This window comes from Gymnoscopelus microlampas (assembly GCF_963454915.1).
Source record: "Gymnoscopelus microlampas genome assembly, chromosome: 18".
Classification (NCBI taxonomy): domain Eukaryota; kingdom Metazoa; phylum Chordata; class Actinopteri; order Myctophiformes; family Myctophidae; genus Gymnoscopelus; species Gymnoscopelus microlampas.
In genome coordinates this window covers 14328768-14472946 of record NC_139955.1, presented here as the reverse complement: position 1 = coordinate 14472946, position 144179 = coordinate 14328768, and the positions used below count along the sequence as shown (strand labels likewise).

Sequence of the window (144179 nt, the reverse complement as noted above, 5' to 3'; positions counted from 1 at the left end):
TCTTTCCGTCCTCCAGGCCCTGCCTCCAGGGGCCATGCAAGCGCTACCAAAGAGGCACAGTTTAGAGAAGAGCAACGGAACTGCAGCCACTATGTTCAACCCCAGCATGTTTCACTACCAGCACGCCCTGGCCAACATGCAGCTCCAACAGCCAGCCTTCTTCCAAACTGGTGAGTCTCAAATACATACAGTATCGCTGCAACACCGAATAAATTATCGGCTCATCTGTGGTCCCATATTTCTGTACCACAGAGCACATGGCGCTATGGGACTATGAATACGGTTAAATTAAGCTTTATAGGCCTAATTCAAACAAACGTCTATAGGAAGTGTCCAATGACACGACCGCTCTCAGCGACCCGCCACAGCCCTTTCTCTAACATCAAAACCAGGTTTTGACAGAGGTGATTATCCTAAATAAGCATGCAGGATAATTACATCACATCCTGTATTTTGTAAGGTAAAATAACCTGTCTGGTAGCGGAAGCTGTTCTCAATGTTTTTTATAGTGGACAATTAAGCAACAGCATGGAAAAGATGTGTTTTACTTAAGATAATTTGAGACAGGATAAGATGAGATAAGATGTATTCATCCCTGGTTGGTTACATCGTGTCATCAGTATTCCTGATGTCTGAGATGGACCTCTCTGCTATCAAGTTACTGTGTGTGCGTACGTGCGTGCGTGCGTGTGTCTTTTTTGTCTCTAACCACAACCCGTTGACTTATCCTGTCGTCTCACCTCTTGTCTTCCACTCTCCTTTCTTCTCTTCGCATTCTCCTCCTTTCCTGTCCTTGTTCTCTCATTGCAACTGCAACTGCACCGTGTGTGTGTGTGTGTGTGTGTGTGTGTGTGTGTGTGTGTGTGTGTGTGTTTGTGTGTGTGTGTGTGTGTGTGTGTGTGCGTGTGCGTGTGCGTGTGCGTGTGCGTGTGCGTGTGCGTGTGCGTGTGCGTGTGCGTGTGCGTGCGTGCGTGCGTGCGTGCGTGCGTGTGTGTGTGCGTGCGCGCGTGGCAGGGTCAGTATTGTAGCTGTTGGAAGGTCAGCTGTCTGGATGCAGATGTCAGAGCACAGATTAGTTTGTGAACTGGACAATGATAGGAAATGCTCTTCAGCAGTGGACAGCCTGACCTTAGTTTGTCCTGAGCTCCGTCCACACCTGTAGAGGAAACTACTGTAGAATATAATCAGTGTGTAATGCACTAAAGATGGAGAGGCCAAATCATTTTGAACAATCGTGATTGCCTCTACAGGCGTTTAGCCTGTGTTGTTGTTGTCTCTGCCTGTCTGCGAGTGTCTGCCTGTGTCTATCTGCGTGTCTCTGGCTGTCTGTGTCTCTGCCTGTCTGTCTCTCTGCCTGTCTGCATGTCTCTGCCTGTCTGCGTGTCGCTGCCTGTCTGTGTCTCTGCCTGTCTGTGTGTCTCTGCCCGTTTGCATGTCTCTGCCTGTCTGTGTGTGTCTCTGAGTCCGTACTGTATGTGTGTTTGCTTCTCTGTTCCTGCTGAGGAACTCTCACCCACTTAGTTTTGCAACTCATGCTTTGCAGAGGCAAGTTATGTTTTCATATCAGTCTACTTGTATCTTTGCGTGTGGTATGTCTGCCTGCCTGCCGTTTTTAAATCCATTCTATTTGCACAGATGGAACCAGAATTCCAGAATTAAGCGACATTATTATAATGTCTGCGTGTCTGTCCAGGACCATGCATGCCTGTATGTGTGTGTGTGTGTGTGTGTGTGTGTGTGTGTGTGTGTGTGTGTGTGTGTGTGTGTGTGTGTGTGTGTGTGTGTGTGTGTGTGTGTGTGTGTGTGTGTGTGTGTGTGTGTGTGTGAGAGGCGAGAGGCAGGGGGGGTTGCATGTGTGCGCGTTTGTGTATGTGTGTGCATGCCAGCTCAGACAGCCCAGACAGCAGTAGTAGAAGCCATGGTTGGTGTTTCAGTAAGCCCTCCCTCCTGTCTCTTGTAGGGCTTATGAAAGCCATGGCCCTGCAGGCCCCAAGGGCCCGGTGGGAGAGGCCAGACTGGAACAGCTGCAGGCAACCCCCCAACTACCTCCTGTCAGTACCTGGACACACTGGTGAGGGTCTCCCTTCCCAGAACCACCCTGTATCAGCTCACGGGTTCACGTGCACACACGCCTCACAGTTTGAGCTGTAATTGGGGGAGCGTGTAATCAGTCTATTTCCTCACCACTGTGCGGTGCAAATATTGACCTGTATAAAGATGGAGATGATTATACAAACCATAATTTATAGCACTGTTGCTTACTAGTCGTAAGCAAGTGTGCAAAGAGGTGTCTGCAAGTGTGTGTGTGTGTGTGTGTGTGTGTGTGTGTGTGTGTGTGTGTGTGTGTGTGTGTGTGTGTGTGTGTGTGTGTGTGTGTGTGTGTGTGTGCGTGTGCGTGTGCGTGTGCGTGCATGTGCATTACCTGCTCAACCTTTGTGTTATGTGGTTCATCTGCCTCCCCAGCATGATTGTAATACTGTGATAATACTTTAACTATAATACATATAGATTATCACCCAGGCACTCGTCGATGCCCGAGGTTATCCAACCAAGGAACGGCGTATCAGGGCCCAAGGCTGGATAGCAAGGGCATCCACGAATGCCTGCGATAATTTGTTCATCACATGCCCATAGCCTTATTTATTCACAGACAGCAGTTGATCAACATTTTAATTTAATAGATATATTAACATTACTGTCAACGTGGAACTGCCCAGTCGAAACCAAATGGTAGTCCCGCTGAGATTTCCCCACAGTGTGTGGAGGGAGTTGGCTGCAAAACACGACCTGCCTCACCATTACACAGAATTTGCAATGGTCGCTGTTTTTTGCTATATGTATTTTGGTTCCTTTGCGCCCGCTTAAACATCAATGACTCCGCAGAACTTTTACCAGACCAACCACAGCAACCACGTTTGGAGGCCGAGTTTTGTCCATGTTTGACATGGTGAGTTCATTCAGCAGCAGGGTCATTAAAAGTGACAATTCTGCACACAGTGACACTTAAACTTGCGCTGATTGGTCAACTACCATTTTATCCCTGGGGCTGATAGGCAGCTAGCCAATCAGAGCAAGCTTATCCCCTCTCTATCCTTTTATTACCCCTTCAACCAGGGCAAATAAATGCTGGGTATGTGATAAGGTTGAATTACCACCCGGTCGTTCGGCAATGCCCAAGCAACCAAGGGTGGGTATATCAGCTCAATCCTTGATGAGGGCTGATAGCTGTGCCCGATGTTGGATAAGAATGGCGAATACACTACACTGGAATTCTGGCTAATAAATTGTTTATCACATACCCATAGCCTTATTTATTCACAAAGACAGCGAGAAAATTACATTTGATTAACACTATGAATTAATAGATTAGCATTACTGTCAACGAGGAACTTCCCCGTGAAGAAAATGCTATAATCCGGTCCCGCTGGGATTTCCCAAAGATGTGGGCAGAGTTGACTCAGAACATGGAAGTTGTTGCTGGTGTGCCTCGCCGTGAAAATGAAACTATTGAAGGACGCTTTTTTCGCTCTACGTTTTGGTTCCCTTGCGCCCATATAAACTCCATTGTCCTTAGCCGTGAATTTGACCAAATCATCTGCAGCAACCGTGTTGGTGTTTGGTAGCCGAGTTTCAGTTTAGCCCGAGGCAGTTAAGCTGTGCTGATTGGTCATCTGCCGTATAACCCTTCAGGAAGATATGGCTTTAGCTTACGCTTATTGGTCAGCTGTCGTGTAACCCCTAGGCTAGATACAGCAGTTGACCAATTAGCTCAAGCTCATCCCCCTCTCTTTTTATCACTCCCCTCACCCAGCTCAAATCACGGTTGGGTATGTGATAAACTGTATTATTATCATATGAGAATACAATGCTGAGTTGTTACGTTATTATGTATTTATACATAAACTGTATGCTGAAGTAAAGCAGGTCACATGGAATGTTGAATTTTGCACTTAAAGGGATAGTTCACCCAAAACTGTACTTTTTTTTTTATCGATTATTCACCCCATGGAGACTTGAATTCATGGATATGTTTTTGTTTTTGTTGCATTCTTAAGCCAATAATTTGATGACCAGCGGACCGGTAAGGCAGCGTCTCCTTTGTGTCTCCTACCAAAACCCGGGCCGGTCATCAAATTCAAAAACAAAAAATAATCCATGAATTCAAGTCTCCATGGGGTGACTAATCGATAGAAAGAAAGTCATTTTGGGGTGAACTATCCCTTTAAAGCTCTGTTGGTCGATGTTGTGAAAACATCCCAACATACAACCAACACACACCAGAGCCTTAATGTGTCATCAATGATAAAGAAGATTGGTTTATTTATCACTAAAGGAGAATTTAACAATATATGAAGGAAAGCATGCAAAGAAATCAAATAAAGCTGATCAAGCTGAATGAAATGACCAATAAGTGTCATGTTGTGTGACTTTACTGAAGAAAGCTTTTGCTTGTCTATTCTCTTATGATTCATTTGCTCCCCCCATCCTCATGTCCCGTTCACCTGAATACAACGATCAGATACATTGGTCTGATTAGATTGTATGAATATATATTGCCATGTTTTGTTAACTGTCATGAGTCTTTGAACAATACATTCCTTATTGTTTTATGAATTGGTTGAAAATGTAATTTCCTTTTTTCCTCTTGTTTCATCTGCATGTGTCTGGATCCATCATTTGAAATTCATCCTTTTGCTTCTACACATTGTTGCCATGATAATCATATCATTCCTGTCCCCCCCCCCCCTCCTCCCGGCCCACGTTCCTCGTTCTCTGTCTTTGTCGCCTGACTCGCCCCGAATCAAAAGTACCCATGATGCACGGTGCCTCCACCTCCACCATTACGTCGGCCTCGACCCCAGTCACCAATGTTCCTTTCGCTGAATCTGCCTCCTCCAATCAGGTTTGGCCCTTCATGTTGTGTTTTCTCCTTTGGTAGTTTATATAGCTTTAGGCCTTCAAACTCCTCTCGTGTCGGGAGAAAATCAAATACAACCGACTGTGATTTCACATGTGTTTACATTCCATCCTTCTTCACTTGTCAATCTTAAGTGATGTGAGCAAATGAAAACTTTATTTTGAGACGAAGCCTTAACCACTTGAAGCCGATATGCTTTGCCTTGCGACGAATAGCAAAAAAAAAAGCTGAACTGCAAGCTCACGCCACAAGCTTGTAGATCAGCTATTTTCACTATTTTAGAAAATGTTACAAAAGTTTAGAAAAGTTTAGAAATGTATTTAATGATTTATTTATTTAACATACCTAAAATAGGGATGCCAGGTTGAAAGTGGTTAAAAATAAATCATGGACATGCAGTATATGGTCTGATGGTAGAGACTCTCCAGTAGTTACTACAACTTATAATGTCTTCTGAGCTTTATTGAATTTACTTTAACCTTCATCACAACAATTGCCGAATGCTTCAGGTAGATATTTAACTTAGAGCGATGCTAATTAGCCATCATAATTTGACTTTATAGTCTCCATTCTACGATACTTTCCAGTCTTTGGAATGTGAATGTTTTGCTCTTCTGACGCAGTCAGAAGAGCACAGCCTGTCATTGAAGAGTAAATAATTGTTCTTCTACTTCTTATGTCTTCTCTCTTCCAGTAGACCCTTCAGAGGTTCTGAGCGCAGATCCAGTGGAAATCCAGTGCGTCCCCATGGAAACCCACTTCTGTCCCATCCCCAAACTGCTGGTAGCCGCTCCGGTGGCACTCAATTCGGTCAGCGTCTCCAGAAATCCCAGTTAAGAGTCCTTTCTCAAACCCACAAACTCCCTGCATTACCAGCAGGGGGCACCTATCTGAATGCAGCAAACCTGTGCCTAGCCTACTGTGCACACTTCAGAGTGGCAGTGTGAACCTTATTTGGAGATACTCACTTTGGTGTCAAGGAAAGTTCTTGTTGGTTCATGCAATATTGAAGCTTTGAACCTGATTATGTTGATACAAGCCAACCATCCTGATGCATTATTATTATGGACCTGAATATCAGAATGAGCAATAGAGCCATACATGCCCACACCTTAAGAAACACACACACACACACACACACACACACACACACACACACACACACACACACACACACACACACACACACACACACACACACACACACACACACACACACACACACACACACACACACACACACACACACACACGCGCGTATACACGCATACAAACGCACGCACGCACACACGCACTCACAAACACACACTTACACTATTTAGACATACTGTAGAAAACCTTCTTGGGTTGGAGCCATTAATGAGGCATGAGGTAAACCGACCTTACACAAAATAAATCTGAAAAGCTACTCATGGAGATTCCCATCAGAAGATGGATCAGACCTTGGTCAGGTCAATGACCTTTATGTTTTTTTTCTCGCTTGAGAAAAATTGTTTGTTCCATATCATGTCATGTTTACGTTGTAGGATGGCTGAAATGTTTATGTTTAAAACTCACCTGTACCCTGTACACCACTCACATTGTTCGAGGTCTATGCTCTCATCTTACATGATGAGGGAACAAGTTTGTTTGAATTTATTTGTGCCTTTCATTTTTCAGTTTGCTGTTAAGGAAGGTTCACACTACAAAAACAATTCAGCACACAAGACTGTTATGGCCAATCGTTACTAACAGGGTTCGATTTTCTTTTTAACAGGGGGGATTTTCTACCACTAAGCCCTATACTAATCCCTATACTAATTTGTATGACAAATAACGAAAATAGCAGCTTTACAAGCTCACAATGTGTCATAATGCAATGTGTTGTGAGCTTGTACATCTGCTATTTTTGCTATAATAACAGTTTAAAGATTTTTTTGCAAATTTAGAAAATCTACCCAAAATAGGGAAGTTAGAGTTAATGTACTCAACATACATATTTATACATATTTTATTTAAATTGTGAAATTGTGATATTATCAAACATTAACATCAAATATATCAGGAAATCGAACCCTGGTCTTGTTGTAAAATCTCAATACCATGGAATGCCTCATGTGGAGAATCCCTTATTCAGAACTACAATTATCGCATCTAACTTCTCAGCTGATATACCTCCTCGCTCAGCAGAACAGGAGGCATTTGTTATAATGTACACTAACAGTGTCAATGTACTTTTAACAGGTCCTGAGTTGAGAGACCTTCTAAGAATGTGACTATTAATTCCCTTATTGAAAGAGGAGGACCACCTTTAAGCTGTGTGTTCTGTGTGTGTGTGAGACAGCTGCCATTATGAGAACTACACTTTAAGTCATGAAGTGTCCTCAGTGGTTGTTTATTGGTTGTGTTGATTTGATTAATAATGAGCCGCATAGTTTCAAAAGAGGTTTGTTTTTCACATTTTCTCTGTGTTTTACAATCCAAACTTGGCTTCTTGTGCAATGCAAAGGAATGACAATCTCTGGGCGTAATTAAAGGCACTTCATACTGAAATTTGCTAATCATGGCATAGATTGAGAATAGAGATGATTCCTTTCTTCAAATCCTATGAGATTATAATCAAACCAAAACTGTTATAGATAATCTAAAGTATGACACTTATTCATTTATATTGCTGGCACTTTCACAAGTGATGGTATGGTACAGAAATGACAGAAATGAGGAACAGGGTTTATATCCTGCGTTTGTGCCAATGATCTTTTCACCAAAGTCTGTATGTGCCAAGCGTTGATGTATGGAAGTAACAGATCCAGTTAATGCGATACCTGAATTATTCCTCCAAATTAACCTTCCGTTCTGAGATGTCAAGGTGTGCAAAACAGCACTTCTTCTTTTTGGAACTTCTTATGGTCACAAGACTCATGAAGTGACTAAAGCCTCCTTTATACATTTTCACATGCAACAATGCATCACGTTTTCAGCTTTTTCTTTATCTTTTATTTTTGATGAGAGACATTGAAAACCTATAAATTTGACTTAAGCGGCACACAAAATTGTCTGTCTTGTGGCTCTTCAGGGAGAAAGTTAAGAACTTGAAAATGTCCTATTTGACTTTAAAATGTGTTGTCTTTTTCACTGATTGTGTCCTTTCTATGAAAAGTCGTCAAGACTCTAAATGCTTAAACCACAGTGGTTCAGAACAGAACTTAGAATGAGGAGATGGGAGGAGAAAATCCTAAGTGTTAGTTTAATTCTAAAGTAAAATTATCACTCAGGGTTTTGCTGTGCGAGACTGACCTTTGATTGACCTGCTGTAAAGATAGCAGACAGATATCAGGAAATTAGGAGACACAGTTATTGAAATGGAGATGAAATCACCTGCAAGGTCAAGGTCAAATGTGCCTCTTTCAAGTCTCCTCAAACAACCACTGTCCATACACTGTAATAACAGTCAAATCATTAAAAAAGACGTGTTATCTACTGTAGCGCTGTTATCAGAAATAAGATGTTATATCTATAGTTTCTCCTTTGAGGCAGCTGTGCTGTCTCCTCTTTAATAATGTAAAAAACAAAAAATATATACCCACAGTGAGTGGTGTGCATACGTAAATGTGTTTTAAAAACTCAGCGCATCACATATTGGGTTAATTAAATATGTTTAAAAATGTTTCAAAGCATTTCCCACAGGGAGTTCATGTTCAAGTCATGTCATTGTGTCGTGAATGTATCTAATAATGCAAAAACCCTAAACGTGCCGATCTGAGAGACCGGCATGTTGAAATGTAATGACTCACTATATACACTATTTCTAAGAGGTCACATAAATACCATGTTGATACTGTGTTAAGATATATAAAAGTATGTGTATTGTTATATAGATTTATATTTAATGTCAATGGGTGGTGTGACTACTTTTAGAAATATCTTTGGGCAAATACGTTTTTTTATATACATATATACACTATATATCATTTATTTGATTAACTTAAACAGAAATGGCCCTCTCCTAATCAATGAAATGTGTGATTAGAATTTCTAGACAACTTGTTTTGTCTAAAATCCTAATAGCTCTGAAGGACTTGCACTGTCAAGTCCAGAAAACAAAAAGAATCTCCCAATATCCACTCTGTTTTTCTTGTCTTGTCATTCTGCCTTCACCAACTGCTGTCCAGTTGGAAATAACAAAATACTTGATGAATAAATTGTGCCTCTCTCGGGGCATTCGAATTTTAAGTACACTTAGAGCGTAGTTCGCTCAGGCGATTGTCATGTAGATGCTAGAAACCTTTTCCTACCATACTTTCTCCCCCCATCTCTTTCTCTCTCTCTTTCTCTCTCTCTCTCTCTCTCTCTCTCTCTGTCTCTCTCTCTCTCTCTCTCTCTCTCTCTCTCTCTCTCTCTCTCTCTCTCTCCCTCCCTCTCTCTCTCTCTCTCTCTCTCTCTCTCTCTCTCTCTCTCTCTCTCTTCTTCCTGGTTTACGTTAGGTCCCTCTGTACTTAGCCATGTCATCATGAGCTTCGCTCTGTGTCCTGTCAGAATATGCTGAATGTTCCGCTCACTGTGAGCAGTGACAGGAACCTTTAGCATGGAACTCGGCCCTGAACGTAGTTCTGTTTTCCACGACGCAGATGAAAGGGCCTTACTCCTGTATCATTGTATAAAAGATGATTGTTATGTATGGGAATAACTATTAGTGCTAAAGTAGTATTTCTTTTTAATTTGACATAAGAAATCAAAGCATGGGAATAGAAATCTTCATTTATACATACAGTACCTAATAGTTTGTGTAGACTGACAAGGAAAAAAAATATTTAAAAAAACTACATTTGTATGCAATGATAGATTCATTGTTGATAACAGTTGCTATTGCTATGGCAACAAAATGACAACATGGCTACCTTTGTATTATCTTAATTGTTAACAGTAACTTATTCAGAAAGGGAATGTCTTGTTAGGTTTGTCTTTGAATGCTACACGATTGAATATTTTCTACGGAAAACATAAATCCTTATAATATCCAAAGGTCCTTTGGGGAGATCAGGTGTTCATTTTGTGTCCTTTTTTCTTGGGTCTCAATTGATTTGGTTTCTTTGTCTTGTATTTTATTTGTTTCTTTCAAAAGTAAGAATGGATGTTTGCTTTTAAAGCAAACAGCACCGTCGGGGTGGTAAAGAGGCTTTTTGGACTGTTTGCAAAATGGCAAAACTTCAGCTTTATCTATGAAATCAAAGGGGACTATTTATAGCAACATTTCATTAGGACTAAAAGGCCTTTGCTATGAGGCATATATATAGAGAGATGTCTCATTTCATGATTTATTACTATGATTTAATTAGCCACTTTGGCAACAAAAGCGGAGTTTGTAAGTGTTGTAAGAGTCCATAAGAGCTCTCTTTGTCCCCAGGCCTGCCCAGCTGTGCTGGGATTGATGTCGATTCTCACTTGGGTGTACGAATGTGTGATATTCACCTTGTTTGCACTTATGTACATAACTATGTCAAAATATTCAAATTTATTTTGAATAAATATAGAGAAAAGAACTGATAAAAAAAATCTAATGACTGTATTGTTACAGATACTGTACAAGTATACAGTTAGCATTTTAATACAGTGTAGAAAAAAATGTTTTGAGGGATCTGTCTTTTCTGTTTGCTAGAGGCCTACTCTTTGCAAAGCATGACATTGGCTAGCTATAAAAGATGAATGGTTTGCACCTAAAGAAGCGAATTTTGTTTTTTATATTTATTCGATAATTTACAAATTGTTTGGTATTGATTCATCTATATCTGATATGATCAGTGATATGATCAGTGAATCTGTATTTTTATTTGTTGAGTTAAAAAGAAATCTAACTGGAATGTATCTGATGAACCGGTGATAAGCTCACCCTTAAATACTTGAGTAAATTCCCAAAATACTGGTCCTCTGGGACTAGATGAAACCTTTCTTATCTTCAGTTACGTCCCAATAGTAGTGTTTAGTTCTAAGCTGTCTGTTGAAAGGCAGCCAAGGATAAAATAACAGATATCAAGATCAGACGATAGCAGGAGGTGAATGTGCGACATCAGGTGCACAACAAAGGAATCAAGTTCAAAATTATTCATTTCAATTTTGTCTGTGATAGGATTTGGGGATAATCTTTACTCGTTCACTGTCATTATTCAAAAGAATGAATCTGAATTCTCCTTAGGATTTCACTCAAAATTGTGAACAGGAACTGGATGTCCAGTGCTATCTTCTGTAGCATCCTCATCCCTCAATGGTATTCTTTTTGTTCAAACTTGGACATTTGATGCTCTTTAACTGCTCTTGAAGCCAATGATTTTGTTGCCATGGCACTTTGTCCTAGCGGTGGATTGACTTGAGTCTCACTGTGGTGAAATGGTTCAAGCCCCTCAGACTGTAGACAACAGGAGTCTGTATTCAGACAGTGTAAATAGTTTATCAGCTGTGCCTCTGTAGAACAATGTGCACCCCAAATACACCAGAGGTTCTCAGCTGTGTTTATTTCACTCTGTATCCAACCATCCCTACTGTCTCAATATCATCTCAATATATACGTGTATCAATCATAATTCATACGGTCTCTATATGAGAAAAATACCTGTGATACAGGCTCTGTGGTATGGACTTGATGAGAAATGGTTCCCCTGGTGCAAAAGAAAATCACATTTGGTTGTGCTTTTATTTTGAAATCAGTTTAACCTAACTATTATTTGAAATCAGTGTAGCTGTCAATCATTGTGCTTTCATTATGAAATCCTGAATTGTGTGTTTTCCTGTATTTCTTACATTTTAATTGAATGTTTTAACACAAATTGTTTGATTTTTTTTTTTCTCTCTCTCACAAAATCCATGTTAACGGAACATCATTGATTTGGGGGGTGTTAAGCTTAAGTGCCAGACTGAAAGTCAACCATAATGGTTGACTGTTGAGGACAAAGCCATATGAAAAAACTCCTCTCTCTGCCAGGCTAGGACAAACTTGAAAGTAACTGCTTTGTTTCTTAGTTGCCTATCGTTTCAGCCTATATTTTTGCTTGCTGTGCTTGTATGTGCTGCTGTGCTTACATGCCAATTTATTTTGCAGTGTATTAATATTAAGGTAGGTTTCTGTGCCTATGATGACATCTGCTGTTTTTATTTTAACTTTAATAAAGCATTTAATGGTGGCCCGCTGTGGTGTGTTTCATTATTTTTAATTTCTCTGCATGGTTTCCAATTCCGAGTTAGGTCAATTTAGCACATTTCTTTGCCATTAAGTCAATGTGCTTCACATAAAATAAGATATAAAATAATCATGAACAGATAGAATGTACAGCCACTGCCCTCCATCCTTCCACCCCCACACAAAAAAACATCTATAAACAGTCATATGATTTTTAGACCACACCACATCCCCACAATAACTCACACAGACACACGCGTAATGTAATGCATCTTTACCAGATTTAATTGTTACTCTACAGTTAGGAGACTGTACCCATATGCCTGATGATCTGAGAGCTCTGATTGGTTTATACTGTGGCTAGTGAGCAGAGTTGTCACAGTTGTATTTTAAAATAAAATTATGATTAGAATCCATCAACACCCAGATTTTTTACCTGCTCACTGGGTTTCAGAGAGAGTGAAGCAAAATAGTGAGCTACTTCTATGAACTTGATGGTGGAATGAGTACTTTAAAAATAAATTCTTATAGGCTCGGACGGTTGGTGTAACTGTCTGGGCACCTAGGCTGGTAATCCCAATCCCGCTGGCTTTAGCTGCATGTCACTCCCCATCTCTCTCTCCCCATTTCCTTTCAGCCTATTGTCCTATCAATAAAGGCATAAAAGCCCAAAATAATAATAAGAAATATGACCGGAAGTGTAGATCAACTTGCTGCTGACTTGATAGCAGAGCAAATCAGATAGAGAAAAGCTCCTTGTTTCATCTTAATCACAAGAATCCTGTATGTGACTGTATGCGCTCAAACTGTTACCCTGGAGCCTTTAGACCACAGACCACCATAACTCTTAGAGTGTACAAATGGAACCAAATGGACACTTGGAACCAAATGGTTTTGTACACTCTCATAGTTACAACCACATAAGGGTCAATTTGGTTCCTCACTATCCATTATCTGGCGACCCCCTGGAACCCCTCAAGGACAACACTTTGAGAACCAATGCTTTAATAGTAGGGGGTGCTAAGTGAAAAATCGTTACGCGGCGGATAAAAGCATGAAATTTGATACAGATGTCCCTTGGGTCATCCTAAAACATCCTAGAAGAGGTGCCCAAAAAAATATTAAATAGGAAGTGAGTTATGGACAAAATCCAAAATGGCCACCTAAACTGTTGACCGTTGACTCAAAAGACACCAAAAGAATCTCCAAAAAGCATAAAATTTGGCACACATGTCCCTTGGGTCATCCTAAGACATCCTAGAAGAGGTGCCCAAAAGAATCTGAAACAGGAAGTGAGTTATTGACCAAATTGAAAATGGCCGCCTAGTGTTGTCGATTGATTCAAAAGACAACTAAAGAATCTCCAAAAAGCATAAAAATTGGCACACATGTCCCTTGGGTCATCCTAAGACATCCTAGAAGGGGTGCCCAAAAAGGTCTTCAACAGGAAGTGAGTTATTGACAAAATTGAAAATGGCCGCCTACAGTGTTGGCGATTGGCTCAAAAAGCCTATAGAATCTCCAAAAAGCATACAATTTGGCACATATGTCCCTTGGGTCATCCTAACACATCCTAGAACGGGTGCTCAAAATAATCTTTGACTAAATTGAAAATGGCCGCCTACAGTGTCAAAGATGATGCAAGATACCTAAATAATCTCATAAAAGCATGAAATGTGGTACAAATGTCCCTTGGGTGATCTGAACGCATCCTACAAGGGGTGCCCAAAGAGGTTTTAAACAGGAAGTGACCGCCTAAAGCAGTTGACACAAAATAAAACATAAAGGGACGTCATGAAAGTGTATCATTTGGTACGTACATTGAGTGCTTCTTAATATATCCTAAAAGGGGTTATTTATTTGTTTGTTTGCTTGTTTATTAAACTTTTTAGGAAGGGACCATGTTGAAGAAATTCTAAATGGCTATTTAAACAGTTGACCACGGCAGTCTGCATATTATGCAGACTCAATACGACAGGTTATGCAGTGCATAACCTGCCGTATTTTGTAGTCTACCTTCTGTTTTCATTTCTACATCATCTTATTTATTTTACTTTCTGCATTATTTTTTTATTTTACTCTTTGAATCTTCTTTGTTTATCTAACTCTCTGCATATTCTTATTTATTTTACTCTGCATCTTATCTTACTCTGCATATTCTTATTTTACTCTCTGCATCTTATTTATTTTGCACTCTACATCTTCTTGCTGGTTTTACACTCTATCTTCTCATGTATTTTCTTCTTGATCATTACTGTTTTTTTGTTATTAGTGTTTAGTAACTACATGTATTCATGTGTGCCATTTCGCAATTACCAGCACATTGGCATAATGCTCTGCAAGGTACCGGCATCTACACTTTCTCGAACAGAAGGGCTCAGCTTTGCAGCCACACTTGAGTTCTCTACAAACTTTGGCAGCCTCTGGCAAGAGTGTCCATAAAGGTGTCCATGAATCAGCTACTTTAATCCATTCATATTTGTCAGGAGATGGTAGAGATTGCATAGCTTTAAGGCTTCTGGACCAAATGCCAGATTGGCAAACTGCTCGATTTGAATGTTGTAGCAGTGCAGCCCGTGGGGGAGGAGTTTTTTCCATTGAGAGACTATTAAAACTTTTTTTTGGCACCCCTTAAGATGCATTCAGATCACCCAAGGGACATTTGTACCAAATTTCATGCTTTTATGAGATTATTTTTTATGAGTGTCTTTTGCATCATCTGTCAACAACACTGTACACGGCCATTTTCAATTTAGTCAATAACTCACTTCCTGTTTCAGATCATTTCAGGCACCCCTTCTAGGATGTCTTAGGATGACCCAAGGGACATGTATGCCAAAATGTATGCTTTTATGAGATTCTTTAGTTGTCTTTTGAGTCAATCAATAACACTGTAGGCGGTCATTTTAAAATGTGTCAATAACTCACTTCCTGTTTAAGATTTTTTGGGCACCCCTTCTAGGATGTCTTAGGATGACCAAAGGGACATGTGTGCCAAATTGTATGCTTTTATGAGATTCTTTAGTTGTCTTTTGAGTCAATCGACTACACTAGGCGGCCATTTTCAATTTCGTCAATAACTCACTTCCTGTTTCAGATTCCTTTGGGCACCCCTTCTAGGATGTCTTAGGATGACCCAATGGACATATGTGCCAAATCTTATGCTTTTTGGAGATTCTTTTGGTGTCTTTTGAGTCAACGGTCAACAGTTTAGGTGGCCATTTTGAATTTTGTCCATAACTCATTTCCTGTTTAAGATTTTTTTGGGCACCCCTTCTGGGATGTTTTAGGATGACCCAAGGGACATCTGTATCAAATTTCATGCTTTTATCCGCAGCGTAACGATTTGGCCATTTTGTGTGGTTAGCACCCCCTACTATAAGGGAATGTGTAGTATTTGTGGTGCAGCCATTATTAACCGGACTGACTGAAACCCCACATACTGGGCTAGAACCAGGGTTGCCATGTCCGCTTATTATAAGCTACTTTGGACTTGTTTATCTGTAAAGTTGCATGTAAATATTGATAGTTGGGTTGCAGTTTTTTAGGCTTGTATCTAAAGTGTAGATTGAAGTTGCTTATTTGGACGTGTTCCCTTGTGTTGCTTAAACCAGTGGTTCTTAAACATTTTCATGTCAAGGACCCCCTAATTAATATGTAGCCTATTTGTCCACAGACCCCCCCCCCCCCCCCCCCCCCCCCCCTCTGAAAATAGTTTATGCCAGCGGACATTTGTTAAAATGTTTCAAAAATGTTCCAAAATTGTATTACCTCTCCTTAGAATATTTTTTTCATTTTTGAAAATAGCAGATCTACAAGCTCACAACGCTTGTAGGTCGGCTTCAAATAGCCGTAGCTTCTTTTGGGCTTGTTTTCATAGACCTGGTTGCTTGTTTCTCTCATAGAATCTGGCAACACTGGCCAGAACCAGGCCCAAACATCATCAGCATTGCGTTTTTGCGACAGAGGCGTTACACTGAATTCAGCGACCTATCGAATTATGTGATTCGGTAGATTACTGTGTTGGTTAGTGTTGGGTTGGAGCCTGAGGTCATTGTCACTGATGTTACTTGTGTTATGTTTTATTTCTATATGCTTTTCTATTTTTCATCCAAGTTTAGAATAACATTTGCCTTGGCATTTGGCATGAGTTGTTTCTTTCCTCAAGAGATGATCCTCCAAACATAGGTACATTTCCACATAGTAACAATTTGATCAGTAGGTATTTTAATTCACCGTGCTGAAATAACGATGCATAATCCAGTGGTGGATAATACAGTACTCAATTTATTTTCTTAAGTGAAAGTATCAATGCTGGCTGCAATGTACAACTATACTCTGTTACAAGTTAAAGTCCGGAATTCAAAATTTACTTGAGTAAAAGTACTAAAGTATTGGCATCAAAATATACTTAAAGTACCCAAAGTAAAAGTACTCATTTATTATGCAAAATGTCCCATTTCAAGTTCTCAAAATGAATGAAAACATTTTGAAAATAGCAGTGAGCTTATAGATGGGCTATTTTCAAATAGGCAATCTACTGAAGTGGTTAATGCATGTTTTGTAATAATAATCTAAATCTACAAAGTAACTAGTAACTAAAGTTTTCAAATAATTGTAGTGGAAAAGAACAATATATATATTTTTAAATACCTCAAACCACTGGCCGCCCAATAATTGTCGTTTAATATTGCACTATAAAACTAGCCTAAAAATGATGCACGAAACGCTGAGCTACAGCGACCTCTGCAGGCCACCGTATATGATAGGGTTCCCGGTGTCGGTGTAACGCCCATCAGTTTTGTGTATGTCTGTCTGTACATGAATGACACACTCTCTGCTGCTGGAAGAAATGACAACAATAGGAAACGTCGTGTGTTTTGGCGTCTCGGCTTTAGTTACGGATGACTCCAGACTTTAGGACCGGGTTTGTTTTGAGGATTTTAGCTTTTAAAAAGCTCATTGTCTCAAACAGTGAGGATGGGACACAGCAGTGGATGTAGCCACATGCTAACGGCGGCGAGCTAACATTAAGACCCAACAACTTTGCGTTAGCTTAGCCACCTGCTAATAGCTGGACCTGGGGGCGTCTGTAAACCAACCAAGTCTGGTTTTATGCACATTTTTAAAGCTTAAACTTGTGGAATTTTAAGTTTTTAACCCGTCGGTTGTTTATATTCTTTTATCAATGTTGCCACAACGAGTATAGCAGCCTAACCTGCAGCCGTTAGCTTGTCAAATAGCCCAACATTTGGCCCAAATGAAGGAGTACAAAGTTGTTGTGTTGGGGAGCGGAGGTGTGGGGAAGTCTGCCCTCACCGTGCAGTTTGTCACCGGGACGTTCATAGAGAAGTACGACCCGACCATCGAGGACTTCTACCGCAAGGAGATCGAGGTGGACTCGTCTCCCTCCGTGCTGGAGATCCTGGACACGGCGGGCACGGAGCAGTTCGCCTCCATGAGAGACCTCTACATCAAGAACGGCCAGGGCTTCATCCTGGTCTACAGCCTGGTCAACCAGCAGTCCTTTCAGGTAGATGACATACATACAGCAGTGGTTCTCAAACTTTTTCCCAAGTCAAGGAGACCCAAATTGATGTGTATTTGGCCGAGGACCACCCATCTGAAAATATGTTGTGCTCAAGGACCCTACTACAAGATTTATGCCTTTTATGGTGTTAAAAATGTCACGATTTAAAAGAAAAAAGCTATATAGGCTATAGGAACCCCCTGCAATAGACCACGGACCACCATAACTCTGAGAGGGTACGAATGGAACCAAATGGACCCGTAAGGGTCCATTTGGTTCCATTTGTACACTCAAGAGTTACATCTCTCTCTCTACATCCACATACTATCCATTATTTATCTGGGGGTCCCCGGACCCCACTTTGAGAAGTGCCAACACTCACCCTTTACTCTGAGTGTACAAATGGACCTTCATGAGTCAATCTGAATCCATTTGTACAATGTATTTATTTAAATGAGTGAACCCAACTACATGAATATTTTCATATTATAGCCCAGTAATTAACCAGCATGTTCAGTTCACCCAACTCCAACCCTCTTTACTCCTGCAGGACATCAGGCCAATGCGAGACCAAATAGTGCGCGTGAAGCGCTTCGAGAAGGTGCCGTTGATCCTGGTCGGGAACAAGGTGGACCTGGAGTCCGAGCGCGAGGTGGCCGCGCCGGACGGACGCGCTCTGGCCCAAGAGTGGGGCTGCCCTTTCATCGAGACCTCGGCCAAGAGCAAAACCATGGTGGACGAGTTGTTTGCCGAAATCGTCCGGCAGATGAATTACTCCACTCTCCCGGAGAAACAGGAGCAGTGTTGCACGGCCTGTGTAATACAGTGAGGACTCGGTACGGGCTCTTCTATCATGTCAGGATTTCTTAAAAGTTTGAGATATTGTGACGTCTTGTTCATACTCTGGTTAGAGAAACCGCAGCCCACATGGCTGTGAAATATGACCACTGTCCTTTAAATATATATATTTTGCAAGTCGGTACTATTTGACCCAGTTCTGATTGGAACCTGCGGCGTACTTGAACTTGAAAATAACTATCGGGTCACGAAGAAATCTCTCTGTCCAGGTGATACATTTCAGTTTCTAAAGTTGCAAGCATGACAGATTTACCCCCTTATCGATCCCCTTTTGACCTTGCTTTATGTTAAAACCAGTATCATTAAATTATACCCTTCACAATGCATTAACAGGCCCAGCCTAATTTGATCTTGTATCCCTATCAGATAATAACTTTTAAGAGAAGTACCACTAACAAACAACTAAGCACTTCTCATTAGTACATTTAGCGAGCGAGAGCTTGTATTCACAGAAGGGGGATGAGTGGGTGTGCTTTTCAGCGAGGGCCGTTGGTTTAGTCTGTTATCATGAGATCACAGGAGGAATGTGGCATGAAGAACCAAAACTGTCTGAGCAGAGCGGAGCAGGGGTGGGGACAAGCGGAGAAGAGGCAGCTGAAATCCAGAGGCTTCATGAGCCTGATAGGAGAAGCTAGACAAAGAGAGAGAGGGGAAAAAGTGACATCCTGAAAATGAAATGATGTTCCAAAACAGGAAGCAGGGTTATTGTGTCATGAGAAATGCTGCCAGCTTTAATGAAGCCAAGACCCTGGACCTGGACTTAATTTTGTTGAATGAAACTTTATTTTAACCAATCCGAACCTGTATGGTGGCTAAAACAATTATAACTAGTGCATCTGCAGTAGTGGTGTACCTACTCTTCTATTGAGATATTTCCACCCTGATGTCGGGTAGGTCACTTACTGGTTGATAATGCAATAAAGTTATTTGAAGCAGACGGTGCACCAGATTGGATACTAGATGTGCCACCATCTTTATTGTAGTTCAGACATATTTGCAACTACCCCTCTCTTTCGGTAGAGGTAAAACTAACAGATTGTAGTCTTAACAATTGCCAACAAGAGAGGTACATTGCAAATTGCCATCATCTTAGCTGTTTATACGCCTACTTATTGCAAGACTTACTGTGTATCTATCTCCCTTTCTCATAGGTGCTTCATTTTTTGAGGATCACCACCACAACCATTTCCTGTTTTGATGACCTATATGACCTGGGGCCAACTTCAGTTTGACCCCTATGTTAAAATACCACTGGCAGTGTTTCAGCTAGATGGATGGTTTATGACTTTCTACCACAAACCATCATACAGCCCAGGAGCCTTGTGGGTCTGTCCTATTTTTGATATCTTGACTGTAAAAAGCACATTCTGCTGCGAACATCATGGCCTTTGCAATGACCCTGGTTGCAGCTCTTCTTCATAGTGTAAAAGACAGACCGATGCAGGTGTGTCAGAAGAATGACCATCTGTCAACTGCAACTATTTTCATTTAAAGTTGGAAGTACAATTGAACGAGTAAGAGTGTTCTTGGGGGTGGCGGCTTCTTTTCAAAGCTGCTCAATCATTATATGCTCGGATTCATTTACTTGTGTCATCATTTCTTGAATTTGCTGTCTAATTTTAAACCTGCATTTCACAGCGATGAAACGTTGAATTCTAAGCATGCATACCTCTGTGAGTTTGGAAACCGTTAACCACAATGATGCGCTGCGCCACAGGTAATCGTTACCGCTCACTTTTCTTGGTGTAATTTTGAAAACCTAGTCAAGACAATTACACTGAACGTTATACAGACTGTGGTGCTGTGAACTGTAGTTGTGTGTGCGCGTGCGTGCGCACGCATGTATGTGTCAGTCATACTTTCAAGATTTTATGTTTGTAAGTCACCTGGAAGCAGCACAACTCTTACAGAAGTATGCATGCTGAAAATGTAAAATGTTCTACTAAAGTGAATTAAGACTTGTAAGTGGTAAAGAGAAGCCATTTTAACTGTTCTATACCTGAATTCTGTCAAACCACAGATTTTGTTATACAAGCCTGAATCACTTTGTTTGCAAGTTGGACCTTTTCAGTAATCAGTCAGTAATTACTGTATGTTTATAAAAGTTGTTGCAGTAATGGTCAAAATGATTGATGTGCCTCCCATGTATGAGATGATTTATAAAATGACCAAAGTGGCATACAGTGGCTGTCGTAGCTGCAGATTTCCTGGGCAGTAAACTACCCCCACTGCAATGTGGTTTGATCAAAATTCTGGCCCTTTTAATAAAATTTAACATTGTATTTTTCATATTTTGTTTTCTTTTCTCATGATAACCTATTTATTAACTAATGACAGGAAGAGCCAATGTTAAACTTTTTTTTTTACTAGCTTTTTGTTCTTTTACTTTTGTGTAATTTCAGGATACATAATGTTTTTGAAGCTGAGAAATTAACAGAGCCTTAAATCATTTCTCTTTCACCCTGGTCTCTTGTCATTTTTTTCTTGTCACCAAGATGAGCAGCAGTCATAATGATCTGGTATTGATCATTATGATTGTTTGGTTTAAATGTAACATCAGTCATTAAAGATCTGGGATCAGTTAGGTTTAAGAGCAGACTGACCACTTGAACCCCAGAATCCATATTCTGGAGGGAACATTAGACAAAAATAGCCAATCTGCTAGGTCCCCCGTTGTGAGCTTGTAGATTGGCTATTTTTGGCAAAGAGATATGGTGTATAGTGAAACGAGCGACGAAGTACAGTTGCAACTCGGGTCCGTTTTGCTAAGAGGATGTACTGTAAGTAAGTGATTAATGATCTGGGATAATTTTGGTTTGAGAGCAGGTGTAAATTTGACACAATTGCAGATAGCAAATTATTTAACTTAACCTTTAAGTGTGTGCTTTGAAGAAAGAAACTTAAGACAGTGATAATAATGATCTATGATGCTACCTTTGATTTAAGCCTCATCAAATCATCAAATAACTAGGTTTTGGAAATGTGCAGCCTGTTGCTGATAGTAAAAGAAAAAGTTTAGTTCTTACTAAAGTGTCAAACTGTCTGCATCTATGTCAGTGTAGTTACATAGTTATCAGATCTACTCCACCCTTCCCATCTCACCAACTGCCACTAAGACTAAATAGAACAGTTAGCATAGCACAGTCTGTTAGCATATATTTAACATGGTCCACTCAAGTTGGATTTATTAGGTTGTTTTTGTTGTATTAAATTGTTTCTGCTGCAGCTTTTATATAAGATGTGGCTAATCCAGATCATTTTCAATATTCAAAGTCTGTTATTTCATTATTTAGCGACATTTGAGATATTCCAAGAAAGATGCAGCTTTTACCTACTTATTTTGACTCAAACATGACTATATAGGCACTTATAGACATCGTTAAGAGACATTTTAGCTTGCTCCCAGAAGAGAGATAAACAATAGGATTTCTCCATATCCCAGTCGACCCTAGAGTCTAGACCAGTGGTTCTCAAAGTGGGGTCCGGGGACCCCCAGGGGTTCTTGCGGGGGTTCCAGGGGGTCCCCAGCAACATTTATTAATATAGCGTAACAATCATTTTAACCATTTATACGTTGGCTATTAAAAAATAGCAGACATACAAGCTCACAGCGCGTCACTTCGTGCTGCGCTGCGAGCTTGTACATCTGCTATTTTGGAAAAAACATTTTGAATTTCTTTTAACATACATCTTCTCTTCTGGGGGTCCCTGGGACAAAACATGTTCAGATGGGGGTCTGCACCCAAATATATATCATTTTGGGGGTCTTTGACATGAAAAGGTTTGAGAACCACTGCCAGACAGCAGGATTATCGCCACACCAGTAGGTGGCAGTATCGTGCATATTATTCATGGTGTCATCGTCATCGTTTTCAAGCAACGCGGAAGTGAGGTTGTCTGTTGTTGTCTCTATGGTTGTTGTTTTATATTATTATTATTATTACATATTATAACTCTATGGTTATTGTGTCAACATCAGAAAGCTGTTCAGACATGAAGACCATATTTGTTACTGTTGGAACGACATGTTTTGATGAACTCATTAGTAGCATCACGTCTTCTGACGCTGTTCAAGTGAGTATCAGTACTGCAATGTAGAAATACTCTGGTACGTAAAGTACGTAGTCCGGAATTCAAATTTACTTGAGTAAAAGTACAAAAGTATTGGTATCAAAATGTACTTAATCGTATGAAAATAGCAGATGATGCGACGTGAGCTTGAAGATCTCTAATAATCCAAATCTACAAAGTAACTAGTAACTAAAATGTTCAAATAATTGTAGTGGAGTAAAAGTATAATATTTGCCTCTTGAGATGTATTGGAGTAGAAGCAAAAGTACTGAAAATTGGAAATACTCCAGTAAAGTAGAAAATACCTCGAAATTGTACTTAAGTACAGTACTTCAGTAAATGTACTTAGTTACTTTCCACCACTGCACATAGGCTGTTTTGTAGAGAATTGATGATAAATGGACTTGGAGATTTTTTTTATTAAAAATTGACAGCTTAGTAGAATACAGGTTGTATTTAAACATTTTGCACATAAACAGTCGTCTGCCATCTAATATAGGTATAGTTAGGATATTTTCACACCTGGTGACGTCACACTGGTTTGGGGATCATGACTTCACTCTCAATATGTGAATATCAAAGAAACCACATTTCTGACTGAGTGGAATTTTACTCTTTCTAAGGAAACATACCTACTGAGAATGGCCATGGCCATTTGAATGGACCACCACTAGTAAGTATTGTCAAGTATGTTTATGGTGTTTTTGTTCATATTGTTCTCCTCACTGACAGGCCTTGAAGGTTCGTGGTTATGAGCGCTTAGTTCTTCAGGTTGGACGAGGCTCGGTTCTCCCAGCCCCTGAGACTTGTCCAGATGTCCAACTAGAGGCGTTTCGCTTTAAAGACTCCATAGCTGAAGACATCAAGTGTGCTGATCTGGTCATCAGCCATGCTGGTATGTATTGTGAAACAAGATTATCCATCAGGTTTCAAATACTGTCTCACTGGCTAATAAGCAAAATATGCCTTATAACTAAAATGTGAAATTAAAAACACCTTAAATATTGTATTTATTTTAGAAATAGTTCAGTACTAGAGTAAACGTACAAAAGTATTGGCATCAAAAATATACTTCAAATGCCAAAAGTAGAAGTACTCATGCAGAATGTCCCATTTCTCAATTTTCAAATGTATAAAATCCTTTGAAAATAGCTGGTCTACAAGCTCACAATGCGTGGCTTTGCGACACGTTGTGAGCTAGTAGATCGTCTATTTTCAAATTGCCAAAGTATATATGGGCTGAAGTGGTTAGTGTATGTTTTGTAATAATAATACAAAGTCACTTGTAATGATCATTTTCAAATCATTGTCGTACAGTTAAAAGTACAATATTTGCCTCTGAGAGTAGAAGTAAAAGTATTGAAAATTGCAAATACTCCAGTGAAGTAAAAAATACATCAAAATGGTACTTAAGTACAGTACTTGAGTAAATGTACTTAGTTACTTTCCACCACTGCACATAGGCATGATCATCAGCCAATAGCAAACGGGGTAATAATCGGTCAAGTCATTAGAGTGGCAAGACAACATACAAGTTCTACAAATAGCTAGGATAGCAGGTAGACATCAAACCTAGTATCTGTCTAAATAACATACAGATAACATACAGTACTATCTAAATAAGAACGATAGCATCTGTGGACAAGCAAACAGCATATGTGATCAAAGAACCAACATAACTAGCAACTAAATAGGCAACAAGTATTGATACAAGGAAATAAGGAGTGCTAGAGGATGAGGTGAGGTGGAGTATGAAGTTAAAATGATTCCTTAGCTCTAGATCTTTTATTATAATTATTACTTTTTTCCTAGGGGCTGGTAGCTGCCTGGAAGCCCTCGGCGCAGGAAAGCCCCTGCTGGTGATCGTGAACGATGGACTGATGGACAACCACCAGATGGAGTTGGCCAGGCAGCTGCACAAAGACTCCCACTTATTGTACTGCACCTGCAGGTGTGTGTTTTCCTCATTCACCTGGTATTTGAGGATCATCTGTGAGACCCCCACTGACTGTTCTTTTTTCTTCTGAAATGTTTCAGCACCCTCGTAGCAACCCTGAACACCATGGACCTGTCTGTTCTGCTGCCCTTTGTACCTGGACAGCCAAAGTACTTTGCCAATTTCTTAGACAGGGCCCTTGGTGTTCAATGATTCTCCTTCACCTTAAACTTCAAATGTATTGTCACATCACAAGTTTGTAGATGTAAAAGACTGGGTGAAAACTGTGTGAAAGAGAGTTAAGTATATACTATGTATATAAAGGAGCCACTCAATGTGAGCATTTTTAGTCAATGAGAGTTTTGAGAATAATAATAATGTATTTTATTTGTATTGCACTTTTCATTCACAAAGAATCTCACAGTGCTAATGTAATTTGGATGCAATTTTGTAATATATTGCTTTCAATTGGTCAAACATATTTTGTTTTTGCATTGTAATTATATGGATAGCAGCTCTGCATCACTGAGATATTGCATTATGTATAGCCTTCTGATTTATTTTATTTTGAAATGTAATTAAATGTTGTGAATGAAGGAATACCAACGATTGTTTGTGTTGTCATTTTTGAATTTGCAATTCAATTTCAAAACAAGTCAAGTGTGAAAGGACTTATCCAGTCTGGGTCATTTGAGTCAAGAGAGGCAGTCTGAGATGAAAACAAATACCTTGTTTGTTCAGTTGAGCCCTGCAAGCAGAAGAAGCAAAGTCCAAAGGACCGCAGTCATCAAACCACAAATGGAGGTCGACATCTGTTTTTCTGACCTTGTGACTTGGTATGGAAAGATGCAGCTTTCTGAAGACCCAGTGACGGCGTTCCCAGGAGTCCATTCTCACCAGTGATTCCGGTTCCTTTGAAGTCTTCGAATGATGTTCATCTACATTAAACATGGAGGTGAGCCACAGCATCTCTGATTAATTTCCTTGTGTATATTTTACTGTTCTTGGTTCTAGCACTTCTGTGTTTTGATGTTTTCAATGCCTCTCATCCATGGGGAACAGATAACCAGGTGTTTCTCGCCCATCCCAATTGTCCCCTGGTCCTGTTGCTTCAGTACATGAGAACTAAACTTGGCATTCCAGAGTCAGGTAGGGAAACCCTAGAGTTTGCCATGTGGATGATGAAGAGGCAGGCTGTGTTCGCACCGTATAAAGGAAAAACAACAGCTACAATAATGTCTTCTGTTGTCTTTTTTTAACAGCAACACAGTTACTAATACCAGAATGTTTACATTTCATGTGTAATATTTACTCTTATTTGGATGGAATATGTGCTTCATTAATCTTCTAGCCAATATCTGAAGAACTAGAAGGAATATTAAGTCTGTGTGTTTTGGAGGGAGGGGGGGGGGGGGGGGGGTCACTGGATGCTTCCATTAAATATTTCACACTGTTCAACTTCAGAGGTGTCTGCTTACATCTGCTGAGTTCTGCCATAGCTGCCTCAAGGGAGGTTTAACTTTTAACATGTACAAATGTATACTTCGTTGCATGACAGTTCGCAAAAAAACATCAGATCTTTAACTGATAATGATTGTGTTGATCAATTGAAAATCAGTTGGTTTTGGCGAGTGACACAATTGTGCGACAAAGTATAAATTATTCTTAAGGCTGTCATTACCACTCTCATTACTAAGATTAATGGAGCTACCTGATGACTTTAATGGTATCATTAGTGTGACCACAGTAAAGCTATCATTTGTACCTGGCGCTCTGCCCCTCCCGTACCTGCATTCTGCATCTGTTAGGTGCTGTCTTACCTGAGGTGTGTCACAGGCAGGCACTTGAAAAATCCAGCATGCTTGTAAATTTTAGATATATGGAAGTGTCTTTCTGTCAGTCGTGTTGTGTATTTATGCTCTGTAGCACTGTTTTATGCTAGGTAAATCTCTCAGCAACTTTGTTGAAACATGCTATACAGGTTAAGCTTGTGTGTGTGTGTGTGTGTGTGTGTGTGTGTGTGTGTGTGTGTGTGTGTGTGTGTGTGTGTGTGTGTGTGTGTGTGTGTGTGTGTGTGTGTGTGTGTGTGTGTGTGTGTGTGTGTGTGTGTGTGTGTGTGTGTGTGTGTGTGTGTGTTTCAGTGCTGGTGGATCTGTGTGATGAACAAGGTACTCTGAAACGACTCTTCCTGTCCCAACAGCCCCAGGATTGTGCCAGTAAATTACTTCCAGATAGGACTTCATTCATTTTCTGCACTGTCAACAGTGAGCAGCACATACTGTATACATCATTCATAGATGTTATTGATCAAATTGCTTTACAGTTGCTATTCTGTGGTCACAATGCAAAGATTTGCTGTAATTCTGTCCTAAATAGATGATTATACATCTATACTGTACGTATCTAATCATTCTCTAATTAGAGACAAACCAAATGTTACTGATATTTGAACAGTGTTAGACTGCATGGTTTGAGCAGAGGGGACAAACGTTACTATAGATAGCTCTGAAATGGTTTGTTATCTGATCAGGAAACCCAGAGGACGGTGCTTATGTTTCCATCAGCCCGCTGGTGGCTGACCCAGACCCTGCGTTTCTCGGTAACTATGTTTAAAAGCTCAAACAGCTTGTTCATTTGTGTGTTGTTGGTACACATGTATACATGTCTGTTGGCGTTACTCATAAAGATTGTGTGCATAATGCATATGCATGTTTTGTCAGACATCTTGCAGTCACAGGTTAAAATCCTGGAGAAGTCTCGCCTACGACAGCTCTCCTCTCAACAGCACCAAAACCACAGAGTCGGCGTGAAGCCGGCCCAGATCCATTCCACACAGTCTGTGAGTTAAGGTTTTTTGTTGTGTGCATGTCTACAGTTGGTAGTAATCCAAAAAAAATAGATTAGACTGGATTCCACTGAATTCCGAGGGAAATTAAAGATTTTTTGGCACCTGATTATTTTTGCTTTTCTTTTCATTTATTTATTATACTAGGGTTTGGGTTTTGGCCTAATTTAGATCATATGGACTGTTTATTCAGTGGTATCACTGTTTTTTGTTGGTATTGCTTATGTGGTGATTAGATTAGAATAGTTTAGATGTCCTTTATTATCCACAAGGGAAAATCGTTTTCCTTGGGTCAATGCATACAGACAAGACAATATATGGTGTTGCGGCTATGAAGCAACATTTGTTTAAATTAGGCTAACAGTCTAAAAAGAAACCCCACTAGTCCTTCACTAGGCCATGCTGTACTGTACCTTACACCCAGACTAAAGTGATTTGAACATGATGATGATGATGATGATGATGATGATCATCAACCTTTATTTCACCTTGAGAAACTATTGAGGAAGACACTCATTTACAAGGGTATTGATTTACAAAAGTACAAATAATAGTCCTAAGCTCTCACAAGTGGGGCTACATTTGAAAATTAAACGGAAATGTTTAAATTATTATTATTAGCAAAAGCTATAAAGTCAGAGAAAATAAAGTGCCAACAGAAGACAAGTGGAAGTGTTGGCCTAGAGGTAGCGCTGCAGGAAACGCCATGGGATGCCCTAAATCAGTAGGGTTTATCCTCTGGGGTGCGTAAGGGTGCACAATAAATTCTATGGCAGTAGTTCAGTACTTGTTTTTGATTAATCTTTAGGACCCAAGTGTTGGATGACTGACCAACCGACAGTGTCATTTTTTAAAGAACCCTGTCGCTAGTACTACAAGACGTAGTAGTAAATATATTATTAATGCAAGCCCACTTTATTATTATTATAGTTATTGTATCTTGTTTGGGTATCCTACGATCTCCTGCAGACTATGCAGCGTCGCAGTCGAGCTGGCACTGATGATGAACCACAGCAACGCACCTCAAACAGAAGAAATCCAAAATAATCTGGACATCTTGTACAAATAACGGATAAGCTGATTAAAACTACATTATATAAACATACCCTTTTGCCTCTCTTATTCATTTAATACTGTAGATTTATCTTATTGTCAATATTTAGTATGTTTTAAGCTTTCATGTTTTAATATCCCGGCCTGGCGGGGATCTGTATTTTTAGTATTTAGCTCATCTGTTTTGCATGAAACTATCCTGAAACATGATACAGCATCAAACTAGTTGTGCTACTGCAAGAATCAAGGTTGTCTTTATTGTTACATCTTGTGTGCAGGTTCATAAGAATGTGTTTGGCTAGACAGACATTATAGCAACATAAATAACAGTCATTTAAAAAAAGTTATAAGGAAAAGAAAAATCCATGAATATATAAAACGTATACCAACATACAGTATAGATAGATAGATATCTTTATTAAAGTGTCCCTCCGCAACACACACATAGAAATACAAAGTACATGCCAGAATAAAAGAGTTGTGTACCACTCACAATGAGTTGTGAGACACTTAATAATAAAACATACATTATTGTTCCATAAAATCAACATACAAACACAAAACAATGTATACACCGGAACTCATAAAATAATCGTCTGTTAAAGATGAGGAGGCAGGCTTTGGTACATTCATCAATACAGTGTTTACTAATGCTAATATTACACACATTTATATAATCAAAATCATTAAAATGTGCAACATAATTTGATAGGTGAAGAAATGATTCTGCACAAATGTCAGCATAGAGGTCACAGACAGTGTAGAAGAACATGGGTTTCCGATTCAATAGAACCATCATTTCATATAGTACAATACAGTAAAGTAACTATCAGCTGGGGTGTTTGTGTATCTACCAGTTTCTATGGCTAAAAGAGCAACTCCACATCTGAATTTGGCAAAGGCGCTTCTAAGCTGCCTTGACATAATCCTTTGTATAGGGCTCTTAATAGGCAGTATGTGAGTAGCTTATTTCCTTCCGATCTATTTATTAACTGAAGCCATGACTCTTCATCTGCTTTTGACACTGCCCTGTCAAAACACTTCAGATCATTACTTGAATAAACACTATTTATACCAGCATGACGGGACATATCTAAAGAGCTAAAATCTTACTGTGTTTAGCATAATTACATTGAACCACACGTTTACAGAGTCGGTCGTCAGGCATACAACAGAGCCTCTGCCAGTTCTTAAATATACAGGACCACTGGTGTTGCCATGGAGTTTTCCAACCCATATCAACCTGTATAGCAGCATTTGGGGTGTATTTATCAACTCCTAAATAAAATCTACATGCCTGGTTAAAAAAGCATTTACACAAGAATAACTTGCCCCAAACGGCAGCAGTATAAGTAAGCATAGGCAGAACCAAGGATTCAAACAGTTTGGTGTAGTATTTGAAGGAAAAACCACCCATAGACTTACATTTGGCGATGATTGCACCCAGAGCTCTACTGGCATGCATTGGTAGATGCTTTACAGTTTTATTATTAAACTGAACCAAGACAGGGGCATTGAAGGATTTCTAAAATGCACCACTTTCGTTTCATCTACATTCATGTTCAGTTTCCAATTCTGACACCAGCTATGAACGAGATCAAGCATCTCCTGTAGCCCTTCTTCCGTTTCAGAGATCAAGACAATGTCATATGCAAATAAAAGTATGGATTTTTTGCCAAAGGCCTTGCCAGAGATAGATCATGTATATACATGGCGAAGAGAATAGGAGATCAAATGCAGCCTTGTTTCACACCAATGTCAACTGGAAACCAGTCTGTGAGACATCCATTAACACAAACACAGACATTTTCATGCAAAGCTGTAAGACAATTCAGTATTGCCATGAAGGCCCAAAATAGACAGCTTATTCCAAAGCATGTTTCTATCTATATGATTAAAAGCCTTTGAAAAGTCAAAAGAACAAACAATTTCTTGTTGTGCCTATAAAGTGGCAATGTGATATACGTAACAACATATACACAACAAGAGAAGATAAACACTTTATCTTACTCCTGGGTTATCAACATCTAATGCAAACATGAGCATGCAGAAGCTGTAAAGTGATTCCTTTAAGCTTCCATTAAGCTGCATTCCTTTCAATCTTAACATGCCCTTCAATATCAAATCAATCACCTTTAATCTGTTTTGACTATCCATTTTCTTTTGCCATTGTTCCTTTGGCAAACCTTAAAACACAGCTACACATGCTTTCAATCACAGTAATGTTTCAAGACTTTCTCATCAACATAGAATATCTGTTCACATTAATGTGGAGCGGCTGCAGCTGGGTGGGTAGAGAGGCCTTCTTGGAAACAGCAGGCCTTCGGTTTGTGCCCCGGTCTATGTGTTGAAGTGTCCCTGAGCAATAACAGCTACCCGTCGCCGAACGCAATATATAGCGCTCACTGTTCCTTATTTTGTTAGGGTGAGTAAATGCAGGTAAATTCATGTAAGTGATAATATACACAGTGACAAAAATACACAAAAGGAGTGGGGACCAAATAAAGATTTTTATAATTTAGGTCGTAGAATTTGATCTCCTCTTGTCCTCAAGTAACATTGTCCTCTACAAAGCCAACCATCTTTATAATAACCATCTAATGTATGATAAGCACTCACCCACCTTTACAACTTGTATAGGACTTTTGAAGAGAGAATAGACATTTCCTTACCTTATTTCATATCATCTTTTCATAGTTAGCAGGAAACCTGAGAAGGAAATGTGTATTTTGAAATAGCGTGTGTACATGAGTGGGGTAGAATATCAATGTGTCCAAGGATACCAAAATCATCAGCACAGCAGCTGCAACAGTCTACAGAGGAGGAGACAAGGAGCACCATAGTTCCCACACGCCAGCACATCTGCCACAACCACCAGGTTACTGGAAACCCTCTGGAGGCCTCAGGAAGAGTGGTTGAGATTAGTTGATCTTTATAATTGTGTAGAAAATAAACAGTTTATCCTGCATTATCCTGCATTTTCACATTTCAAACTTACCATGATATATGAATAATTATTCAAGTTGTCTTCAATTCAAAGATCTAATTCTCTGTGGTGCAATGTCACTAATCGCAAGTACTTTAGTTCTTGTAATTGAGTGGCCTTTTTATGCACTTTTTTCAGGTTGCTTTTGCTTTATTTTCATGAGAGAGGAGGCTGAGGATAAAGAGGGCCAGGGGGGGAAACATGCGATGCGAGAGTGCAGTCTAGCTAATACCAACTCTCGACTTCTGAATCGCTGCCCTCCACACCCTCCTGTCAAGCATCAGGGTCTCTCTGCTCTGCAGTGTTGTTAACTCTGCTGTCGAGCATCTATGTAGGTAGTGCGCTTTTTGCCTTTCCTGGCTGTGCCATGGGTTGGCTCCCACAGTGTCAATTTGCTTGCCACTAGTTCCGGTCGCCTGACTTGCCTTGCAGCCTCATCCTTCTCTCTCTGACCTTGTCTGTGACCTGTGGTAGGTCCCTATAGAGGACCACATTTCTGATGTGGTCCGCCCATGTGACACCTAGTGCCATTCATAGCATTCTTGTGTAGACTCCATCCAGAGGCTATTTCCTGTTGTGCTGTGAGGGTCCATGTCTCAGCCCCATACAGCATTCCAGGCAAGAACCCTCTGGACCTTAAGGTCCTGTTCCGTTGAAGCAGTCCAGGCCCAGAGATATTTGAAGTCCTCTATTACCTCGAGCGCTATGTCATCTGCGTAGTCGAGGTCAGTAATCGTGATGGAGTTTACTCGACTTCCTCTGGACCAGCATGAACCCCAGCCACTGATTGCGAGTCTCAGGGTGTGGTCCGCATCGCTATAATGAACAGGAGAGAGTCACCCTGCAGAACGTGCCGGAGATGTTACAAGCATATGGTTGGTGCAACACAATGCACATATTTGAGTACATTTTAAAATCAGTATTTCTACTTTAAACCTCAAGTTTTATTTAAGGATTTTACTCAACTAGAAGTACTATACACTGTACAGTATCTGTATACAGTATATATGTTTATATTTTATATTGAAATTATCATTTTTTTGTAGCATGAAACTATACTAATACATGATACAGCATCAAACAGGTTTTCTTTTGTTACATCTTGTTTACATGTACAGTACGCGAGAGTAAAACATATTTTTGCTTGGCTCCTTATTGTAACTACATAAGAATAGTAATTAAAAAAAAGACAGTAATATAATCAGAAGAAAAGACAAATCCTCATATACTGTATACGGCACAATGTATATGCATAATATAACAATGTATACCGTATACACAGCAGGAGAAGAGAAACTGTTTTGTCCATTATCCTAGCGCTTAAGGTGCTAGAAGGTGCTGTGTGGGTCATACTGGGTTATCAACATATAATCTAAACATAATGAGCATGCAGAAACTGTAAAGTGATTCCTTTAAGCTTAAACTGTGTTTTTTTTAAATAAATCCTGCCATGCCCTTCAATATTGAATCAAACATCATTAATCTGATAGTGTTTTGACTGTTCAGTTTCTTTTGCCATTGTTCTGCTGGAAAACCTACACATGGAATCACCGTAATGTTCCAAGACTTTCTAATCAATGTAGAGCATCTGTTCACCTTAATGGACCTAGTTTAGTTGGTAGAATTTGATCTCAGTCCTCAAGAAACACTGTCCTCTGTAAAGCCATATGTTTTCGGCCCTGTCTGTGTGTCTGTCTGTCTGTCTGTCTGTCTGTCTGTATGTCTGCGTGTCTGTCTGCCTGCCTGTCTGTGTGTCTGTCTGCCTGCCTGTCTGTGTGTCTGTGAACAGCTTATCTCTGGCATCGCTGGACAGATCAGTGTGAAACTTTGCACGCACATCACTCCCAGTACACCAAGGAAGATCCTCCACCCCAGATGTTTCAAATCATGGTGGCACTATATAAGGCCGCTTAACCTTTTAGCCTATAACTCTTGAACCGTGGGTCAAACAGTTAAAGAAATGAATTTTCTTGAATTGCCCGGGATTCCTTGGATCTGTCACAAGACAAAAAGTTCACAGAAAAACATTTACAATGTTTGCACAAGTGTTCTAAGAGCAGGTACATCTGTTGTGTGGTCAGAGTCCTTACTGCAGTTGGAAAGAAAGTATTCACCCAGGATGAATTGGTGGACAGAGACTTATAGCGCCTCCCAGTGGACATCAGCAGGAAGAGGTGAGCAGGGTGAGAGAGCTCTGGGATGATTGTCATTGTACTGTCCTGATGCTGATGGGGAAGGGCAAATAATCCTAATCAATGATAATGTGTGTGCTAACATACCAGCCTGTGAGGGGGAAATGCTCTCAATAATGACCATGTAAAACCATGTTTCACAGTGTTCGTGTGGGTCTACTCCCACAGCAAAAGACCTGCATGCTAGGATCATCCTCCTGCCAATGTCAATGCACTGGTCTTAATAGAGCTGGAGCTGGTTGGTAGATTACTACATTACGTTCCCACCACTGCTCCCATATCCATTTAGCACAGAACCTTTAAAAAATGTTGCTGTAGGCACTGCTGGTTATTTGCCTCATTGATAGGAGTGTAAGCACTTCTGCAAATCTTCGACCTGCAAGAGGAAAGTCTTTTTATGTGTTATGTGTTATTTTTTGTTGTCGGGGAAATGCTATTTTAGCTCAAGTTGGAGACATTGTTGTACAGTAGACCTATAGTACATATGCAAAAAGCTTACTGATGTAGATATTTTAATGAGCGTTTGCGTGGTTGTGCAGTAGCAGCATCTGGTGCTGTTGGAGACTTGCTCTTTTCACAGGAAATGGTGGGTGACGATGCAGAAAGCACATTCATTTACACTTCCACCTCCAAATGGCACAGGCAGCATGTTCATACTTCACATACAGTATAGTTTCAGCAGATACAGGCCAACACTTGAAACTGAGGGGCGGTTATGTGTATAACACTTAAATCCCTGTTATGTGTCATTATGTCTGCAGTCCAGCAATGTCAACATTCAGTTAAAACCATAGATTTCAAAACATGAGTTTATTTTTAGATTTTTGCGAAAACCAAACCGGAACTTCACAGCAATATTGTCCACCTGTGTAATTGAAATAGCCCTATTTCAGTTTCAACATTAGAGCTTTAGTATTATTAGTGAATTATGCAATACACTGATGTTGGAATAGAAAAAACTATCCTTGATTTCTTTTCGTGAATAATATCCACTTTGTAAACTCCACAGGGTGTTGAATCACATGAACATTCTCAAAATAAATCCAAGCAGGTCCCTGTTCTCCAACGTCTTGCTGCTGCGTGGAAGAGACACCTTCAGCATTCTGTTCAGTATATTTAAGAAACATCTCACAGTTTCTTCCAAAGATTGACACATTTTAATGCTGTGGCAAATGAAATTGAGGAAACTTAATTACCAGTTCTGTGGAGGTGAGACCAGACAGTTCGTTCCTTATCAGTTTCATTTACAGGGAAAGATGAATGTTCCTGTTGGCTTGCATTACAGTCATTAATGATATTCTCTCTCTTATGAAATAAATCAATCAGACGTAACTCCTTGCGGTTGGCAAATTTCTGAGTCTAACTTAATTACAACCGTAGATGGCAAGGAAATCAAAGGTCAAATAGAAAGTGTAAACTTGATATTGTAACTTGAATTTAAAAACATAACAATTATACACAATAGCAGCCTTTAGCAAATACATTGGTAAGCAGCTTGTGAAATTGTACCATATACATATTCTCACCTTAGGCCCATCACTTCACTGATCCTTAAACAATTGACTCCAGTAGACACATGAAAGTGTATGAGGTACAGCTGCTTTTCCTGCTTTATTATTGAGATCTGTTTTTTATCATATTCTTGTTTTCTTACTTTGAGTATTCGTATTATTATTGGTCTGGTATTGCATGCTCTAATTAACCATTTAAGTGCTATTTCAAAAATAGCAAAAATAGCTGATCTGCAAGCTCACAACCCGTCAAAATGAGTTGTGAGCTTGTAGATCGATATTTTTCTAATTATTTCAATAATTTAACACTTATTTTGACAAATTTTTACACTTTTTCAAGAATCTTTGCCTATATGGCATGCCCAAAATAAGGATGCCTCAAAGTGGTTAAGTAGGTGTCACATGGTGTTTTTAGACAAAGAAATCTAATTACGGCTTGTTTTGATGCTGGAATCATGTGGTTTGGATTTTCTCCACCATCATTTCCCTTGTAGTTGTTTGTTGTTTTCATTTAAATGTAGTGTCACACATACAGTATCGCTGTGTCATTTGTTCTAGCTATCTATAGAAATGTCTGTTCTTCCTGATAAATTCATGGTTTCCAACTTTCCATGCAATCTGTTGGCTACTGAATCGTATCAGTCCTATCTCCCACTGGAACAACATGGTAATATCTATCTGAATTTAAAAAAGCATACAAAAAGGTTTTATTTGAACTCTTTGCAATCCAGGTTTGATCTTGCATGCAGCTGTCTAAACATAACCAAATCACATGAAATGTAGTTTTCTCCTCTTTAGACTGTAAGAATGTCCATTCCATGTCAGAGAGGTTTAGAAATCTGAATCTGTGCCTAAAGGCAGGCAGCATGTGTTTACCCATTACCCTTTAATCAATAGATGATTAGTTCCAGCAAAATAATGAATTTGCTGGCAGTAAGCAATTAAGAATATTCTGCATAGGAATTACATTTAAAGTTGGAATAAAACTTGTTCTAATAAATGAAAAGTCATTTATCACTCCATGAAGAGCTAGTATAGCATGATTGCATGAATAAATATCCATATTTTCTGTTATGATTTTCAGTTTTGAAATTTGTTACTATAGATGAGTGGAACCGATAATAAATTAAGTATAATTTCTATGTATCTGATTATCTACTCCGAAGGGAGATACTGAAAGTCTGGCAAAGGAAAGAACACGATGCCATGACAACTGAATTTCCCCCTGCGCAAATCAATAAAGGTCTATCTATCTATCTATCTATCTATCTATCTATCTATCTACAATTCAAGACAGAAGGTACTATGAGTCGATTTTAGTGGCTGTGTAGTGCGTACTGTGTTAGTACTGTCTTCTGGATCACATTGTATGACAGTGGAACAGTCTGATATGGCCCAGCTGAATGGCAATACTAAGATTTCTGGTAAAGAACAAAGATGCAATTCATCAAGAGTATAGTGGTTTGAATAAGTCCACACAAAACTAACAATTGGGACAGAGGAGTGTGTTAATCAAATAAGCCCTCTATCCAAATGGAATGTCGCTGGTAGACATCACATGGCAAAAACAGAGACTGAAGTCAATGATGCTTGTTTACTTCAGCACATTAGGTCTCAGGAAATAAACATGAATGATCCACCTTGTCTCCACATTTGGAAGGTTTGGCTGGTTGTGTTACTTAACTTGATGGTGTTTAGCTCTGTGCTATACCCACAACACATGTACATATGGTTTTACTTATTTTAGTCCTTAATTCCTGAGTCATATAACCCTGACTGTATGTATGTACCATATATGTGTGTGTGTGTGTGTGTGTGTGTGTGTGTGTGTGTGTGTGTGTGTGTGTGTGTGTGTGCGTGCGTGCGTGCGTGCGTGCGTGCGTGCGTGCGTGCGTGCGTGTGTGCGTGCGTGTGTCAATCATACAATCATATTGAATCTTAATGGAAAATCCCAAACCAGGTTGTACCTAGATTTGGATGTCCACAGCATACAGTAGGGAGTAGGCCTATATAAAAGAGTCACTGTGAGTAACACAACATCAAAGATGACCTCCAGATTGTGAAATCTCTAACTCTCTTATTTATAGGAATCCTCTCAGATTAAATTGTTACTTTAGACGAAAGACTGTGTCACTCAGATAGACTCATCTGACTCAATTTAATTTTAAAAGACTGCATGTAACATAAACAACATACAGTCTGGCCCAACCATCATGAAATGAAGCATGCATTTAGTTTGTATACATCCCAAAGGAAATTGATTTGGAATTTCCCATTTCAAAACAAAAAGCACCCTCCCATAATGGTTCTCTGTGACTTTAGTACCCAGACCCTTTGACTACTTACTCAGTCTTGGCTTGTTTTTGCATCTCAGTGCCTGTTTTAATCACATAGGATACTTTTTTTTGCCATTAACTGTATAAGACAAATGAAGACAACCAACAGAACCAAGCACATCAGAGCCTCATCATAAGTATTTCACAATGTTATCCAATTCAACTGTTTGAATTGCTGCTGTGTGAGCTTTTAGATTTTTGCTCTTGGGTAGTTCAAGATTCATCATTTTTATTCCATATTTATGGTTAGACTGTGTATTCCTCTTTTATAATACTGTACATTATACTGTATATGTACATATATGTATACAAAGATACACATTTTTACAGGGTAATGAGGGTATAGATTGTAACTATATTTGTTCTACCCACGGTACTGACGGTAGATTGTCTATGTACTTTTTGGACAATTTCTGTTAATACACTGTTAATATAATGTTGTGCACTTTATCCACACTTATATCTACACCTGTTGAATGCTTTTTCACCACGCCTTTTCCCAGGCAGCCGCAGCCCAAGTTCATGAGGTCCAAGCAACATTTGGAAGTATATAGGCCTACTTAGTTTCTTTTCTATCCCCGTCCGTTCTACCAGCTCTTTTCTCCCCTAGGCTATTATCAGTATTTTTTGATACACCTCACTGTATTTATGTTCTGCTTCTGTACCTGACCTGTGTGTCATAACTGGTGTAATGACAACTGAATTTCACCTCTATCCATCTACTTGGCTGTGCTCTGTTGGGAGTTAAAAATCTATAAACACCAGTGGTGTAAATAAGTAACTAAGTACATTTACTCAAGTACTGTACTTAAGTACAATTCTGAGGTATTTTTTACTTTACTGGAGTATTTCCAGTTTTCAGTATTTTTACTTCTACTCCACTACATCTCGCAAATATTGTACTTTTACTCCACTACAATTATTTGAAAACTTAAAAGAGTAGTTCACCCAAAAAATGACTTATTTTCTATCAATTGCACACCCCATGAAGCCTTGAATCCATGGATTTATTTTTGTTTTTGTGGCATTCCTAAGCCAATAATTTGATTCCCGTCTCCTACCGGCTAATGTATCCGGTAGGAGACTCCTACCGGATACACACCCGGTCATCAAATTATTGGCTTAGGAATGCCACAAAAACAAAAATAAATCCATGAATTCAAGGCTTTATGGGGGTGTGCAGTTGATAGAAAATAAGTCATTTCTTGGGTGAACTCCTCCTTTAAGTACTAGTTACTTTGTCGATTTTGATTATACTCGTCCACTTCAGGCCTTTATACCATTCGACCATTTGAAAATAGCCGATCTACAAGATCACAGCAACGCATTGTGAGCTTGTAGATCTGCTATTTTCAAAGGATTTTTATACCTTTCAAACATTTGAAAACTTGTGAAATGGGACATTCTGCATAATGCGTACTTTCTACTTTTGGTACTTCAAGTACATTTTGATAGCAATAATTTTGTTCTTTTACTCAAGTACATTTTTAATTCCGGACTTTCACTTGTAACAGAGTATTTCTACATTGCAGTATTGATACTTTTACTTAAGTAAAACATTTGAGTACTTTTTCCACCATTGGTCATAACTGCTGTAATGACAAGCTGAATTTCCCTACAGGTCTATCCATCAATTTGGCTGTGTTCTGGTGGGGGTTAAAAATCTATAAACACTGCCTCATAGATACTAATTTAAGGTAGAAGTTCCCTATGTGTTGTTTGCAGATGGTCATTTGCATATGGACACACCCCTCTGTCGATTTAACGCCGCCCCCCGTGTGATTTGATTGGACAACGCTGTCACTGGAGCTGTCAGCACGGCTGGGAAGGTTTTCTCCTGGTCGAGTCACGCAACCCATAGCCTGGAGGGACAGTCCACTCTGTCATAGGCTGGTTGGTTGTCAGAGAGAAAGCAGTGGTGTAAAGTAACTAAGTACATATACTCAAGTATTGTACTTAAGTACAATTTTGAGTTTTTTTTTTTTTTACTTCACTGGAGTATTTTCAATTTTCAGGACTTTTACTGCTACTCCACTACATTTCAGAGTCAAATATTGCACTTTTTACTCCACTACAATTCTTTAAAAAATGTGATTGTTATTGCAAAACATACATTAACTACTTCAGGCAGCCCTACATTTCAGCCATTTTAAAATGGCCGAAATGTAGATCTACTATTTTCAAAAGATTTGTATACATTTGAAAACTTGTGAAATGGTACATTCTACATAATAAGAACTTAAAGATTTGTATACATTTGAAAACTTGTGAAATGGGACATTTTGCATAATGAGTGAGTACTTTCTGTTTCTACTTTTGGTACTTCAAGCACATTATACCAACACTTTTTTCACTCAAGTAAATATTGAATTCCGGACTTTTACTTGTAACAGAGTATTTCTACATTGCAGCATTGATACTTTTACCTAAGTAAAACATGTGAATACTTCCACCACTGAGAGAAAGTTGGATTGGACGACGTTGCATGCCCTGGCAACCAAACCAGCCAATCACAGCGTGGACCATCCTTCCGGACTATGGGACTCCTTACCTTTTATCATTTCCTCTGGAGCCAGAAGCTCTACAGTCCAGTCGTAGAGGCTTCTGAGCTTTGTGTTAGCAGCTTGGAAGGAGCTGAAAAAGACTGCATCCATGTAACAGCAACAAGCTTTTTATTAAAAAAAATGATCATCTGTACAAATAACATGGATTATTCCCTCAGAAGCCAATGCCAGCGAGTCCAAAAGCAGGTAAAACATCACTGTTGTTTTTTTAATGGCTGTTTTAACTCGGGTTAAAGTTAGTGTTTTAACAACTGAGCTAACTAGGCTAACTAGCTCCACTGAGACAAGAAGAAACTGACATTCATTCATTTGTGAAGAATTTTGTCTTCTTTGTACCTTAATGAACCCTTTCTCAAAAATAACCCTTTCACAAATACAGTATGTACTATAATTTACCACATCACTGTAGAACAATTGTATATTGTGTTTATTGCACCTTAACCCTTTTACATTTCTATATTATAGCAGCAATGAGCTTAGAATTTAGTCTTCTTTGTACCTTAAATAACCCTTCTCAAAAACAACCCTTTCACAAATGCAGTATATATACTTCAATTTACCATAATACCAATGCTGTAGGAAACGTACGTAATGTTACTCCTCTGTCTGAAAATCAAGGACAATTTTATATTGTGTTTATTGCACCTTAACACTTTAACTTTTCTATATATTTATGTCACTGCCTGCATGGTTCCTTAACAAACTAACTAACAAGTGTGAATGTGAATTTGTATTCATTATTAAACTTTTCCTCCTTTTGTAGTACAAACCTTATCTTACAAACTTCTGTCTGTCCTGTAAAACTTGTTAACAGACCAAAGGCGTACGTTTACCACAAACAAAGGCGTTAATAGACATTCATAAATACACATAAATCATTGAAAATGCTGCGTTAGTTGATAGAAAGTGACCATCAACGTTACTTTAAAGCTCGCATAAACGACCAATTTAACCGTTTTTTCCATTTTCATGTGAAGCTCGACACATTGAGGTTAAAATAAGGTTGACTGTTGTTAACCAGATAAACAGTGCGGTTTCTCCCAGCAAAATGCACAAATCATACAATTAATCGGTGCAAATGCATGAAGCCGATTCGATACTATATATATATATATATATATATATATATATATATATATATATTGAGACAGTCGATACAATATACATGCAATACTTTTAATTAGATCATTTATCCCAGTCTATTGTGCTGTAATGACACATTATCTCGTGAAATGTTGACATTTCATATGAATTGATATGCAGTGTTCGCAAATTAGAGAAGTGACGATCATGACATCATCTTAAAATGTGCTCAAGCACTGTGTCCCTGTGTAATGTGTGTATGTGACTCAAGTAATGCAGTGGCTTTTTCTTTTGTCTTTGACATCAGATCGTGTCATTTTGTAATAATATCTCGCTGAAAAGGATGCAGAGAGATAGACGTGTTGATTCGCCAGTCCGATTAGGAATATGTTTATTTATTCCCCCTCGTTTCCCTTCTTGATATGCAATGCAACCGACTTTATTGTGCTGTTATGTTGGCTGCACTGAGTCGACTGCCAATCAAAGTTGTTTTTCTCCTCTCTGCTGCCTTTCTTTCTGCAGCAGTGAGGGGGCGCCTTTCAAAGTGCAATCCTCAAAGGCATGTTTGCTGCCTGCAGCTCAGCATCTAGAACAGAGGTTCTCAACCTGTGGGTCGGGACCCCCAGAGGGATCCCCACATGATTTCTTTTTTTTTTGGGGGGGGGGGTCCCCAGATGAAAGTGAAGTGACAATTTAAGGACCTTTTTTAAAAATACCCTTTTTTAATACCAAGAAAAAGACTATTACCGCATAAAAAGTAATCAACAAACTAACTGGTCAAACAAATTGTCAAATAGCGTAAGAAAGAGGCAAACATTTTGAAAATAGTCAATCTACAAGCTCACAACGCCTCACATTGTAGATCTGCTATTTTCACTATCTGTGGACAACCGAGTCAAACTAAATGTAATGCCTCAACTCCTACAATTCCAAGTGCTTATCAGGGTGGGGGGGGTCCCCTGTTCAAATATGATTATTTTGTGGGGTCACGGCCTGAAAAGGTTGAGAACCACTGATCTAGAAGGAGATGGAACAGAGGAAGGAATGTGTGTGCAAGCAAGGAATTCAGATCTTCTGACTTGCTGTTGTCATGCCCACTACTGTGCATTTCTGGGGGATAGACGGTCATTGTTTTTGTCATTTCTTCTTGAACGGCATGTATGAGGCTGCACAGCAATGTATGTCACCGATCACATACGGATAATGCTGTGAGATAGTTGAGTATAGCTGAGTTAACTGTCCCCCTAATTGTCATGTTGTGGTATGATAATGGTGTAATGGCTCAGACCATGAACACAGACATTTAATCAGTCTACTTCCTGTACCTGGGGATTACTGGGGTTTAATGTTAGCCTCTATGCTCTGAAAACTGGCCATACAGATTAAAGAGCCTACTAGCCAGACCCTGGCTGTTTCTAACCCCTCTAAACTTGAGTTTCTCTGTAAGCCTTTTTTTAGCTTGGTGAAAATGTGAAATTCACTGATGCTAGACATGCAACTGCATGCAGTTTTTTATAAATAGTTGACAATGGTATAACCTCCATGCCTCTGGGATTTTCCTGTGGGAGAGATGTTATAAATGGTGGTTATTCTAATTCATCAACATGGGTCTCTGCCACACTACATCTCTTTGTTCTACCTGCTTGCCATGCTCGCTCGTTCTCTGAGAGGTTCAGTCACTGTGTTTGCCTGTGTTTCTTCATCATGTAGACTGGTGGTTTGTTTGTCTTGGTTGTGTCTGCTGTCCTACCCAGCAGCTCCCCTCCCCTCTCTCTCTCTCTTTCGCTCTGGGCTGCAGCTGGTTGTTTTGCGCTACTCCTCTGAGTTCAGGTTGCAGAGCCAAAAACAGGGCTGGCTGCTGCTTGCATTTCCGGTGAGGGGGGACGAGTTGGTTGAGGCTGTCAGGACGACCGGTGCAATGATAAGGACGGACCCCCTGTTCGGCCTGCAGTTGGAATGCAGATTGAATATCCTTCTCCTGTATCTGCAGCCCCCTGCTCTCTCTTCTTCTCGTCCCTCCTCCTCCCACTGACACATTTACCCTTGGAAGACTGCTGGCATCATTTTTCCTCTTCTTTGTTCTGCCTAGGTCATGCTCTCCTGCGTTGATATTCCTTTGCGAGTGGTGCTGCTCGTTCTGTTGTTGTGAGCCTGTTAGCAAAAAGCCTGTCTTTGTTCCCGTGTTTCTCTTTTTCCTTTAAGTGATGTCATCGTTGTTTTGCATTTCATTTCTGCCTTGGTTCTGGCTCTATCAATAAACAAATGACCTCTCCTGTGAGAGTTTGTGTTTTATGAATATCAAACCATTTGCACCTGTCACAACCCCCCCCCCCCCTCTCTATCTGGTCATTGAGCATTATTCATGTCAGCATCATCATTTATTTTAGACTGCTTTTGATCAGAAAATAGATGCTCTTTTGAACTTAAAAGAAAACATAAGTTATATGATTTATATTCAGCTAGCCATACGGCTTTGTGTGAGACTCAGCCGGTTTGCAGTGCACATGCGTAAATATGATCATGAAATATACATAATGATATGTAATACGATACGATGTAAAATTATTTCATTTTATCTCCCTATATAAAAGCTCTGCATCTGAGATACTGAGAGTAGGTAGGGGACTAGGGTACATTATATCAATTAGCTGAAGTTGTATGGCCTGTACTGTGGTAGAAATACAGTGAGGTGGGTGGTTTGTATTGTGGTAGAAATACAGTGAGGTGGGTGGGTGTATGTGGATGCAGCTTTGACACAGCCCAACAGGCCGACCGACTCAATCTTCACTTGTTTATTACCCACAACAATTAGTTCTTATGAAAAATTGCATTTTCATAAGGTGGGCTATTTCTGTGGTGCCATACATGTGTTTGAGTGTCGGAGCTATGATACTTGACAGGACTGCAACCGCGATGATTTTTTATTAGTTTAAATGCTTTAGAGAGAAACTGAGTGGGAGTTAAAACAAAGTTTTTCAGAACTCTCCCTTTCTATTCTAACCACAGCATTTTCAGGTCAGATTAATCAGAGTTAATCGTGTAAGTCCTCCTGATATAGAGGTGATGTTTTGTTGTGCGTCAGCAGATTTAGTGCAGACTGTAGGATGTGTCATTTCCTGCTGTGACATAAACTGTACTTCCTGTTTTGTTGTGACTTGTTGCATGTCCAGACGTCATACAGTATATCAGAGACAGACTTTCTGATCTGTGTGTCCCTGCCTGTCCAGACATATCAGAGACAAACTTAATGCCCATGTCATCGTAAGGTGGTCAGAAGAAGTTGCTACTGCGCTGAACCCCACCCCTGCCTCAGATCAGTAGGTGTTATGTAGTATGTAGCCGATATCACTGCTCCTCTTATAACTTAGTTATTACTGTAGCTTTACTAATGTTGAAAGACTGATGACATAGTCTAATTCTTGAGTTAGATAGCGACCGGCCTGTTTTTATTTTCTCTGTTTGCCTTTACAGATGTTTTGCCTGGCTGTGTTTTGGGGTCAGAAACTAAAAGGGTGTGCCATGCAGTTGTTATTATCCAGTCTTACTGTAATCTGATATTATTATAAACAAGAGGAGTGGGCTTTGTACGTTTGTAAAAAAAAGTTTACTTTTTTTTCCTGTTTGTTGATGGTGTATGTGCAGTGGTTCATATCCCCACTGGACTAGGGTCAAATCCCATAAGAGTAATCTCTGCTGTGTCTTCCTACAACACTGTCTCTCTCAGCTTTCATACTGTCTTTCTCAATAAAGAAGAAAAACACATTAAATGAAGTGGACAAACTGGCTGCTCAACAAAGAACAGAAACTTGTTTGTTAGATCTGTGATTGTCTCATTCCTGTGTGTTGATAGATGTCGAGAGTAGAGCCTGACAGATGACCGAGTTTTGTAGTTTGTTTTCATGTTTTGTGTCCTAGACCACCGATTACAGTTGTATTGATCGAAATTTCATAAGAATTTGCTAAATCAATTCTATTCGATCTGAAAAATGTAGATTTAATTAAAGTACAAATTCTAAAATATGCACTCTACAAGCTCACAATGCGTCACACTGTGAGTGACGCATTGTGGCTATAATGACATTGCCAAAAATAGGAACACCAGGTTGAAAGTGGTAAAAAATCTGGACATATTGGCTGCATAATTGCAGATACCGATCTTATCAAAAAAGGCAAATAATGACAGATATATCATTATCAACCAAACCAACATTTATAAGTCTTGCTCTTAATTATAATTCTGTATCCTCATCATACCAAGATCATCTGAAACCAGTTACCAGACAGAATGGTAACCTACATTATGATGATGACATCATCATTGAACAGTAGATACGTGCTGGTGCAAACGTTTGTCTTAACTGTAGATGTTGACTGACAGACACCTGTGTTGCCACTGGGCTGGCCCATGGCGGAATGGTTCCCATGTTCACTCGCAGACACAAAAGTGGGTCAGGGTCTGTGTCTCAACATGTTGTACTCCAATGCATTTCTCAACCCCTTTTCAATCCTCCTCTGTTCTATTTGATCTACTGTGACAGTGGGACTGTAATAACAATAAACCCAAGCAACAGATGGGGAGGTGATAGAGTTATTATACCACATTAATCTTGCCTTATTTTAGGCATTTCGTAACAGAAAATCTGTTAAACAGGTTCCAAAATAGCAGATCTACAAGGTCACAATGGGACACGCTGTGAGTTTGTAGAGCTGCAATTTTCATCCTTTGTTGCATGATAGTATATAGAGCTTAAGTGGTTAATGTGTGATATAATGAACATAATTCCTTCAGTGGGTGCTGGCGTATATAGGTCGGGAGGTGGCGCCTCCTACAGGTCCGGGCCCCCTCTCTGGACATGTAGGAATAGGGGGTAACTTAAGTTTCAACCACTGCAGAGAGAGGGGGTACGTTTCAATCACCGCAGAGAGAAGTGAAATACCACATGGAGCTACCAGTCATATAAACAAGGTGCCGAATGCCAGAGAGCTGCCATGACCTAAAATTAAGTAACAAGCTTCACCGGTCACCAAGCCCCCCTGTAGCTGTCTACCCCCCTAATACTCCTAGATAATGGGACGTGCGGTTAAAGGGGAAACGGCATGTCCACACTGGAAATGCCAGTGTGGCTCCCTCAGGCTGCAGGGAACTAACTCGGCTTTGGGCTCCGCACTCGGATTTCACACACAGGGCGAAGCTCCCACCGTCTTCTGCTAGAGAGACCATTGTATGAGCGAGGGCTGATACTAGATGGCTCTGGGTCTGAGAGTAGGCCAGCTAACCTCTCTGCATGGGTGTGTTTCTCTTGGCGTCCAGGACGCTGCTGTGTTTGTGTGTTTGGTCTGGTCCAGATCTGCTACTGAGGAGAGAGCTGCCCTCTGGAAGGCCTCCTCAGCTCTGTCTGTCCGTCTGTCTTTCCATCAGCCCCTGATGGTTGCTTGCTTCCTCCTTATTGTGAATCCCCTTTTCAAATGAGGAACTGGGAATTTTTCTTCTGATGACATCACTGTGTTTTTCTATGCTCCTACCCTTAGCTTTGGTTTTATTTTTATTTTTTTTGTATTATCATTCATATACATTCCAGAAATGTACTGTATACCTAAATACAGAGAGATGCATGCACTATACATACTACATTTATGTATGTGTGTGTGTATTGTAACTCTCCTTCGCATATCTTGAGGACCATTCAGCCGATCCTCTTTCACACTTGGTGGGTTTATTGCTGAGGAACCAAGGCTGTACAATCTCGAGTGTCAAGTTGATCAGATCAGCGATTCTGCAGAACCAGACCGCTTAATTCGGGCACGCATTCCAAACACCTACATGCTCCGAACGGGCACGGCATTAGTCTATCATTAATCCAGCTTCTTATCCATAGAGTTTGTTGTTTGAGCAGCAGTTTGACCTCTCTGTATCCTCTATGAATCACAGCATGTCCTTGTTGGCTTTCTTTAGAGAAACACCATAACAGGAGGAATGTTTTTACAGCATCACTGCAGACGGCCCCTCTCCTCCGCAGTTGATTTTAAGGTGTCCAGTCCAACTCTACGCCCGGCTCCAGTCTTTGTGTGTGTGTGTGTCTGACTGTGTGTGTACGTGTGTGTGTGTCCGTGCACGTTCGGCTCTACCCACCAGCGTTAACATTTCAGGGCCTACTTTGACTGCAAAATGTGTTCTGTTTTGTTATACCTTGTGCCGTGTTAATTCATCATATATTGGTCACATACTTTATGGTCTCATGTACTTCATATTAATTCATACAAATGACACAACCTAAGTAATTTAAAATGGATGTACAAATCTCAAATGGAAATAAATTAAAGAACACAAACTGAAACTACAGTCATTCTGTATGCACAATTCTGTCTATAAGATATCTCAGTGCCCTGGTGGAGTATCCATAACAATTTATTTGTACAACAGTATATCATATATATATTTCACACATGAAAAATCTAAGTGCTTTACATAACAATAACTCAAGCAACATATATAATGCAAAAGAATAATAGAAGGAACACAATAGAGTGGGGGGAAAAAAAATCAAATAAAGCATTTTCTCACACTGTCCGATTCGGCATGAGCATCGAAGTGTGTAAGACAACACCGTTGCAAAAGCCCTGAATTTATACACAATCTGAATGAAGATTACAAGTAACGCTGATTATCTCTTATCAGTAACCAAACTTTTCTGTTTGTGTGTGTGTGTGTAGGTGATGGTGAACGGTGAGAAGGACAGAGCGTCTCTGTTGTACATGAAGGCCATGGTGAGCAGGGGCAGTGTGGACGCCTTGTCTCAGCAGATGGCTTCTCATCCTCAGTACTTGGAGAGCTTCCTACGCACACAGCACTACATTCTGCACATGGACGGCCCCCTGCCTCTGCCCTACAGACACTACATCGCTATCATGGTCAGTATGCCTGCCAGCCGTTCTGCGTACACACACGTATAAACTTATCGTAAGCATCGGTGGGAAAAAGTACCTTAAAGCCTGAATGAAAGTAGAAGTAGAGATATCTCCTTAGCAAATGGCTCTGGTAAAAGTGGAACTCGCCCATTAGAATACCATTTGAGTAAATGTCTTAAAAGTATCAAATGAAATGATCTGATATTAAATGTACTTAAAGATCGAGTGCCACAGGTGTATTTCCTCCGAAATAATTATCATTAGTGGGTATTATTGTTATATCCTGTTTTTATAGCATGGGTCCTAGGGGCTGAGCCATCTAGAGGAGTGTCTGTCTGTCTGTCTGTCTGTCTGTCTGTCTGTCTGTCTGTCTGTCTGTCTGTCTGACTTTGTCTGTTCATGAAAGTAGGTAGCTGATATATTGCACTTTTACTTCAGCGCTAGGTATACTCTTGGTTGCTTGTTTTAGAAGAAAATGCATTTAATACCTCTGGTGATTAGTAGTTTCGTTCCCTACGTATGTTGAATGCACTTATTGTAAGTCGCTTTGGATAAAAGTGTCTGCTAAATGACTGTAATGTAATGCAATGTCTGTCTGGGGTTAATCTTGCAAACCGCTGGACCGATCAGCGCAATTTTTTTTCAGTCTGTTATTATATATATTATTTGTCCATTTCCCATCGAATCTTACAGCTTTCAATGAGAAACTGAACATACACAGCCGAGACTAGTGGCAGTGTGTCACGACTGTGTATCAAATGTAAATGGTGTTCTCTCTTAGTTTTATTAAGTTTATTCTGTATGTCTTAAAGATGAAAGTGTTCGGCCAGCGGTCCGGGAACCTAGGCTCCAATGTAGCCTGACATCGCGGTGCGGGTTCGAGTCCCGATCCCGGCGGCGTTCGCTGCATGTCACTCCCCATCTCTCTCCCCGTTTCCTGTCTACCTACTGTACTATATCAATAAAGGCACAAAAAAGCCCCAAAAAACATTTCTTTAAAAAAAAGAAGAAAGATTGACGTGTTCAAATGAGCAAAAATTCTGTTTTGATCACCATTTGCTTGAAATGTTGGGGTAAATTTTTATATGCTGAAATTTCAACCCATAAGAATTCCTCCTCACTTCAACGAATTAGAACATACAATCCAGTATCTCTTAGATATGGCCGTGGGTGATGATTGTTGCATCTGCTCTACTGTTGCCATCTTCATTGGTACAGTAAGTAAGTAAGTAAATAAGTAGCCCTGGGAACCAACTGTTCCCAAGCCATGTGGCCCATAGGTCCGGAGCCTATCTCCTGTTTCTGTAGTGTGAGTCGGCTCAATGTATAAGTTACCCATGGTTTACTGTATGTCAAAGGGACTTAACCCCAATCCAACCCTTGATGCTGAGTGCCAAGCAGGGAGGCATAGGGTACCATTTTTGTTTTAACCCCGACCTCCCAATTTCAGTGCGGATATTCTAACCACAAGGCCACTGTATCTTCCTTGGTAGGAATAATATGCTGAGCAGGCTGAACATGCTGACACCTATACTAACTTGAACACTATTGGCTATTCAAAGTAAATTTTACGCTAGCCGCCTAGAAGTGTGGTGTGTGTGTGTGTGTGTGTGTGTGTGTGTGTGTGTGTGTGTTTCTGGGGTGTTTCTTGCAAACTGCTTGACTGATCAACGCCAAATGTATTGTGCATGCTGCCAGTCGCCCAAGTAATTCCTCAAATATTATTCACCTGTTTTATACCTTTTATTTTAAATATTTAACTTTAAAAACCTTTGTTTTATACTGGAAGTCAATGGGGGTACAGATTGGGCTGAAACTTTTCCCAAATAGTGTAGAGTACTGATGTCATAGAATGACTTATATCAAAGTTGTCAGACATGACATCAGAGATCCACAGGGAAGCCACGCCGTTATTAGACCCCATCTTGTTTTCAAGAAATGTTTTGGATTGAAAAGTAACATCACCTTTAAAAACTGTTGTGGAGTCAAATTAAAGTATGTAGGTATGAACTAGCCTTCAATCTGTCACGTGTTAGAATGCTCCGCTGTTATTGGACTTGGATCACCTGTATGGAATGAATGGCGTTTCTCTCCCCCCCCCCCCCCCCAGGCTGCAGCAAGGCATCACTGTAGCTATTTGGTGGCTCTCCACTCAGCCCAGTTCCTGCGGGTCGGCGGGGATGCTCAGTGGTTGCAGGGTTTGGAGGCAGCGCCCCCACGCCTTCGCCACCTCAACCACATCAACAAGGTCCTGGCTCACCAGCCCTGGCTGACTGCCTGCTCACACATCCAGGTATGCAACCACAACGGTCACTAGCACACACACAAAACACACAGAACACCCTGAGAGCTCGACACATACTGGAGATTAGAACCTCGACCAATGCCAGATCTGTGGGTCCTGTGCTGGTCCTTTGTTTTTGCAGAGTCCTAGACCACTGATTAGCGATGTTTTGACAGATATTTTGTCAGTGACAAATCAATTCTAACCAATTTGAATATAGAAGATTGAAGGTCTTGTCCACGTTAATGACAACACCTAAATGTCAGTATTTGTAGATCAGTTTTTCTTTATTTACGTAGTTTTGCAGAATCACAATCTACAGGCTTCCCTCGTTGTCCCTCCAGTCCTTGCTAGACACTATTTTTAAACAAGGAACAGATTTCAAGCAGATTATTGGGAGAATGTATGAGCTTCTTAATTTGCATAACCCAACAACTTTAGATGGTCTGAAGAATAAGTGGAAGGAAGATCCAGATGAATAAATCCCAGAAGAAACCTGCCATACAATTATACAAAGAATTCACACTTCATCCATTTGTTAATGTCATGCAATTCAATTTGATCAGATCTCAATCCATTATGTGATGGGTTTAACAAGCTCCTGCAAATGTATTACATATTATGTTATGGATGTGCCCAACACTGTTTAATTTCTGTAAATCTGTCTTTGATACTCTCTCCAGTGGACCATTCTCCTTATATCGCATTATTTGGTGTTGTACCGCCAGATATGTCACTACTCACTAAGTAATATCAAAGGTAACATCTTGGCCTTCTGTACTTTGTTGGCCAGACTGATACTTTTCAAATGGGGGGAAAAAACCTTCCTCCCACTTGCTCTCATTGGATCAAAGAGGTTATGCAGTTTCTCAAGTTCGGAGAGGATAAGGTATTCCCTTCAAGGTTCCATATCAAAGTTTTATACAGCCTGGCAGTGGCAACCTTTCTTGACATTTTGTGGAAAAAATGGAAGTCGAGAATGTAACCTATGTGTTGGGCTCCACTGGAGATATCAGCCTGTGTGACTGTTTGTATCGGTGCGTGTGTGTGGTGTGTCTAATGATGATATAATGGCTAAACTGAAGATTTGTGAGTATTGTCTGCCCTGTACTGTTTGTATATAACCGTTCATACAGGGAAACATAAGTGATTCATTCTGGCTTAAAAAGATCTAAAAATGTCCAGATGACTAGGCACAATACATGCTGGAAACAGGTGTATTATTCTTTTCCAAAGTAATTCAGTCATGTTTCCCAAACTAATATTAGAATCGGTATCATATCCAAAAGTCCCATATGTGTCAGCATCTGAAATCAGTTATCTGACCCGCAGGTCAGACATGTGTCCACAATGTGTGTAAAGCAGATTTTGTGTTGTGTGTCGTCTCCTCCAGACTCTGTTGAAGACAGGAGAGCAGTGCTGGTCGCTGGCTGAGTTGGTCCAGGCTGTGGTTCTGCTGGCCCACTGTCACGCTCTCTGCAGCTTCGTGTTTGGATGTGGAACGGACACAGAGGCCGTCCCGCTCCCCAAAACGCCCAACGGGACTCCCCCGCCCAGCTACTGCCCATCCGACGCTGCCAACGGCAACACCCCCAACCTGTCCGCCTCTGAACACTTCACCAGACGACGGGTAAACGGACTGATGTTTATTTTACACACTCGTAACATCTACATAACAATGTAAATCAAATGAAATTGTATTTGTCAATCACACATTAACCACATGTGTCCCTATTCTGGGGCAAACATTTGGCGAATATAGAAGATCTATAAGTTTGCTGGCCTTGTAGATCGGATGTTTTCGGCGAGCTTAGAGGGGAAAAAAGGAGCCGACGAAGTATAGAGTCCTGTGGGACCAAGGCCTTAAACCTTAAATGTGCGATTGTTTACAATGTATAAAGTAGGGTTATTCAGAATCAGATACATTCTGAAATGGTTTGATTTGTTGATGGAAAGTGGTCTGTTTGGAACTTTCATACTTAGATCTCTTTCACTACAATATTTTTTTTTACAACGCATAACATTTACAGCCCCAAAATACAGCACACACAGTTTAAAAATCATGTATCTATTGTGTTAGTCCTTTTATCAAGAGTAAATCATTGTATTTGTTTTATTTTTGGTGGTGGGGATAACTATTTTTGTACATTTGCGTCACTAAATGGGCTTGTAACATATTATGTTAAAATTTACATTGAGATGCTTCTTTCCTCAGCTTCACATTACCTTAATTTTAGGACAAAAACTTTTGGCTTGTCACAGCGTCTGACGTGTAGATCAGTGTATCTCAAATTGTGAGAGTCACAGATCCCTTTTAGCATTTTCTGTGGATCCTGTTTGCATGACATCTGCTGAGTTTGTTCCAGACGTGGAGGAAAATATTACACTGGCCTGCCTGTAATTTAGCAACACATGGTGAAATAACAGAGAACCACAAAACACAGGTGCTCAGCAAATGAGGAGCCTACTTAAGGCATGATGACCCATTGACGTGTGTGTGTGTGTGTGTGTGTGTGTGTGTGTGTGTGTGTGTGTGTGTGTGTGTGTGTGTGTGTGTGTGTGTGTGTGTGTGTGTGTGTGTGTGTGTGTGTGTGTGTGTGTGTGTGTGTGTGTGTGTGTGTGTGTGTGTGTGTGTGTGTGTGTGTGTGTGTGTGTGTGTGTGTGTGTCTTTTAAATAAAAGTTAAGATTGTTTAGAAAGTTCAAGAAATCTCGGATCCCCAGACGTAGAGCGGGGTTATGAATGATATCCTGCTTTCATATTCTAATTCTGTCTGTCATCCGATATGCCTCTCTCAGATCTGTAGGATGTAAATGTTGTGTGTGTGCATAGTGAAGATTCCCAGGGGTGAGGTGGTGACCGTGTGCTTGTTGTCCCTACAGTCTCTGGACTCCAGCTGTGACATGGTGGGTCTCAAAGAAAGAATCCACAGATCCCAGGAAGAGAAGGAGAAACGAGAGGAGCGCCTCCTACTGGTTCACACACTCCAGCAAACCGGTAGCCACTATTGACCTACAGTACTTGAGATACTGACACATTTTTGTTATCTTTGTGGGGACTTCAAAAGCAATTTTCCATTAAAATGCCATTTTTATTGACCTACTGGCCCAACCTAAATACAACCTCAAAATCTGTAACCCGGTGTTGCCCCGGTGGCTCACCTGGTAAGAGTGCATGCCACATATATAAGTAGGGAAGTGCGTGGATATTCGGTTAAGCGGTTAAACAGGGCTGCCCATACTAACCGTTTACAAATAATATTCGTTTATTCTATTAAATATATTTTTTATTGAGATATTTACGTTTTTTCTATATTGCTGTCCTGTCTTAATAAAATCATGCTTTAACAAGCAAAATAAGCAGGTGCCGATCACCCAGGGCTCGGGCACCCACGGGAGACAACGAGCGGCCACTGGGAATGCGCTGGTCGAGCGGTTAAAATGTGCTGTAACGCGTGTACTGTGCAGGATGCACGATCGCACGTAATTCTGTCATTCAAACTCTCTCGCTGTAATTTTCAAAGTCTGATTATTAATTCCTTGCGCCAGTTCTTATCCGCCAAATAATCCAATTGTAGGCTACAACTTGAAATATAGACTACATTCACTGTTTCATCTTGTGCTGTAGTGACAGCCTAATTGATATGACCTACTTTTGTGCTTAATTTTTTTAACCGCTGGGAACATTCTTATATATAAAGGCTGTAGTCCTTTGCACAACTTGTCCGGGTTCAAATCCGCCCTGAGGCTCTTTGCTACATGTCATCTCTTTCGCTCCTGCCTTTTTTCTCTCTCTCTCACTGTCACTATCAAAAATGAAGCAGAAATGTCGGGGGCAAAAAAACAATCTTAAAATATTTTTAACCCTAACCCAAGGCTGACCCTCTATTTTTGTGGGGGACTTCTACTAAGATAATAGAACAAAGACACACACTCACTCCCCATAGGTGTATCCACTCTCTACAGCAGTTAAACCACATGTTGTGTTATAGCAGCAGTAAAACTTAGGCCTCATATGAAAGCTGATTGATGATCATGCGTCATGTGTATATTTACTGACTTGCTCCCCCATCCCCTTGCCCTTACTGTCCGTCCCGTCAGACATGGAGGAGGAAGAGGAGGTCCTATACTGTGCAGACGCCTCCCGTTTCATCTCGGACCCTGACTTCTACTACCAGGAGATCGCCCGCAGAGAAGACGACCACTTCCAAGTGTTCAGGGTTCAGGTGAGGACAGTCAGAGAGAATCTGACACCAGCCCGGTCACAACAGGTGCTCCGGTCACTAAACTTGTGTCCGCTTTAGAGGGACGTTAGCATGATGCTGTGTTACGAGACATTGGCACCACAGCAGTACCTAGACCACTTAAGCCCTGTTTCATACTTTGTCATGCTGCCGTGTTGAGCGATAATAACCAATCTATAAGCTCACAACACCTTGCGACTAAAGACATGCCCAAAATAGGGATGCCCGGTTGGAAGTGGTTAAAGCAGCTATATAGGTCGAAATTAGCCAACTATTCACTTCTGTTTGAATGTAGTATTTGAGATTTTATGGAATAAAACACATTCTACATCATAATGTATCGTGGGCTGTCCATCAGCTGACCGTCTTGTCTCTGTTGGTCTCTACACAACGGCCATTTTATAAGATGTAGACTTGTTGTCTGCTGTCAGACAAGCTCCAGGCTGCACCAGACATTTCTGAACGTCTAGGATTTTAAAAGAAGGATAAGACATGGCCTAAAAAAATTCTCCCGGAAGTAGTTGAGTAAAGGGAGACAGCTCTCACAATATACTGTCTTGATATGAATGGGACAGCAATGTTAAAGTCTGCATTACAAATATGTGACATTGTTTCCAACACTGAGCTGTATTACAGGTAAGATTTTTTTAAATGCCTGTGTCTTTGTTTTGATTATACCTAAATTTTGTTCTGCAAGACATTGTTGAGGATGTGATTGGCTATCTATAAGCTGACATTGGCTATGCTAAGTCAACACTGTTGAATACTGTGCTGGATGTAAATTAACCACTTTAACCCTAGCGTCCCTATTCTAGGGCAAAGATTCAGCGACAATAGTAAAGCGTTGTGAGCTTGTAGATCAGCTGTATTTAGTGTAAACTTTAAGTGAAAACTGGAATTGGGCTAGTATGGAACCCTGGGGGACTCGGATGAACTAAGAATAGTGTTTTAAGTTATTTTAATGAAGATAAGATGAATAAACCTGATAAACCTGGCTGCACATAGTCAAATCTCAAACATCAGACAGACTTTATTTCCTTCTAAATACATACAGTATAATGTTTCAAGGGATTAGCTTGCCCATGATTTAGATATGATTGATGGCAGACTATATTAGTTCTACCAAAGAAAATTACAAATGCCGCTCCGAGATCACCAAGCTTTATCTTATTTCCTCTTGAATTGTATGTTATGGAATGTTCCCCCAAAGGGATTGGAGTTTAAAGTGCATATTCGTGGTAATTTAATTACATTTTAGTTGCATTTGTTCTGTTTTTGTGTTCTCTAATAAGTTTTGTGAGATATGTGGTGTTCAAATTCCTGTGCATGTACTATAGTCCTTGGAGAGTACCGTGTTTCTGATTGTAACCCTGCTTGCTTAGCTAAATGGTTTGAGTGGTTTGATTATTTAATTGAATACTTTATTAACAGTTTGCAAACGGTACAGTTATACAATTTTGCTTAAAGGATAGCAAAAATAGCCCTGAGGGCGTGTTTCCATTGTGGTCCTGTGTATTCAATTCATCAGTAAGGTTAGCTAACTACTTGACTAGCCTGACTGACCTTTTACTGCTGTCCAAACCTTCAGGGGTCTATGTCCATTCTGTCTTAGGAACATTTATAAGTGACTACAACCTATAGCAGTGGTTCTCAAAGTGGGGTCCATGGACCCTCCTTGAGGGGGTTCCACTTCCAACGTTTCTGTAACTCTTGAGAGTGAAGAAATGGGAACGTAAGGGTCCATTTGTACACTCTCAGAGTTACGGAGTTCCTTGAAATTAAAACGTTTTAGAACCACAGCTCTTATTCTTGCTCTGTAAAGCACTTTGAGCTGCATTTCATGTCATGAAAGGTGCTATACAAATAAAGTTTATTATTATTATTATTATTAAAGTGATCTGCTTGTTATGCTTGTGTAGTAAGTGACGGTTTGCTGAAGTTAAGTTTGTGTTGTATTCTTTTTGAACAGGACTATTCGTGGGAGGACCACGGCTTCTCGCTGGTCAACAGGTTGTACTCGGACATCGGACATCTCCTGGACGATCGGTTCAGGAGCGTCACCGGTCTCCCATCCGTCCACAGTCCAGACCTGAAGCGAGCCATCTGGAATTACATCCACTGTGTGCTAGGAATACGGTGAGTCCATTTGATGTGTATAACTGTATATTTATCAGGAATATATGATTTGCATAACTGTATATTCATCAGGAATATATGATTTGTATATTTGGTTACATTAGGAATATATGATTTGTATATCTGGTTACATCAGGACTATGATTTGTATAAGTGGATTATTCAGGAATATATGATTTGTATGAGTGGATTCATCAGGAATATGATTTGTATAACTGGATGCATTGTGTTTACAGTTACGATGACTATGACTATGGGGAGGTGAACCAGCTGTTAGAGAGGGATCTAAAACTCTACATCAAGGCTGTAGCTTGTTTCCCAGATGTCACCAGGACTCCAGTCTACCCTCTGCCCTGGACCCCGCTCAAACCATCAGAACGGGTGAGTAAGCCTTATTGACCGTCTGCTGCCATTTTTACAATTTAGGCATTTAGCAGATGCTCTCTTATCCTGAGCGATTTACAAAGTGTAAGGAGTGAGTTAGTGCCTTGAACCCTGGTCAACTGAGTGCTGAGAACAATTGATGAATTGGAGAATTATTTGGAACAAGTCGCATCATTTACAGTGACTTAGTGTCATTTTTATTAAGCAAGAATATCTGCATTATAGCAACAAAACAACAATAATATAGGCGGTAAATCATGTGCTGTTAAAAATGAGAATAGACTGCCACACCATAGCAGAGAAAAACAGTGAGCAGAAATATTTCATCCACCGCTGATAGAAGAGGAATTTCTAACTGTGTAAATGCGGTGCAGATGTACTGCGTTATAGACCCTGCTATTTCTTTCCTGTTTCACTCGGTTAATGAATTCTTAAATCAAAGACATTGAGATGTATTTAGATGTAAAATTCACCATAATAATATCTCTTTTGCTTCTCCTAAACCTACTTGTGTTATTCACAAGTCTGAAGTCTGTAAATAAAGTAAAATAAACATGCAGGTACATTGTTGAACAGTGTAACTGGAAGCTTAGATATATGTATTGAATATTGTTTGCAGTATGCTCTGTAAATATAATGACTGACACGCTTTATTCACAACGGATCCTAAATCGGGTCTCCTGGTGTCTCCCTCAGATACATGTAAATTTACTGATCATGGAGGCTCGTCTGCAGGCTGAGCTCCTGTACGCGCTGAGAGCCATCACTCAATACATGATCGCCTAGTTCCCAGACACACCCAAAGTCCAACTGCCCAGCGGTACGTACGGAGAGACCAGGTGAAGAGATACAGGGATGGAGATGACAGGTGGGGGAGAGCGACACACAAGTTTCAGGATATAAAAAAACAACCACGTCTCACGAATGCGCTCCTTTCCGATTCATTCTCCAGTTGTACTTACAGTATGAAAAGCTCCCCTCTTGTCTCCTCATCTCTGTGGGTTTCTTTACCTTTTATGTGAAGGACGGCTTGCATTGCGGCATCCTCATATCAAACATCTCTTCTCTCCAAATGGTTATGTGCAATTATTACTAGCTATTTTAATTTCTGTTGGTATTGTTTGTGTTCCGACGTTATTGTGATGAAAGCAGATTGTGCTTCATTGTAGCAATGTGATGGTTACCAGTGGCCAAGACCTTGTTGGTTTATCACTCTACTTTTTGTATTCAGCTATGCTCTTCTCTAAAACAAAACAAAATATTCATCTTTTTCTACAAGTTGAATGAATGTTGTTGGGAGACCTGGCCATCCTTTGTTCTGTGACAATCCTACGTGATTGTTGGTGGTTTAAATGGAGAACGAAGAGGAGAAACATTTACAAAAGTGATGGTCAAGAACAAAGTCAAAGGTGACACTGCTGGAGGATATCACATACCCATAGTTTCTTTTAATAAGCACTTTTTTAACTTTATATATTTATAATGCAATGTACATGTACGTATCTCAATGGTAGAAATTGAGACCCACAGTATGTTGGTCTGATGCCTTGCTTGTTCACTGAATGATGCAGAACAGACTTGTGAGTCCTTCAACTTTCAGACTCCGTTACAGTTTTCTTCAACCATAAATGTTTTTTGAGTCGATCTGATTCTAGTTCAGGACCTGCGGTGTTAGTTAGGTCTTAATTATTGGGGCTTTGCTATGCCCTGGTTTCAGTCAGTCCATTGTCAAAAAGAACTTGGCTGAGAAATATTTTTTGCAAGGCTGTTAATCAAAACGCACTCAACAGTCTATAGAGAAAAAGGATGTCTTTAAGTTAAAATAGAATAGGTCAGTGAAGGAAAACTGAGCCATTAGCAAGTGTTTTTATATTGACGTGCTTTGGCAAAGAAATGAAGGAGTTTCCATCTTAAAGCTAAGTTGCACTTAGTTGCACAAGCCTTTCATCAAGTGTCGCTCAAAAAATCTACTGAAAAAAGTGTCAGTTTAAAATGACAATTGTCAAAAGGGTTGTGTGACAAAGAATAAATTAGCCTTTAATGTGAATGTTAGAAAGACAACAACCATCCAAAAAAGAAATGCAGAAATGCACCGGATGAATGGATAGATGGATGGATTGAAGGGGTTCAGCACTGCTCTGTATTTTACACAAAAAAGTGTCCATGAGTAGAAGTGCACTGGTTGTCAATCACTATTGAATCTTGATTACTCAACAACAGTATGGAGTTATGATAAAAGCTTTTTGTCAACTTTGTATTTGGTGAGATGTATTAAAGCAAATTACCAGGTAAAAATCCATGGTACAATGTGCAAAGTAGATATTTTATAAACTTGTATCTTAGTTTTCTTTTTTTACTTTTTTGTAAACTGTAGGAGAGTACTATGATTGTCCTCTTGTATCTGGGTTTGCTGCTAAACCTTTTGTGCTGCACCCCCAGTAGCTTTAGAGGTGTGGATGATTTTTAGGTTTAGTACTACACGATCGAGAGAGACTAACAGTAAAGCTTTATTTGCACGCTGTAGTATGACGCCATTGCTTGCCGACCAGAACTTAACCCATTAAGGCCTGAGGTTCCGATTCGACAAAATGTCTTCTAAATATCAGTGGTTCTCAATTTTTTTCATGTCAAAGACCTCCAAAATTATATGTATTTGGCCGCCGACCCCGATATGAAAATGTTTTGTTCCAGGGACCCCCCAGAAGCAAAGATTTGAGTTAAAGATGTTTGCTTTAAAATATATATATATTCAAAGATTTGCACAAATGTTCACGATTTTTTCAAAAATAGCAGATCTACAAGCTATGAGCTTGTACATCTGCTATTTTTGAATAGCCAAAGTAATGGTTACACAGATGCGTTCCCAGTTTTAATGGGTTAATTTGAAAGCCAACGCGTTGCGATGGCTTGAACATCAGTTCTTGTCGGAAAGCGACACCAGTCAGACTATGAAGTATAAATTGGGCTTAATGTGTATCAGTTAAAGTGAAAAGTGCTGTTAATGCAGATGTTAATACAAGTGTTACGAGTGCTAACGCAGGTATTGATACAGGTGTTAATGCAGGTGCCTTGAGGCCAAACTGAAGTGGTGCTGGAGAGCTTTGGTTACCTACTGGTGGTTACTGGGAAACCTCCACACTGAATAAAATAGAGTAACTGGTGGTTCCTTTTTCCTGTAAAGACGGGAAGTGTTTGAGAGCACTACAGACCTTATGGTGTTGATCAACACCTCTGTGATATGGTGACTGAAGGCTGTAAATGCCTGCGTCTCTGTTTTGACACCACCTACAAACCCCAGCGACTCAGCAAGAGCCTACGACACAGATGGATGTTACAATTGTTCAGATTTACCACGTAAATTAATGGACAATAAACTTAACAAAAAAAATGAACAAGTGAAAAAAAAAACTTAAAAAAAAACGTTTTCTTTTTTGGAAATGTGAAAAACATGTTTTCTATAAAGATGTTATATCAAATACATTGTTTTGTTTGCTTTGTTTTGTGTGGTTGTGAAAAGGGCCTCATTTCAAAACTATTGATCGTTAAAGGTGATCTAATTCAACAAATCGAGTGGAGAAATATTCTTGTCATGACTTCTCTCAAAAAGACTAGTATAAATGCCCCACTAGCAGCGGCCCCCTATATCCACTAGATTTTTTTTTTGTGGCTGAATTTGTGTGTGTGTGTGTCATATATTATATTCACTGTAGGATGTGCTCGAGAAAAGGCCCTTGGGGCCCCCAAAGTCAGTAGAGTTAATCTTGTAATCTGCTTTATATTTGAAGCGTACATTTTGGCCTATGGGTGGCGATAGAGGAAGGGTCATGGGGTCACTACATCTGTGGGGTTCATGTACCAAGTGTTGGACGGACTGACCTACCTACATCTTAGGAGCAGGGCAAAAATAATTGAGAAATATCTTATCCTATCAAATACTTACAGAACTACAATGCTGCCAAAATCTTATACCAGCTGTACAACACTGTATTTTGTCATGTCCAGCCTGCCATCATACGTAGAACCATCATCATACAGAGGAATAGTGAATTCCTCACTATTTCTTTCAGAGAATACTTGAGGAAAATCCTTGGAACTTTCTACATGACAATGACCCAAAAGATACAAGCAAACCCACAAAATAATGTCTGTAGGAGGAGAAATGGGGGTTATACAGCCCAGATCAACCTGGCATCCTCCCAAATGTTCAAAAATTGAGAAAAAAGCAGGATCAAGTATTTTTTACACGATTTAGGATAGGTTAATCCAAAAGAAATGCTATGGGTGGACTTAAATCAGGCAGCACAAGAAAGAACTCGAACATCATACAGTTGAAGGAGTTCTGTACAGAGGACAGAATTCCTCCTAGTCAAAGTAGGAGACTGATACAAAAAAACATTACAAGAATATACTCTTTCTGCCAAAATGGGCAACTCCAGCTATTGAACCGTGGAGTTCATTTTTCTTTTCAGCATGAGGAAACTCGAATTTCCAATGTAATTTATTGAATAAGATCATCGTTAACGGTAAATTGTAATTGAAATGAGGATTATGTTTCCAAAAGTCTGATACTTACATGACAATGGTTTTCTTTCCATGGGATGGGGTGTCATTACTTTGAGCACTGATATAGGCCTACAGTATAACTAGGTCAACACAATATGTCTGTTCTTTAAATAACAGTGCCCTCTAGTGGCTCTAAGGTAACTGTCCAAGCTGTGGTTATATTCAAACACTGTATGTATGAACGTGTTGAACTGAACTGTACACGTGAACTCAAATCAATGGCTTTGGCCGAATGGGTTAAACAGATTAACTTTATTTCCACTGTTCAGAATTGTGTTTACTGTCATCTCTGACTGACTTTACAATTTGTAAAGAAAAGATTGGGGAGAAGAAAAGGAAAAGCTATCAATGTAATTCAAAGTAATAAACATAATTGGCTTATGCACAACCCCCCTCCCCCCTACTGAAAATCATAGAAAAACCCTTTTAAAATACTGTATCAAATGGGGAAATTTTAATTTCAAAAGAAAACAGTAACTAAGTACTACTTTTATCAAAACTGAAGAAAATAATGAAGACAAGTAAGCAGTAAGTACATAGAGGGGAGACTTCAGCCATGCGTTCAGCTCTGCAGAGATGTCAAAGGAGCACTTCACCCATTTGCAACTGTATCATCATATAATTGGGCACCCTCACTTAAGTTCATTATAAGATGGTACCATTTCTGTCTACTTGCTTTGCGTCTGAGGTGGGCTGTGGACAGTTCAGAAGCTTTACTCTAATTACAATATCGGTTTCCTCCCATGACATCATCAGTGGTCATTTAAACATTATTGATGCAAGTACAATTTCAGTGTGCTAACTTTCCAGGAAGAGAAAGGCCCTAGTTTCCAATAGATTGTAATCCGCAACAATGTTATTGAAGTAAGGTTTCAGAACTGTCCACAGCCCACCTCTGAGACACAGAGCGAGTAGACAAAAATGGTACCATCTTATGAGCATTAATGAGGACCAATTATATGAAGAGAAGGTTAAAAATGGTTGAAGTACTCCTTTAATTCATCCTCCGTTTTACGCAGAGAATAGCTGATCTACAATCTCACAATGCATCACATCTGTGGTGTTGTGAGCTTGTAGATCTGGTGCGTGACAAGTATATCGGGCTTCATTCACATCCACTCACACCGCTAACCAATGGCATGTCTAAAGCCCTGCTCAAGCTTCGCAGTAAAAGAAAATAGAAAAATAACTGGGTTTGTTGTATATAAAAACTACAACTATTTTGTCATTTCACAAGATATGAAAAATCAAATGTCCCATTTGGTTCATTTTACACAAAATGATCATTTGACCTGAATCAATTCTTTTTAACCACTTTAATGCTGCCGCTTAGCAGATCAGCTACTTGCAGGAAAACAAAAGAAAATACGGCTTGAGTGGTTAATTGACATGGGTTTTGGGACGTTTAAAAAAAGAGAATGGGACATGGGGTTATAGACTGTATACTAATATACTAGCTTAATACCATTTCAACATCGCTGTGTGGTATACAGGTCATTTGAAGGCCCTGAAATCTACATAGAAATGCACCCGTCGTATCATGGCATACACAAGATATGCCATAAATGACATCTAGCACCAGTCAAGAGTGTTTTAAATTATACACGGTTATATGCTGACATCCACATGGCTACAGTGAAATGGGTTAACAGAGGCTTAACTGCAGGGATGCATTCCTGGAGAAAATGTTCTGATAAAAAGAAAGACATCAAACAGACTTCTCCAGTTATGAACAAGTAATTAAATACAAACTTAGGCTAACACAAAACATAAATTCTTAAGTAAAAAGGGGGAAAACAAAGATCACAAAGTCCATGTGATGCTACCAAGTGTGTTCAATATTGGCAGTCAAAATTACCTAAAGGAAAGGCTAGTACTGATATACAGTATGTGTGACTGGAGATGCTCCCAAGATTAAATTTCAATTAACTAAATGTAAAATATATCATCCTCTGGAATACAGAATAAAACAATGGGCTGTTCGGTCAGAGAAAATATTGTGTGTATATATATATATATACATATATATATTACTATTTTTGCAATCATCTGATTCCTCTTGTACAGAGTTGATATTCTATCGTTATTCGCCCTGAGAGCTAATTGTTGCATCATATCCATTTTTTGAGATGAGGATTCAGCTTTAATGACAATGGGAGACATTGCCATGTTATTAGCCTCACCACACTTTCAAGCACATATCTTTTTAATTTCAGATTCACAATCGACGACCAGAAGCTAAGTGACAAATTGTTGGGAAGTGAAGCTGACGTGGTCGCCTCGTACGCCTTTGTCTTTCAGCGTCAGGTTTTGTGAAAATAGGCGTATCTCGCAAGCGTATCTACACTTAAATACAAAGCGCCCTAACCCTAACTGCCATGCAATCTGTAGTGTTCCTTTGGTTATATAAAAAAAATCTACATGCATCACATCCTTTACAAAAATAAAAGTATAGAAAATTACCGTTAAAAATTATCTGAAATTGTTTTCTCCAATGTAAAAAAAAACCCACTTTGCTTCTTGATTAGTAATATATTCATATGTATTAATATTTCATTTATTACCTCCATCTAAACTGTATATTAAAACTATAGTCAAATATATTCTTTTTTTTTAAACTCACACACATTGTAATAATTTCTTGAAAAGGTCTGTTAGTATTTGTATAACAAAGTGTAATGTGTGAGTTTATTCTCACATGAAGCCCCAGTGTCCCTGATTCAAAGGGATATACGACAATATTACCAGGAAAACATTAAATAGCAAAACCCTTCAAGAAGTGATCTCTAAAATGTCCTTCAAAAGATTTCATTTAGTTCTCCTGATAACATCTGCATAGCGTGTTATGTTTATGTAAAATGTGTACATAACATTATTTAAATTCTCTGCTGAAATGATACAACCTAACATGGGAGGCCTGTAGTCTCCTAATTTCGGTGCCCATGTGTATCACATGACAGGAAAAGCTAAGTGCTTTGAAAATGCACAGGCTCCACAGGAGGGGGACAGAAAAGAAATATGAATCAGGTAGTCCATTCAGCAGAGGAGACATGCTGCTGTCCCAAGACAATATAACACTTGACCAACCAATTGCTCGTTGGCAAATCTAAATTTACCCTTGAATGCCCCCTTGTATGAATTCACAAATCACATTTCTTCATTTTGTTAGTTTAACTGCACACCAGGGATTAAAAACTCCCTCCAAGTGATATTCTAGCCATCACTTTAGCACACTGGGTTGAAGTCACCAATGCCAAACTGCAAATACATAACCTCTAACTGTTAATATCACCAGATTTCATTGAAAATAACAATCAGCTTTTTTCTCATCTCTCTCTTAAATGAGAAAGAAACAGAATCATACATTATCGTACCACCTTGTGACCATTTAGCAGTACACATGGTCAGACTGTGTAGCTAGTGTCTCATCATGCATCTGAAACCCCAGTGTCGTCCGTGACTTTAATCTTCCAACCGTCGCCACGAGGTCACAAGCGGACGCCTCAGATTTGACAGTTGCTTCGTCTCCTACATTTCTACCGAGGAAAGCACAGTAGAGTAGAGCTTTGCTTTCTTGACGTGGATATCCACACAGCATACTGAAGGTCTGGCATTTCATGCTAGAAAATAGTTCACGAAACTACAGTTCTATGGAAAACTGGCCATTTCACCAAAAACTCACACACTGTTCTTCCGAACCGCACCAATTCGTCAATACCAAAGCCATGGAGGTTATGGGTACCACATCCACCCTAAAGCTATTCTGGTGTCGAATAATTGCAATTTTAACTCCAAGCAGACGGGAGCTGTTAGTTGTGATTTGTCTTTTCACTCTGAAACCTTTCGTGTCACACATCTCTCAAAAATATCGGTTAAGATTGAAGAAAAAAAAAAACAAAGCCTAGCAGCCGAACTACGTTTTAAGTGTTAAAATGGGAGGAAAAAGTTGTGCATAGTAACCAAAACCCTCTTCCTGTCCTCGGCATGTCTTGGCACATGAGGTCCGGTTTTGTCTTTGAGTCCTAAACAGAGTGTTATATTCTTTGTTGTATCTTTTCATGAGGTTATCTTGATCGGGGGATCACCACCTGCAAGACAACATGATAAAACATTGTTATAATTCATAGTAATTAACAGCTGGAGGTTCTGTCAATATGGTGTATTTGGAAGTGTTTTAACCAATTTTGAGCTAGGAGAGCTTAGGAGCTAGCTTAGGGTGTGTTCACAACTTCACACTGTATGCCTGTTGTGAAGAAAAAGTGCTGCCTAAAGCTTAATTCAGGCTAAGCAGCTGATAAAATATGGTCAATGTTATATTTGCATTTCTGAAAGAAGTTAAAACTATTCCGAACTTCTGTAATAAAAAAATGTATAAAGCTCCAGACCAGTGCCCTTTAAAAGGTGGCCTTTTGGTCATTTCTCATAGGTTTTAATGTAAAAGGGGTAGTGCTTATTTTGTTTACATTTTTCAAGAGGATAGTGTGAACGTGTCCTTACTAAAGAAAATCTTCAGCACAGCTGAAGTTTTTTTTTTTTTTTAACAGTTTTACAGTATTTTACAGTATTCCAATCAAACACTATATACTTTGTTGTACGTCGAATACATTTTCGCTGAATGTTTGCCAATTTTGCAAAATGTTCCCCTACTATGACATGCCCAGAACGAGGACGTCACACTCAGGTTCATGTGGTTAAATTATGAAATCTTTCAAATTCTTGGCTTTCCGGGTTAACAGTGTGTGGTTCATTTCTGGATAACATTGTGCGGTTCATTGTGAATTTACCTGCCTAACATTGTGTGGTTCATTGAGAAGTTAGCTGGGAACCCAGTTGTGGGTGGAGCTCTGCGTGGTGGCTGGCCCCGGGTAACCCTGACCTCCAGGAAGTATGGGGTCAAAGTTGAAATCAATGCCATCTCCATCCATGAGGTCACTGTTGATGATGTAGTCCACGTCACAATCCAAGTTCTCTGTGAACATATCTATGTCCAAGTCTGTGGGCAGTCGGTCCTGACTGGGCAGGAAGCAGGGTGGCGTTCCAAACTGACCCATGCCTTGCATATTCCCGCTGGCATTGGCTATGGAGATGGCCCCTCCATGATGGAGACCCATAACTGGCACCTGGGCATGCTGGGCTTTGAGGGCGGAGAGTTGGGAGGGGTCCTGGACCACGCCTGGGAGGATCATCCCCAGCCCCATCTGAGAATGGTGCTGGTGGGGGTGCTGATGGTGGTGTAGATGGTGTTGTTGGGACTGTAGCTGAGACTGGAGCACCAGGGGTGCCACTGTGTTGAGCTCCAGACCCTTACCCAACAGCAGCTGATTGGGTTTGGGCCTTCCACCCACCATGGCGCCCAGTCCCATCAAACCCACCCCTCCTGGGTTAGGCATAAGAGGGTCCACCTGGGTCATCAAGACATCAGTGGGTGGAGGGGAGTCTGAGGTCAGCAGAGCCTCCAGGCTGGAGGGAACATGGCCGCCATAATGACCACTCCCACGAGAGCCCGGGCCAGGCAGGGGGTTGAACAGGGAGTTGCCAAAGTTTGATGGCTTGGCGCTGTTGGCTCCACATGGTGAGGCGGACGATTGTCCCCCGGTCTGTGTGGAGGTCTGTGGGAGGTTGGATGGTTGCAGTGGACGGAAAGTGGGGAAACTAGAGCCTCGAGGCAGCAGGGTGGAGGCAGAGGGCAATGGAGTGGGGGGGGCTGGGGGAGCAGTGCTGGGGCTAGCCCCACCCTGCTGGCCTGTCATCAGCGTCAGGTTATCAATCAGGTCTAGCTCCTCCATGAGGGTCTCTGTGAGGGTGGGAGTTGAGTAGCTCCCCATCAAGCCTTCCTCGGGCAGATCGTCCTCCTCTTCCTGCCCGGGAGCGATGGGTGACAGGCGGCCGCTCAGCGTGCTGGCGTTGGAGCCGGTACGGGACCGGAAGCTAGTCCACATGTCAGGGTCATCGAGGCTGCCACGAGACGAAGGACTGCTGCTGTTGACTCCCCATTTGGGGAACTGCTGGGAGGAGTTGGGACTGTCCGCTCCACCTGAGCCGGTACCGCCATCCCCCTGCTGCGATCCACCGGCCACTGCCAGGCCCGCGGCTACAGCCTGTTTTTTGGTCTGTTTGGCCCTCATGCGGCTCTTCAGTAGCTTGCTGCTGTTGTCCATGGAGGCCGCACGGCGACGGGGGGCCTTCCCTGTCTTCCCTCCTTCAGGATTCAGCATCCACCAGGAGCTCTTCCCTGTTGACTCATTATGAACCCTCAAGAACTTATTGTGGAGTGATAAATTGTGGCGGATTGAATTCTGAGAAGAAAAAAAAGAAAGGAGGGGGGGGGTCATTACAAAGGAAGCCATGTGCAGCTAAATGCAATCAGCTTTGTTATTTTACTTAGCAGCTTGTTTATTTTACAAATGAATTAACATTAACAACAATTAAAAACCTGCAACTCAAAGAATGCTGAAGGGTTTTCTTTTATTCAATACCTTTACAAAGTAGAAAAATGAGACGGTTATACTGTGTTGAAGTAAATTGTAATCTAAGTCAATGTGGTTAATGTGTTGGAGTTCATTGTTTACCAAATCATTGTGGTTATATACTGTGCTGGTGTTTGTGCATACTTTCCCCATTTTTTCTTAAATTGTCTTTTTATGCTTTTGACACTTGCTTTGGTAATGTAAATGTATGTTTTCTCATGCATATGAGATATACATACATTTTACATTTTTCAGTCCTGACACTAGTCTGGAGAGGGGATTTTGACAAAACCTCAATCAATAACACTTTATGATACAAACTAAACCAATGTGGTCAGTTCAGCATAGATATTTTTTGTGGTGTGGAGGGATATATGTATTTTTATTATTTATTTATTATATCCTTTATATCAGTGGTTCACACCCTTTTCAGGCCACGAGCCCCAAAAATAATCATATTTTAACTGGGGACCCCCTGCCCTGACAAGCGCTTGGAATTGTAGGAGTTGAGGTATTGCATTTAGTTTGACTCAGTTCCACAGATAAATGTTGTGAAAATAGCCGATCTACAAGCTCACAACGCCTCGCAACGCTATTTTCACAATTGTTGCATATGTCTTATATTATTTGACAATTTGGCCGATGTTTGACCAGTTTTTATAGTACTATAGTTTGTTGATTACTCTTGATAGTCTTTTTCTCCCGTTTTTTTTTAAAGTCTTAAAAGTCCTCAAATTGTCATTTCACTGTCATCTGGGGACCCCCAAAAAAATCTTGTAGGGGACACCCTGGGGGTCCCGACCCACAGGTTGAGAAACAATGCTTTACCTTCCACCCTGCAGAGCTGTTGCTGTCCCCTTTGTCTTTGAAGTAAGGCACAGTTTTCACCATCCAGTCGTATATCTGGGCCAGAGTGAGGCGCTTCTCCGGGGAGCCCTCGATGGCCTGGCTGATGAGGTCAGCGTAAGACTGGTTCCCCCAGGCGTTGCGTCTGGAAGAGCCCTTACGAGGCGTCGCGGCTCCTCCGGCGACGACGACTCCTCCCTCGGACACGGTGACTTTCTCAGGCTCGGACGTGATTGGCTGGACGTCCTGCTTGTCTTCGTCGGCAGGTGGGGTCCCAGCTGCAGACTCCGGGCCCTCCGGTTTGACAGCCGAGATGTCAGGTCTCGGCAGCGGCCATGTGCACGACCTGGGTCGGCTCTGAGGCTCAAAATCCGGGTCTATCGGTGGCATCGATGAGTCCGCCATAGTGAAAGGTTTGTTGGGTCACTTTAAACCCACTGAGATGAAGTAGTTATGCTACAAACAAGTCCACAACACTGACCAGAGAGGTATTGATCAAAACATGAAAAGCTGAACAAAATAAATAGTTTGATTCTGGTCGATTTAGTATTAAAAAAAATATTGTGAGTTTATATTTTCTGACACATTATGTTTTCTCCACTAGGGGGTGAATAAGAGCCCTAGAAAAAAAGTCAATAATCTGAATACACCAACAGCTTCAGTTAATCCTGAGATTGGAGATTAGGGGAACCTAAATAATCTCCTTAATAGTAACTATCATAAACCTTCCGATTTACATAAAGGAGGGCTTGGATGGGGATTCCTTTGTTTGGATAAAAGAACAAAAGGAACGTGGTGGGAATGAATGTTAATACACTTGGGTGTCAAATATATATATGATTTTGTCATAAAAAAATATGACAGAAATGTACAGTAAGATTACACAAATTTAAACCAATGTCATGCGTTTTAATTCATTTAAAAATCTGTTCGCTGGGGGAAATACTGGGGGAAGAATGCTACTAAAAAGTAGTCAATTTTAAAACAAAAACTATTCTTTGTACCATTCTCGTCAAATATATAAGCTCATACCACTTTCTGTCATTTACAAACGAGCGAACGTACTTTTTTTTTAGTCTAAACCTATGAAGGCAAATAAGGATTAAATCCAGCCACCACAGTGGGTCACTGTTACAAAAGAGCTTCTTAACGGAGCCGCTCAGTCTCCACTTGTAAACAACGTGATGTCTGTTTAGATCCTCCACATGGTCTAAAACACTACAGCAAAACCTCGACTTTAAATCATACTAATCCGACAATCAACCTAAAACAAATACCAAAAATCAATCCGATGCACTTGATTATCTGAGCAAAATGATTTTGTTCGCCGGCGTAACCAAGAAAGGGGGGTAAATGTATATAACTGTCCGTGTTTTCGCTAAATTGCACATGAACTTACTTTTGTGAGCCTAAAACTCTCAGTCAAACCCAAACCAATGCGGACTTATTATTATCCAACTGTCTCTGGTGTTGGCCCTTAATAACAAACGCAATAAAAGTTAAACAAACGAATCTATTAAGAAGCCTTCTTGTTTGTTAAGTTAACGTTAAATAATAATAATGAAAAAAGACAAAAAGGGGATAAAGACAAATGTCAAGCTAACGTGTGTGGGGCTGGAAAAAAAACCAAACCAATGAGGACGTATTATTATCCAACTGTCTGGTGGCCCTTCATAATAAACGCAATAAAAGTTAAACAAAGCCTTATGGTTGTTAAGTTAACGTTAAATAATAATAATAATAAAAAACAAGACAGAAAGGGTGATAAAGACAAAAGTCAAGCTACGTGTGTGGGGGGGTAAAAACAAAGAAAACCCAAAGTAAAAGCGGGTTGTTTTTGTGTCGTTCAGGTCTGGCCGTTCAGCCACATTGTGGGCAGGCGCGTGTCACCGAGGAGGACTGCCATGTTTCTCTCTCCTCCGCTCGACACGATGCTCGGACGGCCAAAAAGAAAAGCCTCCCACCGCCTGGTAAACCGAGACCGGGGGAGGTCGGGCCGCCGGGCCGGACCCCGGTGGTCTCGCACACCGAAGTGGTCGGTCAAACGAAGCACTGACGAGACGAACTTCTCAAAGTTTAAAACCGTCCCGAGAGAGCGTCTCCGTCCGAACTCACCCACCAACCACGATAGTAGCCGCCTAGCTCTAGCTAGCAGCTCCCTGTCCTGCGGCTACTACACAGTTTGTTTGAAATCCTCGGGAAGGAAAAAAAAAAGTCCACAAAAGCAGAACTCCAGGCGGGTTGGTACTTTGGTGGCTCCGTTTCGGTCACTCGGAGAGTTTTGTTCGACTTCTGCACCGTTGGACGCGTCCGAATATCCGCTCGTGTGTATCTTTTTGTTTTGTTTTTGTTTGGGTTTTTTCCCCCTCTGTGTGTATGTGTGTGTGTATGTGTGTGTTTTGACTCGAGGCGAAGACTCCCTTCTGACGTCTGTTTACCACTGTCAGACGACGCGTTCTGCGCGTGCGCGCCGAGGGGGTATGCCGGGAATTGGAGTCAGTCATGTGACAGCAGTTGGGACGTAAACAAGAAGGAGGGAACCAACCAACCTCGGTTTACCTGAGCGATAACACGTTATGTAACGTGTACACCTGTCCATACAAAGCTAATATGACCAATGAGTTACCCAATGGCAGTAAAACCAGCAATACAAAGACGACTACATTGTCAAATTGTCAGTATTCTGAATCAAAATAATCCTCGCATTCTAGAACACAGATATTTATTTAGCTCATTTCATTCATTTTGATGTCAAAACTAGCCTACTTAGACCAGTGGTTGTCAAGCTTTTTTGGCTCAGGGCACCCCTCTAAATATATTCTTTTTCATCCACAGCACCCCTGAATGACATTGTTTGTTACTTTATGGCACCTTACATTTATGTCATATTACGTGATGTAAAAATAAGATAGTATGTCACAAGGAAAACTTGAGAGTATGTCAGTTTGCATTAGGACAGATTGAAAATATCCACTTGAACCCCTGCATCTCTAATCTTGTGGTAACGTTCACCAAAAATAGCCAATCTATAAGCAGATCAAGCGTTATGAGCTTGTAGATCTGCTATTTTTGGCGAAGAAATTTGGTGTAGATGGAAAAAGAGTGCACCAAGCAAATCATGTATAGAGGGTTATGGTTAAAGTGGTTAAATTGAAGTGATATTGATCAATTCCAAATATTATCAAAGTATTCTGCGGCACCCCTGGATTTCTGTCACTGTGGTGCCATGGCACCCACTTTGAGAAACCCTGTTCTAGAGTCGACTACGGTACTTCCATATAGTCTACATAAAAACATTCATGTACCAAATAATGAATTACTTATTACGGTAATTACATTAAAATTACTTTAATTACTTTTGGATTTCCAGGCTGCAACGTGGCCTTCAAATCTAGTCCTACAATGCGCTGATCAGAGCAATGGTCACGAGTTATGGCCATTTGAAGTGTAAAGTAAAACTGCTGTGACACTACTGTAGTGTCCCATATGTGTGCAAGTTACCCATTGTCAGCCTTCTGATTGGTCCCTGATCGACCAACCAACAGGCCTTGTTCTGCTCTGGTTCCCTCTCCTTCTGGTTGAGTTTGCTAAACATTTGAAACCACATTATGCCCATTTACTATACTGCACCTGAGATGTTCCTTTTTACTGGGGCCAAGTTTAAACGCGTTGCCCCTGGTGTGACTATTGTCATGGGGATGGCAGACCCCTGAACAGTGTTTGTGCCAAGTTTGGTGCGGATTGGAGCACAGTGTGCCTGTGGCCCCGAGGGGGGGGGGGGGGGGGGCACATGTGGCCCCTGGTGTGACTATGCCTATACCCCTGAACAGTTTGTTCAGGGGTTTGTGCCAACTTAGCGTGGTGCGGATCGGAGCAACAGTTACTTTGTGATGTCCACTGTTGGTCCACCGTCCACCCACCGTCCGATCACCGTCCACCCACCCTCTAGGCAATTTTAATAGCCTATAAGTAACTAAAATTACAACTATACTTTTTCAAGAGTGGGCTATACAATATCATTGAATAACAGTCCGATGGATTTCGATAGTTGTTGACACAACAAGTAATAATTTAGTTGATATTATCTCATTTCTAAGTTTTTCTCATACATATAAGGCGGCATATGGATGAATTACATAACTGATGTGTGGATTATCTGAGACATTAAGTTTTTGAGGATAGTTCACCAGAAGCCTTTTTTTTTGGCCTACTTTAAAATTTTGATAAATTTCCTTATTAAAACTTTCCTTATTTCTAATACCGTATGTTTTCAAATTAAAAGAAACGTTCAAAGTAGGCCTATGCCACAATAGAAAGACCAACAACTCAGTTATATTATGTTTAATAATTATGATAAAAAAGTTCTATTTTAATTATGTATCACTGAAGTTTTTTTGGCCCATAGTAGTTTTGCCCAAAGTGATTTAACATAATATGCAACTAATCTATCATAGATGTATTTTATCGATTTTGACATTTGAATATCTATGATAGTCTTGGGCTGTACCCCCCAGGGTGTCCTGGACTTTCACCAGTAAATCCCGTATTTCTCCAAACATGTACAAATGCAAAATATAAGGTACTTACCTGGCTGCCCCAAATGTTAACTTGGCATTCGGAGTCTTTGTGCAATGTATTAGTCTGGATTTTTCAATAGATATGTGTTTTAATCCCGTCTGTGCCTAAACGCCATTTCCCCCCTCGTTTACTTCTTCTTAACATTGAGTGTAATACCGTCTTTCACCAGATGCGCCCGTCACACCACCGATTGAGGAATACAGGGAACTTCCAACAGAATCCGACACAGACGGGATTAAAACACATCTATTGAAAAATACGGGCTAATAGAGTGCATACAGTTTTCGAATGTCGAGTTAACACCCGGGGCTATAGGGCCAGCACTTTATATGTTTTATTTGTACATGTACGGAGAAGTACGGGCTTTCCGCGCGGATGTCCAGTGACAATTGGGCGGTGAAGCCCAAGACTATCATAGATATGAAAGTAAAAGTCAGACTCGACAAAACACATCTATGATAGTCTTGATCCAAGGCTACAACGAACTAATATACTATTATGTACAAAATAAATTACTATGCACCTAATAAAATGTGCTTAGAAGAATAATAGCTATTTGACAAATTATACCTAGCTACTGCATAGCCTCCACACATAATCATAAGGTAGGCATTGGTGTCGGGTAGAACACCCACTGGTAACCGTGGTAAAACCGTTGGTTTATCGGAATTCAGAACAGAAAGGAATTAAACATTTCTTTACTTATTAAGTAAAAGTATCAATACGGTATCAATATGTAGATATAGTCTACAAGTATAGAAGTCCCATATTAAAAATGTACTTGAGTAAAAGTACAAAAGTATCGGCATAAAAATATACTTAAAATACTAAAAGTAAAAGTTTTTTACAAATTCAAAATGTATACAAATATTTTGAAAATGCGTCGCGATGCAATGCATTGTGAGCTTGTAGATCAGTTATTTTCAAATGGCCAAAATGTATATAGGGCTGAAGTGGCTCATGTATGTTTTGTAATAATGATCAAAATCTACAAAGTCAACCAAAGTTTTTAAATAATTATAGTGGAGTAAAAGTACACTATTTGTCACTGAGATGTAATGGAGTGGAAGAAAAAGTATAGAACATTGTAAACACTCTAGTAAATTAAAAAATACCTCAAATTTGTACTTAAGTACAGTACTTGAGTAACTGTACTTAGTTACTTTACACCACTGGGGTGAATTCAGAACAGAAAGGAATTCGTTGCATTTTGTTTCAACACGCACCGCCTCCTCTGCTGCATTTCCATTGGCTGCAAAGCAGGAACTCTTTTCTCGCAGAGAAAAAGCAGCTGACTTGAGACCAGAAGAGAAAACATCATGTCTGACCCGACGTTTGTAGACACTCGCCGATTAAACTCCAAACAACAGGATCTCGCTGACGCTTATGGAGCTCCGAGCAACTTTCTCGAAATAGATGTTTCTAATCCACAGACTGTAGGCGTGGGTCGCGGCAGATACACCACGTATGACGTGAGAATGCGGGTGAGTTCTGTTCAGTCCGCCGCCTGTCTGTCGGGCACAAGTTGTTGCGGTTATCATGAAAGTTGAGGGGTATTTCAAGGACATGATCTTTCTGATAAGTAATACCCGGAATTATTTCTGGGATTCTTGACGGTTTATGTATTGATGTCAGGTAAATTTACCTTTTATGCTGAAACATTAACATACTTTGAAGGTAACCCGGAACCCTAACCCCAAAACACACTCGCCCCCGTTTTCTTCGCGGACCGCTCGCCCCCCAGCGGTTCTTGTATTCGTAATTACTGAGGTTTAGGTTATGAATACGTTTAGGGCTAGGCATAGTTTTACTGAGGTTAAGGTTAGGAATAATGTTAGGTTTAGGCATAGCCATGGTTCACATGACGCTTGACAGTCATGTTTCAGGGCTAGGTTTAGGCATAGCTTTACTGAGGTTAAAGTCAGGAATAAGGTTAGGTTTAGGCATAGCTTTACTGAGGTTAAGGTCAGGAATAAGGTTAGGTTTAGGCATAGCTTTACTGAGGTTAAGGTCAGGAATAAGGTTAGGTTTAGGCATAGCTTTACTGAGGTTAAGGTCAGGAATAAGGTTAGGTTTAGGCATAGCTTTACTGAGGTTAAGGCTAGGTTTAGGCATAGTTTTACTGAGGTCAAGTTTAGGAATAAGGTTAGGTTTGTTTAGGCATAGTTTTGCTGAGGTTAAGTTTAGGAATAAGGTTAGGTTTAGGTATAGTTTTAGTGAGGTTAAGTTTAGGAATAAGGTTAGGTTTAGGCATAGTTTTACTGAGGTTAAGTTTAGGAATAAGGCTAGGTTTAGGCATAGTTTTACTGAGGTTTAGGTTAAGAATAAATAAGGCTAGGTTTAGGCATAGTTTTACTGAGGTCATGTTTAGGAATAAGGTGAGGGTTAGGAATAGCTTTACTGAGGTTACGTTTAGGAATAAGGTGAGGGTTAGGCATAGTTTTACTGAGGTTACGTTTAGAAATAAGGTTAGGTTTAGGCATCATTTTACTGAGGTTACGTTTAGGAATACCTGGTTCCGAGGTTGCCGGATTTGACCCGGGGCAAGCGTGTTATGGGGCGAGTGTTCTTGAATTCACTTTGAAACGATAACAGATTAAGAACGTGTAGCAAATGTTTGCCCACAACATGTCTGAGAATTAAAATGAAAATGTCCCATGTTTGGTTTCTAGTCATGGGGATGAGACCTGTATGTTTAGCCTACTGTATGTTTTGGCTCCAAGGCTAATTTAATTATGGTATGTGTGAATGACCCAGTTTAGCCATAATCAAGCTGCCAGTAGAGAATGATCTTCAGGATAAGACTCCATTGACAGGCATCCTGTTTGGGCGCTTCCACTTGGGGTGCATCAGGAGTTTACAGGTTGTTTGCATTGTAAACTGTTATTGTTTTATTTAGCACATTGATCAACATCTACATCCTTGATGTCCTTCGTTCATACTGTCAATGAACTGAGTAATTGGCACCATGGTTCCCTTACCTCAAATGGCATAATTCATTTTGTATGGTAGACATTCACCAGGGCGATTTGCTTGCAATTTACACATGCAGTGCATGAACTGAAATGCGTTTCCTTCTTTTCCATGTTTTAGACAAACCTACCCGTTTTCAAACTGAAAGAGTCCACTGTGCACAGAAGGTACAGTGACTTTGAGTGGCTGAAGAATGAGCTGGAAAGAGATAGCAAGGTATGACATCATGCATAAAGATATTCTACCGTTTTATTGTGTTATGGGATCATCATCATCATCAAAATGTATTTCACCTTCAGCAACCATTGAGGAATGACCCTCACTTCAATTATTTCTAAACAAAAGTATAAAAGAAAAAGACAGAAAACAGATTTAGTAATAAATTAAAAGCACAGGATATCATTATATATATATATTTATTTTTTTATTAGAAATGTAAACATAAAAATACATCATACAATAAGCGATAGATGGATAGGTAGATAGGCCACTGTAGATTTATAAAATAGTTCATAAACACAAATTGGTTAAAGTCAAAATGTACATGTTATGTTTGATAGATATTGTGCCTGATTCACTAAGCTGGTCGTAAATAACGTGTTATTAAAGTGACTAAAGGAGGGTGTATTTTCTCTAAGCAAAAACAGAGTGTGTAAAGGGGTGTGTAAATCCCTCAAATGTGCGGATCACAGGTGTATGTCATGATGAATCCGGACAGCTGCCAGCTGATCGTAAAAAGTGCGTTCCAGAGAAGTTCATTTGCATTATTCCACGCCCCATTTCACACCATAAAAGGCAACAGGAACTCAACTTCAACTTCAACTTCACCGTGCTGAAGAAGTTCAACTTTGTCAAAAAATACTGATCTTGTCGGCAACACCTTGACAACTTTTAGCCTACATCTGTTCTCTCTGGAAGCGAGTCCCACAATTGCATGATGGATCAGCTGCTGAACGTAATGCTCTCATGTGTAATGAGAATAAAGAAGTTTACAACATTTAACCCCACCACCAAATAATAGGCTAATAAACATGGAAAGGATATTATAAGCCTTTTCTACTGAACATTGCTCACCTTTACCGAGGTAAAAAGATGGTGCTAGAATCCAGTAGGGCATACTGGCACACTGCTATCGGATAGATTATGGACTAGATCTTTATTGATTACTGAGGGGGAATTAGTCTTTTGGATTAATAGCAGTACAGTACAGTATTATAAATGAATACCGCAACACAATGGAGTCTGTGTCTCCAGTGACATTAAGGCATGATAGTCTATTTTCATCATTACGTGAAACTTTGGCTGAGTCGGCCGACTCTGGCAAAAAAGGGACAGGTAATTCAGCTCTAAATGCAACTCATGACCTACAAAATAAATAGAAATCGGTGGAATTTGCATCATGTCTATATTATGCATAGGCTAGGCTACAAGCAATACATCGTTTGACATATTTTTTCTTTTTTTTAATATGTGTTGACAAATGTTGGGCACATAAATATTTTAATTGAGGTTTGGCACTATTGTAATTGATTTTGCATGAAGAATAAGGCATTCTAATGACATCCGCAAGCTTTGGTCCCATGTAAGTCAGCCTTGGAGCAGAACGAGCGGACCTCCCGCAAAATTCACAGACAGAAAAAGATTAATGAATCAGACTACTAATTTGGGGAAGTTGCGTAAATTCCTTTACGTTGAAAATATGTGCGTAAACCTGCTTAGTGAATCGGGCCTATTGTTCAGTGGGAGATAAACAGTTAAATGTAAGACGAAATTGTTACATTTGTTCTGTTTTCTACAGATTGTGGTCCCATCCCTCCCTGGTAAAGCTCTGACGAGACAGCTACCTTTCCGCGGAGATGAAGGGATATTTGAAGAGACCTTCATTGAAGAGCGAAGGGCAGGTCTGGAGCAGTTTATCAACAGGTGCACACAATTTTTCATTATTTTAGATTTTGTCTTTAATTTATATACAGATTTTCATTTACAATGCTGCAAGGTAAGCGTCGATTAGGAAAATCTGAGAGGATGGATTCCTCAAAAGGTTCCTGAACTAATGAAGATCACCTATATATTTCAGTTTAAACTGTATCTGTTTTTGCAAGGTCTTGAGGCGACGTATTCTCAATCTGTGGTGCAACTGAGTTTTGCCAAGTGATAATAAAGTAATAATGCCATTAAGTTTCCAAAACCATACCAAATATGTTTATTGTCATTGCAAGTTTGGTCTTAAATGTAATTCTAGGTGACATTATTACAAATGTCTTAAACACAACAATTTTACTTCCTGATACCTACAGATCAGAGCCTTCTATTAGAGAGTTCCGCCAATGAGGGGGCAGAAACGGCGCCGGTCACGTGGTTCATGTAAACTGGAAATAGTTACAAATGCTCATAGACTCCAGTGCATTCCGTAAACTTCCGGTTTAGGGCTTTGTCACTATTCGCCAATAGAATGCTATGTAGAAGACATGGCCCGACGAAGTGAACGGAGATGACGCAACTCTCCTTGAATGGCTCTGCTACAGATACCCTGATATTTTATAAGCTAACCACTCTTCTTCCTGTACTTAAAATAGGGAACTAAAAGTCATTGTGCATTGTCATATTCTTTACCAGAATTGCAGGTCATCCCCTGGCTCAGAATGAACGTTGCCTACACATGTTCCTCTTGGAGGAGGACGTTGACCGGAACTACATCCCAGGGAAACAAAGTCAGTAGGAGGAACAAGGGTGGTGGTTGAATGGTGAAAGAGTTACCGTTGTCATGTCCTTGGCTATATTGTACCTCCTGCTCATAAAGCTCAGGATTCACAAACACCCTTATTGTCAAGTATAGGAGGTTCAGAGATGGGATTTCCTTTGGTACTTGGAACACAGTAAAAGCCTTAGTGTTAAGTTAGAGGTTGTACAAATGGAATGGTTCCATGATTTTCAACCGAAGTCCCATCGTTCTGATGTGAGGAGATCAATAATGGTGTGTGGCAATAATACCACATGTCTTCTGTGTATCGCAACAAAATGAGAAAATGAAATAAATACAAATACATCTTTTAACCAGAATCATCATCCGATGATGTGAAAGGACACGTATGAAGTCATCATTTCATTTTGAAGTACTCAGAAGACAGGGTTCTTCAACGTTTTGCTGGCCAACAACCCCTTGGCTGAGAGAAAGACCTAGCAGGGACCCCCACTACATATATAAAATTGTGTTGCATATTAACCTCTCTTTCTTTTCTTTTTTGAAAAAGCCTTCCATGGAACTTGATAAGAGGCTTTCAAAGCTAGCTCACCATATTCAGCTGATTTCCTCCTAAATGTCTTGACTGTTGAGAGATTTGAGACTAGCTTGGAAGTGTTCCACCGGTTTTTCTTTTTAACACATCGGGTGCCAGCATTTTTTCATAACAACTTACCGTGGGTGCCAGCATTTTCCCCATTGACTGTGCTTTGCTGATTAAAGTTTCTGTGTGCGTTACAAGCAAATCCACGCAAAAAAAAGCATCGATTCATGTTCTGCCATGAGCCTGGCTACTGCCTGGAACCATAACATTCCCCTCGCGGGTTACAACGGGGGGGGGGGGGGATCGCGCATCGCGCATGACCGGTTTTCCCCACAGGAAACAGATTCGGAGATATAGGCGTTTCAAAGTAGGAAATAGACAGGAAGCGCATGGGGAAAAAAAGAATTGTTTCCGGTGAGCGATCTGGCACTTCCTTCGCAGGATTACAATGGGTGCTCCCAGAGCTGCTCTAGCCCCGCCCGCGCGGAGAAAAACGAAAAAAACAAAAAGACTGAAATCACGGTTCAGACCGTGTTCGGCACCGAAGCTTCGGAACCGCCACTATGTAAACACACGGTTCAGACCGTGTTTGGCACCCGATGTGTTAAGTGCAGCTTTCATGGCTGTTTTTTGTTTGTTGGTTCATACATAATCTTCATGTTGATGTATATTTTCAGACACATTTTGTGGGGCTACCCAAAACCTTATTGCACAGAAATATGGCCGCCCCCCTGTAGTAACTCTGAAGACCCCCTAGGGATCTCGGACCCCGGTTGAAGACCCATAGGGTATTTTTTTGTCACTTAATTTATTATTCTTCTCACATCAGAACAGTGGTATTTAGGTTGAGAAAAAAAAAACGTTTTTCTTTAACTTAACACGGAGGCTTTTACTGTGTGCCATCAATCCATCCATTAACACAGGACTGCCTACATCATGTACGGACACACAGGACTTACATATGCTGCACGCTAGCAGTGCAACAGGATATTGCGAAACCTGCTTTGCAGAACATACGTTACAGCAGTGGTTCTCAACAATGTTCATGTCAAGGACCCCCAAATTGTATTTAAATTTGGCAGTGGACCGCTATTTGACAAATATTGTACCAGGGACGTGTTGTGAGCTTGTAGATCATCTATTTTTTAATAGTTAAAAAGAAAAATAGGGCACAATTGTTTAAACTGTTCCTCATTTTGCTGGGGACCCTCTGGAATCCACCGAAGGACTCCTGGGGGCCCCCGCACCCCGCTTTGGGAACCAGTGTGTTACAGAACACTTCAATGTCAAGGAGTTAGGACTACAAACCGATAATGTTATAATAACTCCTTGTTCAACCCCCGATAGGTTCTAAACATTTGCCTGTCAGGTATTGATTTTCCATTTGTTCACTTTGTGTCGTAGGGTTTAGGCAGTTGGTAGGTTAGTTGCCCATTTTTACACTAAAGGAAATTTGAGCATGTTTGATTTCAATTTTCATTTTGTGACTCTTATGCCCAAATTGTTTATTTCCTATGACACATTATGCATAACCTGTACTGTACACATTCCTTACATGTATCTGTCAAACAGACAATGATGATGTGACTAGAGCCATTATTTTACTTGTTTTCACAACATTGGTATCGGCAATTATGCAGCTGATTAATGATTTTTAACCAGGGAAGCTCATTATAGGCAAACATTTTCAAAACTATTGAGATCTACAAGCTTGTTACTTGGATAGGCAATTTCTTTTACATTTTGAAATAAAGTTCTGTTAATGTGCTTATAAGTTAAATGTTTTCAAATCGAAAATGTTGCACTTTTTGACAAAATATTGGTCATAACAGAGCCAAAAATCGGCCATGGGTCGGGCTCTAAATGTTACCTATGCACAAGTAGATGCCAAAACAGTAATTCAGTAGCCAGAGGTCATGTGATCTCGTTTTTTTATTTCATCCATCCGGTCCAACAGAATAAAGAGGTTGCAGATCTAAAATTCAGATCTACAAGCTCTACAAGCTCATAATGTGTCGACGACACATGAAGTATAAATTAAGCATTAGAGTGACATGCAAGGGCTCATGTGTCCATGTGTTTCAGTTATTAACCTCATGAACCCCAGCGTCACTATGGGGCAAACATTCGGCTACAATAGCCGATGTACAAGCTCACAACACGTGCAACATGTGAGCTTGTAGATTGGATATTTTCACCAAAGATAATTGGTGTACAGGAAAAAATAAGTAGTATAGTATAGACTCCCGGGGTACTCCAGTCAACTAAGTATATAGTTTAAGTAGTTAATATAGGTCTAGAGACGGGCAATGAGGTGTATTTAGCCCTTTTTCATCTCATGACAACTTTTCTCTCCACCCACCTACAGCTGTCAGTTATAACACAACTGCATGTCTGATCTCTGTGAGGATTATTAATTAAACATCCATTGTTTTTATACAGTAAAGCTTGCAGAAGAATTCCTGTATGGGCGTTTAATAATTTAAAGCATTACATCACCAGATAATTTGCAGTGTAATTAGCTAACCTTATTTGGCCCTCCAAGTGTAGGATCTGTTGAAGCTTTTTTAACTTTGGCCAGACATTCAACAGAAATTTGAGAAAGAAATGGCAATAACAATCAATCGAGAATGTAAACGTACTGTATTTCTGAAATCTCAAACACACACACACACACACGCACACGCACACACACACACACACACACACACACACTCTTAGGTGTATACCGTATTATTTGAAAGTATTTTCCACTGCTTATGGAAAGGGAGTGATCAGAAGATGTTGAGAGAATTTTCCTCAGATAACACAGTAATAGAAGTTGGTAGAAGTAAGTCTAGAATTTAAGCCTTTTACCAATGTACCAACAGGCTTAACTGTTGATTGGAATCTATCATTGAACCATCGATAATTCGTTTTTTTGTCCAAAACTCATGTTTTGTTTTTAGAGTTTACACCTGAATCACAAGTCATTGGGACACTTATTAGTACTAACATGAAACATTGGAACATGGCCAGTCATTTAGTTTTGTTGTATTTTATTATTCTTATTACTTAGTTAATAGTTTTGCAGATGGTAGTCAGATGATAACGTTTTGTATCATTTCAATTATGATATTTCTGGAAATGTTGATCATGAGCTTCATACTCAACCAAAGAGTTAACTCTTTTATGTCTAACTGACTTAGCTGTTGATCACCTCAGCTTTGGCTTCTACTTATATACATCTTTTTATTTTTTATTATTTTCAAATATATTGCTGCTCAAATTATTCTTGAATTCTTTTTTTAATGGTTTAAATTTGTATTAACATTTTCTTTCTTTCTTTTTTTTTACAAAACATAGCCGCTATACCTACGCTATAAGATCACATATGCTACTGAGAATTTCTAAACATTTCATGCACATTTCATATATATATATATATATATATGTATGTATATATATATATATATGTCACTGTATATTGATTTATAATTCATTGTACTTGATTAAAAGAATCCAATGATCTATGTCTACTGTTATTTAAAAAAAACATGCTTAATACAAATGTATAACAACCTCGATGCAAAAGGAGTTAGAGACACTTCAATCTTTGTAAGTATAAGATTGTTTAATGTTGTTTAGTGCTGGGTTGAGTCCAAAGCATCTTTTTGTTCCAGGTTCCTTACAGCAGAGAGAGGACCTAACAGCCCTACACAGCAAAATCCTTAGTGTTAATTTAACTCAGTAGAGTGTACAAATGGAACCAACTGGAGCTGGCTGTAATGTTCTATTTGTTCGGTCTTCTGAGTTGAATTAACAATAAGGACTGTGGTGTTATGGGAACCTGGAACAAAGTACGTAGGTATATGGCATAATACACTCACAAAGGAGAATGAGACAATGTGTCGGTCAGTCACAGAATTCATTCACTCATTCTCAGTTAAGACTTCGTAATTCTGTCAGCTCCTACAGAGTAAAATCCTGTGAACAGTATAATTAGTTTACTGTTAAGTTTGTCTACTTTAATAACTTTTTGATGTGTTCTTATGAACATGTTATTGGGGTTCAGATTTATGCTGTAAAGAATGCCACTGCAACCATGTTTCCTCTGCTGTCTGTAAACGTACCTCTTGTAAAAGGGGAGTGCCTTCACGTAATCATGTCTCTGTGACGCTTGACAATCGTCTGCCAGAACCCCAGTAGATGTTCACTTGCAACACCATTCTCCACGTTTCCTGCGAAGACGACATACATCCGACAGTCAGGGTATGTCATTCATCATTTCAGTGGTATTTTGATTTGCTCATAATGGAATGTAAATGTGTGTTGCTTTAAGTCTTTCATGCCTGGGTGTAATGGAGTATAACATTTTAATGTAAGAGTGGACCCCTCAGAATTAGCCTCTTTGAGTTCCTGTGCTGTACATTGTAGAATACTTGGTTTTGTGGGAGAAAGACCATATTACAGAAAAATGATGATAGAGGATAGGCAATCAGCTCAGTCATTTACCAAAAGGTCAACCATATATATATATATGTATATATTGTTTCCTTTTTTACATATATACACACACACTTTTATAAATCAGCCATTATTCTAGTTAACTGCCTTATCATTTTTGAAAGTTTGAGAGTAAGACACAAGCATCCTTGTATAGATGGAAATACAACAGAACACATGACAGTTTTACGGTAGCCTACTGCATTTACAGTATATGTTACTGTATGTTAAGTGAATAAATGGCTGATACTGTAATCTATCCATGACACTATTATCATACATGACACTAATACTGTGTTTTTAGAGAATTACAAGTTTGATGGGAATAAGATCTTTGGGTCTGCTGTTGCCCAGGGCAGGCAGTCCATAATCACCCTGGCCCTTGGTGCCAGGAACGTGATGAATAGAGAATGCAGCGTGCATCAGATGACAGCATTTTAGATGCTGATTCAAGGTAACCATGGAGACACCACTACATTCCAAAGCCTCAAAATTGAGCTCCAGAAAGCCTTAACATTGAGCTCGCCTTCTCCTCAGCAAAGGTTGTTTCTTCATTCATTCCACTAGGCACTAGATGATGGATTCACTGAGTGAGTTCAGTGTCAATGATTTGAGTCACGTTTCATTTTATGGGGTTATGTGGCCTATATGATTTAGCCTCCATGTGGCTGATGTGATGAATCACACACAGTAATAAAGAGAACAGTATAATTACATTTTACCACACAGCATACAACCCCATTATGATTAGTTTATAGGCTACTCCATTGCATGATGGTGTCACTGGTTGATGGATAACTTCAGATATTTTAGTCGGGTGTGTGCACACATTCTCCAGGAAAACCTGCTACTGACTCACCAGCCAGTGAACAGCCCCCACCGGAAAGACTGAGAGCAGCTACCCCTCCCGCCCCAACACTCCCTGTTGACACGTGCCACCCCACCCCGTAGGAGGACATGCAATTCGTATAGCTCGACAAAGCCGGATGCACCACGGTGGATTCGAACCCACAACCTCCGCGGTGGTGGGCAGGCACTTTACCACTGCACCACCCGAGCACCTGTCTGTCTTTCTGGCTGGTCGGTACAAGCTGTCAGGCTCCCTACATTCTTTTTTTCTTTTTTAACTCTTTATTTTCAGAAGATTTATCAGACAATACATAAAATCAAATAGTACAAAAAAACAACAGAAAAAACAGCAGTAAAAATAAAACATACAGGTAAAAAACAAAAACAAAACAGGAACAAATAATATATAAATAATAGAGGTCATGGGACATTTGGTACTAGTAATAATAATAAGACTGAAACATGTTGACAGTATTTAAGATCAAATACAAAGTACAATATACCACAGGGAGGACACAACCATCATCAAGGATCTGGCTCGCTATCTAAATAGTCCAGCCACTTCCCCCATCTTTTTTCACCCAGCTCCTTTTGGAGCCTCAAAGAGTAGGTCATCTGCTCTAAGAGATGCAATTGTCTCACAGTACTGATAAATAGTCCCATAGTAGGGAAGTTTTTCTGCAACCAGTTCTTTGTAATAGCTTTTTTGCTTGCTGCAAGTAGAATCTTAAACAAGTAAGAGTCATTCTGACTTAGTCCATCCGGGGTTTGTCCAAGATACAAAGATTCAAATGTAGTATTAACACTGAAACCTAGAATCTCTGAGATAAGTGTTGCTACCTCCTCCCAGAAAGGTTGAATTGCAGGACAAGACCAAAAGATATGTGCATGGTCAACCATAGTATCCACATTCCCTCCAACAGTCTAGCTGGTTTCCAGTTTGTTTAGATTTCTGTTTGGGGGTGATAAAGAAGCGGATTTGGTTTTTCCAGCAAAAGTCTCTCCAGGTCAAGGAGTTAGTAGTCGTTGATTGTGTTTCCCATGAGTCCGACCACAATTCATCACTTATGTCAATGCCAAGCTCTTTTTCCCATCGTTGTTTCACATATATCGTAGAGTCCTTATTCAATGACATAATTCCATTGTATAGTTTACTTATAATACCTCTATTACTGCCTGAGTTATAAGCATCAACAAATACAGTTATTATAGTTGGTGTGATCCCCGGATTGGACCTTTTTATTTCTTTCCCGAAAAAAATCCCTTAACTGTAGATATCTGAAAAAGTCATGCTTAGCCAGCCCATATGTCTTACTCATATTTTCAAAACTGTCAGGCTCCCTACATTCTGAGTCACTGCCGCCCATGGTGTGCTGTGTGTCGTTAAGATCAGTGAAGACCTACAAGTTCACAACTTGTCGCAGCATGACGTGAACTTGTAGATCTGCTATTTTCAATGCAAGAAACTGGTGCGCAACTAAGTATAACTCAGGCATAAGGATCTGGGAGGGTGTTCACAAATCAGTGTGAAACGCCTTAATAACCTTTCCTTTGCCAATAGTCTGACGGCTGAATATCCCCTGCCTTTCTCAAAACATTCAATACCTTGTGTGTATTGATTCTTATTATTGTCTAATGCTCTAATCTCTCCCTGTGATGTGATGTGATGTGATATTACATTCCTTCTAACCCAGAACATACCATTCATACTGGATTCTCCTTCTGGTCTAAATCAGCCCAGTCATGACAGAGTGGAGGCTGGCTTCCTTGGGTACAAAGCTGTTCCGACGGCTTCCAATGGAGCAGAACCAGGCGCCGTCGACCCAGTTCGCCAGGTGCCTGACCACAGTGGACCTTGTTCTCCTGGGGGTGGGTTCCACCTTAGGAGCTGGGGTCTATGTGCTGTCTGGAGAGGTGGCCAGGGAGAAGGCTGGACCTGCCATTGTGCTGTGCTTCCTCATCGCTGCAGTCTCTTCCATCTTGGCTGGCCTGTGTTATGCCGAGTTTGGAGCCAGAGTTCCTAAGGCAGGGACAGCCTATGTGTACTGCTACACCACTGTAGGCGAGATATGGGCTTTCATCACTGGCTGGAATCTCATCTTGTCTTATATAATCGGTGAGCCAAAATATAATTTGTTAGATTTGGATGTTGTGACTTAAAAGATGAGTTTTACTGGTGTCATTCCACAGCTTGGGAGCCACGAGTCTAATTCAGTCAATTGCTAGACCTTCTCTAGTGGAAAAGTGACACATGGAGAGACAGAGCGCTCCAGTATCACTCCTGCCTCTCACCATCTAATTCCCTCCTTTCTTTTGTCACTAACCTCACAGCCACAGCCAGCGTTGCTCGAGCCTGGAGTTTGACATTTGATAACCTGGTTGGGCAGGCAATATCACAGTTCATCAAAAGCTCTGTGTCCTTCAAAGTCCCTGGGAATATGCTGTCTGAATACCCCGACCTATTTGCTGTTCTGCTAGTTGTCCTCCTCACAGGTGAGATGTATGTATGTCGCTCACTCTCTATTGATATTGGTTTTATGTTCAAAACAAGACAAAGTCTACAAACTCCACTAGCTCGGCCCTAGACACCATGTTGCTCCTACTGTAAATGTATACTTTGACACACAAAGTATACATTTGACTTTACTCCAACCGGAAGTGGTTCAACTGACCAACCACCTGAATAATGAGTGGCTGACATTTCATTAGAGCCACAAGCTCTTACTAGCAGTGGTGCTAATACAACCTTGCTTCCCCCAATCCTGCAGCCAGCATATAAGAGTCTCCGCCGGCTATTATTTCAAGTATAATAGGCAAGGACTAGGACTAAAGGGGTTTGAACAGACTGACCCATATTCTCATCCTTAGACACCCATGCCCTCACTAGCAGAAGGAGAGAGTAGACATCCACTGTGGCGCAGAAGACGGAGAATAAAAGCAGATAAAGAAACAATGGGCGTCATACTTGAGTCTATGATGGCCCATACCTTTTTGTTTCAAGGCATTAGATTTTGAAATCTTGTGTGCATGCAAGTGAAAATTGGCCTAACAGTGGTGCCAGAGGAAAGGCCATGTGGTCACCAAAAATCAGTAGGTTTTATCCTCCAGGGCGAGGAAAGGCCATGTGGTAACCAAAATATCAGTGGGGTTCATCCTCTGGTGCAGAGACTAATAAGGTACACAGCAAATCCCAGAACTAAGTGTCTGTATGCCTTAATCTGTGTGTCTGTCAATCTGACTTTTAACACACAGCCCTGCTGTCCGTTGGTGTGAGCGAGTCAGTGTTAGTGGGAAAGATCTTTACCGTGATCAACTTGTCCGTGTTGGGTTTCATCTTCATCTCCGGCATGGTGAAGAGTGACTGGACAAACTGGAGCCTCAATGTTGACCACTTCATCAATACGACCAACATCACAGACCCAGAGTGAGTCACCAGTTCCACAAATTCATGACACAATTAAGGACAGCACAGAGTTTTAGGCAGAAAGGACACCCAAAATAATGAACTTAATTATACATATAGAGGTTAGTACCTGTACTGAGCGACAGAGGTTTGTACCTGTCGTGGGCAGCAGCATTGATTAATTTATGTGTAAACGCATGCCTCTGGAGGTTAGAGTCCCTTTTTGTGCATGAGTTAAAGTCCCACGTGTTATCTGAGTATAAAACACTATTACACAATACTCCTGAAGAATCTGATGGTGTGAGAAAAGGTCGAACTGTAATTACACCCTGACATGCCTTTTATTTCTTTGAATGCCTTTTTATGCCTTATGTAATTTGAATTGCCTTGGTGTATGAAATGAGCACCTCCATTTATCTTCTAGAGAGAACTATTCTATTGGTTCAGACACCATGTACAGTTGCCTATGTTTGTTGTGTGTTAACGTAGCTCTATAATGGAGGACAATCCATATGGCAGAAACCATCTTTATGATGAAGAAAGGGAATACTGCTGCGCCTCAGCCAAACATGTGTCAGAGCTGCTCCATTGTGTTCTCTACATTTATACCATATTTCTTATATTTGTATCATACTCCACATGTATCCAGGCTCATCAAGAGAAGGTTTGGCTTTGGAGGGTTTGCTCCATTTGGAATCAGAGGAATCCTTTCAGGGGCAGCAACATGTTTCTACGCTTTTGTGGGCTTTGACTGCATTGCAGCTACAGGCATGTGCAGGATGTTTTTTTTTATGTTATAGGCCTCAGTTTATGTTGTTAGTGGGAACCTTGACTGTATAGTTAACTTTAATGTATGGTTCAATATATTTAAAAAATAGGGCGATCAATGGCTCTACTTTTGATATTTCCCTCTGGTCATTAATTTGTATGGCCGGTGAAGATATGTTTTATCCCTGCTTGTGGTCAGACTGAATTAAATACATGCATTTCCTTTGGGAAATGTAGACTGCCTGATGTGTTTGATTTATGTTTGATAATATCACAAATTAATTAAAATTGTATGTTAACCACATTAACCGTGGCGTTCCTATTTTGGGCAAATTTGTCAGAATGTATTTATTTTTATTCAAAAATAGTTGTAATATTAGATCTATAAGCTCACAACGTGACGCGATGCGACATGCTGTGAACATGTTGATCGTCTTTTTTCACTATTTGTGGTACGAAGACGTACGTATATAGGGATTAAGCAGTTGAGAAAATGTCCACCCCTCTGTTCATGTAGGTGAGGAGGCAGTGAACCCCATGCGTTCCATTCCAATCAGTATTGTGGTCTCTCTGCTCTGCTGTTTTGTCACCTACTTTGGAGTTTCGACAGCGCTGACAGTGATGATGCCGTATTTCCTGCTGAACGAAGAGACCCCACTGCCTGAGGCCTTCCAGTTTGTTGGTTGGGGTCATGGCCGCCATGTTGTGGCGCTGGGTTCTCTCTGTGCACTTTCCACCAGGTATGAGAGTCGAATGTAGTGGGTGAATCTTATACAGCTCTAAATAGTTGAGCTCCTGAATGACTCACTGTCCAATCAGACGTGTGTGTGTGTGTGTGTGTGTGTGTGTGTGTGTGTGTGTGTGTGTGTGTGTGTGTGTGTGTGTGTGTGTGTGTGTGTGTGTGTGTGTGTGTGTGTGTGTGTGTGTGTGTGTGTGTGTGTGTGTGTGTGTGTGTGTGTGTGTGTGTTGACATTTTTTTATCAGATAAAGATTATTTACTGAAAATGTGTTATTTTCCTTTGTTCGAGTCCAATGGTCAATAAATACTCTAGATCTGTAAAAATCCCAAGGCACACCTGGACTGGTCTCACAGTATGCCTCAGCACACTATTTGGGAACCACTGTCCTTTGCGATTTGGCCGTTTGACCACAGCCCCTGAATCCCCGACCATCTACCATTTTTATCTGCATGTGATGATGTCTCCTGGACCATTTCTATCCTTTCCACTCTGGACTCAACAATAAGATTCATATTGACAAGCGTTCCTGCTTTAACTCCTTTCTGTAGTTTGCTTGGCAGCATGTTCCCCTTGCCTCGGTTGATCCACGCCATGGCAGAGGATGGTCTGATCTTCAACTTCCTATCACAGATAAATGGCAGAACAAAGATCCCTCTGCGGGCCACAGTTGTATCTGGTGCTATGGCAGGTGAGATAGTCAAGTCAGTTTTACTCAAATGTTAAACAAAAGCAGCAAACAAACTTCACGCTAATCAAATTAACTTTAATAACAATAACATATGTTTCTGCAGCTCCAATGGCATTGCTGTTTGATCTGGCTGTCTTGGTAGACCTGATGTCAATAGGGACACTTCTGGCCTACACAATTGTGTCCGTTTGTGTGCTTATCCTCAGGTCAGCCCATGCCTTACAACAGCAATATGTAAGATCTATCATAAACAATCAATGTTATTATTTTCCCCTGCAATATTTTTGGTCCACTATTCTTACGCCTGTTTATTTTTAGTGCATGCCGATGGGTTTTTCAGAATCAGTTTACTGTACAGTACATTCTCACATTGAAGGAATATGACTTGGGAGGTTTCTTTCAATGTTCAGACAAAAACACCATGAAGACAAAGATCAGAAATAAAAATCTTGACCTGACCTTTGATCTTTTTAACGCCAAATTGAATTTGAACAGCATACTGATCATTCCTACCACATTTCATGAAAATCTGTTTTGGAGTTATGCACAGAGATGCACAGACACACACAGCCAGGAGTGACGATAATACCATACCACACATACTACAGTAGATAAGTTAGAATAAAGAAAAATGTAAGACATATGTACTGTGTACTGTGTACTGTATACTATATATATGTGTATATATATATATATATATATATATATATATATATATATATATATATATATATATATATATATATATGTGTATATATGTATGTATATATATATATATATATATATATATATATATATATATACATTCATTCATTCATACACACACACACACACACACACACACACACACACACACACACACACACACACACACACACACACACACACACACACACACACACACACACACACACACACACACACATATATAATATACACACACACACACACACACACACACACACACATTGTGTGTGATTCTGTATTTGTTTTGATTCTGTGTTTCTATGCGCGTGTCGCTCTTAGATACCAGCCGGCTCATCCAAATGACTGTCTACCAAAAGCAAGGATGACAGAGGTATCCAGTGGTCAGAATGACACCCAGGACCAGGGCGACTCTAGTAGTCATAATGACACCCAGGACCAGGGCGACCCTAGTAGTCATAATGACACCCGGAAGGAGACGGACCCTAGGCATCAGCCAGCAGAGGAATTTACTCCCAAACTTTTGCTTCTACCTTGCTCTGACGTTCCTACCAACAACTCGGGGACAATCATCCTCAGCACCACTGCTGTCTTCTGTGAGTTCCTCAGTTGTTTGCCCTATTAGTAATGACATGCTGTAGATTAAGACATTTCAAGGGTCACATCACATAGATAGAACAATGGTTCTCAAACTTTTTAATTTCAAGGATCTCCAGTTTGGTCAGCTATGCATTAAGCGACGGACTGGGCCCCATAGAAAATGGAACCAAATTAACCTGAAGGGTCCATTTGGTTCCATTTGCACACTTTCAGAGTTATAGACCCATAAGGGTCCATTTGGTTCATTGGTCATTTAGCAGGGGACCCACTGGAACCCTCACATTGACACCTGGAACTTTAGAACACTTTAGAACCACTGACATAGAACATACACCAAAGCCAAGCACAAATAGAATACATTGATACTTTAAAAGAACGAGACCGTTATATGTTAGAATACTTCAAACCAATGGGGAAAATACACAAATATCATTTGATGATGATAAAAGCTATTAAATAATTATAGAATAGAATGTAAACTGGAATAAGTATGTTTTTGCTGCCGATATAATCCTAATGCTGGCGATATAATCCTAATGCAACTGAAAGTAATGGTATTGAGTAGGAACAAAATGACAGAACATTTTTACTGTTTAGCATAGGCAGTCATTAATGGGGCGCAATCCTCAACCCGTGTTACTGTACTGTAAGATCCTCCATGTTCTCCCTCTCTGTATAGTGGGAGTGGTCACTGTGCTGTGCCTGGTTCTGACCCGGTACTGGGATGAGCTGATCATGGCAAAGACTTCAGTAGTTATTAACTGTGCTACTCTGACCGTGCTGTGCTTCCTGTGTACAGCCATCATATGGCGACAGCCTCAGAGCACAGGCGCTCTCACATTTAAGGTGGGTCGGCTTTCTAAACGTTGCTACTTGGTCATTTTTCTTGTGTGTTAAAACTATTAGATTCTTCATTATTTATAGTTAACAAATGAATTAAATCCTTAAAAATAAAAATCCATTCTCTGTGACTGCTCCAGTGCCCTCAGCCCACCTTCCAAAAATATCACCATGCCCAGTAGTGAATAACCAATCAGGATGCACCGGTCTCGTCCTGATTGATTAATTGTCTTTCAGTAATTTTGGCCTCGGGGCATAATGGGCATGTGTTGTAAACGATACAATTTTGAACGTGACTCCGTGAACTGTAAGTTAGTCTTTTATTAATTAGGTTATACACTAGGAATTCTGGAGATGGTTGAAAATTCTCAAAATGATTTTGTTTTTTCACTACTCAGACCACATCTTTGAATATATTCACAGGTACCAATGCTCCCTGTGCTGCCATTGGTCAGTATCTTCATTAACATATGCCTCATGATGCAGCTCCGTGGAACCACGTGGATTCACCTGGCTGTTTGGATGATTATAGGTTAGTAAGATAATGATATTAGATATAGCTTTATTGTTGTCGTTTTTGATTGATTGATTTTGGAGTGTTAAAGCGTGAAATAAACATAATAAACTTAAAATAAGTCAGAAGTCATAGAATATGAAAACAAATACATTTAGTGCTAGAGTGCTCGAAAAGGGCATAGGATGTTTAAAACGTATCTAGTCCTACCCTTGTTATTTATCAATAAAATAATTGATTGATTTTATTTGCCCATTTCATTAAAAACAACTTTCTCTGGTGCTCGGATAGCAGAGGGCTAAAGTTCCTGCGTCCACCATAGAATAGGGGTGCCTCCGGCTCAGCTGGGTGCTCCAACACACACAATTGGCCGTGTTCAAGGGTGGGAAGCGGGGCAGCAAGGGTGAACGGTGTCACTGCACTAATGACTTCTACAGGTTGGTCAGGGCCTGTTTGGCCTTTTGGAATTGTGTTGGATTGCATGTTTCCTCTGCACTCGCTATAGAGTCAGATATTGTCCTCTAGTTTCAAATCCATTTGAAAGTTCTGCAAGAAAATGTGTGTTTAGTAAAATATCTCCACTTTTCCGCGAGCTTAACACGGACGACTTTCGGCAAGGGGCCCGAAATGAGAGCAGGACTGAACATATCAAAACTTCCTTTGGGAAGCACAAATGTATGGGGCACACATTTGGCAGGTGGTGTGATTAATTATCCCGCACCAATCGCAACACACCTGTCAATTGTGTGCCCCATACGTTTGTGCTTCCCAAACAAGACTTCCCATAAGAAGTTTTCTTATGTTCAGTCAGGTATGTTCTCGTCGCTGGCAGAGAATGTTGTCCATGTGAATCTCGTGGAAAAGTGGGGATATTTGACTAAAAACGGCAGAACCTTCAAATGGATATGAAACCAGAGGACAATATCTGACTCCAAGTCTTAGGAATTCATTATTGGTTATTAATTAATTATTCATTATTACATACGCAGCGCGGAGCACTTTTATGCCGTGGAGATCATTCTGCTAACCGGGCGCGGATGAGACCAATCTAATCTGGGAATTGTCATAATAATGACTACATTCTGAAAAAAGGGGTAAAGCATTAATAAAAGATTGAGAAAAAAACGTACTGCAACAGAGAAGAGCAAACAAGCAGGGTGTGCCATCAATAAAAAGAAAACAGAAAAATACAGGATAACGATAACGCAGTAAAGGCCTAAGGGTTATGAATAAAGTGCTCTTGTGTTTTTCTATATTAATCTACAATATATCAGACAGTTTAACATTTAATACTTTTCTTCTCTTTCTTATTCTTGAATTCCTTGGTGTCTGCAAGGTTTTATTATCTATTTCAGTTATGGAATCAGGAACAGCTCTATTAATTGTGGAACAGTTGGGTCCATCTCTCAGTCACATAACCTCACAACTTCAACTGGAGACCCCAAAGAAGAGATGAGGAATCCCTAAAGAAGAGCTGTTCATTCATGAATTTAACTAGTTTTATTGTTCTCCTCTCATATTTATGCTTTTCTGCACTCTTTATTGATTGATTTTGATTGAATACTTAATTAGCCGTTTTCAAAATAAGTTCAGAGGTACAGATTCATACAAAAGGATGCTAAAAGGATAACCCAAGAAAGCACTATGGCTTGTTTCCATTGGGGTCCTGTGTATTCAATTTAATGTGTACTATTTATTATGTCTTGTCATATTCCAAAATGTGTAGCCTAAATATTTGGAGATAAATTGTATTGTATATTGCATATCTCATGATCTCATTGTAAATACTTTAGACCGTATTCTTGTTTATGTTTGTATGAATCTCAATATTTCTACATTTGTTTTGTCATCATTTTGCCAGTTTGTTTTTTTTGGTCATCCATTTTGAGAAGTTCTTTGGTCTAAGGGAGGCATTGCTTCCCCTCTGTTTTCCCTCTGCATTGCATTAAATGTGACTTATTTATATTTATTTCCAGTGGTGGAAAAAGTACTAAAATGTTTTATTTAAGTAAAAGTATCAGTACTGCAATGTAGAAATACTCTGTTACAAGTAAAAGTCTGGAATTCAGAATTTACTTGAGTGAAAGTACAAAAGTATTGGTATCAAAATGTACTTAAAGTACCAAAAGTAGAAAGTGCTCATTAGGCAGAATGTCCCATTTCCTAAGTTTTGAAATGTATAAAATAACTAAGTACATGTACTTGTTACTTTACACCATTGTTTATTTCCCCCGAAAGGTGACTTATCTGAACTTTTGGTTAAATCTGTATTACTTGTTTTGGACTACAACTCAATTTGTATTACTTGTTTTGGACTACAACTCAATTTGTATGACTTCTTATCATAGAGGTATACGCTTCTTATAGACTACAACTCAATTTGTATGACTTCTTATCTTAGAGGTATACGCTTCCTATAGGCTACAACTCAATTTGTTTTACTTGTTTTGGACTACAGCTCAATTTGTATTACTTATTATCTTAGAGGTATACGCTTCTTATAGGCTACAACTCAATTTGTATGACTAGTGGTTTTGGATTACAGCTCAATTTGTATGACTTGTTTTGGACTACAACTCCCACAAGCAGCGCTGCGGTCATTTTTCCGTGTTTACAGCCAGCTGACTTCCGTCGTCTTTCTCGTCCATCTCGTTCAGTCAGATAGATTTATACACCTACAAAGATTCGATCTTTTCTCAACGAAGGAACCATCGTTTGCCGACCAGCCGCCAGCACTGAATGCTACATACATTCATATGTATCAGACACCGGTAAGATACACGTATTTATAAAGCCACAATTACATTTTTCGCAGATGTATAACGTTAGCTGATTCGTCGTTAGCATCTGGCTAACGTTACACACAGAGCCTTCTCCTCTTTCACGAGTCTCTGTTTCCAAATGATCAATGTTAGTCAGATATAATTAATGACCTGAAAACCACACGGTTTGTTGTTTCTCTCCTTATATTTGTGTTACAGTTTGAGTAAATGATCCAGTTGGCTGGTATTGTATTATTATGATATGATGTGTGTGAGTGGCACTGATACCAGATGTCCATTTAACCAGGGGTGGAAAAAGTACTGACATTTTTTTACTTAGGGAAAAGTATCAGTACTGTGATGTAGAACATTTATTTTAGTAAAAGTACAAAAGTATTGGTATCAAAATGCCAAAGGTAGAAAGTACTACTCGTTATGCAGAATGTCCCATTTCAAAAGCTTTCAAATGTATACAAATCTTTTGAAAATAGCAGATCTACAAGCTCGCGACTCATTGTGAGCTTGTAAAGCTGCTATTTTTAAATGGTGGAAATTAATATAGGGCTGAAGTGGGTAATGTATGTTTTGTAGTCATAATCAAAATCTACGAAGTAACTAGTATCTAAAGTTTTAAAAAATTGTTGTGTAGTAAAAGTACAATATTTGCCTTTGAGAAAATGCCTCAAAATTGTACTTATAAGTACTGCACTTGAGTAAATGTACTTAGACACTTTACACCACTGCCATTAATGTTTACCATCCGATCAAACTTAACCAAAAGGAATGGTAGAAGCTCACTGGGGGAGACTTCTACTGTTATATATATACTGGATGGTGTTTTGATTTTTAAAGCTCCATCTAAAAAACGTTTCCTTGTTTTGTGTCCTTCGCCTTAAAAGACGACGACGACGAAAGAGAAAGGAAAAAACACAAACAGGAAACAGATTTTTTTTGTAATGGATTTTATATTGTTCCCTCTGTTTGGGACTAAATGCATGCGTCATAAATGCATTACTACTATCAGGCTTCAATTAATGCATTCATTCCTGTTGATAATGCACTGATGCATCATCAATGCATTGATGCAGTTAAACCCCCAGAGACTGAATCCTCCAGTGACCTGAGGGGTATTTAATTTACCAGTTGGACCGGATGGTAATGGCATATTCTCTGTCTGATTGCATTTAAGATGCAGTTTTACACATCTGGTTTTGGGACTAGTCTTAACCAAAACTAAAAAATGAACATCAAATCTGTTTATTTTCAGTTTAAGTGTGCTCTGAACTGAACTGGCTTCGTTTTTATTGTTTTGAATTATACTTCTTTTTTTATTTTCTCCCAAGAATACAACCATAACCTGATATTAGTTAGTTAGTTGTTGAACTACACGTTATAGTTAATACTTAAAAACCCTAATATATTTGGAAGGTGCAAAAGGAAAAAAGTTCCCTTGTGTGCAAACAGGAATATTTTTCTTCAAAAGATAATAACAAGTACAGATTAATATGGTCATTGAGGAAAACATGTTTTACATTTCATATGGAACATAATAAATAAGTATCACACTTTATTAATTTTTTAATTTTACAAAGATGGTTCCCCCACCTCTTAAATGTCTTAACCCATTAAGACCTGAGGCCCGTTCTACAAATGCCTTCTAAATCGGTAGTTCTCAAACTTTTTCCTAATTAGAAATTGTTAAAAAAATGTTTTAAATGTAAAAAAATAGCAGATGTACAAGCTTCCAGTGATGTGCTGTGAGCTTGTATATCTGCCATTTTTGAATAGCCAACGCTAAAAATCTAAAAGGATTAAATGCTTTCCTGGTCTTAAATGTCCTGTAGTTATGTACATGGTGGCAGGTCTGTGGGCAGCAGTCTCACAGTGTGTTGTTGTTGTTGTGTCGTCCCCAGGGCTCTGGCCCAATCCCTATTCGCTGAAATTCACCACTGTCGTCTGCTCAGCGTTGACCAGCTACTCGTCCATGACCATGACCACCCAAAGGGATCAAGATGTGGTAAGTTCTGACCGCAGCGTCCACTCTACGTCCTCCTGTGACCTTCTGAATAGATGCACAGTGCAATGTTAAGGCTGGGCAGTCACTATGTTTCAATGTCAACATGGACATTTCCAGTATTAATAATAATACATTTTATTTATAACGCATTTTTCATTTTTGGAAATCACAAAGTAGCTACAGGGATAAATCAAAAGGCACAAAAATAACAAAATCAGGGCAAAAACAACAAGAAGACCCTTTTCTTGGGGGAAAAGATCGATTAAAAGACTATTACTTTCATTGTATCTTTCTACAGTGTCCATTAACCTGTTACTTCAATGGGCTAATAAAATACATTTAAAGACATTAACACGGTTAGAGAACATTTGACAAATGTGGTTGTGATAACATTAGCTAAGATATATTGATGTTTAGTCATTAACTCTCAACTGTAATGGGGCTGTAAAGTGGTCGATTTGTGTGTTTCCTGTGCGACTGCCAGTAAATGGATCTGTAAAGTGATGAGGTTGATTTGTGTGCTTCCTGTGTACCTGCAGAGAGGTCTGTCTCACCTGGCATGGCTTCTCTGTCACCGTGGGAGACAGCATTATGGTGCCAACATTTAATGTCACAAAGCAATGTGATATCATTACATGGGGATGTGACGTTTTCCTTGTCGGATTGAATTTGGGGCAGGGGGGTGGTGGATTAGCTAACATACATACACACTTGAACGCCATCTGTCTAATCTGAGTTTATAACATTGCCCTACTTTCCATACAAATTGATTTGCACCCTATTGCTTACCATTCCTACAGGACCAGTGGGAGGGGCCATTAAGGGGGTGGGTGTTTTTTTTATAAACTACTGAATAACATCATTTCAATCTTTGTTGGACAGCTGTTAAATATCATGATATGTAGATCTTAGAACCCTCGTTGTGGTGGAGATCATATAAATGGTCTACATCTATAGCACCTTAACATCCCTGTTAGATTTTTGGTAATGGGGTTAGGAAAACTAAGATATGAGGTACATTGCACACATTCAATGGTGTACCTCTGCAATATATTATCACGGCTAGGGATTCTTGAATCATCTGACTTAAGTGATAATGTAAGTTTATGTCTCGATATATTGGCACATTTCTCGAAATATGCTTTTATACCAGAGTTCAACAATGTAGCACCATGTTTTGTGTTTGTGACTGAAATCAGACTTCTGGGTAACGCAAGTTAAACGAGAAGCAACAGCGACGAAAAGAGGAGACCATTTTGTTGAATTATTATGTCCTCTACTGTTGAAAGTGAAACTATGAAAGAAGGATTTCTCAATAGTGAAAATGTTATATTCATTCAAATCTATCTTCGATAGTGGAGGATTCAATATGTCGCCCAGAATTAATGTTATATGAACATATTCAGTCATATAATCAGATTATTACCACTGTCAGCTAGATGGTTAAAGGTAGTCTTTATTGTAGCATCTTGTGTACAGGTACATACAAGTAAAACAATTCTTTGTTCAGCTGTCAGCTAGAGAGGGAGAAAATTCAGCTTGAGTACATTTTCATCAATGTTGTGAATAATAAATAAGCCTCTGTTTGGCCGGTTTGGCACTGGTATGAAAACAAAGCCAGTAATTCACAGCAGAGAGTTGGAAGGGTTTGTTGCCTTTCTTCTCATTGGAGAAGAGAAGAGGATGTTCTGATGCAGGATGTTTCCAAGGCTGCAGAGCAAATCTGACTTTGTTTTGGTGAGGATGAAAGGGAAGTGTGTGTGTGTGTGTCCTTGTTTTAATGATGACATGGGTATGTAACCCCCTCATGGAGGTTATTCAGTTGAGTTTGGGGGAGGGGAGTTTGGGGGTGGTGTGTCTGCATGTGTGTTGGGGGTGGGGGTGGGGGCGGGCTGCGCATGTGTTTGTAAACAGATCAGAGTGTGTCCTGATGTGACGTCACCTCATCGCTCATCATCAGACCTTTTGTTCTCCTCTGCCGTTTATCAACCGCAAAGTCCGTGTTCCACCTGTGAAATGGAAACAAAGCTTTAGGAGAATTCTGCCCATACTTATGGCTCATTCAAAAAAAAAACATTGAGCCAACAGTTACATGTATCCGTCTAGTAGGGCTGGTGTTTGAAATACCAAACAAATATCAATATAAATATTGATTTATTAGAGATAATGGGTTAACCCATTAAGACCTGAAGCCGATTCTACAACAGTTTTCTGAAAAACGTATGTTTATATCAGTGGTGCTCAAACTTTTTCATGTCAAGAACCCCCAAAATGATATGTATTTGGCAGCGGACCCCCATCTCAAAATATGTTGTTCCAAGGACCCCCCAGAAGCAAAGATTTGAGTTAAAAATGTTCGCTTTAAAAATGTATATTCAAAGATTTGCACACATTTTCAAGTTTAAAAAAAAAGTAGCAGATCTACAAGCTCGAGTGCGCTATGAGCTTGTATATCTGCCATTTTTGATTAGCCGAAGTGTAAAATAATGCTTTTTAGCTGAAATCAAGAAATGACACAGATGCGTTACAGGTCTTAATGTGTTAATAAGGAGCAGTTATTCCTCTAAATTCCTCATAAATTAGCAAAGATAACATATGAAAATGATTGACAATATTCCAACTATAGTAATGGTTCACGTTTGTGACTGGCTGTTCTGAAGCAAGATTCCATGATGGCTTCCTGTCAGATTCTGATTAAATTAGCTCAGTGACACCCTGCAAAGCACAGTTTGTTGCTGAGCTACTACTTTCACTACCTCATTTTAACTTCATCATTTTGTGGGTGGTAACGTTTAGTCATTTTTAAACACTGTATAAGGACATTGTGTGTGTGTGTGTGTGTGTGTGTGTGTGTGTGTGTGTGTGTGTGTGTGTGTGTGTGTGTGTGTGTATGTGTGTGTGTGTGATTGTACTTTGGATTTCCATGTGTTGTTCCCGGACATACTGTACCTCCTTCACTTTTTCTTTCTCTTCCCTCCATTCCATTTTCAATGAATGCATTTATTTGCGGCCAAATCCTGCACACTGCAAATGGGTGATGATGTCATCTCTGTATCAAGGAACAACTGAAATCCAAGAAAGGGAAAAGTGAAGTGCAACACAGTTTTTTTTTGTTTTGGAAAGAAATTGAGTTGACCGTTAAGTCCTTAATGTTTGCTTTGAGGAGCAGAACAAGTGAGCAGTGACCCTGATGAGTTTCAGGTGTTGCTTTTAAGAATTATGCAAACATACACAGTGTATAAGATTTAGCGATTATGTTTCATATCTTAAAGGGGTGTTTTTGTTCTGCATTTCAATTCATTGTCAGTGGTTATCAAAGACTACAGAATGAACAATATTTACAATACAATCCAAATTGACAGAAAATTCTTCCTCCTGTCTGTTTCAGCCCTTCTATTTGTTCCTACAATTCCCATGATGCATCTTGGCATGTCCATAAGGGCTATGGTCAATCTGATAAATATTTTCTGTGCTATTTTTTTTAAACACAGCAAAAAAGGCTAATTTTTACATCAAGGATTAAGCGTCCCAGCACAACTTCAGTGGCGTTTTAGACACTCAGGTGTTCTTCTGGCTGCTAATGTATCATTAGCTCTATACATATATAGAGATAATGTAAAAAATAAATTGTGATAGTGTCCCTTTTAAAGAGACAGGTTTGTAAAGCCGCTTTGGGGAATAGGAAGGAAGCCCCTTCCATTAAAGAGCATGTCTCTCACTCACACACATGATTGGCCATGTAATTTTAATAGCATGGTGTCTGGGACACCTGGGGTTATCGCATTAGACCAACAGCCTGGAGAGGAGCTCCCCAGACCTCTGGAACTGAAGGGCTAGTGTTCTCTCTCCCGGCCCCACCCTTATCTGCTGCTCTCTGGTACAGGGGCTCACTTCAGTGTAGGAAGCCCTCAGTGAATGAAGCAGCACCAGTCAAAGGGCTGAGATCTGCTGTGGATAAATCTAATTAGACTGGAATGCCCATCTCTCCACAACCATCTGAAGGTCATCTCATGTCTGCTGAGGTTAGGGGAAATGGAAGGGTTCGATCTCTACTAATTGACCAGAATGTGAATGGAGCTTGATGCTGTTTTTCTGTGGCATTTCTTTGCTCTCTTGAGTTCATGAGTATTTGGTTTTCTTGTTCTATTTTAGGTGAACCTCCGTCTTATCCTGGTCAGTGGGAAAACACAAGACTTCATATTCTCCCCAAATGACTCGGCCACTGACATCGCCAAACATGTTTTTGACAACTGGCCCACGGGTGAGTCTAGTAACGATCACAAGCTTATATAAAATGTTGTTCGAGCTTTTTACAAATGTATTTCTTGATCACCTGCTTTAAAGTAGATGTGGAGGATCATTCAGTTGTAGAGAAACTTGTAACAGTTCAATCATTAAACATTTGCTTCCTACTTGTCTTTATTGGGGGAAATGGGGTTCAAATGTAATGTTTTGTAATTTTCCACCAATGTTTTTCATGTTGCCCACTAAAACTGTTTTAACTAAGGAAAACAGGATGGACTATGCTTTAATTAAGTCAGAAGAAAAATCGATTGATTTTATTGATGTATTACTTGATAAATCCCCTGAGAGGGAAACTTAATTAGCCAATGCACAGCAACAACACCATAAAACACATACTTTGGTGACAATAGTCACAATAGAATACAGACGCATCAATCACACACAGACTCAGCACTCAGTGTGACCCAATACAACAAGAGTTCAACCCTGGAAAAACTACATCTTAAAAAACATGACAGCTGCCAGCACAAAATACTTCTTTAAATGTACTGTATGGCGGAAAAGCTATTGCAAATTACCTGTCCATTTTATCTGCCTCCAAAATGAGCTTGTCGGTGAATATTTATTGTTACCAAGCCAGTATTCTACAAAAACAAGTGATAAATTAATGACAAGTATTGATTGAATTTCCATACACTCCATGTTCACATTAAGTGTGTAGTTGTGTGCAGACTCAGATGGGGCAGTGTGTGTATCTATTAGGGTAAGTTGTCACAGTGTGTCTTGTTTCTCCTAGGGTGGGAAGAGGAGCAGGTGAGCTCACCCAGCATCCTGCGCCTCATCTTTCAGGGACGCTTCCTTCACGGCAACGTCACCCTGGGTGGTAAGAAGACAAAACAAACAGTTTTTCTAAGTGGGCTTTGTCACCTTTCCAAGGAAGCTTCCTATTTGGCAGCTTAGGACTGTCACTGTGGGAAGAATAGCATCGATCGTAGTTGGGTTCCTTCATTTGATGAAATCGCAAGAAAACAAGTGGTTTCTTGAATGTGTAGGATATCTGTTTACAATTGCAATTTTTACATTTAGCAGACTCCTATCGAGAGTGATTTACAGAGTGCAAGACCAGAGTAAACAGTGTGGCATCTTGTCAACAACAGGATAGTCAAGTCATTCAAGTAAATATAGTGCCAAGAAAACAAATAAGTGCTATTAAGTAACTAGGATGTCAGGCAGACATTAATCTCATAGCATCTCATAGCATACTTGCATCTGTGGATGAGCATACATCTCCCCAAAACATACATTTTTAATAAGATATCCATCTTGGAAATTAGCTGGATATTATTTAAGGACATTTCTGCTTTAATGAGATTGGACAGTGGACATACTGTAATAATAATAATAATATAAGACATGATACACACATTTCGTGTACCTGAAACAAACCCAGGCTGTTGTGACCATGTGTTCAATGCTTTAAATGTACAAACATGATACCACAGTACAACTACTTCTGTCTCACTCACACACCACATGTGAAGCCCACCCAGATTTAATTATGGTGTTTCATCTGAAATCTTAGCCTACGCCCAGCAATGTGAATTATTCATCAAAGAATTCATGAGTGCCTTCGCATTTTATGCTCCTAAAATATAGAGCATGCTGCCCAGAGATATTGAGAGAGACCGACTCTGGACAGACACTGGGAAGACTTAATTAATTTAAATTCACCCACCCATGTATACACTTTTTATACGACTTCATTTCACTGCTGTGTTTCTGTTTTGGATTCAAGACTCATATTACATCTATTAAATGTGCCGTATAATTAAAGGTGTGTCGAGTTATGTTTACACTCAAAGTTATGATTTTCCCATAACAGGTGACTCGTATTTAGCAGTATTATAATAGATTGAGAATGGGTTGCACCAAATTAATCTACTCTAGGTTTAGCGATAATACATTTTCTATTAAATCTAGGTTTAAAACTAGTAAATCTGGATTTACAGTGCACCACTTAAACACAGATTAACACCATAGACCATATGACGCCATAGAGCATGGCATGTTTTGGGTAAGAATTTAATTTAACGTTATTGAAACCCATAACCACTACTTGGCCCAGCTGTGCCACAATATTGAAATCTAACTTGTCCCACACACACAGAGGCAGCAATTTCTGTACTCCAGAGAAAAGTCTGTAACTTGAGCGTGGTTATTGTTTAGTTCTGCCTTAGAAGATAAATAAATAAAGCACCTCCATAAAGGAAAAAGTCAAGTCTTTCCATACATGCCTGCCGATCCGACCAGCTTCAAACCCATCACCGCACTCCCTCGGATCACCTCGGTGATACGTAGTACGTAACCAGAGTTTGAAGTCGATCCGTGAGGTTTGTGATGACCACCTCTCTATATATGAGCATGTTATGTTTGTGACAACCACCGTCCACTGTCAAGGCAATTTCAGTATAGGATGAAATGCAGCATCCCTATTCTGGGGGCAAACGTTCGCCGAAAATTGCAGATCTACAGGCTCACAACGCATTGCAACCGCATCCTGCTTAGTTTTGAACCGCGTTTAAGTTTTGGTGCAACAATATTTTACCAACAAGAAAAGTTGGTACAATTCACCCTATATGCAATGTATGAATGATTGCTTTTATTGCTTTTTAAAGCTCTAAAGCTGCCTCCAGGCCGGACCACTGTCATGCACTTGGTGGCCAGAGAGACACTTCCCGAGCCCAACTCTCATGGTGAGAACCTTTCCTCCTTCTGTTCTGTTCCCTTCTACTCTGGACTCTCACGTGTTTGGGTATTTTATTTGTTGTCACCATTTCAGCCCAAACGATATATCGGACGTTATTTTAATTTTATTATGCAGCTGACATGTCCCAATTTTAGCCACTTTTTTCTTTTGCTTAACTCTTTATTTTTGAATTTCAAAATTGTGTAAGACATACAAACAAATACAAAAAAATAAAAACAAACAGACAATCAAACAAAAGAGGTCATGGGACATTCAGTACCATTAACAGAAACTTGTTTACAGGAATTGAGATACAGTAGAGATGATGTAACCAATATTCAGGCAGATCAATATTAAGAGATCTGCGTCGCTATCTAAATAGTCTAACCATTTCCCCCATCTTTTTTCACCAACTCTTTTTGGAGTTGAATAGGTCAACGGCTCCTAGTCGAGATGCAACTGTCTCACGATATTGCCAATTTTAACCACTTTCAACTTGGCTGTAAGCTATATAGGACAACATTTCCAAAAATGTTCAAACATTTTCACAAATTGCAGATCTACAAGCTCGCAACGCGTTTTAGATTGCCTGTAGATACTTATTTTTAAACATTTTTGAATAGGGCTTTAGTGGCTAATTAAAATAAAGTTCATTTTGTGTGTATTATTTTCTATTTACTTGTTTTCTTGTTCATTGTATAATTAAAGTCAAAAGTTATTTTCATATTTGATATATATTTTTTTCATTTAAATATAAATATTATTTATATATGCACTTTTTGTCAAAAGATCGGTCAAAACGTCAGCAATCGGTGGTCTAGGACTCTCCAATATCGGGATCAGAATCGGATCCTAAGATCAGGCATTGGTCGGGCTCTAGTAATCGGTGACTAGGACTGTGGTATGATGTTTGTTTCTGTCTACAGGTCAGAGGAACAGAGAGAAAACCACAGAGAGCAACTGTTGTCTGCTGCTGTAAAACAACTGAGCGAGAAGGCTGCCCCCCCCCCCCCCCAATATCATCATCTTCAACACATTCTCCCCCTTCCTCCCGCCTGTCAGCTGTGATTTTGGAGGGAATCCCAGGAAGTCTAACGGAGGGCTCTCGAAGGTTGCCAGCCATGTTGGTTGCACTTTCGTTCAATCGGAGGCTTTCGTTATTTGAAATTCTTTGTGCCAATATATTATAATCAACCACCTCCCACCCCCCTCCCGACTGGCCTTTTATGTTGTTTTTATGTTTTTCCTTCTTCGTTTTCATTTAACAAATTCTGCCTTCTTGTTTTTGTCCCCCAGCAAACATGGATTACTGAATGGACAGGTTTTAAAGCTCCATTCAACACTGAGATAAAAACGCATACCTGGAACTGCTCTCCCACCCCCACTCCCTCTTTTCATGGACATACCATTTCTGTCAAGGATGGATGGGCTAACAATGGCTACCAGTCATATCAATGTCTCCATGGGTCTTACAGGATAGTGATATAGTCCTTTTGCTGCAATTAACGTGGATCGTTTATTTAGGAGGCGTAATTATTTTGTGTGTGTTGCCCTCCTGTCACCTTGCCCCAATGGCGTTTTCGTTTAATGTTATATTTTACCGAGGGGGACTTGTTAGAACTGGTGCCATCCTGTCATGCCTCAGACCAACTGAACATTCATGGTAGTCCACCGCCTGGTGATGCCTCTGGCATCGGACCAATGGAGAAAGACTGCAAAGATTTTATGAGTGCAGCTGTGTATACAGTACACCTGCTTTTTGCACGCATGCGTGTGTGTGTGTGTGTGTGTGTGTGGCGTTGTCCTATGGTGTGTTCAGCTCCAAGATGAAGGATGATTGGAAATGAAAAGGAACAGAAACACTCTTGCAGGTATCTTCTGCTTGTGAGGACAGAGTGTAAAAGGAGCCTGTGGATCACGTCCGAGTGGCCACGTTTAGAGTGCCATCGGGATCTGCGGTGTGAACCTCCGACCGTGCCCACAGACTAGACTTTATACCCACCCCCGTCTACAGGGGGCGCTCCCCCTCTGCCACTCCTCATCTGATGGCCTAGGGGGGGGGGGGGGGAGAGTCGCAACACCATGAGCCAGTTAAAACGGAGACTAAAGAAGGCAGATTTAGATTGCAGGGTTGCATGCTGAGGGAACAGGGCCCCCTACTGGACACTGAGAGGAGAGGCAGGGATTGGCCCCTCCCCATGGAGAGCAAGAGGAAAATATCCTTATCATTCGGATGCTGTGTTTATTTCATTTGCCTTTTTATTGTGGAATCCAGTAATATCATTAATAATGAAATGTAAAAAAAAATATCAATTTTTATCTTGTCTATAGATATTTGTTTGATTCTAGTGCACGTATGGATGGGTGTGTGTTAATGTGTGTGTGGGTGCACGTCGTTTTATGGGACTAAGGAGTAGGTCTTGTAGAGGCAGTGCACTGGGAGTGTGGACTGGCTGCGGTTTCTTTGGGAAACAGTTGGAAAATATTTTATTCCTTCCATTGAGTGTGTGTTAAGGTTTGTGTTCATGTCAACCAATGTCACTGCTCTGAATTTTAGCTCAATATGAATACCGTACATGTAAAAACTAAAATGCAATGTGGTCTACCTAAAAGCTTGTATTATAAATTAATAAATCTTTAAATAAGCCAAATTGTTTGTGCTTTGTTCAGTTTTTGATTTGTCTAAAACAAAAGACATGAAGATACAGTAAGTGTCAGCTGTATGTAGGGTACAGTTCAGTACTATTTGTTCACCTCTAGGTGGCAGTGTGCTCTAAAGGTTTAACATCCACTGACTGTTTGTCATGTGAAATTAAATCTACTGGCCCTGGGTCTGAAACACTAGCACTTCTGGTTCAGCTTTTTTCCTGTAATTAAAACTTGACGAATTCATGTGAATTCATCCATAATATTCATCAGAGATTTAAAAACCTGACAAATGGGAGCAACATAAAACCCTGAAAAAAGTTGAAATAATAATTTGATTTAGTGTGTGTGTGTGTGTGTGTGTGTGTGTGTGTACATGTATGTATTTATGTGTGTTTATTCTGGAAATGCTATGTGGTACTAAAGTATAACACATTTTCTGAAGATTCTGTGTTATCCAATATCAGATGAAATGTGCAGCATGCTCTCATAACATTTGGTTGAACTCGTCTCTGTGTTTCTCTTCCCATCTGTCTCAGAGAGATATGGTCCTGACGTGTACCCACTCAGTTCCAGGTTTCCATTTGACACTGGCCTTGTGCACTAGGAAAATATCTGTCAAGCTTCCCTTAATGTCCTTCAAAAAGAAAAACGTCTGGTGTTTGTTAACAGTACTTGTCTCTCTAATCTCTGTGTCTTTTTCGTTGTGTTGGGGCATGCTTGGGACGTGACCGTGCTGTGAATGAGGTGAACGGTTAAACGGTGCCCTCTAACCTGACCCAGGAGATGATCAACGACTTTTAAACAAGGGCCTGGGGAAACATCTGTTGAAATCATTGCTACCTCACTCCAGCAACACGCCACTGCTCCAGACTCCACGGTCATTCCTGGATGAATTACTTCTCTGCGGTCAACATGATTCGAGGCACACGTGCGGACGGTTTGTTGAGAGTGTGGCAGAGGGCCGCGGTCCGGGCCCATGCAGGCTGTTAAGCCGGTCTCTACCAGGGGATGGACCTGTCAGGCGTGCGGTCCAGACCACAGCTGTAATTCCACAGCTGTGTGAGCTTTCCAGCCTACTACTCCGTTGGCAGCTAAGAACTCCCATAGTGTCCTCTTGTCTAGTCTGATTTAATCTAGTCTTCTCTTATGTTTCAAAATATACATCGACATCTTGTTTATTCATCAGATATGTCGACGTATGAGTAATTTGACTAGGTGCTTTGCTCTGAAATGGGGTTACATACATTTTAATTATCATTTTATTATATAACTATAAAGAACTTCAAAAAGTGTTTTTAATCACTTCAAATGTATTTTTAATTAAACTAGATTTTGAGCAGCCAAGATCTGTCTAAAATAACATAAAATACCTTTTGGGCAATTTGTCTTAAAACATTCTTAACATACTGAAAACTATAGGTTACTGTTATGATGGAGGAGTTGACATCATCCTCTCTCTCTCTTTCTCTTGTGTCAATAAACCATCTCATCCTTATAGGTGAGTTTTTCCTGGCTCAGAATGGGACTTTGGGGGGTGACTACGCATCACAGTAAGTATGATCAGACCGCATCATGACTGCGCAACAGTAAAGTCAACAAGCCTGTGTTACCTTATTTGAAATAAATCTAGGCATTTGCACCAACAATACCTCTATCCAGGAAAGACCCATATCATATTACAGATGATAGTCAATAATTGACAGATGGATGGATAGACGCAGTGAATAAAGGCCAGTTCACACCAATGCAACTCACAAAACCATTTTAGAGACCGTTGCAGCAGTGTGGACTGAGCAGTTGCAGACTGGTGCCATTTGGAGGTAATGGTTGCAAGGAGTTGCATTGGTGTGGACTGGTCTATAGGGCTTGTGATGTGTATTTTCTTTCCACTATTATTTTTGTTGCGCTAGATCAATTTCCCCCTTCCTGATTCTGGCTATTTTGACCTGTCAGTTACACTTATATTAAAACCATCTGTGAACACGCAGGCATGCACGATGCATGCGTGCACACACACGTTTGTATATCCCAGTGGGAACCTCAAAAGCCATTTTGTTAAAAATGGCACCTTTTTTGTGTGCTAATTCTAACCCTGACCTGAATATTGTGAGAGACTTTCTGTGTGTGGGGGTTTGATTATGTCTCGGCAGTGCCGTATTCTTTATGTGTATTTTTCCTCCACCAAAGGAGTCCAGTGGGCCAGTGTGAAAACATACGCACACACATGTTGGGGTTGAATTAACACAGCGGGCGCCAGCAAATGAGTGGCTTTCATGCAGGCTCTAGAAAGTGTTTCTGTCTTCCCTCATCACCTCATCTCCACTCAGCCTTTCTGCTCTTAATTGGAAAAATGACACTGGCTCATCTGGCTTCTGTTCTCCAGAGGAGGAGGAGGATGATCAAGGGAGGCCGGAGAGGTGGACTTTTGACCAAGGCGTGTGTGAAGGAGGAGGTGAAGAGGAGGTGTTGGGTGAGTAATTATTGCTTCAGGGGTTTCCAAGGTTAGCAGCAGCAGGATCAGAGGGTGTCGGCTTCAGGGGGGGCTGGCTCCACAATCCACTCTACCCACAAAACAGTAACACCCATAGTGCAATCCTCAATGTACAATTTTAACTCCAAGAGTGTACAAATGGCACCCAGTGGGTCCATTTGGTTTCATTCGTACACTTGAGTTAAAGCTGCAATCCGTAGGTTTCTTGTCTTACCCAGGATTTGAGTCCAGGTCTTCGCCTGGGACACCACACTTCTACCACTCCATGAGGGAATCCAGACACACGCACACGCACACGCACACACACACACAGACACACACACACACACACACACACACTATACAAAGTTCATATGGATAGACACCAGATCCCAACTTTAACGGTATCATGATATGAGTTTATGAGTTCAACACACACTTAGAATAAGTGAACGTTCTAGTATCCTTTTTTTTAAACTGTTTTTTAATCATTTTTTTCTTTCTACGTTCTAGTATCCCAACCACACCAGGGGACTGTCTTGACTGTCATGAAATGTCTTGTGGCTGTAAGTCACCGTTTTATTGACATGAGGACAGTAATTGGGCATGACTTTTTCTATTTCTCTGGATGCGATGGACAATTTAAATGCAAATAAGTCACAGATGATGTGTAAACCGATGACCAGTCCAGGGTTTTATATAGTTCTATTGCCAGAGATTGTTTTTTGTTTGTTTTTCTTTCAAATTATTTTGGCTCGCCAAACTGTGTCCTCATTGTTTGAGTGGACGTGTGGTCATAAAAGCTCTTGAATCTTGATTCAGGGGACTGGTTTGAATCCAAAGTTTCCCTTCAGTTTGTCTTGAAAGGAAACAAAACAAAAACCATATAAAAGAAAATGGACTGGAAAGTTTGACAGAATATGATGAAATACTATTCAGAAAAAAGTATATCAGAATAATTCAGTCCCATGTATTGACTTCAACAGAAACATACAAGTTGTTGTTGTTATTAAATGGCCTATTTTGTTTGCACGCCACTAAATACACAACAGCTTACATGTACAAATTGATTCATGCATGTTATCAGAGTTCATATACTATGTATTATATGTCGTAATTACTCAAGAGCTACACTGAAGTTTTGCTCATATCAACACAGTTGTTTACTATTTTCAGTACAGCTGTGATCATGGACTTTTAATGGACTCCATTCAGTTCATGTTTATGAGCGTGCAGCCAGTACTCTCATTCATTGCATTCGCTGTCATGATGAAGAATTACTGTATGTTTCTGTGGATCTAATGTCTTCATCTGCATCATCACACCGTGATTCAGATCACTGCCTCAGCATTATGAACATGATCTGAACATGTTATTTGATTCAGACGGACTTCATTTAGGGCTCGTTTCCTGATCCAGACATTAAATATTGCACATGTTCTGCATGTGATTATTGCTCACTGACACAGGATACTGACCTAAAGATGTATCTCAATTCTTTTTCCAGGGGGCCCCCAGCAAAATTAGTTAATATGGCATACAAAATCAGTTTAACTTTGACTGTTTGAAAATAGCCAATCTATAAGCTTGCAATGTGTCAACGCATAGTGAGATTGAAGATCTGCTATTTTCTTGTAAAAGGTTTAATGCAAAAGGAATTTCCTCAAGCACTAGTAAAGAATCTATATTATCTAAATATCTTTTATGGAGGGCCCTGGCACAAAATAGTTTCTGATGGGGGTCCGTGGCCACATACGTAAATATAACTTTGGGGGTCCTTGCCATGAAACAGTTTGATAAGCACTGGTTTAAACAAGCATCAGCATGTGAGACTCAATCTCACCCTCTCGGAAACACACATGCCGACACACACACACGCACACACTAACACAAAACGTACCATAATAGAATCTTGCAGCATCCTTCCAACTTGCTAAACCCTGTCTCTTACAAGTTAATTTTGCGGTATAACAGGCTGTTTTGTAGAGCAGACAGAACATCTCTCCAACATGGATGTCATAGCATGTTTAGAAAGAGTTCCTACGCTACCCTAAAATATTGGTGCTTCATTTAAATTTATTGGTGTCCTTTATTGGATTAGTTGTTGCTCGAGTGCATGTTGTTCATTAAGACATCAAACACTTCACAGTCCAGTGCTCTTTACTCCGCCTGTTGGAGACCGGGCTTAAATTCCAGTAAGTGAGAGATCAGATGGGGGTCATTTGTGGCAGCTGGGGGTGTGTAGGCAGAAGAATGCTCTGCCCCTTCTGACTCCGTTACAGCTTTTATCCCCTCTAATGGGATGACTTGGTGCGGGGATCCCAGGGGTGATGGAGGCTTTAGATACCTGGCCCCACTCCCATGCGCTGTGTACCATCTGGGCAACAGCAAACACACTGTGCATGCCAAGACTAAATGCTGAACTTGTTGAAGGAGCCATGTACGTACATCCCCAGCTGCCGTGTAAAGGAAGGGGGTCCATGAAATATAGACACGGATGGAAGTGGGGTTGTCTGTCCTCATAGCTGTGTCTCCACTGATCGGTCTTCCATTTTAACCCTCTTTCTCAATGCACAGTTACGCCATCCGTCCATCTGGTTCCATTTGTACACTCTGAGTTAAATGAACACAGAGGATTTTACTGTGTAAGACAGAGAGGTCATAGCTACCACCCATGGACCTAGTTGAATATGACACCCCTACTAGTCAATGTGAGAGGGTCAGGTGATGCAGCATACGGTAAAGGGACTATGCTGAATGTTCCTGACATTGTCCACCTTTCACTGAGATCCTGAACTGCATTGTTGGATCCGGTCCAGGGTTTCCCAGCGTTACAACCAAAGTGGAGGAAAGGGAGAAGAACTGATTTGTGGCTGTGGTGAGGACAAGTTGCCTTTATTTGGATGTAACAGACAGACACAGTGGAGGGACTCACAGCCTCTCAGCTCTGTGCTGTTATGTGGTCTTGTGTTATTTTGTTATACTGAGTATGCTCTCTGTGTGCTTATGTGCGTTTTAGTGTTGGGACTACAGTTATTTAAGAAATCAGTTTGGGGTTAGAGATCAGGCATTTAGGAGTTACAGTAGGGTTAGGGTTACATATTTTGAGGTCAAGGTTAGGATTGGGTAGTAAGTAAGAACTGAATTTAGCTCAGAGTTGCTACAGTTCAGCACATAATATTTACGGCTTTTACACTATGCAGAAACTTTGGCCATTCTTCTGCTGCATATATATTCTGTATAAACCGGCTGCTAAGCGATTCCCCCATTTATATTCTGTAATATATGTTTTCCTGTATATCGTTGTATGGCCGCAACATATAGTTATATATCTCAGTAACCAAGGGAATATGCATTTCCACTTCAAAATTGTGTGTGTATTGATACTTTTTCTACACTTTACACACACACACGCACACACACACACACACACACACACACACACACACACACACACACACACACACACACACACACACACACACACACACACACACACACACACACGTGTGTGTGTTATTTAGAGTGTGCCACAGCAACATTTCACCGCACATACTTGTATGAGCATGTGCGGCATGATGAATAAATCTTGAATCTTGAGTAAGATAAGAATGTGTGTGTGTGTGTGTGTGTGTGTGTGTGTGTGTGTGTGTGTGTCGGTGTGTGTGTCGGTGCAAATCAAGACGTATTATTCCATGGCTCAGTGTGAGCCCCCATCTGTCTTTCACATGGTGACGATAAAAAGATATGACACAATCTAGAAAGAGACCAGATGAAATCAGTACTGCAGGCCTTCACATCCATTTTGTTCACTTCACATCCTGTTTACTTCTTAAGTTATTAATCATGGTTTTGTCCCCCTGTCATCAAAATCAGTTGTTTAATGTCTGCTTCCATCTCGTCTGCTATTTACAACTTTAACAACAGTCAGATACAACAACAGATAAACCAGACAATGTGAGGTGGCTGTTCTATACAAACTACTCTTTAAATGGAAACAGTAGGCTAATAATTGATTGTTTTTGTCTGTGATGGTAGTGATGGTTGTGGTTAGTGCTCTCTTAAAGGGGCTACACCATGAATTTTAACTTTTTCTTCATTTTTGTGTGTTTTTGGTCTCCCCCACCTCTCTTCTGTTCCAACAAATACCCGACTTCGAGCATGCAGGCTTTCATAGGCTATCTGTGGTTTTTATGTAAATTGGTCTGAAAACAGTCCGTCAGATTTGTTCCCCCTGCCTACGTCACGTCTGGGAACAATTGCTCCCGTTTTTCAGTTCTAACCCAAAAAATAAAATAAAAAAAAAGTTTTTTTTTATTTTTATTTTTTTTTTAATTTTTCTTATTTTATTTTTTTTACTTTTTCCACACAGAACAAGGACATAACATGCATACAAACTGGCTCAATAGCGCCCCGTGCCAAACAGGACAATGTGGTATTGCAGGTGAAAGTGCTTTATAAGCCAGAGAGAAGTTAGTTGGAATGAGTATATCTGAGGCTTGATTTTGGCTCCAACCTTTTGAAAAACGTTTGAGGGACATAAACAATATGATATTAAATATTATTATTATTTTTTAAATTCATGGTGTAGCTCCTTTAACACATCAGTCAAAAATATCACACAGTTGTTCAATTGGTGACTGTGAAGGTGACTGTGAAGGCCATAGCATATCAACTTGTATGTCCAAATCTGTACATTTTCCGAAAATGTGTTCCAATGGATCCAATGTAGTCACAAGCTCTTGTTAATACTTTTCTTTGGTTAAATATTTATAAAAAGTACAAACACACTTAACACTTTCATTTTCAAAGATTTTCCAAAATAGCAGATCTTGTAAATCGGCTATTTTTGCTACTTTTGTCCAAAACTGTTTTACGACGAAGTGGGGCATTCATTTACGAAGTATGGAGATACAAGGTTTCTGCCTGACAGCAACGATCATTCACTTAACATCTGTGACCTCTTGTGCCCTTTGAATGGGGGTCATTGTCATCCTGGAAGAGACCACTGCCATCAGGATGGAAATGTTTCATCATAGGATAAAGGTGATCACTGAGAATAACTTTGTACTTGATTTGCAGTTGACCCTTTCCTAATCCCTTCAAGTGGACAAGTTGATCCACAAAATGCCCCCCACAGCGTAACAGCCACCAGACCCTCACTGAATTGGTCAAGCTATCAGGCCGGTACACCTCTTTGTGTAAATGTATATGGTAAAGGATGACTCATCTGACCATATGACTTTTATTTCTACATCTCTGTAGATCAATGCCATGGGGCCAGCTTCCGAGTTGTAAATTGAGGCTATGTAGGAAGAGACAGTTCATATGAATGGCCCGTCGCTGTTTCACACCTGCTGGTGTCAGAAGTAAATAAGCTTCATTCAAGCGGATGGGTTTTTGCCGAACTTTACACTTGATTTTATTGCATTCAGTCCCCACCCCCGCTCTGATCCCAACCAATAGCATTCATTTCTGAGTGCACAGGATATAGAAAGATGGTGGATTTGAAATTGTTGAAAAATAGGCTTCATTTACGGTCTGTAGAGTCTATGGGTGTAACGTTGTCCATACTTTTTACTGTCTGTGATCAGTGCCTATGGTTTTTACACCACTGAACTCTCAAATGTGCCTTCATCTCTGTTGTTTGCAGACTGTTCTGATCATGTCCTGCATTGACATTAGTCCGCGTTACTCTTCTGTTTTTTCTATATCACGCATTTGCACAATAATGCAAAAAAATGCATGCATAATATTTTTGGGTCAGAACATATCTTGCTACATTGCTTGGATTTCCTCAAGCCAAGCCTTCACCTCTGCTTTTTCTGCTCTCAATTTGCCAAGTAAAAAAGAAAAAAAGAAGAAATACAGTGTGGCTTGAGTTCAGTCCCTTGTGGTTTTCTGTTTGTTGTGGGAATGAGGGGGCATCAGACACCAGCTGTTAGAGTGAAGTTCAACTGTGGTTGTATGGGTGAACCAGTGCTCTCTAATGCCTCATTTATTCTCCACTGTATGATGGTGTCGCTCCAAAATTGGCCAATCCGAACTCTGTACTGTAGTTTGGCAATTTTAGTCATTGTTTTTCGGCTAAATGGGGTGCACAAAATACTTGTCGATTGGCTATTTTTGATGTGCGATGCTGTCGTACAACTAAGTATAAATCAGGGCTCAAAGCTGACTGTCTGTCAACACCCTGCCAAGTCGCACAATCATAACTCAGCAGCACCTCGTGGCTCCATGGCCCCAGAGTGTTATGAAGAAATGCACAGAGAGGAAGAAAGCAACACATTCATACGTGGCACAGAAGCTAGGCAGAAAGAAAATGACCTAATAATGATATACAACATAAGAGTCTAAGAAGTTCCGCTCCCCCAGAGTTGTTTGAACCCACTGACATTGCCACCCAAATCTTGAAAGTGAAATAAAATAAAGTTCTATAATTAAAACGCTACAAAGTGCATTTTAAAACAGAAAACAAGTGTAAGGGTGGCACTAGAGTTAGGGCCATGGGGTCACCAAAATCAGTAGAGTTTATTCTTCGGAGAGCATGAAGGAGCACAGCAAATTCCATGGCAATCCAGCCAGTAGTTTTCAAGACACGTTGTATGGTACTGTCTGTATCAAATCATGGATGGACTGTCTGACTGATCAACGTCACCATCCTTACGCGGAATTCACAACAGCAGCGGTATTCTGCTTCTGCGTTCTGATTTGGCGTTAGAACCGTGTTGCGAGCAGGCCTAAAATCCCACATACTGTAGTTCCAGAGAGAAAAATAAAGATGTTAGCCAAGAAATATCTACCAGTGCTGGTGAGAGGATTTAATGCTTAAGACTTAAACAGTTGGACAGATGAGTGAGACTAAATTGATTGTTCTGAAACGTAAAGCAGTACGTTTTGCATGAAGGCAGCTGGTTGTGATTTGATCGTTCTCAGCAGGTCAGAGAAAATGAGTGTTTTGGGAGTAAAGAGCTTTAATAACAGTGGAGGAGAACTCTATGCTGCAGAGCCACAACGTGATAATAGAGACCTTTTGTGGAATGACCATGTCATGTCACACACCACAAAGAACAAATGCAGTTTCTCCCTTCTATATTATGACACACAGACACCTTCTTTCCGTCTAAAGAGCAGAACAAAGAGAGAGAAGACAAGATGAATAGAGGCAGAGAGAGAGAGCGAGAGAGAGTGAGTTCTTTTGAGTACATCCAAGTCAAGTGTATTCCTTTCCAGGAGACAGTTGGAGCAGGTCTCTGTTGAATAATAGCATTGTTAACATAGATCAGCCAAGGGCTTGTATAGGAGTTGAGCACAGGGCTAGACAGCTGCAGCCCAGCCTGTGGTTGGGCTGCAGTTCAACTCTGCTCAGCCATGGACCTCCACCATCGGTGGCTTGCCTGTCCTTGTGGTAGTAGTAGCCGCAAAGCGGTGCCACCGATCTCACCATCTGCACGCCCGTCAACTGAACCCACCAGATTTAGGATGTGCTGCACGAAGGGAAACAAGGCCAGGAACCAAAATGGGGAGCGAAACTAGGCATCTGTGTAATGTATTGCATCTGCCCCTGCCACGTTGAAGCCGCATGTTAGAGAGAGAGATCCAACGTGATGACAGTTTGAACATACACCTGTTGTTTTGCCACAGCGGCAGAGGGCCGTTATTCTTTCATTAGGATTAGAGAATCAGTTCTGAAGCGGTCAGGCTCTCTGATGTATGAGTTGGGGAGAAGGGGAGAGGAGGTGTTGGAGAAAGTGAAAAACAGAGGTGAATGTGCTCGGCCAAAATGCAGCGCCAAGAAGTTCTGTGTGACTGAAAAAGCCCCCGTGCCCCTCCCGCTTTCTCCTCCAACTGAAAGACATTCTGTTTGGAAAAAAGGGGACCAGAGGAGAAAGAGGATGGAGAATTAACATTTGGGAGTGCTGTGGTGTTATAATATTGTGCATTATGCCAAAATGCACTGTGCACTGGCACATAGGCTACACGCACGCACGCACGCACGCACGCACGCACGCACGCACACACACACACACACACACACACACACACACACACACACACACACACACACACACACACACACACACACACACACACACACACACACACACACACACACACACACACACACACACACACACACACACACACACACACACACACACACAGTAGTACCTATAAGGGTCAATTTGGCATGGAGCTCATTGAGACATGGAAGCTGTGAGTTTTCTCCTGTTGTTGGTAGAGACTGCCTCTCTCCCCCAAACTCTCTCTATAATGACTGGCTGTGTTTTCCTAAGCTTCCTCCAAATGGATTCCTGGTATCAGAGACAAGGCTGGTGTTTTCTCTAGGCTTTCTTAAGCCTGATTTATACAATATTTGATGAACTCTTAATTAAGCATTAGGCTGTCTATGTGCTATTTGGGATTCTGGTGAATAATATAAACAGACATACTGTATGAGCAACGCGTACTTCAGGCCAGTCTGACAGGGCACTGGTATCCAGTGGTATTCACTGGTAATACTGCCGGGTTTGTTTCAGGCTGCATGCCCGTCATAGATCAGTTTGCAATTAAACAGTTGCCACATGGAATGTTTTGTCACTAGAAGTATGCGTGGCAATGTGTTGCGAGTTGTAAATCTCCCAGACATCTCCCTGTTGGTTGGATTTATAGGAAACAATCAGCCACAGATTAGTTTAAAACAGGAATCAGCCAGTTGGAATCCAATTAGTGAGTGGCATTGCCTCATCCTTGTGTCAGTATGTCTGCCAGGGGTTTCACAAGAGAGAAATTAAATACCCTGAAGCCTGGGCTGTGTTGGATCTGCATTGAGAGTATTATTCTCAGTAAAACCAGCTCAATGCTTTCAGCACTTGTTGGAAAGTGACATTAAAGCGGTCTGTTCCCTGCCAGCAGGAGTGAGGGGCTATTTGTTTGTGTTTGATAATGTGGTGTTTGTGATTAGACACTGAGTGGGGTCTCACTTTGAACTGCGGAGCACACTCTACATTTCCTCTGTTCTGGTGCCTGCAGGGACGGGAATTGGCCGACCGGTCTGGCTCCCAAGAGAAGAGGAGAAGGGGCCGGTTAGAAACCTCGCTCCAAACCTCAGTGAATTCCTGATGAAGGAAAGAATGCAGCGAGAAGCCACGTTCCCTTCCTTTCTACTTGTTTTCTCTTTCTCTTTTTCAAACCCACTAAAACCTCCCATCATGCACCATGTTGGCTCCCACTGCTCGTCATTCAGTTGAACAGTCCTCCTGGCAGCGGCACAGTCATAAAATCCCTATAGTGAAGAATATCTGGCAGATGGAGAGCGGCTCTGGAAACGTCTCTGCTTCAATACGAGAATGCAATAATAGCTCAACAGATGCATTCCTCCACTGATAATATATCTATTGTTACTGTGGAACGTTTTATCGGTTTCTTGTGGATCGCAGGGTGTGTCAAGCGAGGGTCAATAGATCTGGATTGACCGGGAAATGAGAGGCTTAGTTGTTCTTTATTCCCGGGCCAGCAGTAGTTGCATAGGAAATGTCATGTTAACAAGAGAGACTCAGTGATTGATGTCCATTAATTATCTTAATATGCAACAGTGAAGATCAAAACATACCATATCATAGAGTTCTGGCATCTGGGGGCCTGCTTGTGAAGGCTGCTTTAGCCTGGCACTGCTCCACCAGCTTCTTGATGAGCTCTCAAGGCAAGGCAAGTTTATTTGTTTAGCACATTTCAACAATAGGACAAGTCATAGTGCTTTGCACAAACTATTAAGATTATTAAGACAAAGTATGAAAGAGAGACTTTATAAAAGGATTCTTAAATACGATGAAAAGGTTATTACAGAGTTATGAGAATATAAAATAAAAATAAAACGTTAAAATAAAACACTAACAATAAGACACAAATAAAAGAATAAAGTTACAGTGCAGCACAAGAAATGTATCAAAAACCTCAATAAAAGGAAGTGGCATAGAGAAAAGTCTTCAGTTTTGATTTAAAAGAAATGGATGTTGTAGCAAATGCGCAGTTCTCTGGAAGTTTGTTCCAGATATGTGGTACATAAAAACTATTAAAACATTAATGCATTAATAAAAAAATCTGAAGTTATATCCGTTTTACCGTTTGCAAGGTTTTTTATCAAGTTGATCAAATCAATTTGTTTCTCTGAAGTATGGACATATTGTTACCGCCCTCAAGCTGTCACTTTTTCTGCGAAACCATTCTGAAGTTATGTCTGATTTTATTTGTGTTAGTTTAACACAAACGTAACCAAATGGACCCATAAGGGTCACAGATACACTCAAACACACACACACACACACACACACACACACACACACACACACACACACACACACACACACACACACACACACACACACACACACACACACACACACACACACTGGAACTTGTTTCAATTCCAGTGTTTGGTCACTTGACCCAACCAGAGTCGCTGTTATCAAGGCTGCTTGGTTGCCTGGCAACGTCATTGTTCCCGTGGGAGTGCCTTTGGGAAACCGTGGCGATAAAATTCCAGAGCATTCCAGTCAGGACTCAGGTGTCCCCTCAGCCTCTCAGAGACCTGTAATATATGTGTGTGTGTGTGTGTGTGTGTGTGTGTGTGTGTGTGTGTGTGTGTGTGTGTGTGTGTGTGTGTGTGTGTGTGTGTGTGTGTGTGTGTGTGTGTGTGTGTGTGTGTGTGTGTGTGTGTGTGTGTGTGTGTGTGTGTGTGCGTGCGTGCGTGCGTGCGTGCGTGCGTGCGTGCGTGCGCGCGATAGTTTTGCAACATTTTTATTTAATTTTCTTAATTGTTTTAGGCGTAGTTATTTTAGTTAGTATTTTTAGTTTTTGTTTTTTTATTGTAAAAGAAATGCTTCGCAAAATATAGCGACGCTTTGTGAGCTTGTAGATCTGCAATTCTGTAAAACAGATTCAGTTAGTTACGTTTTTTTGGGAACGTTCATTAAAATGTTTATTCAATTATAGTTTTTGTTATTTCATTAGTTTATGTTAATTATATTAACCCTCGTGTGAGTGTGTGTGCGTGTCTCTTTGTCTGTATCTGTGAATTTCTGTTTTGTGTGTTTGTGTATCTCTGTATGTACTGTGTTACAGTGTGCCTTGTGTGTGTTTGTGTATACGTACATACATGTTTATCTGTCTGTCTGTCTGTCTGTCTGTCTGTCTGTCTGTCCGTGAATTTCGGTGTGTGTGTGTGTGTGTGTGTGTGAGTGTATGTGAGACACTGTGTGAGTGTGTGTTTATCTATCTGTATATCAATCTGTGTGTGTGTGTGTGTGTGTGTGTGTGTGTGTGTGTGTGTGTGTGTGTGTGTGTGTGTGTGTGTGTGTGTGTGTGTGTGTGTGTGTGTGTGTGTGTGTGCGTGCGTGCGTGCGTGCGTGCGTGCGTGCGTGCACACGCACGCGCATGCAAAGAACAGGTGAATTCTGTCTGAAGTTCTTTGAGGGAGGAGAAGTAATAAAACAACCACACCCAACCATCCAGTTCAGCCTATGTCTCTCTGTCCAGACTGTTGACTCACACAGTTTTCAGATGCTTCCGTCATACAGCGAAGGAAGTGCTGAAAATTACCCGCGGGTACAGCGAATGTCCCACCTCCTCCCAGCTTCCATATCGTCTTTAAATAAAATGAGTCAAAGCATATTTAGCTTGCTACGAATCAGAAATGGGAATTCAAAAATGTGGTTTAAAGATATTAAAAAAATATATTTGACAGTTTCCTTTCTCGGCTTTCGGGAGGTGTAGTTACAGACTCTATATAGTATATAGCATTCTGAGATTGTGGAATAGTTGTCTGGCTACGCAAGACTAGTTCAGCCTGGACACATCATGACTCAGACCGGGACTGAGCACATGCTTATCACCACATACTGGGGATCTCAAACAGGAGGGAGTTTAAATAACCCTCATCAGCAGCACTCTGTTGTTGACTACGACTCACCTGTCGCTATTAAATCTCTCCAGTGAGGTCAGAGCCACGCAGGAATGTGGAGCCGGAGGTCTGCTGTAAATATCAGGGACTGTTTACTGAGGTCTTTTACAGCAGAGCACTTCCTCTGCTCTGCCCACTGAAGTCTGACTTATACTTTGTCGTGTCGTTGCTGTCGGCCAGAAACCTCTTATCTCCATGCTCTAACCTTTTGTGTTTTTTTCCCGTAAATGAATGGCATTCAAAAATATGTAATTCATACTACAGCGTCTGCTGTTTTGTTGGTGCGCATGATGGACTATAAAATCAGGCATGTTTCTCTGGCTCTCCCCTGGAAAACAGCTTGTTCCATACATGCTCTGTATTTCAATCATGACTTTTTCATGTGATGACTTCTCAGTATGGACCCCGTATTGACAGTGATGGAAAATGTACTCACTCATTTTTCACAGTAGCAATACCACAATGTAGGAGTGCTGGAGTGCTCAACATTTTACTTGAGTTAAAAGTACAAAAGTATCAGCATCAAAATATACAAATGTAAAAACAATCATAATACAGAATGTCTCATTTCACAAAATGTTTTGAAAATAACAGATCTACAAGCTCACAACGTGTCACATCGCAGCACGTTTTGAGCCTGTAGAACCAAAGTATAAAATAGGGCTCAATTGGTTATAGTGTGTTTTGTAATAATCTAAATCAGCAAAGTAACTGTATATAGTAACGGAAATTGTTAAATAATTGTAATGGAGTAAAAAGTACCATATTTGCCTCTGAGATTAAGTAGAATGGAAGTATAAATTACCGGGGGGAAAATACTCAAGTAAAGTAAAAGTACCTCATGCACTTAGTTATTTTCCATCACTGCGGGAAGGGTTTGATAGGAATTGTACTTCTAGTCCTTCTGTCTCACGGGGGGACTGGTGTTTGCTGGCAGGGAGATGAATAACTGATGTGTGTCCTCTCAGCTGCTGAGAGCTGCGGGTCTCTTTTAAATCACTTCTCAAAACACTCTTTTATAGACTTGCTTTTACTACCTCATTATAGTCTGTTTTTGTGTTCTTATCTTTTTATGCTCTTTCATTAAGTTTCTGCACACTCTTTATCCGTTTATGCTCTTTTATTATGTTTCTTGCACAAATGTTAACTTTTTTAAATAAAATCTTTGATGCTTTGTGAAGCACTTTGTAACTCTGTTTTTAAAAAGTGCTTTACAAATCGAATGTATTATTATTATTAGTAGTAGTAGTATTACTGTTTATCAGAGCAGGAAAGACCACTCTGGATCCATTTTGTTTAAATTGACAGTTCCCCCATAGATATTGTTTGATACAGACATGACATCTGACCTCTTTACACTTCACTTCACTTTTCATGTTCTTTCACAGAAAAGTATCCCCCCCCCCCCCCCCCCCCTTCTCTCTTTCCTGATTTGCACGGGTATGGTATTTAAAACCATATAAAAATAAGTTAAATAAGAAGAACTAATAGACAGTAGTACTAAAAAAATAATGTTATTGACAGCATAAACACATTTGTGAATGTTAATAGCAACGTCCCGGCGTGATTTATAAGCTCATGAATGTCATAATAATAACTCTGTGACTTAATATGGAAAACGGGACTGGGTTTGCAGGGAGGCTGCCATCATGTGCGAACTTTCATCACTTGACTTGGCTGACCAATCATCTTTATGTTTCCACCAGGCCAAACGGGAAGTTTTCTTTTCATTTCTGTTTTCAAAAGATTATTTTGAAGCCTTCCGTCTTTGGGTAGAAAACACAGTGAAGGGAGACAGGAAGGTGAAAACAGGGAGGAGTTCATGTGGTTTTGTGTTATATCAGTACATTAACTGACTGAGCCACCAGGATGCCTCAAGTGGGTTTGAGGGTACATCCCATAGTCTGGAGGGACAGTGGGCAGTGTTGATGCTTGTACAGAAAATATCAAAGAAAATATTTGTCGTGTACGGATTGGAAAAGTATTCAGGGAGTGTATTCCTTGGCCTGCCCTGCTGGCAGTATGCATGAAAAGCGCCACATATTGGTACATCAGTTTGTGAGTTTAGCTGCACACGAACACATACACACAGGGGCGAAAACATATTCTCGGCTTGGGGGGGGGGGACAATGAGGCGTACCATCACCACACTAGGGAATGCACACAAGCAATCAGCCTGTATAATGCAACTTCACCACTGAACCAACCGACTGAACACCACATTGTGATTTGTGCCACTTTGTGCACAAACTTCGCAGAATTATTTTGTTATACTTTGTTTTAGTTTTTTCCACCTTTTTGATTGGATAGTAGAGAGACATTGCAACACAGGTCTCCAGCATGATTACTTTGTTGATATATTATATCAGGTCATCTACCGGCGCGCCCCCAAGGCAGGATGTTTTAAAGGTGTCATGGAAGACTACAGATCCTTGGACAGATTTTGACAGGTTCCTGTCATCCTATAGCGTAATCCCTCACTCACTCTCTAACGCTGCCGCCTGTGCCGGCTGGGTTTTTCAGGACAACCTTTCCCTCCTGTCTGCTCCCTTCATGGCTCAGATTGGAGGCAGCCAGTTTGCATTCTGAGTTGCCGTCTCTGCTAACTATGTTTTCACTTTTTTCCCTCCCTCCTTTCTTCCTGCAGTTCACACTGCCAAAGAGAGATGACATCATGCAGAGCGGCGGTAGGCCCTGTGTGCGTACCCACGGCCTTGCAGGAGATCCAGGGACCCACGGCAGGAAGGGTGAGGGTTGGCAGGGTGGGGGGGATGTTCCTCAGTGGCAGGGTGAACACAGAGAGGTTCCACGTTTTGAAAAGCCTTTATTCTTTTAGCTGTACCTATCTTGGCCAACTCTCCCAAGATCTGGTCCAGCCAAAGGAATAAAGGCTTTTAAAAACATGGAATGCTGGAGATTGAGTGCTTTGGACTTTTTCAGTAGTTTAAACACTACACTCTTGGACACGAACCCCACCTCGCAATGAGCACCTCTCCTTGTTCTCTTTACAGAGAGTGGTTTCAGGAGAAACTGTAACATCTTGAGAAAGGTTCAATACAGTGTAGGCACAGGTGAGGTACAGTAGTAAACTTTGATTTTAACAACACTAATAAAGTCACAACATACGGATTCAACAACTTGAAAACGGCTTAGAAGAACTTCCTGATGATAAGAGGGATTCTGAGGAGACAGAGAGTGAGAGAATGAGGGAGTGAAAGAAGCAGACAGATTATAAGGGAGGGCATGGAGAGAGGAGTAATAAATATAACTAGACGATAAAAAAGGAGACATAAAGTAGCGTTGTGCTGGCAGGAGAGTAGAACGGGGACATTCTTTGTGTTCTCGGCTCCTCGCTGTAAAGAATGACTTCAGAGTCTACAGATTCTGCAGGGGATCCAGGGGTTACTGAGTGACAAGATGGCAAGGGGGTCAAGAGCCCTGCTATTGTTATGAAAGATTTGTTCTATGTGTTGTGAGGCCCAGATCACTGGCTTGAATCTGGAGCCAATTATAGGATTAAAGAGTACAGGGGAAACCCCTGTGATCCTGTTAATAATCCCTGTTTGCTTTCAAAACTGTCTGCATGTCAGCTGAGTGATCCTCTGAGCCACCTCAGTGGCAATTGGAGGGGAAGTGTGTGTGTGTGTGTGTGTGTGTGTGTGTGTGTGTGTGTGTGTGTGTGTGTGTGTGTGTGTGTGTGTGTGTGTGTGTGTGTGTGTGTGTGTGTGTGTGTGTGTGTGTGTGTGTGTGTGCGCGAGTGCGTGTGCGTGTGTGTGCGCGCATGCGTGTGTGTAGCCTATGTGCCAGTGCGTGCGTGCGTGCGTGCGTGCGTGCGTGCTTGCGTTTATTGTGAACATGTGTGTTTGTGTTGGTCTGTAAGATAGAGGTTTGGGTTGTTCAGGGTTCCTACACAAGTAGCCTATGGAAAGTATGGAAAAATTAAAACAAAGCATGGGGAAATATGTATGTTTCCAGACTATTGTCCCTATTCTGTTTTCTAAATGACCAAATTTAGATTTTCTTAGAGTAAATTGATCATACAAGCGTTTTTCATGGCGTTTGGAGCAGGCAGCCAAAAATGTTTACCACTGTGTGTGAGAGCACAGGCCAGAGAGAGCTTAATGTTGTTAAAAGTAAGGTTCAAAGTATATTGCATATGAACATCCCTTTTGTTATTGTCATTTCAATTCACATGCCAAAATCTGAATAACAATTGCTCTGTCTTAGCATTGCCTGGATTTTGGGTCACTTTCAGGCTGATGTCCCAATTTTGGGCATGTGGGCGAATTTCTTCAAACAATTTAACAATGCCGCTGTGAGCTTGTAGATCGGCAATTTTCACCATTCAATCGTCTCTGTCGGGTGATCTACAAGCTCACAAAGTTTGGCACCGCGATCATGATCACAATGCATACACAATTGTGGGCTTATACTATAGATCGAGCATCTTTGGCACTGTTTCGAGCTTGCAGATCTGCTACTTTTGATGCTTTTCTGTGACGCTGTAGTATGACCAAGTAGGGCATTAATTTACGGAAAAAAACACAAAAAGTTAGAATATGGAAATAAGCAACGAAATAGGGGTTAATCAGATAATTCACGATGTATTTTTTGTACATTTGGGTCCCGAGAGACACCCAATTTATCTTTTGGGTCTTGAGCTGAAACGTTTGGGAACCACTGGTGTAAAAGAACCTTTCAATGCCTCCTCCACTACTAATATTTGACTATGACTCCAGCCCTTTGGCTCACACTGAAAGTTTTTCATTCTCTCCTTATAGAAGAAGCGTAAGAGTGGGGTTTGAACCAATGATCCTGGGAACATCTAGAGCATCGTAACACACTGATGCACCCCAAATTAGAATCACATCTGTGGCAGTTGTTTGACCAATGTGACTAACCTTATCTCAGTAGGGGAAGGTGCAATTCTTTGTATAATTGTCAGTATAGATTTGTTATTGCGCATTATTCCGAATTTGAAACACTTTACACACTGACACACACACTTTACACTGTATGTGGCCATACCAGCAATATCACTGCACATACTTATGAGCGTGACAAACATATCTTCTTGAATCTTGAATGTTGGGCTGTGCTGTAAATGCCAGGCAGCAGAAAGAGTGATATATTTTTTAAACTGTATCGCTTCAGTGCTCAGAGGCAATAATGCTACTTTGAGATTGCCTAACTGCAACATGGACGCGTGTCTTCAATAATATGCATGCTGTGTTAGGCTACTGTATATCAAAACGGTACAAGCATATGGACATTGTTAACTTATTGCAAAGTAAAATGAAGCATTTAAAAAATACATTTTTGAAAAGCTTATCCAGAACGACAAGTGCAGTAAAGCTTATACCAAAAACACAAAACATGTTAGTAGTATAATTTAAGTGATAATGAGAATTATATTCATCCGTATTTAAATGGTGAAAAAGTCAGTCACTGATGGGGTTCACATGCAGATGATTTGATGCCAGTGGGTGTCACAGAACACAGAATGGTGTGGAATTGGAGACAGATGAAGATGCAGGCAGCCGGAGTGCCATAAAAGCAATGATTTAATATAATACAACTCTGTTCAGCTGAGTAGGCAATGTGAGAGAGAAAAGAGATAACATGAAAGAAAGAGAGGGACGATTTCATGCAGACCTGTGGAATGGTCTGTCTGCGGGAGCTGACGTGAATGAAATAGCACATAAATCAATAAGACAATGTATTAGTTCAGGGGTCTTTTTCAGGCCAAGGACCCCTAAGCTGAGAGAGCAATGCAGCAGGGACCCCTGTATTTTATATGGTATAAAATTGTGTTGCAGATTAAACTTGTTCATATATTTCATAGATAGCTTCATTATAGACTTGTTTTTACAGCAACATCATCAGTGTTGTGTAATTTAATGTTTTTGCTTGTTTGTTTTACACATTATCTTTTCTATTAATATATGTTGGATTCATGTGTATTTTCAGACATTTAACCAAACCCTCAATACTTTGTAAACATGATCTTTGGCTCTGTACTTGGTCTGCTCTTTCTCCCTCTACACCAAACCTCTGAAACCAAACCTGCCGAAAATAGCAGATCTACAAGCTCACAATGCTATGTGTCATGTTTTGAAGACATCCATAGCAACGCTTGATGCACTAATAAAACCACAATGGAATAGCATGCGCTTTGGCTCCCTGTGTTAACTTAAGATGTTCTGTAGATGTTCCCAAGATCAGTGATTCAAACCTCACCAAGATTGTGTTCCTTTTGACTCCAAAAGCTGTTTTGAAGTCAAACATCCAGAACAACACTTATTAAAGCACTAGGAAAACTATGACGTAGCGGCAAGTTCACTGTGTTAAGATGTTCTATAGTTGTTCCCAAGATCATGGTTACAAACCCTGCACGTCATGGTTGTTTTTCTCTTTACTCCGAGGCATGTTTTGAAGGCTAACATCCATACCAACACTTAATAATAATAAACCACTAATGAAAATGTGATGAAAGAGAGAGAATGGTGGCTTACTGTCTTAAGACACTATCTCCAGGTTCCCATGGCCCCGGATTTAAATCCAGACATTGTTGCTCTACTCTATAACTGCAAAGCATGTTTTGCAGACTAACATCCATAACGACAGTTAAAGCACAAGGAAAACTGCAATAAAACAAGGAGCATGGTGGCTCATAGTGTTAAGACACTTTCTATATGTTCCCATGGTCTTGGGTTCAAATCTGACTCTCACTTTACCCTGAAGCATGCAGTGGTGGAAAAGTACTCACATTGTTTACTTATGTAAAAGTATCAATACTGCAATGTAGAAATACTCTGTTACAAGTAAAAGTGCAGATTAAAAATGTACTTGAGTAAAGGCATCAAAATCTGGTAAAAGTCTGCTTTCTGTCCCTAAAACCAAAACGAATGTGGGGAAGCAGCATTTAGTTTTTATGCACCACATATCTGGAACAAACTCTTTCAATGAAGAACATGCAAGAGACCAGCGAAAGTATGAACCATGGTGGAGCAGTGGTTAAGATACAGGCCTTGCACACAGAAGATCTTGAGTTCGAAACCAGCAAGGACATCTTTCCAACTTTTACCTGGGGCTTTTACCTTTATCTAATCTTTCAGTAAATAGCACGCAAGTTAACAGATGAGTAAGAACCTTTGTGGTGCAGTGGTTTAGATACAGGGCTTGCTATCAGAAGGTTCCCGGTTCAAAATCCAGTCAGAATGTTTTTCCAACTTTTACCTCACTCTTGCACCTTTATCTAATCTTTCACTGAAGAACTTGCTAGAGACCAGAGAAAGCATGAATCATGGAGGAGCCGTGGTTACGATACAGGCCTTGCACAAAGGCGTTACTGAGTTCAAAACCGGCATGGACATCTTTCCAACTTTTACCTGGGGCTTTTACATTTATCCAATCTTTCACTGAAGAGCATGCAAGTGAACAGAGTAAGTAAAAACGATTGTGGTGCAGTGCTTTAGATACAGGTCTTGTAACCAGATGGTTCCCGATTGAAATATTTTTCCAACTTTTACCTGACGCTTTCACCTTTACTTTATCTAATCTTTCAGTGAATAGCACAAAAGTGAGCAGAATAAGTAAGAATCACTGTGGTGCAGTGGTTCAGATACAGCACTTGCAACCAGAAGATTCCTGGTTCAAATCCCAGTCGCCCCATACTTCAATGTTGTAGTAGCCTACTTTGACATTTTCAAGGTCAAAATACAAAAAAGCAGGTCAAAAGCACAAAGAGACATAGGCATGTAGTAGCTGAGAGATGGTGTGGTGGTCTAAAGGTCGGAGTCTCAGTACAGATGTTCCATGTTCAAATCCCAGTCGTCCCATACTTCGAAGTACTTTGACATTTTCAAGGCCAAAAAGAAAGTCAAATACACAAAGAGACATGCGAAGGGAGTAGCTGAGAGATGGGGTAGTTAAACTCTTTGGTTCATAAACAGTGACACATCTCTTGAGCCACAGAGACATGAAACATTCAGATGAGAAGGAAATACTTATCCTTTTAGTATTTAGATGCACAGTGTATTTCTACATTAACTTCACCACTTAAACCCTCTATTCTTAGTAAAGTTGCAACTTTACTTTCCCGCTTGCCTTGTTACCATCTACACCAAATCTTTTCACAAAGAATTGTCAATCTACAAGCTCACAACACGTGGACACATTGTAAATCTTGACAAATGTTTGCCGCCAGAATAGGGATGCTGGGCCTTACTTCTCCCACCACTGCTGAAGAGCATACAAGACATTAGACAACTAAGAAACCCCAGTGGTGCAGTTAGAGCATACATGGGCAACTGGCGGCCCGGGGGCCACACGCCGCCCCCACCCTCACTTAAAGCGGCCCGCAGGTTAATATCAGAATACTGATATATTATTGATTTCAGCTGTTACAATTCCAAACATGCAAACATGACCCGCTTTAATTACTTCAGTCTATATTAGTAGCTTGATGACTAGTATTACAATTCTATTGTCTTTTTATGTCCAATGTATTTGTAATTAAATTCATAAGGTTAATATAAGTATAACTTATATTCTATAGTGGTAAAAAAAACAGTCAGACCTCTGTACCCTGCACGGTTTAACTGCTTCAGTGAATCTGAGACTCCTTGGACCATGTCATTCACTCATCTCTCCATCGCAGCTTCTTGCTCTCAGGAGAACCTGTTTCCCTGTCATCAGCCTCCAGCACAGATGTACGCCCAAGCAAGGATAACTTCTATTACAGTTTGTAAAAGTGACAGTTTCATGCTCATTGTCTGATGTGACTTTAAGGTTGTCATGTAAATCAGTGTGAATGCTAATGTGCACTTCATTGTCATCATCAATGTATGATTATTTGTCTAATTGTTTGTTTTTAATGTCACCTTTTCTTCAATAAAGCCCTGCCAACTACACCATATGGCCTGTTCCTTGGAGGAGTTGATGCAAAAAGGACTTTAGCTTGTTATTAATTCAGTTCCTACATTGACACAATAGTATATGAGAAAAGTCATACTAAACTCGTACTGTGTCATAAAAAATGAAGTCATACAATACTTTAGTATAAACAAAATGCCATACAGTCCTGTCGTTAAAAAAATACTTTGTTCTTGTCAGCCTAAATTGTTCACAGCACAGCTATCTATTTTTATATGTAATTCTTGTTGTCAGGGTGACTGGTGTGGTTGTCATGGTTACTAACCATGTGTCATGTGTGTCAGAATGATTGGAGGGCGGAGTGTGTCATCAGTGGAGATCTGGCCCACCTGGATTGTCCTCTATAAAAGAGGTGGCTGGACTTCATTCTTGTTCTCTCTCTCACCGTGAAGCTCACTGGGAGCACTCCAGCCTTTTGGATTTTGCTTGTTAAAGAACAAGATCACTGTGGTAGAGGTTTGGGTTGTGTAGTTACCTTGTCATGATGTAACTCCAAAGGTGAACAAGAAATCTAAAATAATTGCTGTATAATAATTTAATAGAAATTGATCATTCAAAATATGCTCTTCATTGACATTGTACGGTGAAACGGCTCTCAAAGTCACTCTTTTAGCACGTAAACGAACACAAACAAAGCTGATTCAGTCAATATAGAACATCACCAAACCCAGTACTGTTTTTATTTTTTAATAAAAATGTCAACTTCCTGTTGATTTTACTATTTGAAGATCCAGATCCGCGAATCCAGTCCGAGTTCTTTTTAATAAAAATAGCAAAATCAACAGGATGTTAGCATTTTTATTTAAAAAACAAACGGTACTGGGTTTGGTGATGTTCTATGTAGTCTGAATCAACTTTATTTGCGTTCGTTTGTGCTAAAAGAGTGACTTTGAGAGCTGTTTCAGCCTACAATGTAATTCAATGAGGAGCATATTTTTTTATTATCAACGGAGCAACTATTTTAGATTTCTTGCCCACCTTTGGAGATGCATCATGGCAAGGTCACTACACAACCCAAACCTCTACCAAAGTGGTCTTGCCCTTTAAGCACTGTTAACCACCCCAGTATCCGTATTGTGGGTATAGCTTTAGCAGAAAATAGCCGATCGACAAGTGCACTGCGACACGTTGTGAGCTTGTCGATCGGCTATTTTCAGTCAAAACTTTCCTCATAACACAAAACACAAAATACACTAGTATTGAGCCCTGAGGCTCACCGGTTACCCATATGGGGTTAAGTTAGTTTTAATAAAAACATTTAAACGTTCTTTGTTTGTGTGAGTTTCCTCATTTTGTTACAAACTCAGCCGTTTGCAACACTCTTGGTTGGTTGTTGCAATAAATACATTACATTTAAGTGGTTGAATTTATGTAATTTGTTATCCCTGAGTCACTAGAATACCTCAAAATGAAGTATGGAGCTCGGCCTATAATTGATCATTGTTTTGATTGATATGCTGCATGCCATGAGTGCGAAGTGGTATTTTCTAAACTTAATTCAGTTAATCATAGAGGATCTGTGGTCATAATACAGCACTGTTTGAGGAACTATACCAAAGTGAGAACAATGTAGCCTACTTGATTTAACACCAAAACTGCTATAGTTTTGATCATCTGAAACGAAGGAATTTATAAATGACAAAAAGGGTATGAATTTTTATGACATTACAAAACATCTCTCTGTTTCCTTTAAATGAAAGTGTAAAGCTGGGTTCAGACTCAGCCAGAGTAAACGTTTTCTAACAGATGGTTTTAAACAACCTAAATCTCAGTCGTGTCATAATGAACCCTTTCCCTGATCATCAGAGGGTGTATCTAGTAGATCCAGTCATTCTGTCAGGGGTAGAGGTGTTTGCTGTGGATTTTCATCTTTTGACCTGTCACCTCTCGCTTTAACTTTAAATATAACCTCGAAATCCTGATTAATGTGAAAGGCCTTGTGGTGCAAGAGTAAAGCATAGGCTTCACAAGTGGATAGTTGTGGGTTTGAGTCTTGGTCAGGGAAGATCTCAATTTTCGGTCTTTTTAAGGCGAGAACCATGGATGAAGCCCGCCTCCCTCCTCACGCCCTCTTTTAGCTCCGGTAGGAGAGGGAGGAGCATGGAGGGAGCCCACCTCCAGGGGGAGGAGCTTAATAAATTTACATATTAATTAAAGATTTTTATTTTAGTATTTTTTGTGATTTTATGGCCACTGTTTTTTTTTCACATGAATTTGTTTGAGACATTTTTTATTGTTTTTTTTCATCACCAGTTTGTATTGACCACAGCTCCATTGTTTTTTTTGTTGTATTACCCTTTTAGTTTTTATTTAGTAGTTGTTTTGAGTGAGCTTTGAACCTCGAACCTTTAGTTTGTGAACCTTTGATTTATCTTTTAAGCCACGCTGGCATGTAAGGTACAATTGGGAACGTCATCCTTAACCCGCCTTTTAGAATTTAGATGGACAGTGAAAATGTTCTTCAGGCGCCTTGAACCCCAAACCTTCTGCTTTCAGACCCTGTGTTTATCTCTTGAGCCACGCTGGCATGGAAGTTACAATTGGGAACGTCATCCTTCACCTGCCTTTTAGAATTTAGATGGCCAGTGAAAATGTTCTTCAGGAGCTTTGGACCCCAAACCTTCTGCTTTCAGACCCTGTGTTTATCTCTTGAGCCACACAGGTATGGATAATACAAAAGAGAACGTGGCCTCCACACTTAGTGATTTTTTCTGATTTAATTTTCGTTTCGGTAGTGACACAAAAACGTTTCGGTAGTGACACAATGGTGAAAACATTTTTTTACTCCACTACAAAGTACTACCAATCAACTCTAAATTGCCTGAAACGTACTCCTAACAGGTTTTTGGGGGGACGATTTTGGCCTCCACACTTAGTGATTTTTTCGGATTTAACTTTCGTTTCGGTAGTGACACAAAAACGTTTCGGTGGTGACACAATGGTGAAAAAAAATACTCCACTACAAAGTACTACCAATCAACTCTAAATTGCCTGAAACATACTCCTAATAGGTTTTTGGGGGGACTTACAACCAGAAGGATCCCAGTTCAAATCCAACTCAGACATTTTTCCAACTTTTACCTGACTCTTGCACCTTTATCTAATCTTTCAGTGAATACCATGCAAGTTAACAGAGTAAGTAAGAACCACTGTAGTGCAGTGGTTTAGATACAGGCCTTGCAAGCAGGAGGTTCCCAGTTCAAATTCGGCTAGCATATTTTTTTTCCCCAACTTTTACCTGCCGCCTTTATCTAATCTTTCAGTCAAGACCGAGCAAGTGAACAGAATAAGGAAGAACTACTGTAATGCAGTGCTTTAGATACAGGACTTGTCTGAAGGTCTGAGTTCGAAACCAGCAAGGACATTTTTCCAACTTTTACCTGACTCTTGCACCTTTATCTAATCTTTCACTGAATACCACACAACTGAACAGAGTAAGTTAGGACCACTGTGGTGTAGTGGTTTAGATGCAGGACTTTCAAGCAGAAGGTTTCCAGTTCAAACCCAGCCAGGACATTTTTTCAACTTTTACCTGACTCTTGCACCTTTATCTAATCTTTCAGTGAATACCACCCACGCAAGTGAACAGAGTTAGCAAGAACCACTGTGGTGTAGTGGTTTAAATACAGGACTTGTAACCAGAAGGTTCCCAGTTCAAATCCAGCTAGGACATTTTTCCAACTTTTACCTGACTCTTGCACCTTTATCTAATCTTTCAGTGAATACCACCCACGCAAGTGAACAGAGTTAGCAAGAACCACTGTGGTGTAGTGGTTTAAATACAGGACTTGTAACCAGAAGGTTCCCAGTTCAAACCCAGCCAGGACATTTTTTCGACTTTTACCTGACTCTTGCACCTTTATCTAATCTTTCAGTGAATACCACCCACGCAAGCGAACAAAGTTAGCAAGAACCACTGTGGCGTAGTGGTTTAAATACAGGACTTGTAACCAGAAGGTTCCCAGTTCAAATCCAGCTAGGACATTTTTCCAACTTTACCTGACTCGTGCATCTTTATCTAATCTTTCAGTGAATACCACCCACGCAAGTGAACAGAGTTAGCAAGAACCACTGTGGTGTAGTGGTTTAAATACAGGACTTGTAACCAGAAGGTTCCCAGTTCAAATCCAGCTAGGACATTTTTCCAACTTTTACCTGACTCTTGCACCTTTATCTAATCTTTCAGTGAATACCACCCACGCAAGTGAACAGAGTTAGCAAGAACCACTGTGGTGTAGTGGTTTAAATACAGGACTTGTAACCAGAAGGTTCCCAGTTCAAACCCAGCCAGGACATTTTTTCGACTTTTACCTGACTCTTGCACCTTTATCTAATCTTTCAGTGAATACCACCCACGCAAGCGAACAAAGTTAGCAAGAACCACTGTGGTGTAGTGGTTTAAATACAGGACTTGTAACCAGAAGGTTCCCAGTTCAAATCCAGCTAGGACATTTTTCCAACTTTACCTGACTCTTGCATCTTTATCTAATCTTTCAGTGAATACGACCCACGCAAGTGAACAGAGTTAGCAAGAACCACTGTGGTGTAGTGGTTTAAATACAGGACTTGTAACCAGAAGGTTCCCAGTTCAAATCCAGCTAGGACATTTTTCCAACTTTTACCTGACTCTTGCACCTTTATCTAATCTTTCAGTGAATACCACCCACGCAAGTGAACAGAGTTAGCAAGAACCACTGTGGTGTAGTGGTTTAAATACAGGACTTGTAACCAGAAGGTTCCCAGTTCAAACCCAGCCAGGACATTTTTTCGACTTTTACCTGACTCTTGCACCTTTATCTAATCTTTCAGTGAATACCACCCACGCAAGCGAACAAAGTTAGCAAGAACCACTGTGGTGTAGTGGTTTAAATACAGGACTTGTAACCAGAAGGTTCCCAGTTCAAATCCAGCTAGGACATTTCTCCAACTTTACCTGACTCTTGCATCTTTATCTAATCTTTCAGTGAATACCACCCACGCAAGTGAACAGAGTTAGCAAGAACCACTGTGGTGTAGTGGTTTAAATACAGGACTTGTAACCAGAAGGTTCCCAGTTCAAATCCAGCTAGGACATTTTTCCAACTTTGACCTGAACCTTGCACCTTTATCTAATCTTTCAGTGAATACGACCCACGCAAATGAACACAGTTAGCAAGAACCACTGTGGTGTAGCGGTTTAGACACAGGACTTATAACCAGAAGGTTCCCTGTTCAAACCCAGCCAGGACATTTTTCCAAGTTTGTATTTGGCTCTTGTACCTGTACCTCTAATCCTTCACTTAACAAGCAAGAGAACAGATTAAGTATGAACCACTGTGGCAGAGTGGTTAAGATAAACGCCTTGGAGTGCAAAGACTGTGAGTTCAAACCTCACAGATGATGAAAGAGAAATCCCGAAAGATGATGAAAGAGAAATCCCAAAAGATGGTAAGAGAGAAATCCCGAAAGATGGTGAAAGAGAAATCTCGAAAGATGGTGAAAGAGAAACCCCGAAAGATGGCGAAAGAGAACTCCCGAAAGATGGTAAAAGCGAAACTGAGAAAGATGGTAAAAGCGAAACTGAGAAAGATGGTAAAAGAAAGACTCGGACGATGGTGACAACCAGTGAGAGAAATGATACGAACGAAATTCCCACAGCAACGGCACAAGATGGCAGAGATGAAAGGACTCACGGCTCAAGATGGCAGAGATGAAAGGAGTCACGGCTCAAGATGGTAGACATGAAAGGAGACACGGCTCAAGATGGCAGAGATGAAAGGAGGCAGAAAGTTGAGTAAGAAAAAGGGGAAAAAGCTTTTTTATTTATTTTTTTTAAATAATTTAAGCTCCTCCCTGAGGAAGGCGGGCTAAATTCATCCTCCTCGTCTTATGAACACAAAAAAAAGAACTGCTATAGCCAGGATTCAAACCCCCAACCTTCTGCATGTGAATCCTGTGCTATACCTTCACGCCACCAGGCCTTTCACATTAAATACAAATTTTAGGTGATATTTAACATTGAAGGCAGAGATGGCAGGTCAAAAGATACAAATATTCAAATGTTTAAATATTTCCATATTAATATTATATTTATTAATGTGGTGTTTAGTTTTTTCATCATATTTAAGTAATTTGATTATTAGTTTTAGATGACCAAAACTTTTCAAGTTATTTTCTAATCAAACACATTAGCTTACATTAAAAAATAATTAGTGGCTATAAGGTTGTCAGACAGTGTGGTATTACACCCATACGTGAACTTCTCTCTGATTATCTGAAATGAGTTTAACTGAAAATATGTATACATCACTCATGGCATGCAGCATGTCACCTTAATGAACAATTATAAGCTGAGCCACATAGTTATCAACTACATTTTGTTTTTAACTGATTTTAGACAGCATTCTGCCTGTTTGACTTGAAATTTACATTGAATTGATGCCAACCACTTCCATTCAATGTCTGTTACAACATAAAAACCTCATGTTTATACTACTATGCTATGTTCAGTATAACCATCAATATAGTAAAAAAAAACTCATGTCATAGGACACTACATAGTATCCCATGACAACATACTGTAATACAATACTGTCAAAAAACATGAACATGAACCTAACTAACCCTATGTCGTCAAAAACCATGAAAAGATGGATTTTGATTTCAAGACATCTTTATTGACACAAATGCATATGAATAAACATCAGTGTGTGTGTGTGTGTGTGTGTGTGTGTGTGTGTGTGTGTGTGTGTGTGTGTGTGTGTGTGTGTGTGTGTGTGCACGCGTGCGTCTGTTGGGAGGAGAGCAGATATAATTATTACAGAAAAACAAAATAAATAATACATGAATTAATACAATTTCCAATTAACCATACAACTAAAATAATATTAATAATATGGGTGTCTTGTCCTTTGATAACACTCAGGCAGGGTGTGGTGTTAGGGTGGTGTCAGGGTATATTCTTGTGGTGCTAGGGTTAAATTCTTACCCTCTGGTAGCATTCAACCAGGGTGTGCATGGTCTATATAGAAGGTGGAGTTCTCTGCATCAGGATCCTGATCAACTCCCTCAAAATGGATCCACACTGAGGTCAAACACAAAGGTCATAGGTCACAAACCGATGCACACAGTGATATTTATAATCCATTCATTTCACTGTTGCTCTTTTACAACAGTAGAATAATGATCAGATCCTACAGCCATTGACAGAGCAGCCAGAGCGTCGCACTGGGGCCTGTGGGGTGGTGGGGAAGGTTATTATAGTTTAGCGTCCACCATGTTGGGTCAACTACAGCCCTTTGTGAGTGACTTAGAATTCACCTCTAATGTACAACTGTGTTCAAAGAAGTTAACAAGTAACATTTAGGGCTGGTACACACTGCAAGACATTAGGTCCGATATTGCTGTCGCCGACATTTTTTGGCTCTCGCCGACAAAACCTCCCGACCTGACGCAGATCGGCCTTTGATCGGCGAGATAATGCTCTGTGTGTGTGAAAGGCTCTGCGACCCGATGTGGCCGCGATTCTCCGCTCTGCGACGGCTTTCCGTCCGTTTTCAGATATCTAAATTGTTAGATATTCATCTCTGTCTGGGACAGGACAACAGACGATATCATACACTATGAACGGGGCTGCGAGCACCTTGCGAGGAGATGCACGCTACAGCCAATGATAGCACATTACAGCCACAGTGGGGAGCGTCGCTGGACCTGACCACAACAAACAGTCCCTACCGCAATATTACCGTCCAGTCCTCTAATAAGTTAACATTATAAAACAAAATGAGAAAGTGAGCGAGCCTGGTGGGCTGTTTATTTTAGAGGAATTGTACAGAGAGAGAGAGAGAGAGAGAGAGAGAGAGAGAGACAGAGAGCGAGCGAGCGCTCTCTCTCTCTGTGTGTGTGTGTGTGTGTGTGTCGTTGTCTGTGTTGCCAGATTTTGCGAGAGAAATAAGCAGCCAGGTTTGTGAAAACAAGCCCAACAAAAGCGACTATGAGCACTTTAAGCCTTTATACAAATACATTGGATACTTGAAAATAGACGATCTACAAGCTCACGTTGTAGATAGGCTATTTTTAAAGAAGACATTTTGGGGGGGGGGGGGGGGGGGGGGGATATTTACAAAATCCACACAGATCTTGAATGGGGGTCTATGGCACAACATGTTTTCAGAAGGGGGAGGTCTGAGCCTCTGTGGACAATTAATTATTATTATTCATTTGGGGGGTCCTTGCCATGAAAATGTTTGAGAACAACTGGTTCAAACAACATTAGGAAACAAGGCCAAAAAAACAACTACACTTTCAAGCAACTTTACAGAAAAACAATCCCAAAGTCGCTTATAATAAGCAGACATGGCACTGACCGCTTCTGCGCTCTTGACGAGCGAGCGAGAGAGAGAGGGGCGGGGGGGAGAGAGAGAGGGCCCGGGGGGAGAGGGAGAGAGGCATATCACGGGATACGTCGATTAAAATGAATTGGAATAAACACAAATGTATGTATTGGGTCTGACTCTGGAGATAGCATCCTAGTGAACTATCCTACAGTGTGTCAGCCCTTGTCGGGGATCAATCGTGTTGTGAAGACCACAACGATATTATGACAGCCGATTTCAAGAAATAAACTCCTGCAGTGTGTTATGCTTAACGATCAGATGACCCCCCGACCACTTTAAGGTCTTGCAGTGTGTACCAGCCGTGTGCAGTGTGTGCGCGCGCGCACACACACACACACACACACACACACACACACACACACACACACACACACACACACACACACACACACACACACACACACACACACACACACACACACACACACACACACACACACACACACACACACACACACACACACACACACACACACACACACACACAGCCTGCACTGAGGGGGGTATACGATAATTATTTAATGCATATACCCACGACCACATGCGCATGGTCGTGGGTATACGCTAGCGCGTTTTCAATGGATGAAATGGTTAGTAGAAACTAGACAATATACACTTTTTCCCCAAAAAATCTGCACGGTATATGACGTATACAGCGTAACACGGTAGAACACTCCACTGATGACAATCATCCAATAGGAAGGAGTAAGGATCAAATCCTAGATCAGTGACAGACTCTCTTATCCAGAGCGACTCCCATTAAGCAAGATAAACACATACACTACATAGAATGCAGTGAGCCAGTGTAGTGCCTCGTGGGTATACGCTAGCGCGTTTTCAATGGATGAAATGGTTAGTAGAAACTAGACAATATACACTTTTTCCCCAAAAAATCTGCACGGTATATGACGTATACAGCGTAACACGGTAGAACACTCCATTGATGACAATCATCCAATAGGAAGGAGTAAGGATCAAATCCTAGATCAGTGACAGACTCTCTTATCCAGAGCGACTCCCATTAAGCAAGATAAACACATACACTACATAGAATGCAGTGAGCCAGTGTAGTGCCTCAGTACACTAGGATCACAGGTAAACCAAGAACCTAGCATCAGTCTAAACCATGGGTCTTCAACAGGGGGTCCTGGACCCAAAGGGGTCCTCAGAGTTACTACAGGGGGGACACCAAATCTTTGTGTGATAGGAACTTCAACCTTTTCAGGCCGTGACCAAAATAATTATATTTGAACTGGGGACCCCACCACCCTGATAAGCATTTGGAATTGTAGGAGTTGAGGCATGACATTTAGTTTTACTCGGTTCCACAGATAATTATTGTGAAAATAGCAGATTTACAAGCTCACAACGCCTCACACTCGCAACTTGAGGCGTTGTGAGCTTGTAGATCGGCTATTTTCAAAATGTTTGCTTCTTTCTTATATTATTTGCCAATTTGGCCAATGTTTGACCAGTTTTTATAGTATAGTTTGTTGATTAATTTTGATGGAGTAAGGGTCTTTTTCTTTTCTTTCTTTACTTTTTTTTACGTATTAAACTAGCTGAGAACCCCCCCAAAATCACCGGGGGGGGGGGGGGGGGGGGGGGTCCCCACAGAGTGAAGTGCTAAGGGCTGAGGTTCAGTCTGAAGAGGTGAGTCTTCAGATTACGACGGAATATTGGAAGTGAGTCTGCAGTTCTAACTGCAATGGGGAGTTCATTCCACAGTTTGGGAGCCAGAAGGGAGAAGAGTCTGGGACGTGTGGAGCGTTGTCCCGGATGTTTCAGGGAAGGTTCTGACAGCTTCCCTGTGTTAGCTAATCTGAGTGAGCGGGAGGGGTTGCAGGGTTGGATCAGGCTTTGTGAAGGTATGGGGGGGGCTATGACTTTGGTTGCTTTGTAGGCCAGCATCGGTGTTTTGTACTCGGTGCAGGCAACAACTGGGAGCCAATGGAGGGAGCTGAAAAGGGGGGAGACCTGAAAACTTTGGCTAGTTGAAGACCAGGCATGCTTTATTTGATGGGGCTTAACACATACCGGGAGGCCAGTAAGGAGCGAGTTACAAGTTTTGATATGACTGAAGCCAGGATAAGGAGCTGGGCTGATTCCTGGGTAGGGAAGGGTCTGATCCTTCGAATGTTATAGAGTGTAAACCTACAGGATCAAGTGGCCGCTGCATGTGTGCCTTGAATGAGACTGTCCAGGACAACACCAACAGAAGCCACCAGGGAGTTTGTCTATGGAAATAGTGAGATCCTACATGGGGCAGGACTTACCTGGGAAGAAGAGAACCTTGGTCTTGTCTGGGTTCAGCTTAAGGTGGTGAGAAGAGAAGACATCCACTGTGAGATGTCAGCCAGACATGCAGCGATGCACTCTTCAACCTGAGTGGCAGGGGGTGGAGAGAGAAACAGAGTATTTACAACTGTTACAATCAACCAATAGTAAGGAGTATAGGCCTAAGGATCAGATCCTAGATCAGTGACTATCATGAAATTCCACTTGACGATTAATTGTCTTACAAATAATTGTGATTAACAATTTAATTGTCTTTTTTCTGTGAACATTGGAATATATAAATTACGTTAATTTATGTTTAGCTTTTAGGCTTTGCAAACAGAAATTGCATATGGCATATAACTTAAATATACAAAGAAATGAATGATACCAATAATCAAAATGAATAATATACTATGGCCAAAATAGGCCATATTTAATCATTTTCTATTTTTTTTTTAAAAAGTAGTGGAAATAGCCGATCTACAAGCTCACAACGTGTCGCATTGCGATGTGTTGTGAGCTTATAGAATATATACATATATAACAATATAGCGCATTTTCAGGTAGGTGACAAAATGTAAGCCAATCAGGAGAGAGCACTGAAAAGGCATTTTCTGTTTAATAAAGAGCTGGAGAGACATGGGAGAGACTCCTTTTACTGAACAAACACTCTATAGGAATGAGTACTATCACAATATAGAGCTATTTAACACTTATTTTAACCAAAGTAACTCACATACCCTACATGTAACAATATGGGTGTATAGAACCTGTTTTTAATCTCAAATAGTGTCGTTTTGTGGTGTCTTATCCTTTGATAACACTCAGGCAGGGTGTGGTGTTTGGGTTAAATTCTTACCCTCTGGTAGCATTCAACCTGGGTGTGCATGGTCTATAGAAGGTGGAGTTCCCTGCATCAGGATCCTGATCCACGCCCTCAACAATGGATCCACACTGAGGTCAAACACAAAGGTCATAGGTCACAAACCGATGCACACAGTGATATTCATAATCCATTAATTTCACTGGGGCTCTTTTACAACAGTAGATGATCAGATCCTACAGTCATAGACAGAGCAGCCAGAGTGGTCCTCAGAGTTACTACAGGGGGGCCACCAAATCTTTGTGTGATAGGAACTTCTTTTTTTACATGAACCCTTTTAGACCCGAGGACGATTTAAAAAACGCCTTCTAAATCCTAACCTATGTTTTCAGAAAACTTTCTATTTATTTTTTCCAAAAATAAAAAAAACATCCTGCTGCTACATAGCAACATCCAAAATGACACAGGTGCTTTCCCGGTTTTAATGGGTTAACCACTTGAACCCTATAGCATCCCTATTCTGGTGGAAACTAGCCGTAAAATAGCCAATCTACATACTCACAACGCATCGCAGAGATTTGGTGTAGAGGGGAAAATGAACAGAACCCAGTACAGAGTCAAAGGTCAAGTTTTCTAAGTATTGAGGGTTTAAGTGGTTAAATGTCTGAAAATACACATTAACATGAATCCAACACAACACTGATGACAGTGCTGTCAAACAAGCTATCTATGAAATCTATGAGAAAGTTTGATCTGCGACACAATTTTATCTGTACATTGAAACTATATGATACCAGGTAAACACTGAACATATTAACCTGACGGGGGCAGATGGGGGCGGGAACCAGGTTATGAACATATAGCATCTGTCTAAATAACATGCCATCTAAATTAAAATGTTAATATTGTGGTCAAGAAAAACGAGCCTAAGTAACAAACACATGAGAACAAATGACCAGGGTATGTCTGCATGGTCATCATATCTAGGTCAGTCGCTAGCATCAATGGAGCAGAATGTGAAGGGTCTCACACACTCTCTTCACCTCCAGGCTAGGGTGTTAGTCCAGTGGTTCTCAACCTTTTCAGGCCGTGACCCCCAAAATAATCATATTTGAACTGGGGAACATCCCAAAATAATCCTATTTGAACTGGGGACCCCCCAAAATAATCATATTTGAACAGGGGACCCCCACCCTGATAAGCATTTGAAATTGTAGGAGTTGAGGTATTACATTTAGTTTGACTCGGTTCCACAGATAAACATTGTGAAAATAGCAGATCTACAAGCTCACAATGCATCGCAACACCAGCATCAGTGTTTTGTACTCTGTGCGGGCAGTAATTGGGAGCCATTGGAGGGAGCGGAGAAGGGGGGAAAACTTTGGCTGGTTGAAGACCAGGCATGTCTTATTTGCTGGGGCTTAAGTGCACATGCCGGGAGGCCAGTAAGGAGCGAGTTACAGTATAAAGTTTTGATATGACTGAGATCTGGATAAGGAGCTGGGCTGACTCCTGGGTGAGGAAGGGGCTGATCCTTCGAATGTTGTAGAGTGTAAACCTACAGGATTGAGTGACCGCTGCAATATGTGCCTAGAATGAGAGCTGACTGTCCAGGACAACACCAAGGTTCT

At 40.4% G+C, this 144179-nt stretch overlaps 9 protein-coding genes across 16 annotated transcripts in view; 8 read left to right on the top strand and 1 right to left on the bottom strand.

Annotated features, from left to right (window-relative positions):
- Positions 1-12069, top strand: part of mbnl3 (muscleblind-like splicing regulator 3) — a 33412-nt gene extending 21343 nt beyond the window's left edge. The window contains exons 6-10 of one of the 7 annotated variants that reach the window (XM_084041617.1): positions 17-170; positions 1961-2071; positions 2884-2947; positions 4809-4903; positions 5616-5752. In XM_084041617.1, the coding sequence (XP_083897743.1) occupies positions 17-170; positions 1961-2071; positions 2884-2947; positions 4809-4884 (405 nt within the window). In that variant the 3' untranslated portion in view covers positions 4885-4903; positions 5616-5752. Of the gene's footprint in view, positions 1-16; positions 171-1960; positions 2072-2883; positions 2948-4808; positions 4904-5612 lie in introns of all 7 variants that reach the window. The other 6 variants (XM_084041616.1, XM_084041618.1, XM_084041620.1 and 3 more) reach the window with 6 other exon arrangements.
- Positions 12070-16860: 4791 nt separating this feature from the next.
- Positions 16861-20913, top strand: rap2c (RAP2C, member of RAS oncogene family). The gene is made up of 3 exons (XM_084042142.1): positions 16861-17598; positions 18146-18431; positions 19605-20913. The coding sequence occupies exons 1-2, from the start codon at positions 17326-17328 to the stop codon at positions 18422-18424; spliced, it is 552 nt and encodes a 183-aa protein (XP_083898268.1). The 5' UTR covers positions 16861-17325; the 3' UTR covers positions 18425-18431; positions 19605-20913.
- A 1413-nt stretch (positions 20914-22326) lies between these two features.
- Positions 22327-25060, top strand: LOC311065535 (UDP-N-acetylglucosamine transferase subunit ALG13). The gene is made up of 4 exons (XM_084085924.1): positions 22327-22527; positions 23257-23419; positions 24337-24475; positions 24562-25060. Exons 1-4 carry the CDS (start codon positions 22411-22413, stop codon positions 24671-24673), a joined length of 531 nt encoding a protein of 176 aa, XP_083942050.1. The 5' UTR covers positions 22327-22410; the 3' UTR covers positions 24674-25060.
- A 132-nt stretch (positions 25061-25192) lies between these two features.
- cUnhxorf65 (chromosome Un CXorf65 homolog) lies at positions 25193-28320 on the top strand. Its single transcript, XM_084085926.1, has 5 exons — positions 25193-25415; positions 25523-25609; positions 26602-26724; positions 26991-27059; positions 27181-28320. Exons 1-5 carry the CDS (start codon positions 25388-25390, stop codon positions 27306-27308), a joined length of 435 nt encoding a protein of 144 aa, XP_083942052.1. The 5' UTR covers positions 25193-25387; the 3' UTR covers positions 27309-28320.
- Positions 28321-39985: 11665 nt separating this feature from the next.
- On the top strand, positions 39986-60458 carry sesn4 (sestrin 4). The gene is made up of 9 exons (XM_084085708.1): positions 39986-40133; positions 47742-47939; positions 50047-50229; positions 51614-51850; positions 53102-53216; positions 54320-54444; positions 56432-56598; positions 56835-56979; positions 57679-60458. Exons 1-9 carry the CDS (start codon positions 40068-40070, stop codon positions 57766-57768), a joined length of 1326 nt encoding a protein of 441 aa, XP_083941834.1. The 5' UTR covers positions 39986-40067; the 3' UTR covers positions 57769-60458.
- Positions 60459-61778: 1320 nt separating this feature from the next.
- On the bottom strand, positions 61779-71272 carry foxo4 (forkhead box O4). 2 transcript variants are annotated; one of them, XM_084085994.1, is made up of 3 exons: positions 68841-71272; positions 66330-67841; positions 61779-65633 (listed from the first exon to the last, which is right to left on the bottom strand). In XM_084085994.1, exons 1-2 carry the CDS (start codon positions 69261-69263, stop codon positions 66360-66362), a joined length of 1905 nt encoding a protein of 634 aa, XP_083942120.1. In that variant the 5' UTR covers positions 69264-71272; the 3' UTR covers positions 61779-65633; positions 66330-66359. The 2 variants fall into 2 exon arrangements, with proteins under 2 accessions (XP_083942120.1, XP_083942121.1); XM_084085995.1 differs by having other exon boundaries at positions 66334-67841.
- A 3451-nt stretch (positions 71273-74723) lies between these two features.
- On the top strand, positions 74724-82969 carry LOC311033810 (sorting nexin-12-like). The gene is made up of 4 exons (XM_084041479.1): positions 74724-74920; positions 76530-76625; positions 78208-78332; positions 79026-82969. The coding sequence occupies exons 1-4, from the start codon at positions 74756-74758 to the stop codon at positions 79126-79128; spliced, it is 489 nt and encodes a 162-aa protein (XP_083897605.1). The 5' UTR covers positions 74724-74755; the 3' UTR covers positions 79129-82969.
- A 915-nt stretch (positions 82970-83884) lies between these two features.
- On the top strand, positions 83885-94882 carry slc7a3b (solute carrier family 7 member 3b). The gene is made up of 12 exons (XM_084041674.1): positions 83885-83944; positions 86764-87143; positions 87359-87520; positions 88280-88451; positions 89080-89198; positions 89716-89938; positions 90487-90626; positions 90730-90832; positions 91653-91927; positions 92611-92777; positions 93195-93303; positions 94622-94882. The coding sequence occupies exons 2-12, from the start codon at positions 86771-86773 to the stop codon at positions 94750-94752; spliced, it is 1974 nt and encodes a 657-aa protein (XP_083897800.1). The 5' UTR covers positions 83885-83944; positions 86764-86770; the 3' UTR covers positions 94753-94882.
- Positions 94883-95899: 1017 nt separating this feature from the next.
- On the top strand, positions 95900-107706 carry ubl3b (ubiquitin-like 3b). The gene is made up of 6 exons (XM_084085714.1): positions 95900-96056; positions 97961-98064; positions 102217-102325; positions 103106-103192; positions 104985-105062; positions 105982-107706. Exons 2-6 carry the CDS (start codon positions 98032-98034, stop codon positions 106032-106034), a joined length of 360 nt encoding a protein of 119 aa, XP_083941840.1. The 5' UTR covers positions 95900-96056; positions 97961-98031; the 3' UTR covers positions 106035-107706.
- The last annotated feature ends 36473 nt before the right edge of the window (positions 107707-144179 follow it).

Excerpts from the sequence above, each read along its gene's own strand:
- rap2c (XM_084042142.1), top strand. The coding sequence starts at position 17,326 with ATGAAGGAGTACAAAGTTGTTGTGTTGGGGAGCGGAGGTGTGGGGAAG. Across the intron at positions 17,599-18,145 it reads TCAACCAGCAGTCCTTTCAG|GACATCAGGCCAATGCGAGA; the intron begins GTAGATGACATA and ends TTACTCCTGCAG.
- LOC311065535 (XM_084085924.1), top strand. The coding sequence starts at position 22,411 with ATGGTTATTGTGTCAACATCAGAAAGCTGTTCAGACATGAAGACCATA. Across the intron at positions 22,528-23,256 it reads CGTCTTCTGACGCTGTTCAA|GCCTTGAAGGTTCGTGGTTA; the intron begins GTGAGTATCAGT and ends CCTCACTGACAG. Across the intron at positions 23,420-24,336 it reads TCTGGTCATCAGCCATGCTG|GGGCTGGTAGCTGCCTGGAA; the intron begins GTATGTATTGTG and ends CTTTTTTCCTAG.
- cUnhxorf65 (XM_084085926.1), top strand. The coding sequence starts at position 25,388 with ATGATGTTCATCTACATTAAACATGGAG. Across the intron at positions 25,416-25,522 it reads CATCTACATTAAACATGGAG|ATAACCAGGTGTTTCTCGCC; the intron begins GTGAGCCACAGC and ends CATGGGGAACAG. Across the intron at positions 27,060-27,180 it reads CCCAGACCCTGCGTTTCTCG|ACATCTTGCAGTCACAGGTT; the intron begins GTAACTATGTTT and ends ATGTTTTGTCAG.
- sesn4 (XM_084085708.1), top strand. The coding sequence starts at position 40,068 with ATGATCATCTGTACAAATAACATGGATTATTCCCTCAGAAGCCAATGC. Across the intron at positions 40,134-47,741 it reads GCCAGCGAGTCCAAAAGCAG|GTGATGGTGAACGGTGAGAA; the intron begins GTAAAACATCAC and ends GTGTGTGTGTAG. Across the intron at positions 56,980-57,678 it reads CGCTCAAACCATCAGAACGG|ATACATGTAAATTTACTGAT; the intron begins GTGAGTAAGCCT and ends TGTCTCCCTCAG.
- foxo4 (XM_084085994.1), bottom strand. The coding sequence starts at position 69,263 with ATGGCGGACTCATCGATGCCACCGATAGACCCGGATTTTGAGCCTCAG. Across the intron at positions 67,842-68,840 it reads ACAGCTCTGCAGGGTGGAAG|AATTCAATCCGCCACAATTT; the intron begins GTAAAGCATTGT and ends TTTTCTTCTCAG.
- LOC311033810 (XM_084041479.1), top strand. The coding sequence starts at position 74,756 with ATGTCTGACCCGACGTTTGTAGACACTCGCCGATTAAACTCCAAACAA. Across the intron at positions 74,921-76,529 it reads CGTATGACGTGAGAATGCGG|ACAAACCTACCCGTTTTCAA; the intron begins GTGAGTTCTGTT and ends TCCATGTTTTAG. Across the intron at positions 76,626-78,207 it reads AGCTGGAAAGAGATAGCAAG|ATTGTGGTCCCATCCCTCCC; the intron begins GTATGACATCAT and ends TGTTTTCTACAG.
- slc7a3b (XM_084041674.1), top strand. The coding sequence starts at position 86,771 with ATGACAGAGTGGAGGCTGGCTTCCTTGGGTACAAAGCTGTTCCGACGG. Across the intron at positions 89,199-89,715 it reads TGACTGCATTGCAGCTACAG|GTGAGGAGGCAGTGAACCCC; the intron begins GCATGTGCAGGA and ends CTGTTCATGTAG. Across the intron at positions 90,627-90,729 it reads TGTATCTGGTGCTATGGCAG|CTCCAATGGCATTGCTGTTT; the intron begins GTGAGATAGTCA and ends ATGTTTCTGCAG.
- ubl3b (XM_084085714.1), top strand. The coding sequence starts at position 98,032 with ATGACCATGACCACCCAAAGGGATCAAGATGTG. Across the intron at positions 103,193-104,984 it reads CGGCAACGTCACCCTGGGTG|CTCTAAAGCTGCCTCCAGGC; the intron begins GTAAGAAGACAA and ends TGCTTTTTAAAG. Across the intron at positions 105,063-105,981 it reads TCCCGAGCCCAACTCTCATG|GTCAGAGGAACAGAGAGAAA; the intron begins GTGAGAACCTTT and ends TTCTGTCTACAG.